The sequence below is a fragment of the Pristiophorus japonicus genome, chromosome 19 (assembly GCF_044704955.1).
Source record: "Pristiophorus japonicus isolate sPriJap1 chromosome 19, sPriJap1.hap1, whole genome shotgun sequence".
Taxonomy (NCBI): domain Eukaryota; kingdom Metazoa; phylum Chordata; class Chondrichthyes; family Pristiophoridae; genus Pristiophorus; species Pristiophorus japonicus.
In genome coordinates, this window is record NC_091995.1 from 93710396 (window position 1) to 93829757 (window position 119362).

Sequence of the window (119362 nt, forward strand, 5' to 3'; positions counted from 1 at the left end):
AGAGTAATGTATTGACATGGATAGAGAACTGATTGGCAGACAGGAAGCAAAGAGTGGGAATAAACGGGTCCTTTTCAGAATGGCAGGCAGTGACTAGTGGGGCACCACAAGGTTCAGTGCTGGGAGCCCAGCTATTTACAATATACATTAATGATTTAGATGAAGGAATTGAGTGTAATATCTCCAAGTTTGCAGTGTGGCAGTGTGAGCTGTGAGGAGGATGCTAAGAGGCTGCAGGGTGAATTGGACAGGTTAGATGAGTGGGCAAATGCATGGCAGATGCAGTATTATGTGGATAAATGTGATGTTATCCACTTTTGTGGCAAAAACAGGAAGGCAGAATATTATCTGAATGGGAAAAGGGGAGTTGCAACGAGACCTGGGAGTCATGGTACATCAGTCATTGAAAGTTGGCATGCAGGTACAGCAGGCAGTGAAGAAGGCAAATGGCATGTTGGCCTTCATAGCGAGAGGATTTGAGTACAGGAACAGGGAGATCTTACTGCAGTTGTACAGGGCCTTGGTGAGGCCACATCTTGAATATTGCGTACAGTTTTGGTCTCCTAATCCGAGGAAGGACATTCTTGCTATTGAGGGAGTGCAGCGAAGGTTTACCAGGCTGATTCCCGGGATGGTAGAACTGACAGATGAAGAAAGACTGGATCGACTAGGCTTATATTTACTGGAATTTAGAAGAATGAGAGGGGATCTCATAGAAACATTAAAACATTTTGACGGGATTGGACAGGTTAGATGCAGGAAGAATGTTTCCAATATTGGGGAAGTCCAGAACCAGGGGTCACGGTCTAAGGATAAGGGGTAAACCATTTAGGACCGAGATGAGGAGAAACCTCTTCACTCAGAGAACTGTGAACCTGTGGAATTCTCTACCACAGAAAGTCGTTGAGGCCAGTTCATTAGATATATTCAAAAGGGAGTTAGATGTGGCCTTTACGGCTAAAGGGATCAAGAGGTATGGAGAGAAAGCAGCAAAGGGGTATTGGTGTGAATGATCAGCCATGATCATGTTGAATGGTGGTGCAGGCTCGAAGGGCCGAATGGCCTACTCCTGCACCTATTTTCTATGTTTCAATGTTTCCTACATTACTGCAGTGACTACACTTCAAAAACTACTTCAGTGGCTGTAAAGCACTTTGGGATGTCATCTATAGCAAAAGGTGCTATAGAAATGCAAGTCTCTCTTTCTTATATACCACACCCAGGGCCGGATTAAGGGCCTGCTTGGCCTGGAGCAAACTTATCCAAATGGACCGATAGTTATTTGTTCATGTTCATTACATTGCAGATAAATTACTACAGTGGACTGATACTATAATACATTGATATAATTTATTATTTATGATTTAGACAAGATCTTTACTATTTATCTGTGTTATTATTTACTATGTATTATATACTTACTATATAAAATATATGTTAATATATTATATATTAACATATATTTTATATATTCAATATATTATAACACAGTAAAATAATAACACAGATAAATAGTAAAGATCTTGTCTCTGCAAAAATAGGTACAGGCTGGACCTCTGTGGTCCGGCATTCAATGGTCTGGAAACATCCGTGGTTCGGCATCGGTTTGCCGCGCTTCCTGGCTCTCGGTGATCAGTACGCAATTGCCGCTTTGCATGGATGGCGTCCTGGTTTCCCGCGCTTCAGTGAGGTGGCGCTGGGCGAGGAAAGGGAAGAGCAGCCGGCTGACTGAGACGCCGAAGCTGGGCCTGAGGAAGAGGAGGATTTGTAAAAAAAAAAAGTGCACCAACCAGCGGGTTAATTAACAAATGTGGCGGGGAGATTTCTACATAGAGAAAGAGAGGGGCCCCGAGTTTCACAGCTTGATCCAAAACGTGCTGGGGGCGTTCAGATGAGACGGTTGACTTATGAGGAAAGGTTGAGGAGGTTGGGCCTCTACACATTGGAATTCAGAAAAATGAGAGGTGATCTTATCAAAATGTATCAGATTATGAGGGGGCTTGACAAGGTGGATGCAGAGAGGATGTTTCCACTGATGGGGGAGACTAGAACTAGAGGGCATGATCTTAGAATAAGGGGCCGCCTGTTTAAAACTGAGATGAGGAGAAATTTCTTCTCTCAGAGGGTTGTAAATCTGTGGAATTCGCTGCCTCAGAGAGCTTAACCAATAAGGGAATAAGGGGTTATGGGGAGCGGGCGGGGAAGTGGACCCAAGTCCATGATCGGATCAGCCATGATCTTACTGAAAGGTGGAGCAGGCTCGAGGGGTCAGTATAGCCTACTCCTGCTCCTATTTCTTATGTTGTTAGGTTCAGCCTGTTCAGCCACCTCTATTCCGAGGGACTGCCTATGATGATGATCAAATGTTCTTATTGGAGCCCAGGCGCTGTCTACAGGCACCGGTAAGCCTAGGCTCGGGGTGATCTCCCGGGGTTCTGCAAATTCTCCAGCACCGTCTGGTCCCGAGGGTGCCAGACCAGAGAGGTCCAACCTGTATGTACACGTTTGGCCAATAAACAATATTTTCCTCGGTCTCATTTGTCCTCTCTTGCTGTCGATTATATTCAGCCTATTCAGAAGGCCTTATATTTTTTTATTTTGGTAGGCCTGGGGTTCCAGCCCCACGTTCAACTCACCCCTGACCACCAGATTGATTCCTGGGATGGCAGGACTGATATATGAAGAAAGATTGGATTGACTAGGCTTATATTCACTGGAATTTAGAAGAATGAGAGGGGATCTCATAAAACCTTATAAAATTCTGACGGGACTGGACAGGTTAGATGCAGGAAGAATGTTCCCGATGTTGGGGAAGTGCAGAACCAGGGGACACAGTCTAAGGATAAGGGGTAGGCCATTTAGGACCAAGATGAGGAGAAACTTCTTCACCCAGAGAGTTGTGAACCTGTGGAATTCTTTGCAACAGAAAGTTGTTGAGGCCAGTTCGTTAGATATATTCAAAAGGGAGTTAGATGTGGCCCTTACGGCTGAAGGGATCAAGGGGTATGGAGAGAAAGCAGGAATGGGGTACTGAAGTTGCATGATCAGCCATGATGTTATTGAATGGTGGTGCAGGCTCGAAGGGCCGAATGGCCTACTCCTGCTCCTATTGTCTATGTTTCTATGTCCCATGAACGGATGATAGAGCGAGTTTGTAGACATCGCAAATATTTAAAGTAAAGACACCACAGGGTAAGTTTTTTCCCCATTTATTCAGAGAATAGTGTGATTAAGAAATGCTTTACAGTTCTGTACATTTCTCTAACTCTACTCAATGTATAGGCATTCGTACAGGTTTTTTTTAATCTGCAGATGTTTGAACAACCAAAAGCATGCAGAGATTTCAAGAGCTGTAAATAACAGTCCATACTCAATAGTTCATACCTGTGTTTTTTTTGTTTTGTTTTCATTTTGGCAAGCTTTTAATTCATCAGATTTTTGAGATGTCTGACAATCTCGCGACAAATTAATACAAAAAGAACTTGGAGACCATCTTGTAAATATTCCTGATCGCCACAAAAACATGTTTCTTCAATCTGTTTTTTCCTCCCGCCCCCAGTATACAAAGACGATACACAATGAGGACCTCTTGTAACAGGGAAATGGAACGGCCACCGGGCAGGTAGCCTTTTTATTTCAGCATATGTCTCGGTGATTTTTCTACAGTCAGTGTCAACAGGGACTTAAGGAGGCAAATACAGCACGGGGTTAGATACAGAGTAAAGCTCCCTCTACACTGTCCCATCAAACACTCCCAGGGCAAGTACAGCATGGGTTAGATACAGAGTAAAGCTCCCTCTACACTGTCCCATCAAACACTCCCAGGGCAGGTACAGCACGGGGTTAGGTACAGAGTAAAGCTCCCTCTACACTGTCCCATCAAACACTCCCAGGGCAAGTACAGCACGGGTTAGATACAGAGTAAAGCTCCCTCTACACTGTCCCATCAAATATTCCCAGGGCAGGTACCGCACGGGTTAGATACAGAGTAAAGCTCCCTCTACACTGTCCCATCAAACACTCCCAGGGCAGGCACAGCACGGGGTTAGATACAGAGTAAAGCTCCCTCGACACTGACCCATCAAATACTCCCAGAGCAGGTACAGCACAGGTTAGATACAGAGTAAAGCTCCCTCTACACTGTCCCATCAAACACTCCCAGGACAGGTACAGCACGGGATTAGATATAGGGTAAAGATCCCTCTGCACTGTCCCATCAAACATTCCCAGGGCAGGTACAGCACGGGGTTAGATACAGAGTAAAGCTCCCTCTACACTGTCCCATCAAACACTCCCAGGGCAGGTACAGCACGCGGTTAGATACAGAGTAAAGCTCCCTCTACACTGTCCCATCAAACACTCCCAGGGCAGGTACAGCACGGGGTTAGATACAGAGTAAAGGTCCCTCTACACTGTCTCATCAAACACTCCCAGGGCAGGGTACAGCACGGGGTTAGATACAGAGTAAAGCTCCCTCTACACTGTCAGACCCATTTCCCAATTTCCTTTGCCCCCTATCACTTTATTCTCACGGTCGCTTTGCCCAGCTATTAGTAAAGTGCGAACGGTTTTTTTTCCCCCACGTGCTTTTCCTTGCTGGACATGGACGTGTCGAACAGCATCAAACCAAGGACGACCTTTCATGCTGTGAACCCTGGCCCAGGAGTTCAACCTTGCTTCCCACACTCTGCTTTTAAGCCCTCATAGTCCCAGAGACAGTTACTGAAAGGGGTGAGGGAAGGCGGGAGATTTGAACCATTCAAACAACACACAACATATTTGGGATCAGTCCGAAGATTCTGAAGATGTTCTCAAATAGATTTTTGTACATCGGAAATTTAACCCAACATATATTTAAAAAACAATGTCCCTTTACACTTTGCAGAGAAACACTTGCTCCTCTGCCATGCTTCACGTGTTAATATTCTCTGGCATTTTTTTTTCTCTATGATAAAATGTCACCCAAAAATATTGCACAAATACCTTGTACATTTTTCCTGTAAATTTTTCTGTTGTTATTGCGCTCCTGCTTTCTGTTAAAATTTTTTGCATAAATATCAACACAGATATCACGTGAATATCAGTCGAGGTTGAATTTGAAATCACATACACAGAATACAGAGGGCACTGGGTCCCAGGGAACATCGAGATACAAATCCTGGGGTTCAGTCGCACGGGGGGAGGGGGTGGGGGGCGCCCAGCAGAGTGGGGATGGGGGGGGGAGTCACGAGGTCCTGATGGAGGGCTGGCATTGGCGAGGCAGCTTCGCAGGTTGGCGGGCGAGACATCATCAATGGGACCCTTGGACCACCGAGGTGAGGGAGGAGTGGGGGTGGGGTGGTGGAGAAGGGGATGAGGGAGGGAGGGAGAGTGGAGAGGAGGGGAGTGGGGGAATGAGAGTGGAGAAGGGGGAAGGGGATAAGGAAGAGGGAGGGGGAGAGAGTGGGGGGGGAGGGGGAAGGGGAATGGAGAGGGGGAAGGGGATAGGGAAAAGGGGATAGGGAAGAGGGTAGGGAGGGAGAGAGAGTGGGGGGGGGAAGGGGAGTGCAGAGGGGGAGCGAGGAGGGGGAAGGAGAGTAGAGAGGGAGAAGGGGAGAAGGAAGAGGGAGGGGGAGAGAGTGGGGGGGGAGGGGGAAGGGGAGTGGAGAGGGGGAGGGGATAGGGAGAAGGGGATAGGGAAGAAGAAAGGGGATGGGAAGGGGAGCGAGGAGGGGGAAGGAGAATAGCGAGGGGGAAGGGGATAGGGACGAGGGAGGGGGAAGGGGATAGGAAGGGAAGGGGAGTGGGGAGGGTAGCCATGGGGGTTAGGAGATTGCAGAGGGGGAGGAGAATGTGGAGGGGATGTGCGGAGGGAGAGTGCGGAGGGAGAGGGGGAGTGTGGAGGGGGAAGGGGAGCGTTGAGTGGGAGGGGCAGTGCAGAGGGGGAGGGGCATGTGGAGGGGGAGTGCGGAGGGGGAGGGAGAGTGGGAGATCTCCTCTGACCCATCACATGCCAGCGACTTTGTAAACCTAGCAGGAAGATGTCTGTTGCTTTTTACGAATGGCAGTCGGAAGATCTCCCTCACCTCTCACTGACAGACCCCCAGCTCAGCTCCCCCCTGGCCTTTTACCCTTGAAGTTTACCAATAACCCCACCCTGGCTGTCCCCCCTGCGTCGATGAAGACACTGTGGATGCAACGACACAAAATGGCGACCACCCATTTTGTCTTCCGTCATCGTCATTATTTTTTCCGAAGGGAGTCCTGATTTTTTTTTTCTCCACGTCTATAAATTAAAACGAGGGTGTCTCAGGAAGGGTGAGCTTTGAGATGGTTTGGTTTAATGTGAGGAGAAACTCCTTCTATCCTTCCCCCTCTCCCCCCACCCCCCATCGTCCTCTTGGCTCTCTCTGCCCTCACATCACCTGCTGGTGTAGCTAAAGTGGCTTCACCCTGGTCCTCGCCAATGCCACTTTCGGCCAGTCGTGTCAGCGTTGTCGGAATGGCAACCCCCAACGCCCCCCCCCCCCCCCCCGCCTAGGTCCACCTCCCCATCCAATCCCTCCTCGGTCCTTACACTGAACCCCCTAGGCTCCATCCCCCAGAATGACTCCATGACCTCTCGAAATTCCATAGAATGAGTAGCGGCCACTGATCTTGCAACATTCCCACGGTGCCATGCATACCATCCAGCCAGGCCCCCCCAACAGAACTATCGCCCCCTCCACCTTATTCTCCAGAGAACTTGGCCATTGTCCACCCAAGGGAGGAAAGAGCCTGTTCTTTAATGCTCCCCAACCCTCCCCGCCAACACCATCGCAACTCCCCTGGGTCTGGTTGACTAGAACCAGGTTACCAATTGTTGCCGGATGTGCACCGATTCTCCGTGGCCAGCATACCCCTTCCCCTGCTCCATCAGGACCCGCTTGCCAAACAGCCGCCAATGAACCAATCAGCGACCAGGCCTGGGGAGCTCCCTGGTGCTCAGCTCACCTCAGTACACATTCACAACGCTTTCAACAACCGTTGCAAGAAAGCGTCAGGGCAAAGAATAAAAAATACTTCAGACAATTCGATTTAATAATAATAATAATAATAATAATAATTTTTTTTTTCTTCCTTTTTAAATCTCAGTAGGATCAAAGGGTGGGAGGGAGGGCGGGTCCGACCAATCACAGGCATGCTTAAAGGAAAAAACATTCGAAAAGGGATTAAAAAGATTCAAAAATGCATAAATATTTCAGAGCAAAATTCGGCAAGACCAAACTGGTTAAGTGTTACACCAGATCCACTGCACACGATGCCATTTACTGTCCAATAAATCGGCTCTGTCGGGTCCATTTACCACTGCTCACAGTACACAGAACATAACCACAGCAGATAACCATGTCAATGAATGCATTTGGAAGGTTCCCCCCACCCCACAGCCCCCCTACCCCCCACATACTCTTTACCCTTCTAGAGTGGAGGTCTTTCTCTACGTCTCTTCATCCTGAGTCATCCAATGTTTTTTTTAGCCCCAGCAAGCCTCCCAATGCACGAATGGGCGACATCTCAGAACAGGCTTGAGAAATGAGCTCAAGGGGGAGCCCGAAGGAAGAAGTTTTTGGGGGGCGCGGGAAGGCAGAGCGACGTCAAAGGAGTTTAATGTATGCCCCTGTGAGCATGCTCACCGGTTGGTCGAGCTGTTGAGTTGGGAGTGCCTTGGCCAATCACATGATGCTCCCAAGACTCAATAAAACCCCGGCCAGTTGGGTTCGGGTGCTCCACGATGGGGCAGGTGGTTGTGAGCCTGGTGGATGAACTGGTAATGTGTAGTGTGATTGTGAAACCTTTTGCTAATAAACCAACTAGTTCTTACTAGCAATGTGTTGCTATGGATTCTTAAGCAAAGGACCCAGGAAGCAAATACATTACAGAAGGCCAAATGGATGTGTTCTCAAAAAGGCCTCTTGGAAGGGATGGGCACGTGGTAAGAGGTTTGAGGAGAGAAAGCCAGAGAGCGATAGTATTGTGATAGAAGGAATGGCCTTTAATGGGGGAGATTAAGCGATAATAAAGTGGCTTGGAAACAGGAAGAGTGGTGGGGATGTACGACTGGAGAAGCTTAGTCAGATAGGTGGGTAAGGTAGTGGTGGGGATGTAGAAATGAGGAAAGCAACATTGAGGCCCACTGCTCTGAGGGGGACATGTGTGTATATTTTCTATGTTTCTATAGATGGAGTCCTTACTACTAGGGGAATCAAGGGGTATGGTGAGAAAGCAAGAATGGGATACTGAAGTTGCATGTTCAGCCATGAACTCATTGAATGGCGGTGCAGGCTAGAAGGGCCGAATGGCCTACTCCTGCACCTATTTTCTATGTTTCTATGTTTCTATTTGACGGGGCAAATTCCCTTTTGGTAGCATCAGAGGCGGACAGGGGGAGTTTACAGCAAGTCTACTCTGTGAAACAAGGGGTGAAAGGGTAGCTTTGTTTTTTTCAGCTGAATAAAGCACAGGAGCACAATAGCGCCAAAGGAAATGCCTGTGACTGCTATTGTGAGCCCCGCTTACAACACCGAAGCTTATTGGAGAGCATCTGTGAGTTGGGTTTTGGAGCTTGATTCCATGACGCATTTAAACCTCAAGGAATGAAGTCATCTCCAAGGAATAATTGCACTGTTTGGTACTTTGCTGATATCCTCTGCCCGTTGCAACCAATTGGGCCTAAACATTCAGGGGAAAAAAATATTTCCAATATACCAACACCAATATGACACCAGACACATAAATGGACATGTGTATTACACCTTCGGATGAAGGGTGGCGGAATAATTAGATCTACAATGCTGAAATGATTGAATCTGTTCAAATTCCCAGATCCAATTTTCAGATGTTTTAACGTGGATTCAAGCAGACGCAATGGATTTCCACCCCTAGATGTCTCTAGCGGGCTTGCTGACTAGGATATGCTGCACTGATTTCTCCAATGTGCTGGTGGCACCTGTTGGCAGAAGGGGAGTACTGCAGCAACCATTATCGTTATTCTAGTGGGAGGTCCCAACTCGGGCAACTTGGGACCTTTCCTTGAACTTGATAGGACAATTGGTTGCTTAGCAGCATGACTAACCTACCTGTGGGAGGTACTTCATATTTGATATGTTTATGAGGATGAGGAAAAACTCAGCACTTCCACAGAAATGTTTGATGCCCTCAGAGAACATCCCTCATTCCACATTGACCGCTTGGTTGTACTTTGGCACTCGAGCAGAAGGGTTGGGTCATTCTACCAGTTACTGGGTCTAGTGGACATGGATGGATGGGAGTTCCCATAAGTTCACTGATTCTTTCAATAGTCGAAATCCCCACAGGAAGAGACATAGTTGCCTGTGCGCAGAGCAGGATTAAGGTTGTAAAGGCTGGAAGAGAAAAGTGAATTTGGAAAAGTAGGAAGCAGACAAGTTTTGGTTTCAGAAACTAGAAGATTGTAGGGAGAAGACTGAGAGAGATACGGGGTTTCACGGGTGGTGGTCTGCGATGAGTCTCAGTGAGGGTGCCGAGACAAGGAAGCGTGTGTAGGGTGGGGGTATTGACCATGTTAAGAAGATTGGAACACTGAATATCCTGAGTCGGTTAATGTTTGCTGTTACCAAAGATCAGCCCTTTCCGGTTAGATAGTTTCTAACACTCAGAAATCTCTCGCTTGTCAATGAACGGAGCAGGCTCATCAATGTCTCTGAATAGAATTAGAAAATGAATATCTGATTAGGAGATTGGATTTGAAACCATTATAGCCTATAATATAAACAGGTCAATGCTTATGCTAAAACAGCGGATAAAGAAACATCATATGAACGCGTTAAAGATGCTTCCGCTCAGATGGTTGACAAATTTCTTGGCTTATGTAACTGGCCCCCAAAGCAAACTGAAATAAGAAAACGCAATGGAGCTTTGGGCTTGTCCTTAGTGGTAGGCCCAAAGGGGAATTGCCCTTTCAAATAAAATACATGTATTGTGTTTGTGTGTGTGTGCATGTGTGTGTGTGTGTGCATGTGTGTGTGCATTTGTGCGTATGTATGCAGGTGTCTGTATGTGTTCATGTGTGTGCATGTGTGCTGTAACGTATGCACCGGTGAGTATGCTCACAGGTTTGTAGAGCTGTTGCATTGTGAGTGGCTGAGCCAGTCATGTGATGGTCACAAGGCTCAATAAAACCCCAGCCAGTTGGGTCTCGGTCATCTACAATGAGGTATGCAGTTGTGAGCCTAGTGGATGAACTGATAAATTGTAGTGTGATTGTTAAACCTTTAATAAACCAACTAGTTCTTAATAGCAATGTTGTTGCTATGAATTCTTGCGCAAAGAACCTGTGAAGCAAATACATTACACGTGTCTTTGTGTGTGTGCGTGCGTGCATGTGTATACGCGTGTCAGTGTGCATCTATGTGCGTGCGTGTTTGTGTGTGTGTGTGTGTGTGTGAGAGGGATATCTGTGTTGCTCCAGGCCAAGGACCTGCTTTGAGTCAGATAGCAAAGCTTTTCCAATTCACAGTGAGAATGCAAGTATGGAATGGGTCCAAAACAAGGTGATAGATTCCTGCTACAGCCACCTGACCACCTCGCACCATTTCCAATTTCCAATCCTTGTGACACCACGGAATAAAATGACCCTCAACGGTCCAACTGTGAACTCGTTCCTTCCATCGACTGGGGTTTGTACACACCACAAAAAATAGGAAGCTAAACGCCTTCGAGAAGGATTTCGTCCCTGATGGGGGGGGGGGGGGGGCTTCAGAAAGAGTGGGGGGGGGGAGGGGGGGGAGAGGCACTGCATCGTCAGAAAGAGTTGGATGTAAACTCAGCTCCTGTGTGAGAAAGCTCGGTCAACACAACGTCACACAGTTGGCCCCACCAGAGGAAGAGGAGCTTCACCCTGTTCTGCCTGGATTCGAACCTAGTTCCTATGGGTGAGAGGACAGTGCTTAACCACCCAAGCCATTGACAGTGTGTGTGTGTGTGTGTGTGTGGGAGGGGCTTGAAAATACACTGCACAGTGTCAGTCTACAAAGTCCTGCCAAATGAGTGTCAGGACGCTGAGGTGTTTCTGTTCTTATTTATAAATGTGGGTATATAATAGCACAGTGAGAGAGGCTTTATTGCACTGAACAGTGCAGAGTGTTTGATTCCAATGATGAAATCAAGCAGCTTTTCATACCCAAGATGTTAGCATTAAAGTTGGCAAAATGGGGGTGTGAGGGGAAGGGAGGGGGATTGTCAAGGTATTTGACCTGAGATACATCTGACAGTTCTGATCCCTCAAAGAAATGAACTGGCATTACAGCCAAAGTTGTCTCCACACTGGTGGGCAGAGAAGGTTCCTCAATCCAACTCTGGTCCCAAATAGCAATCTGCAATCAGCAAACCGTCCCAATAAAGCAAAAAGTCCCTCGGTGATTTGGAGCCAATGGAATTGGGGGTTGGTGGGGGGGGGGGGTCCTCCGGGACCCCTGGCGCTCTTTGCGACTCGCAGCCAATGGAATATCAGAGATCACCGAGTCCTAACGCTCAACGCCACCTGACAAGGGGATTGAGTCTCCGAGGAGATCCTTGCCTCCACGGATCCTGGTCCGCCTCCACTCGCCCCAGACAGGGAGCCATCAGAGCCAAGACTGCTGCATCTTCAGGTGTTTCTCGGCCTGAAACCTTGTCAGTCGCACAAAGAAGCATCTTAGCAGCGCCCCCCCCCCCTCCAACCCCTCTCCCCCACTCCCGCCACCCCCTCGGTGCCCGGCAATGGAGTGGATGGACGGGGCAGCAACTCGTGTCTCCAACCTTCTCAGCGTCTTGACGCCTCCTCTCCAAGTTGCTCGACGCCTCGATGACTGCAATGGAAGGAGCCACGGCCCCCACCCCCCCACCTCCACCGCCGGGGGGGGGGGGGGAAGGGGAGGGAAAAGCATCCATTGGCTCCAAGCCGCACTCTCTTGGGAAAAGACCCGTGCTCCGAAGCCCAGGCATCACCGGGATCTGCAACGTAACACTTAACGAAGCTTTTTACTGTCCATTTACTTAATGAGCGTGCCAGAGAGAGGGATAGAGCAAGACAGAGACAGATAGAGAGAGAGAGACATGGGAAAAAAGCAGTCAATATGACCGAGTAATGGCACCTTTCTTATATACACGCTTTTTTAATATTAATTCTGATTAAAAAATAGAAAAAAAAGTGCTGCATCCTTTTAATAATACTGTTTTATACGATTGGCTAACTTCATTTTTTTTTAGTTTTTTTTTATGTATTTTTCATCGAGTTTTGCAATCTGGAAGGAAAATATAATTTTTTTTTTGCATATGACATTAAATATAATCCTTACAGTACATCATGCAATGTCATGCTGAGGCTGAGAAAAATGCACCTTTTAAATATATATATATTTTTTTCGATTTCCCCCGCACAGCTTTTTTTTTTTTTCTTTTCTCTTTTCAAGATTTCTTACACCAGTCATTCATTCCCCATTCTACCACAATGGTTGCATGTCAATCTGTGCTCCTTGGCTCCTCTGTTGGACGACAATCACAATTAAATCCCATGTCCATCGTTGTCTTGGCTTCCTTCTTTTGTCTCTTCAATGTTGTCATCGGCAGGTCGGGTTTTTTTTTTGTGGGGGAGGTTTTTTTGTGGAGGTGGGAGGGGAGGGGGTGGGGTAGGGGGCTTTTTTTGTTGTTGTCGTTGTCGTTTTTCTTTTAAAAGAGTTTTCCTGCTCGAAAGTGAAGAGAAGAGAGCAAACGAGATGAGCGGGAAAGAGGTGACGGAGGCGGGGGAGGGGAATGGAAGAGGGAGATGGAGGAGCAGGAGGAGGGCGAGGTTGTGGTGGAGGAGGGCGAGGAGGAGGAAGCAGGCAGGGGGGAAAAGGGAGAACAAAGTGGCAGCGGAAGGCATGCAGGGCAGCGGAGGGAAAAGAGGCGACGAAGGAGGAACGGGCAGGGGATAAAGGGTGAAGGGATGATGGAAGAGGAACAAGGAGGTGAGAAAGATGGAGGGAGAGGAGGTGATAGAGGAGGAGGAGGAGGAACGGGGAAGGATGAAGGAAGAGGAACAGAGAGAGAAGGGTGATTGAAAAGGAGGAAGAGGGAGGGATAGAGATAGACAAGATAATGGAAGAGGACCAGGGAGAGAGGAGGAGAAAGGGATGGTGGACGAGGAACAAGGAGAGGTGAAAAAGATGGAGGGAGAGGAGGGGATAGAGGGAGAGGAATGGGGAGGAGATACAGGACAAAGGGATGATGGATGAGGAAGAGGGAGGGATAGAGATAGACATGATAATGGACGGGGACCAGGGAGAGAGAGGAGGAGGAAGGGATGGTGGACGAGGAGGAGGAAGTGGAAGAAGAGGGGATAGAGGAGGTGAGGAAGAAGAGTTGGAGAAGGAAGGGGGATGGGGTCACTAATTAACCGTGACGGCCTCCAGTTGCATGTATCTAGAAATCACTGGACTGTCCTTATAATTATCTGTGAGTAGAGAAGAGAGCAAAAAATGGCTCAGGGACAGCTTTGATCTCACCTCGCTCTTGCATAACAGACATGCAGTAGTCGAGATGGCACAATCCACTTCAGACAGAATATTATTTTTTTTCTCTTTTCCAAAAAAAAAGAAACCATTTTTTTTTTTGTTCCGTTTTTTTTTTGTTTTAAATTGTTCAAAACATGCACCAAGGCCAACGTATTCATTTGCTTATTGCTTGCAATGGAGTTCCATGCATAAGGATGGTGGGTGGGGGGGGTGGCGGGGGGGGGGGGGGAGAGGGGGAGAGAAAGGAAGGGGAGAGGGCGAGGGGAAAGAGGAATCCCACTGCACTCTGGATCAGAAAGTTAACTCCACTGATCTTCCCACTTGGTGTGTGTGTGTGTCTCTGTGTGTGTGAGTGGGTGCGTGTGTCTGCACGGCTTGTATATCCTGAGTGTACACTTTTTTTCGTTTTATTTTAATCAAGAGCCACGACAGAAAAAATATATATCTGCGGCTTCCCTACATGAAGATTAATCGCTCCGTGCATTCCGATTTTTCTCAACCCTTTGAGGGAGAGGGTGGTTGGGGAGGGGTTGGGGGTTCGGCAGAGGGTTGGAGAGGGGGGTCGTAAATAATCTTGTCTTTAAGTCTTTAAAATAGAGGAAAATTCCACCTTGTGTCCGTGTTTCGGTGGGCATGAGGGGATTGGGGGAAAGGGTCTCTTCCTGGAATAAGCCATGGTCTTGGCAGAAAATTAATCAGTTTATCTTTCCATCGGCCAGCAGTCAGCAGATTCTTCAGCGATCATTTGGTATATGCAGCCTATTGTTCAAGCAATGGTCTCTCTTGTTCCATATTGGTTTCTTTTTTAAATGATTTTAATTGTCCTAGATATATATATACCTATATATACCTATATAGATATAGATACATACACACACATATATATTTTTTTTTTCTCCTAAAAAAATATTTTCCCACTCTTTTGTGTCCATGCTACAAGATGGATGGAATGGGTGATTTGGGCCGCCTTAGTGGACAGGGAGAGCTGAATGGCGATGTAACAGGAGACAATCGGAGCGCATTCCCACTCATGCCAGCAATGTTGTTTAGGCTCCTCGACTTTTCATAACCTTGGGTTTCAAGAAAGAAGAGAAGAAAGCATTTTTTGCACAGTTACTGAGATAATGAGTGAGTGATCAGGACTCCGAGACAAAAGGGTAACTCTCTGGGACAAGTCTGCACGCACGCAACCAGGACTCAATCTTCCATTGTTCTTCGCTGATTGGTAGATTCTTGTTCGAATAGGTTTTTTTGTTTAAACGGGAACATATCTCTCTAGGTCCACTTGACTGGCCTTCCCACTGACTCTAAACTCCAGGCATACTTTGAAAGTCCAACTCTTCTCTCACCACTAAACTGAGTCTAAAGTCCAGCCCGGAAACCATGTCCATTGGCTGGCCAGCCACATGAATTACAAGGCAGCTAATGAGTTACAGTTCCTTTCTCAACATTCAGAACTAACGTGGATCTCACTGGCCCAGTAGATGGTGGTCTGGTGGGAGTGGTGCGGGAGGAGGTCCAAATGCTCGGAACTCCCAATTCGAAGGGCCAAAGGTTTCAATTCGAACCTAGTCCATATCCAAACCACTCCTGGATCACTAGCACCCTTGGTACTGAACCATCATTACTATGGAAGAGAGGACCATTTTACTTCAGAGAGAGGGGCACCGGGTCAGGCACAACCACCAGGCATACTTCCTCTTCACCACTTGTGGAGCAGCAGTGTCTGTTCACTGAGACAGCACAGTAATGGCAGTTAGCAGAGCCAAGAAGCCACAAAAAAGGCAGAGTGCGGTGGGTAATATAAGAACATAAGAATTAGGAGCAGGAGTCAGCCATTCGGCCCCTCGAGCCTGCTCCGCCATTCAGTGAGATCATGGCTGCTCTTCTACCTCAACTCCACTTTCCCGCCCGATCCTCATATCCCTTGATTCTACTTCAGTCCAACAGTCTCTCTGTCTCAACCCTGATAATACTCAATGATTCAGTATCCACTGCCCTCTGGGGTAGAGAATTCCAAAGATTCACCACCCTCTGAGTGAAGAAATTCCACCTCACCTCAGTCCTAAATGGCCGACCCCTTATCCTGAGACTGTGACCCCTGGTTCTAGACTCTCCAGCCCGGGGAAACAACCTCTCAGCATCTACCCTGTCAATCCCCCTCAGAATCTTACATATTTCAATGAGATCACCTCTCATTCTTCTAAACTCCAGAGTCTATAGGCCCATTCTACACAATCTCTCCTCATAGGACAACCCTCTATTGGGATCAATCTGGTGAACCTGTGTTGTACCACCTTTCAGATAAGGAGACCAAACTGTGCACAGTACTCCAAGTATGGTCTCCCCAAAGCCTTGTACAATTGTAGCAAGACTTCCTTACTCTTGTATCTCTTAACAGAAATAATTAACATCTGTGAATTTGTTCCATCATTGCGAGAGATATTGGTTCTCGGGAATGGAACATTTAATACTTTTTCCAGTTGTGTCCATATCAAGCAGTCCCATGACAAACACAACATTGGCTAGATACAGAGTAAAGCTCCATCTACACTGTCCCATCAAACACTCCCAGTGCAGGTAGAGCACGGGGTTAGATAAAGAGTAAAGCTCTCTCTAAACTGTCCCATCAAATGCTCCCTGGGCAGGTACAGCACGGGGTTAGATACAGAGTAAAGCTCCCTCTACACTGTCCCATCAAACACTCCCAGGGCAGGTACAGCACGGGGTTAGATACAGAGTAAAGCTCCCTCTACACTGTCCCATCAAACACTCCCAGGGCAGGTACAGCACGGGGTTAGATTCAGAGTAAAGCTCCCTCTACACTGTCCCATCAAACAGTCCCAGAGCAGGTACAGCACGGGGTTAGATACAGAGTAAAGCTCCCGCTACACTGTCCCATCAAACACTCCCAGGTTGGGCCGAAACTCCCTCTACTAAGAACATAAGAACATAAGAGACAGGAGCAGAAGTCGGCCATTCAGCTCCTCGAGCCTGCTCCACCATTCAATAAGATCATGGCTGATCTTCGACCTCAACTTCACCTTTCCACACTATTTCCATATCCCTTGGTTCCCTTAATATCTAAAAATCTATCAATCTCAGCCTTGAATATACGACTGAGCCTCCACAGCCCTCTGGGGTAGAGAGTTCCAAAGAATCACCACCCTCTGAGAAGAATTTCTTCCGTATCTCAGTCCTAAATGGCCGACCCCTTATCCTGAGACTGTGACCTCTGGTTCTAGACTCCCCAGCCCGGGGGAAACATCCTCCCTGCATCTACCCTGTCAAGCCCTGTAAGCATTTTGATACATTTCAATAAGATCACCTCTCATTCTTCCAAACCCCAGGGAACAATGCGCCTCACCCCAATATCAGAAGAGTGCCCTGCTGAATTACTGTAACTCCTTTCCTTTCTCAACCACCTTTGTGAGGTCTCTTTGGGAGTCTGAGGTTTGTGGCAATTGTGCAGAATTCCAGGAGGTTTGTGTTGTAGATTCACATCCATTCGGAGATTCAGCAGAGCAGGTCTCCAGTCGTCCTGGTTAACCCTTGCCACTGGTTAAAGGCCTGGCTCTGTCGCGCCCGTGTGGTGGCTGGTGTGCAACAGGTCACCACATGTTAAAAAAATCCACGCACGGGCATCTTCCACCCCCTGGAGTTCAGGACTGGAACTTCGGGTACTTCATTGAAACATCTGTGAACTGATGTGGAAGCAAGTCATCCTCGTTCGAGGGACCGCCGATGATGATGGTGATTAGGAGATTGTCCCAAACTCATTTCATATAGGACCTCTTATTCACCAGTAGATTGGGCTGTAACTAACCCCGATCCTGAAGCCAAGGGGCAGTGTGCCTATTGATTATACCACCTAACCCACTACAGGAAAATCACAACTATCCTTATATGTAACAAGATTTTTCTCTGAACTACTCATGCTTTGAGAGAGATTTGAAAGACTTTACCCATATGGGTGATCCATACACTAACTTTCACTTCCCGTCTGCCCCTCTCTCCAATATCTGGTGATCTGGTAATGGTGGACAATTCCTGAAGTTCACCCCCTGTGTCTCTGGGAGGGTTATACTATGGCTTTTACTGCCACATGTCTCACATATGTGATAATGCATCTGCAATATCATGTTTGGAAGAAGGAGCAAAAGAAGATAGCCCCTCACCTCCCCTCACCCCGCCCCCCCCCCCCCCCCCCCCCCACATCACCAACGCTTGTAACTAAAGTCAGCACCTGAGGTACTTGCCCAGAGAGTAATTCCTTCTTAAATTCTATGGAAAACTGAGAAGGAGACTTCTACCAGGGAGTTAAGATGTCTCAGAGTCCATCATGGTAACATCAATCATCTTCTATTTCATGCATTCATGCTCACACAACAGCACTGCATTTTTTTCTATACAGAAAGGCACATACATATGAACAAGAAGACTGCTGATAGAACATCAAGGGGTTTTTCTTTAAATTCTTGTGATTCTTTTTCTCAGTGTCCCTCCCCTCAGTCCCAAGGTTAGAGGCTCACGTCTCTTTTCTGGTCGAGTGTGGGGTGGGTTTAGAACATACTGAATGTGCCTCCACGGTTGACCTCCCAGACTGCCCAGAGAGAATAGTCAAGTTCATCTGGGGGACGCTTGAGTGTGAATGTCACTTTCAGTTGGGATCGGGACCTATTCTTCCGAGATGGATTCCTATACTTTGTGGTTCACGTTGCACGTCAAACCTATTCAACATGACCCCACTATCTCCTGGTCAACACTGGCCTCTTTCCTACATGGGAGAATCACCTTGTAGTATAATAGCTACTGGTCACCCTGAGACCCCTCCTCGATGGCCTGCCTCTGGGGCTACTAACTACTGGATCAGTTCTGAGACATCTCTGCCATGGATTTCTGACACTCGAAACTACTGGGCAATCCCTTGGACTATTTCCGGCAATGGTATGCCAGGTGGAAACTGAAACAGCAAAGCATCGGTGAGACAATAATCGAATGGAACAGTATGGCCCATGAGACAGTAGTAATGGTGCAGTGTGGAATCATTGAGATAGCTGAAAATGCAACGGAATGATTTTGATGAGACAGAGTGGGTCGAGGCACAGTCCTCGGGGATGACCAATTTACACAAGCCCCCGCTTGATCAATCAGGGGACGGCAACACTAAAAAGTGTCAGTTAAGTCCGCAACCTTGACTACCTCGGCCATCCTTGCTAGATAGAGCGAGAAATCCCTCATGGGGCATAAATAATGCACAAGGCACTGAAGCATAAAACTGCAGCAATTATCACACTGACCATATCCCTCGCTCCATTCTTATACCGCGGACAATTCACCAGGACTCTTCTCATAGGCCTGTTCAGCCACTGGTTATTACCCCCACAGCAATAGAGAATATTTAAAGGGCTAGATTTGCCATTCAGATCGCTAGGGCCCAAAAAAAGGGCGATGTTCCAGCCTTGGCGATGCGTCAGCCTCCATGATCGCTGGAACATCGCCCGTTTTTGGGATCGCGACCTTCGGCTCAGCAATAGTCCAGCGATGTGAAATGGGCCCAGCGGTCAGCCCGGCGATGTGCCGAAAGTTGGGCTGGGCGATGTGTGGGCGATCACCTCAGCGATCACCTCGGCGATGTGACACGAAAGTTGGGCCGGCAATTTTCCGGCAATGTTCCTTCCGGCCCAACTTTCCACTTTTTAAGCGACATGGGGCGATAGCTTGCCTTTTTGTGCGATATATGGGCACTAGCCCAGCGATGTCAAGTGGAAAGTCTAGCCCTGCGCACATTGAACATATTCTGCGTGACACACCAATCACAGAGGCTTACTCGGGATATCACTGGTCCCAGGAACCTGGCAAGAGGTCACATTGGAAGGGATAAATCTACTGGACCTTCAGTGCTCGAGCGCAGTTGAAATCGCCATCGAACACCAGAGGTCACTGACACATGCAGGGACACATTGGCCAGCCCCACATTAAATACTGTCATTACAAAGCAATATTCCAGTCGCTTTTTCTTGTTTTTTTTTAGGGGGGTATATGCATTGATTTAACAATTGGACCCTGGATCTCAGACCCCTAGGACCTTTCAACCACCATGCTTTTAGAGACAGTTGAGAGTTCTTGAGCTTTGCCTTAATATCTAAAATATAACAAAGCTAACCCCACAAACTCGTGATTATCAGAATTATTATGATTAATAGGACCTTAGACCATATTTTGTTCTTCACGTAAAAATTGGACAATATTCAGAGATTCATGCTTATGTCCAATTAAATGTGGGTGACAAAATCTGTCAAGTTTTGAATTATGAAGGGTCCCCCCACCCCGAACCCCTAGAAATTCTTCATTTTCAATATGTCAATTGTGGCCACCTCCTGCAGGCAAGGATTAGGTCCTTAACTTGCAACGTGCGATTCCAAAATATGGTCCGTCTTTCAAGATCCAGACTCTTTAGCGACCATACTGAAGTGTGTAGCGGTGTTTCTTCTTACAGATGTCACAGGACAGAAGAGTGCACGAAAGTTCGTGCCAAAGTGGCCTCGAAAGAGTTTCATTGTACGGCGGAAACTCCACTCAGGGAGATCATGTCAAACAAAATCAGCTGAAAGATCTGAATTCAGTTCAGCTCTTCGTCTGTGACAGGAAGCAGCCACTGTGACACACCTCAATAGGGGGCAACAATAGGGGTCCTTCACCACAGTCGGTCAGTCTGTTAAATAATGTTTCCAGGGCAGCCACTCAGCCCCTCACATTCCGAGCCACTTGCGTCTCCAAAAAGCAAGCTACTGCGGATGCTGGGAGTCTGGAATAAAAACAAAAGCTGCTGGCAAGCGTCGGTGGAGCAAGGAAACCAAAAGAGTTCGCGTTTCTGGCCGGTGACCCACCGTTAGAAGTGTTCTGAAACGTTAACTCTCGCTGTTCCTCTTGCTGCCTGACCCACTGAACCTTTTCTGCTTTCATCCCATTTGCGAGTTCCTGCATGCCACCGTTTGCCACGGCGATTGTAATAGACATGTGAGCTGCATTTGGTGTAACCGTGCTACCTTCAGCCATACAACAACCACACCAAATCTTGGCTGCTGTCGGCCAACAACAGGACCTCTTTCCATCAATCTGCAGCAACTTCCTCTTTAAGATACGTCAGCTGTCCTTTTATAAGAACATAAGAAATAGGAGCAGGAGCCTGCTCCGCCATTTAATACGATCATGGCTGATCCGATCATGGACTCAGGTCCACTTCCCCGCCCACTCTCCATAACCCCTTAATCCCTTATCGGTTAAGAAACTGTCTATCTCTGTCTTAAATGTATTCAATGTCCCAGCTTCCACAGCTCTCTGAGGCAGCAAATTCCGCAGATTTACAACCCTCTGTGAGAAGAAATTCCTCCTCATCTCTGTTTTAAATGGGCGGCCCCTTATTCTAAGGTCATGCCCTCTAGTTCTAGTCTCCCCCATCAGTGGAAACATCCTCTCTGCATCCAGCTTGTCAAGCCTCCTCATAATCGTATACGTTTCGATAAGATCATCTCTCAAAGCCAATTATTAGACTCTCTACCCGCAGTTTTGGTCTCTTAAAGTCTGGTGGAAGGACTACGTGCCCATTGGCACTCTCTCTCTCGCAAAGAAAAAATCACCAGATAATTCCTGATATTCTTGGAGGGTAACGTTTGATGGCTCTGGTTCCCCTCGTATTGGCAAGGGCTTGGAGAGGGCACAGAGGAGATTCACCGGGATGCTTCCAGGGATGTATCGTTTCACACAAAATAATTGTAGAGCTGTTGAGTGGGAGTGGCTTAGCCACTTGGGAGTTGGGCCTGTGGAGGAAGTGCTGCTACACCCCGAGAGGAGACGGGGAGGCTGCCTGCAATTCCACGGGGCTGCTTGGAGACAGGAGCGGAAGAGCTGCTTCCAGGGATGAGGGGCTTCAGCCACGTGGAGGGATTGGAGATACTGGAATAGTTCTCCTTGGAGCAGATAACCAAGGTCAAGGGGAGATTTAACAGAGGGCGTTCGAAATCACAAGGTGTTTTTTTCATAGAGTAGCTAGGGGAGAAAGTTTCCACTGGTGGGAAGTCACAAATTGGAAGATAATTGGCAAATTGAGGAGATGAGGAGAATTTTTCTGTACGCAGCGAGTTGTTGTGATCTGGAAGGACGGTGGAAGCAGATTCAATAATAACTTTCAAAACGAGTATTGGATAAATACTTGAAGAGGAGAAATTTGCCGGGAAATGGGAAAGGGCAGGGGGGGGGGGTTGCGGGGGGAGTGGGACTAATTGGATCGCTCTTTGACAGAGCCAGGCACAGGCACGATGGGCCGAATGGCCTCCTGCAGGGCTGCAAGATACTATGCTTTTACGCTTCGCTTCAAAGGCCTTCACTGGTAAGTTATTCCATAACTTGAACCACCCTTGAACATCCCTGGAACCATCCTGGTAAATCTCCTCTGCAGAGTAGATGCAGGGAGGATGTTTCCCCCCCGGGCTGGGGAGTCTAGACCCAGGGGTCACAGTCTCAGGATAAGGGGTTGGCCGTTTAGGACTGAGATGAGGAGGAATTTCTTCACTCGGAGGGTGGTGAATCTTTGGAATTCTCTGCCCCAGAGGGCTGTGGAGGCTCAGACGTTGAGTATATTCAAGGCAGAGATTTTGGAATATTAAGGGAATCGAGGGATATGGGGATCGGGCAGGAAAGTGGAGTTGAGGTCGACGATCAGCCGTGATCTCATTGAATGGCGGAGCAGGCTCGAGGGGCCGAATGGCCGACTCCTGCTCCTAATTCTTATGTTCTTATGTTAACTCATTACCCGCTGGGTCTGACATCCCTGTCTTGTCTCAACCTGCTAATTATTGATGTGCGTCCCGTTATTTGAACCCTTTGCCAGTATGAGCAATTAGCTTGGATCGCCGAAACTTCGAACGGGGCACCTCAAAGTCCCTCCTTTCCCCAGATTTGTTTATGCGATGGTGCTGGCGTATATTAAAGGGAATGTTGTGCAGATTTTGCGTCGTCAGATTAAAAAAAAACGAATTGAAACAGCGGCAATGTTGGCCATCCAGTTCGGGAGGGGGGGCGGGTGAAATGATTTAATGCGGCAACTTCGACCTTTGAACGTATGAACGCGTCTGCTTCTTGTGCAGGAGCTCACTGAGAGAATACATACCCTCTTCAGACTTTAGTGCAAGATCGTGGGCTCTTTGGGGGTCCTATGAGATGGCATTCAGAATGGAAATTAATGGTTAATTTAGGTTATGAGCTGCACAGGGATTTAAGACCAATCTTTTGAGGAGAGGTCAAGTACGATACCCGTGAATGGCGTCGGTCCAATAAATTACAAAACGTAAATAATACTAATACTTATTAATATTGCTGCAATGAATGGGGAAAAGTGGTGTAAATCAGCTCAAATAAACCCATTGGACAAATAGCCAAAACCAGTGAAGTAGAAGTCACTAGGCAGCCTGCTACCCACAATGCCAGAGGGCTGAACTCTGAACTGGGAGGTGTTGGTTAGTGTAATGTGTGCACCTGTCAGCATGCTCACGGCTTTTTAGAGCTGGTGCCCCTCTTCCAATATCGGAAGCGGCTACTCCTCAAATTCTGGTTGCACTTCAGTCCCACGCTCCTGATCTTTGGGCACCCTGTGTGGAGGGGAGCGGGCAGGTCGGAAGGCCTCCTCGAAGGTCTGGTCCTGGGCCTGGCCAAGGGGGGCCATCAGCCGTCCAGGCAGCGGGCGGTCGAGGGGGTCGTTCAGCCCGACTGCCTGCCTCTCTTCCGCGGTTACATCCGAGCCAGGGTGTCCCTGGAGATGGAGCACGCGGTGTCCACCGGTACGCTCACGGCCTTCCGCGAGCGGTGGGCGCCGGAGGGACTGGAGTGCATCATCACCCCCGGGAACAGAATTTTAATTTAATTTGGCAACGTTCCCAGTTCACTTGTAAATTTGTGGGTTCTGGTGCCCTTACCAAAAGGGGGCACTTGATTTAAAGTTATATTAAAATAGTTGTAGAGCTGTTGCACCCCTGGCAACCAAATCTTCATTTGATTTAAGTTTTCTTTAAAGTTTAAATTGCTAATTTGTAGGTTCTAGCGTCTTTGCCAAAAGGGGGGCATTTGATTTTACGTTCTACCAAAAATAGTTGTGGAGCTGTTGCGTTGTGAGTGGCTTAGTGTGAGTGGCTTAGCCAGTCACGTGATGGTCACAAGACTCAATAAAACCCCAGCCAGTTGGGTCTAGGCCATCCACGATGCAGTTGTGAGCCTCGTGGATGAACTGGTAATGTGTAGTGTGATTGTTAAACCTATGTTGATAAACCAACTAGTTCTTAATAGCAATGTGTTGCTATGAATTCTTAAGCAAAGAACCCATGAAGCAAATACATTTCAGTAGGCTTTTCTTGACAGGTGTTGGGATGTGGAGTGTGTAGAAGGGGTAGAGAATGTGGGCAGCCTGCTACAAGCACGCCAGATTCTCTGGGATTGCCAATCGAGAGATGAATCCCGGGGTCTGGCTGGATGGAAGTGTGGGTTCGTGGCTAGCCAGTGAAGCCTCTTTAAGAATAAAAATTCCCATCTATGTTGAGTGGGATATGGTACCGATTGCATGTTTAATGTTCCCTAATCCTTGCTAACAAGCATGGCTTTGCTTAGGCCAATGCTTAGTTACCATGAGAAGATTGTGAACCACTGCAATCCATATTCTTTGTAGCAGTTTGATTCAACGGAGTGTCTCGCTGGGCCATTTCAGAGGGAAGTTAACAGACAACCACATTGCTGTGGGTCTGGCGTCACACATCGGCCAGACCGGGTAAGGACGGCAGATTTCCCTCCCTAAAGGGACGTTTGTGAACCAAATTAACGACAGCTTCATGGTCACTTTTACTGACCCCAGATTTTTAATTGCTAGAATTTTCAAAAATAAATTAACTTCAAATTCGCAAACTGCCCTGGTAGGATTTGAACTCTCTGGATTATTGGTACCGGCCTGTTAGATTACCAGTCCAGTAATATAACCGCTACATTATCGTATCTGTGACATAACCACTGCAGTACATACCATCGGTGGCCGTGCCTTCTGTTGCCTGGGCCCCAAGCTCTGGAACTCCCTCCCTAAACCTCTCCATCTCTCTTTCCTCCTTTAAGATGCTCCTAAAAACCAACTTCTTTGTCCAAGCTTTTGGTCATCTGTTGTAATTTCTCCTTATGCGGCTCGGAGTCAAATTCTGTTTGATAATCACTCTTGTGAAGCGCCTTGGGAAGTTTCACTACGTTAAAAGGCGCTGTATAAATACAAGTTGTTGTTGTAAATCATGCTGCTATTCCAAACTATCGCAATCTGTGGGAGCGGGTAACCTCACAGGAAAATAGCGTCATTAGTGGAGTTGGGTGACTGAGTGAATTGATTGTCTGGGGGGAAAATGCAACATATTCAGATCCTAGTTGTAGGTCTCACAATGAATTCACTCAGAGAGTGGTGAACCTGTGGAATTCTCGACCACAGAAAGTTGTTGAGGCAGTTCGTTAGATATATTCAAAAGGGAGTTAGATGTGGCCCTTACGGCTAAAGGGCTCAAGGGGTATGGAGAGAAAGCAGGAGTGGGGTACTGAAGTTGCATGATCAGCCATGATCTTATTGAATGATGGTGCAGCCTCGAAGGGCCGAATGGCCTGCTCCTGCACCTATTTTCTATACTTCTATGACACAAATCAGTTTCGGGTTAGCATCGCAATGTTACGTTTTTTAAAATTCATTCACGGGATGCGGGCATCGCTGGCAAGGCCAGCATTTATTGCCCATCCCTCGGGAAGGTGGTGGTGAGCCGCCATCTTCAACACAACTGAGTGTCTCGCTGGGCCAGTTCAGAGGGCAACCACATTGCTGTGGGCCCGGAGTCACATATCGGCCAGACCGGGTAAGAGCGGCAGATTTCCTCCCCTGTTCGCGAACCAGATGGGGCTTTTACGACAATCCGTAGTTTCATGGTCACGAATACTGACACTGGCTATTTTTAAATTCCAGATTTATTTAACTAATTGAATTTAAATTCCCCAGCTGCCGTGGTGGGATTTGAACTTGTGTCTCTGGATCATTAGTCCCGGCCTCTGGATTACTGGTCCAGTAACGTAACCACTGGTGTACCATACCGTACAGTTTCTTAACCGATAAGGGATTAAGGGGTTATGGGGAGCGGGCAGGGAAGTGGAGCCGAGTCCATGATCGGATCAGCCATGATCTTACTGAATGGCAGAGCAGGTCCGAGGGGCCGTATGGCCGACTCCTGCTCCTATTTCTTATGGACCATGAAACTGATTATAGCCTTCTCTTGAGATTCAGAGTTTCCCGTGGATGAACTGGAATGTACATTTTTATATTGGAATTGAAAACATTTGCTTTGTGCTGAAAGCAGCGACTTAATCACTGGAGACTCGTGGTGCCAGCTTCTAATGACAAGGAGCCATCCTCCGACAGTGCCTCGGTACTGCACTGGAGTGCCGGCCTAGATTTATGCGCTCAAGTTCCTGGAGTGGGACTTGAACACACAGCCTTGTGACTCAGAGGCGAGGGTGCTGCCCACTGAGCCACAGCTGACGCAGAAGGCCATGCCCCGGGAGACCTAGCAGGGCGGGTGGGCAGGTGCTCATGGCTGGACGGATGGACAGGACGAGCGGGCAGCGAGGGGTGAGCGGGCCTGAGTGGGCTAGCTGCGTTGTAAGGGACCATGCTGCTGGGAGTCCAGAACGACAGCCCCATGTTATTGAGAGAGTGAGCTGGTCTCTATGTCACGGGTGTCTAAGCGCTCTACTCGGAGCTCCTACACGGCAAGCGAGCCCCAGGTGGGCAGAGGAAACGTTACAGGGACACCCTCATAGCCTCCCTGATAAAGTGCAACATCCCCACCGACACCTGGGAGTCCCTGGCCAAAGACCGCCCTCAGTGGAGGCAGTGCATCCGGGAGGGCGCTGAGCACCTCGAGTCTCGTCGCCGAGAGCGTGCAGAAACCAAGCGCAGGCAGCGGAAGGAGCGTGCGGCAAACCAGTCCCACCCACCCTTTCCCTCAACCACTGTCTGTCCCACCTGTGACAGAGACTGTAATTCCCGTATCGGACTGTACAGCCACCTGAGAACTCACTTTTAGAGTGGAAGCAAGTCTTCCTCGACTCCGAGGGACTGCCTGTGATGATGATCATTGGTATCCAGAGCCTGTGCCAGAGTTTATTATCCTCAAGGGAGTCGAGGGTTATGGGGAGCGGGCGGGGAAGTGGAGCTGAGTCCATGATCGGATCAGCCATGATCTTATTGAATGGCGGAGCAGGCTCGAGGGGCCGAATGGCCGACTCCTGTTTCTTATTCGCTCCCCACACACACACACACACACTGGGCTGGAAGAGCAACAGCTCCCAAGAGAGTCGCTATGATTTCAATATAAAAGGAATGTTATTCCATTCGGCCGCACACTTAACAAACTGGGACGCCCGGCATCCTTTTGCTGTAAGTAGTGTTCATTCCGAAGAGCCACTGGATGCCAGCGCGTGTTGGAGATAGCGTCACCAAGCCCACGCCCAGCTCTCCGAACCTGCGCTCACCGCTAGTGAGGCCTGCCACTGAAGGAGCAGCCTCGTAAACATGAGAACATAAGAAATAGGAGCAGGAGTCGGCCTTACAGCCCCTCGAGCCTGCTCCGCCATTCAATAAGATCATGGCTGATCCGATCATGGACTCAGCTCCACTTCCCCGCCCGCTCCCCATAACCCCTCATCCCCTTATCGGTTAAGAAACTGTCTATTTCTGTCTTAAATTTATTCAATGTCCCAGCTTCCACAGCTCTCTGATACCACAGATTTACAATCCTCGGACAGAAGACATTTCTCCTCATCTCAGCTCTAAATGGGCGGCCCCTTATTCTAAGATCGTGCCCTCGAGTTCTAGTTTCCCCCATCAGTGGAAACATCCTCTCTGCACCCATCTTGTCAAGCCCCCTCACAATCTTATACGTTTCGATGAGATCACCTCTCATTCTTCTGAATTCCAACCAACCTACTCAACCTTTCCTCATAAGTCAACCCCCTCATCCCTGGAATTAACCCCTTGCCCCTTCCCAGCAGATTCCCTTATATTCTGCAATGCTGTGGATTCTGTAACTTCAATACCATGGAGGGGGGGGGAGGGGCGGGGGGGGGGGTACCCAACGAATCATTCTGTGCACTTTTGTGTCGTGTCGATTCCAAAATTCTCCATCCTTGTTTTCAAATCCCCCCATGGCCCTCGCCCCCTCCCTATCTCTGTAATCTCCTCCAGCCCCACAACCCCCAAAATGTCTGCGCTCCTCTAAATCTGCCCTCCTGACCATCCCTGATTATAATCGCTCCACCATTGGTGACCGAACCTTCTGTTGCCTGGGCCCCAAGATCTGGAACTCCCTCCCTAAACCTCTCCACCTCTCTTTCCTCTTTCAAGACGCTCCTTAAAACCTACCAAGCTTTTGGTCACCTGCGCTAATTCCTACTTAACGCTGCTCGGTATCAAATTTTTTATCTCGTAACACTCCTGCAAAGCGCCTTGGGACTTTTCACATACGTTAAAGGCGCTATATAAATACAAGTTGTTGTTATCGTATTCATCACTTCACAGAAAATCGCTCATTCTACACGCCTGGCCATTTCTGACAATTTTCCCCGCAGTCTTCCTAAAGAATTGGGAGCAAAATTAATACCTCGCTGCCCCCAGTTTCTAGCAGGGAGGCAAAAATGTCCAATAACGACAGGCTGTGTCCCACTCCCCAAGAATGCCTGAAATCCAGCCACAGCCGTTTGGGGTGGGACGATATTCAGGCTTCTGTAGCGTCCATAGAGGTTAGGCCTCTTGGTACATGCTAACGAGGGGCCTAGTGCCGGTTTAAAGATGCCCCTTTCCTGGATGTTGGTCAGCTCTGCGCAGGCGGGTATGCGCCCCTCGGCTTTTCCTGGTTCTTCGTGTGGCCTAACCAGCGAGGGCTGGAGCCCCCCCACCCCGACCACCCCCGCCCAACCAAATGTGGGGCCAGGAGTGTGCCACTGTGATGCGAGAGCTTCAAGGTACACCGCGAGCTGGTGCAGGAGGGCGACGGCAGCGAAGAGTGACATCATCACGATCCAGGTCGGTGATTGGAGCGCGGGCAGGTGCAGCAGGAGCGGTGAGGTCGGGGCGAAGGAGCGGCGAGAGATTGTAGAGGGACGTGATCGGGGCCCAGGAGAGGCGAGAGTTCGGGGCCCAGAAGAGGCGAGGGCTCAGGGGCCCAGAAGAGGCGAGGGCCCAGGGGCAGCACGGGCCCAGCCCACACTGTGCGATATGTGAGCGCGCTCGGTCCGTGCAGCAGAGCAGGTCTCCAGTCGTCCTGGTTAACCCTTGCCACTGGACCAAGACCTCGCTCTGTCAAGCCCCGTGTGGTGGCTGGTGTGCAACGGTCACCCCACGTTAAAAAAAATCCACCCACAGGCATCTTCCACCCTTCAGGATGTAGTTCGGGCCCTTCATTGAAACACCTGTGAACATGTCCTTTTTTTGACAGGGAAGCAAGTTATGATGACTATGGGCCGCTGCCGGGCCGCGTTTGCAGCCACCGCCCGTCTCCACCCCCCCGCCCCACAACATTGTCAGCCCCTCCACCAGCACCTACCTGAGGGACACTGCAGGCATGGTCAGCAGGTTTCCAATCGGTCACCGTAAAAGCCGAGCAGCTGTTTCGGGAGACCCAGCAGACGTCTTGTGGGTCAAGGGTCACATTAAGATAAGGTTCGAGGGCCAAAATGGGACAAGGCTTGGCGTTCCCAGTCCGGGCGCCCGAAACCGAGCTCAATCCCATTTCTTCCCCCAGTGATTGACAGAATGGATTTGCATTTCTATAGCAATTTACAGCCAATGAAGTTCTTTTTGGAGTGTAGTCACTGTTGCAATGTGGGAAACGCGGCAGCCAATTTACGCACAGCAAGCTCCCACACACAGCAATGTGATAATGACCCAGATAATCTGTTTTTTTGTTATGCTGTTTGAGGGATAAATATTGGCCCCAGGACACTGGGTATAACTCCCCCTGCTCTTCTTCAAAATAGTGCCGTAAGATATTTTACGACCCTCCGAGAGGGCAGACGAGGGTTCAATGCTTCGCAGCCCAGGGACTTGAGCACAGAAATCTAGGCTGACACTCCCAGTGCAGTACTGAAGGAGTGCAACACTGTCAGAGGTGCCGTCTTTCGATGAGACGTTAAACCGAGGCCCCGTCTGCTCTCTCAAATGGACGTAAAAGATCCCGTGGGTAGCATTTTGAAGAAGAGCAGGGGAGTTCTCCCTGGCGACCTGGGGCCAATATTTATCCCTCACTCAACATCATTAAAACTGATGATCTGGTCATTACCACGTTGCTGTGTGTGGGAGCTTGCTATGTGTGAATTTTCTGCCACGTTTCCCACATTATAGCAATGACTACACTTCAAAAGAATGCTTCATTGGCTGTAAAGCGCTTTGGGATGTCATGAAGTCGTGAAAGGCGCTATATAAATGCAAGTTTTTCTTTCTTTCGGTCATGTGGGAGGTAATGTCATCCTTGTGTCCTTAAACTCAATGGTACTTGAATGAAAGTCAGGTTGGCACAATGGTAGCCGGCCTTGGAGGGGTAACTCAGTCCTCAATCGTTCCTCCACAGTCCACAGAGACAGGGAGGCCTTTCCTCAATATATTAGTTGCTGAGAAAACATTGTGGGCGCAATTTGCACCCATTTGAGATGAAAGGTCCGAGGGGTCAATTTCCCTGAGACATTCAGGCTCTGCCAGAACAACCTCATCGGGAATTTCGTCACACGTCCAGCAACGCTGCGACGCAGGACAGGAACAACTCCGATAAATGTCCGACCATTAGTGCTAGGGATTGGAACCCAACATCAATAGCAAACACTCCCAGGGAAGGTACAGGGAGTTAGATACAGAGTAAAGCTCCCTCTACACTGTCCCATCAAACACTCCCAGGGAAGGTACAGGGGGTTAGATACAGAGTAAAGCTCCCTCTACACTGTCCCATCAAACACTCCCAGGGCAGGATCAGCACGGGGTTAGATACAGAGTAAAGCTCCCTCTACACTGACCCATCAAACACTCCCAGGGAAGGTACAGGGGGTTAGATACAGAGTAAAGCTCCCTCTACACTGTCCCATCAAACACTCCCAGGGCAGGTACAGGGGGTTAGATACAGAGTAAAGCTCCCTCTACACTGATCCATCAAACACTCCCAGGGAAGGTACAGGGGGTTAGATACAGAGTAAAGCTCCCTCTACACTGTCCCATCAAACACTCCCAGGGCAGGTGTAGTACGGGGTTAGATACAGAGTAAAGCTCCCTCTACACTGTCCCATCAAACACTCCCAGGGCAGGTACAGCACTGGGTTAGATACAGAGTAAAGCTCCCGCTACACTGTCCCATCAAACACTCCCAGGGCAGGTGTAGTACGGGGTTAGATACAGAGTAAAGCTCCCTCTACACTGTCCCATCAAACACGCCCAGGGCAGGTACAGCACGGGGTTAGATACAGAGTAAAGCTCCCTCTACACTGTCCCATCAAACACTCCCAGGGCAGGTACAGCACGGGGTTAGATACAGAGTAAAGCTCCCTCTACACTGTCCCATCAAACACTCCCAGGGCAGGTACAGCACGGGTTAGATACAGAGTAAAGCTCTGAAATATGGAATATAATGGCCTCTAACTATGACGCATTGTCACATGCAGATAACAGTAATACATGTGACGCCTGAGCAGTACATACATGACGCAGTACAGCCAGTCCCAGCCATACATGTGCCCCAGGAACTGATCATGGTCATTACATGTGCAAACAAGCACATCAGCATCAACATTTGTCCATCCCTTCAAACAGCCTCATGACAGCCCAGGTGTGGTGCACAGGTACGCAGATGTTAGATACAATGCCAGTCGTGCTCTCCTTCCCAAAGATTTACATAAGAAACATAAGAAATAGGAGCAGGAGTCGGCCATTTAGCCCCTCGAGCCTGTTCCGCCATTCAATAAGATCATGGCTGATTTGATCTTGGCTTCAACTCCACTTCCCTGCCCGCTCCCCATAACCCTTGGCTCCCCTATCATTCAAAAATCTGTCTATCACCATCTTAAATATATTCAATGACCCAGCCTCCACAGCTCTCTGGGGTAGAGAATTCCAAAGATTCACGACCCTCCGAGAGAAGAAATTCCTCCTCATCTCCGTTTTAAATGGGCGACCCCTTATTCTGAAACTTTGCTCCCTAGTTCTAGATTACCCCACGAGGGGAAACATTCTCTCTGCATCTACCCTGTCAAGCCCCCTCAGTATTTTAGACATTTAAATAAGATCACATCTCATTCTTCTAAACCCCAATGAGTATAGACCCAATCAGAACATAAGAGCATAAGAACACAAGAAATAGAAATAGATTTTTTGCGTCCTCTGCAAACTTGGCTACATTAAACTCGCTCCCTTCATCCAAGTCATTAATAAAGATTGTAAATAGCTGAAGCCCCAGCACTGATCCCTGTGGCATCTCACTAGTTAGTTTGCCAACCTGAAAATGACCCATTTATCCCCACTCTCTGTTTTCTGTTACCTAGCCGATCCACTATCCATGCTAATATATTACTCCTTTCTTGTACAGTAACCTTTTACGTGGCACCTTATCGAATGCCTTCATGCAAATCAAAAAAATTCTGGAAATCCAACTGAACATGCTGATATCATCCACAGTGACCTTGAATGGCAGGCCGGGGTCATGGGTCATGGCCCAGAATCCCATCCTTGCACCACATTGCAGGTCGAGGTCTGTAATAGCCACTAAAATTGATATGGGTTGTAATAATTAATTCAAATTTTAATTTAGATTCCCATTTCTTCAAATTAATGAGCGCTTGCCTCACCTTGGGAGATTCTGGTCATTCATCTCAATTGGCCATTAATAAGCCAATCGGAATCAGGATGGTTAATGGTGTGACCTCCTGTGGCTTCCCTTCCCCCGTTAAAAAATTTATAAGGCACAATATCATGGATTTACCAAAGATATATTAACTTAATTCAAGAGGCGTCTGTGCTGAGCTAGGATAACAGTCAGGGACACTAATGTTGGCCTCACAGCCCCTTGGGTAACAATGGAATAATTAGCCAAGGTGACCCTTCCTGAAGTCATCAGAACGTAAGAAATAGGATCAGGAGTCAGCCATTCGGCCCCTCGAGCCTGCTCCACCATTCAATGAGATTATGGCTGATCTTCGACCTCAACTCCACTTTCCCGCCCGATCCCCATCTCCCTTGATTAGCCTAGTATCCAAAAATCTATCGGTCTCTGTCTTGAATATACTCAATGACTGAGCCCCCACAGCCCTCTGGGGCAGAGAATTCCAAAGATTCACCACCCTCTGAATGAAGAAGTTTCTCTTCATCTCAGTCCTAAATGGCCGACCCCTTATCCTGAGACTGTGACCCCTGGTTCTAGACTCCCCAGCCTGGGGGAAACATCCTCCCTGCATCTACCCTGTCAAGCCCTGTAAGAATTGTATATGTTTCAATGAGATCACATCTCATCCTTCTAAACTCCAGATAATATAGACCTAGTCTATTCAATCTTTCCTCCTAGGACAATCCCCCCCATCCCAGGAATCAGTCTGGTGGGGCTTGACTGTGACGCCTTCCATAGTCAAATAGCCTGCTGACACTCACTGCCTACGGGTCACGTGTAAAAATGACTACTTGAGCGATGTGCCAGAATGTTGGCAGTAGCCCTGGTCAGGCCTCCGTCAGGATAACATGTCCAGTTTTGGTCTCCTCACATGACGAGTGATATTGAGGCTTGGGAAAGGGTGCAGAGGAGGGCCACTGGATATTAGTCCCAGCACAAAGCATCTTCGTGATCCACACGGACTCAAAGAGCCGGGACTCTACACTTCAGACAAGCGTAGACTTATGGGTGATGTGATTGAGGTTTATTGTGATTGAAGATCATTGAAGGTATTTCAGGTGGAGATAGACAGATAGGGGAGTCGAGGGTTATGGGGAGCGTGCAGGGAGTGGAGCTGAGACCAAGATCAGAATGGCAGAGCAGGCTCGAGGGGCCAAACGGCCGACTCCTGCTCCTATTTCTTATAAGATAGTGAAGTTTCTTTCAACTAAATAGGATGGAGATGACCAGAGGGGGGGTCATAAGACCACACGGCTCCGGTTGGGGTGGAGTGTAGAATGCTTCACTGTAAGGGGTGTCGCAGTTGTGTGGGGCGGACTGGTTGGGCTGGGTGCTCTTTACCTGTCTGCCATTGTTCATTGTTCACAGGTTTATATGTAACCTTCAGGCCTGCTGACCGAGGGCCGTGCGGCTCTTTGTCGGCCGGCGCTGACACGATGGGCCTAAATGGCCTCCTGCTGCGCTGTAAAATTCTATGTTTCTATGAACATCAGAATTAGGAGCAGGAGTGGGCCATTCAGCCCCTCGAGCCTGCTCCGCCATTCAATGAGATCATGGCTTATCTTCGACCTTTGTCACGCTCTCAAGTTACTCAAGGCCAGAAGTAGGTTCGATGTCAGGAGGTGGTTATTTTCCCGGGGAATAATGGATCTGGGGAAATAGTTGCTGGCTCAGGCGCTGAATCCCGATTCGCTGAATTCCTTCAAGCGCGAGCTGGACCAGCTTCTGGCTGAGGCGGAGATCACCACTTACAGCATTGATCCGTGACGTAGTGGTCTCCTGGACTAGTTTTGATTGACTCAGAGGTCGGAGGGGAATTTTCCAGATTTTATTTCTTCTGTAGAAAAGGGAAGGCTGAGAGATGACCTAATAGAGGTCTTTAAAATTATGAAGGGGTTTGATAGAGTGGATTCAGAGAGAATGTTTCCACTTGTGGGGAAGAGCATAACTAGAGGCCATCGATATAAGGTAGTCACCGAGAAATCCAATGGGGAATTCAGGAGAAACTTCTTTACCCAGAGAGTGGTGAGAATGTGGAACTCGCTGCCACAGGGAGTGGTTGAGGCGACTAGCAATAGGATAATGATTGCACGGATAATAAGAACATAAGAAATAGGAGCAGGAGTAGGCCATACGGCCCTCGAGCCTGCTCCGCCATTCAATAAGATCATGGCTGATATAATCATGGACTCAGCTCCACTTCCCTGCCCGCTCCCCATAACCCCTTATCCCCTTATCGGTTAAGAAACTGTCTATTTCTGTCTTAAATTTATTCAATGTCCCAGCTTCCACAGCTCTCTGAGGCAGCAAATTCTGCAGATTCACAACCCTCTGAGAGAAGAAATTTCTCCTCATCTCAGTTCTAAATGGGCGACCCCTTATTCTAAGATCGTGCCCTCTAGTTCTAGTCTCCCCCATCAGTGGAAACATCCTCTCTGCATCCACCTTGTCAAGCCTCCTCATAATCTTATACGTTTCGATAAGATCACCTCTCATTCTTCTGAATTCCAATGAGTAGAGGCCCAACCTACTCAACCTTTCCTCATAAGTCAACCCCCTCATTCCCGGAATCAACCGAGTGAACCTTCTCTGAACTGCCTCCAAAGCAAGTATATCCTTTCATAAATATGGAAACCAAAACTGCACGCAGTATTCCAGGTGTGGCCTCACCAAAACCTTATACAGCTGTAGCAAGACTTCCCTGTTTTTCCCTTTGCAATAAAGGCCAAGATACCATTGGCCTTCCTGATCACATGCTGTACCTGCGTACTATCCTTTTGTGTTTCATGCACAAGTACCCCCAGGTCCCGATGAGGGACTTCAGTAACATGGAGAGATTGGAGAAGCTGGGGTTGTTCTCCTTGGAGCAGAGAAGACTGGGAGGAGATTTGATCGAGGTGTTCAAAATCATGAGGGGTCTGGACAGAATAGAGAGAGAGAAACTGTTCCCGTTAACAGAAGGGTCGAGCACCAGAGGACACAGATTTAAGGCGATTGGCAAAAGAACCAAAGGCGACACAAGATAAAACTTTTTTACACAGCGAGTGGTTACGATCTGGAATGCACGGCCTGAGAGAAAGGTGGAGGCAGATTCAATCGTGGCTTTCAAAAGGGAGTTGGGTAAGTATCTGAAGGAAAAAACATTGGCAGGGCTACAAGGAAAGGGCAGGGGAGTGGGACTAGCTGAGAGTCGGCACAGGCTCGACGGGCCAAATGGTCTTCTTCATGTGCTGTAACCATTCCATGATTCTACGTACATGAGGGAGAAAGGAATAGAAGAATACATTGAGAGGGTGAAATGAAGTAGAGTCACAGAAATTTGTGACACAGAAGGAGGCCATTTCGGCCCATCGTGTCCGCGTCGGCCGACAAAGAGCTATCCAGCCTAATCCCACTTTCCAGCTCTTGGTCCGTAGCCCTGTGGGTTACAGCACTTCAAGTGCACATCCAGGTAAGTGAGGTTCGAATGGGACAGAAAGATGAGGATAGACCAGTTGGGTCGAATGGCCTGCTTCTGTGCTGTAAATTCTCTATATGTAATATGCAATTGGTCTGCGTTTTCTGAAGTTTTGCTTCTCCCAGGAGATCACATGGCACTCAGGAGCGGTGGGGAGTGCATGTAGTGTCATGCACACGGCATCACATTTGAGTGGGACGGACTGGATTGACCAGAAGTTCTTTTCCTGTCCATCATTGTTCGTATGCATCCCATTGTGTAGAATGGGCCTATACTCTCTGGATTTTGGAAGAATGAGAGGTGATCTCATTGAAACACACAAGATTCTGAGGGGGATTGACAGGGTAGATGCTGAGAGGATGTTTCCCCCGGGCTGGAGTGTCTAGAACCAGGGGTCACAGTCTCAGGAAACGGGGTCGGCCATTTAAGACCGAGATGAGTAAAAATTTCTTCACTCAGAGGGTGGTGAATCTTTGGAATTCTCTACCCCAGAGAGGTTGAATACTCAGTCGTTGAGTGTATTCAAGACTGAGATCGATAGATTTTTGGAGTCTAGGGGAATCAAGGGATTGTGGGGGTCGGGCAGGAAAGTAGAGTTGAGGTCAATGATCAGCCATGATCTATTGAATGGCAGAGCGGGCTCGAGGGGCCGAATGGCCTGCTCCTAATTCTTATGTGTAGTGAGGGTCAGTGCCTTCAAGGAAGGAGGAGAGAAAACTGGGCCAGGGTAAACTAAAAGAAGATGAAAGTAGAGCAAGATAAATAAGGTGAGATTATGTAGCTTAGGTACCTCAACCAAGTGGCCCTTCCTCATTGGTGAGCCTGTACTGTGAGTGTTGGAGCTGGCCATCAGAGCCAAGCCTAATCCTGCCCAACAGGGATAGTGATCGAGAGCAGGAACTCTGTCTCTGGCTGATTTTTGCCATCGCCCTGGGATTTGAAACCAACTGTAGTGCCCAAAACTAAGATCAGACAGGACATCACAGTAGGCCTTTCATTGGATGTAGGCATTGCTGGCAAGGCTGGCATTTATTGCCCATCCATAATTGCCCTTGAGAAGATGGTGCTAGAGCCACCTTATACAACTGAGTGTCTCATTGGGCCATTTCAGAGGGCAGTTAAGAATCAACCACATTGCTGTGGGTCTGGAGTCACATATCGGCCAGACCGGGTAAGGACAGCAGATTTCCTTCCCTAAAGGGAAACCAGATGTTCACAACTGACACTAGCTTTTTAATTCCAGATTTATGTAACTGAATTTAAATTCCCCAGCTACCATGGTGAAATTTGAACGCGGGTCTCCGGATCATTAGTTCAGGCCTCTGGCTTACTGGTCCCGTACCATAACCACTGTATCCCAGCCTATTGGCTCCCTGCCATACCATGGTCCCATCCACTGAACTAAGTGGGGAGTGCGCGCAATCTGCTTATTCTGGTGGCTCTTCCCTCGCTCACAAACTCATTGCGCACACACACATGCACACGTATGCACAGAGGCTCCCATGCACAAACGCACACAGCTACTGCGATGTATGCATCCTGCGAGTATGCTCACAGGGTTGGTGGAGCTGTTGAGTTGGGATTGGCTTAGCCAGCCACGTGACCTTCACAGGACTCAATAAAACCCCGGCCAGTTGGGTTCGGGGGATGGGGCAGGTGGTTGTGAGCCTGGTGGATGAACCGGTAATGTGTAGTGTGACTGTTAAACCTTTTTACGAATAAACCAATTGGTTCTTAATAGCAATGTGTTGCTCTGAATTCTTAAGCAAGGAACCCAGGAAGCAAATACAATTCGAGTACGCTCCGTGCCAATCCCGTGTATGGGCACCAGCGCCAACATGTATCCAAATGGAATGGCATTAAGAGAATCTTTTGCTGTGTTCCCTTGCTCTGTGCATCGTGGCTTTCATCTCTCCCCCCCCAACCACCTCTCACAGATATGTGAGATATGATTCAAAGGCCACTCAACGAAAGACCAATGCTGAACCCGGGCCTGGTTGGTCCAACCTACTCGCCTCAAGGCCCCGTTAAGAAAGTCTTTCCTTTTCCCCGTTAGGCTTTACCCTCCATTTCCTTATTCCCCTCGTCTCCCAACAACCAGCCCTCTAGATTGGGCAGGTTACATAAGAACATAAGGAATAGGAGCAGGAGTCGGCCAAACGGCCCCTCAAGCCTGCTCCGCCATTTAATAAGATCACGGCTGATTTGATCTTGGGCTTAGCTCCACTTCCCCGCCCGCTCCCCATAACCCCTTATCCCCTTATCATTCAAAAATCTGTCTATCTCTACCTTAAACATATTCAATGACCCAGCCTCCACAGCTCGCTGGGGCAGATAATTCCAAAGATTCACCACCCTCAGAGAAGAAATTCCTCCTCATCTCCATTTTAAATGGACGGCCCCTTATTCTGAAACTATGTCCCCCTAGTTCTAGATTCCCCCATCAGTGAAAACATCCTCTCTGCATCCACCCTGTTGAGCCCCCTCAGAATCTTATTCTTTTCAATAAGATCACCTCTCATTCTTCCAAACCCCAATGAGTGCAGGCCCAACCTGCTCAACCTTTCCTCATAAGACAACCCCTTCCTCTCAGAGAATCAATCTCGTGAACCTTCTCTGAACTGCCTCCAATGCAAGTCTACCCCTCCACCTGAGAAGAGCAAGTTTAATTGCCCGTTAAGACTGATACCCGCACCAGAGGATGGGTGGGTGGGGAGGTGGGCGTTACATGATGGTTTCCCCAGCGGACAGTTGAGCTTCCTGGCATTGTATCTGTCAGTCATCCATGCAGAAAAAAAATGAGCAGGAATGTTGGCTGGTGATCAGGTTGATGGAGCCTCTGGTTCCCGCTCAGTGAATTCTCTAGGGGGCGACATTCTTCTACAGCCCGTGCCGCTGCTATGGTGATTTGACTACCATCCTCTCTGCTCTTCAAGAACACTTACTCTCAGTCGCTTTCTTCACACTGACTATCAATCAGATGAACGCTCCCTCCCTCCTTCCCCTCCCTCCCAAACCCGGAAAACGAAACAGATGAAACACATCGGAAACAAGAAGATGTAATAGATTTTGTGAAGGAGGGGAGGGAAGGGGACGGGTGGAGGTGGAGAAAGCCTTCATTCCAGCTCACGTGCCAATAGCCTCTTCCTTTCTTGCCCATCTTTGGCTGATTTAACCTCCGCAAAGGACCTCTGCGGTGACCTCAGAGTGAAGGTTCCGCGTATCTCGTTCGCTTACCCGCGTTCCCTGGTTGCCGTTAACAGTCTAACGACATCCGTGATGTTTTATTGATAGGTCGGTGCGATGCTTCAAATCTTTTCCCCCTGCAGTCCGAACTAAAGGCAAATACACGATACCTCACACAGGATCCCCAGTGGCTCGCTAGGGGCTGCAGTGGGACTGTTATATATTTTTTTGCCGCGCTAATCTCACGGTTAAGAAATCGCGCATTAATTTCAGCTCCGCCAATCGTAACTTTGTTAGCGCGATCGGGGACCTCGGGTGCGGAGTTTGAGGCGTTGGGCCAATGGATGGGGACTAAGTACGGGCTTCTGGCAGCAGGAGGTCTGCGTGATGAGCTAAGGAGGTAACTGGCTATTCCGCCAGTTCATCTTTTATAGCCTCGAGCGGCATCACTGGTTGGCGGTTGATGGAGAAAGATGGCGGGCGGGTCGGTGGAGCGAGGTGGGGGAAGAGGGCCTTTCATAAACCTCTTGATTCAATTAGGTCTTTGCTTCTCCTGTTAAATAATAGTAGGGGAGGGTGTCGGGGACTGAGCGAGCTAACGATCGCTCGCGGTGGACAGGGGCGATCGGGAGGGGAGTGCGTACTGGGAAATTGCGCATCCGCAAAGCGTCAAGGTTGTCGAATGGAAAATCCGGTCAGTGGGCCAGGGGATTGCCACCCGGTGGGCTGCATTGCCCCCTGCCCCTTTCCCCCCGCCGGGAGAGACACCCCTTGGGGCCAGCCCCTTCCTGAGAAGGTCCCTTTTTTAGCTGTTTCTCAATCCATCCGACTAAATCCGTGCTCACTCGTTATTGAAGCTCGTCATCCTCTTGTCGGTAAAGATTGGGCTCTGTTATTGGGGGGAAAAAAATCTGTACGCCTGTTTTCCGTGGCAACGGTTACATTGTGGGGATTGAGGGGTGGGGGGGGGAGGACAGGGGAAGGGGGCTGGAAATTCACACACCGGCTCCGGCAAGCTCCGCCATTATACTGGCAGGAGTCCGGCAGAAGAGAGACCAATTAGGCCAGGGCTAAGATATGTGGGAGTTTCCGCTGGGCCTTATAAAAAAAAGAAAGGCTTGCATTTATATAGCGCCTTTCACGGCCAGCAGACTTCCCAAAGCGCTTTACAGCCAATGAGGTACTTTTAGTGTGTAGTCACTGTTGTAATGTGGGAAACGACAGCCAACCTGTGCACAGCAAGCTCCCACAAACAGCAATGTGACAATGACCAGATAATCTGGGTTTTTTTTTTGTGATGTTGATTGAGGGATAAATATTGGCGCAGGTCACCGGGGAGAACTCCCCTACACTGCCGTGGAATCTTTTGCGTCCACCTGAGAGAGCAGACGGGGCCTCGGTTTAACGTCGTATCTGAAAGACGGCTCCTCCGACAGTGCGGCGCTCCCTCAGCACTGCACTGAGAGTGTCAGCCTAGATTTATGTGCTCAGGTCCCTGGAGTGGGACTTGAACCCACAACCTTCTGACTCAGGGGCAAGCGTACTACCCCCTGAGCCACGGCTGACACTGGGGAAATAAGGGAAGGAGCCTCTATGCACCCCCAATGGCTTAGGAGGCGGGGGGAAGTGGGGGGGTGATGGGGGCGGGATTTGGCTGGGGCTGGGATTCCCAGGCCCAGGAGGTCTACCATCCAAAGCCGGGCGGTAAAGTGACCTCCTGGGATGTGGGACCAGGTATATAGGACCATCCAACAACCGACATGGGACCCAGTGCGGAGCTTCAGGCCTGGGATTAGGGCCGAGACCCTCCTCAAAATGATATAATATTTTAAAAATATGGTTGGCCACTGCGCATCCAAATAGCTGTTTCTGTTATTGGGGGAGGAGGGGGGCTGGTCCCAGCGACTATCGCACTCCCCCAAAAGCAGCTCGCCTTCTGCTGGGAGTCTCGGCCTATCAAGGGAGGCAGGGGCCTGTGGGGTGCCCTGTGGCACATATGAGGTGACCTCCGACCGCACCCCCCACCCCCCTTGGCCCCACAGACTCCCGTGGGTTTAGCAGTGGAGTGAGAGCACCCTGACACTCACACCAGGATGGCTGGCCCGCTGAGAGCACGGACACGATGGGCCGAAATGGCCTCCTTCTGTGCCGTGAACGTCTGTGACTCTGTGAAGAGCTGTGGGAGCTCCTCCGTGGGCTAAGTGGTGTCACCTCGAACCATCTGCTCTGATCTCAGCCAGACTTGCAGTGGGAGGGGGGGGAAGGGCACGAATAATTTGCCTCAGTTCCCCACGCAAGGGGGTGTCACTATAACTGGTCGCTGTCCACTAACATTGTCTGAATGTGTGTGTGTGTATGTGTGTGTGTGTGTGTGTGTGCGGAGAGACTGTGTGTATGTGTGCGTGTGAGACTGTGTATATATATATGTGAGACTGTGTATGTGTGTGTGTGTGTGTGTGTGTGAGAGAGACTGTGTGTATGTGTGTGTGAGAGACTATGTATATGTGTGTGAGACTGTGTATATGTGTATATGTGAGACTGTGTATATGTGTGTATGAGACTGTGCATGCGTGTGAATGCGACTGTGTATGCGTGTGTGCGACTGTGTATATGTGTCAGATTATGTATATGTGTGTGTGAGAGACTGTGTATATGTGTGTGAGAGAGACTGCGCATATGTGTGTGTGAGGAACTGTGTATATGTGTTAGACTATGTATATGTGTGTGTGAAAGACTGTGTATATGTGTGTGTGAGAGAGACTGCGCATATGTGTGTGTGAGGAACTGTGTATATGTGTGCATCTGTTTCAAAGAAGGACAACATTGGGTTGAAAATTGATGCCCTAGTAGTCAAATAGTCGACCTTCACTGCCGAGGTTCCACACGTGAGGAACGGTGGCTCGGACGAGATGTTGGAGGCTCCTGTGTGGCTGTACCCCAGCGGGCGTCCGCCTCATCCGGAGAGAATGGGGAGGTAGACTTTTCCCACTCTGCCCTGTCAACAGGAGCGGGTGTCGTGGCAACCCAGCTGGCTTTGCCGAGTGAACGCTGAGTTATCGGATTAAGAAGCACCTAAAACCAACACTGTAGTTACCAAAAGGGCGACCAAGAGGGTGTGCAATGTAATTTTTAAAATGAGGTCGATGTGACCTTCTCAAAACTTGGGCGTTCCCTCAGCCTTTGTATCATCGTTACCCGGCCCTTTTTGTTAATATGTTTTCAGGCTGTGGGCAGACATTTGTTGTCCGTCCCGCGATGCCAATCCAGGGCAGTGGCGCGTCACTTCGGAGGGGCCCGGTTAAGAGTCGGGCAGGTTCAGTGTGGGATGGGAGTCACGTGTAGGCCCAGCCCTGGGTAATGGTGGTGGGTTTCCACCCTAAAAGGGACATGAGCGAACCAGTTGGGTTTTTTTTTAACGACAATCCAACAGCATCACGGTCAGGACAAGGGCAGCGGGCCCGTATGGAGCACCACCACCTCCAAATTGCACTGCAGCAACTCGCCAAGGCTCCTTCGGCAGCACCTCCCAAACCCGCGACCTCTACCGCCTAGAAGGACAAGGGCAGCAGGCGCACGGGAACACCACCACCTCCACGTTCCCCCTCCAAGTCGCACACACCATCCCGACTTGGGAATATATCGGCCGTTCCTTTCATCGTCTCGCTGGGTCACAATCCTGGAACTCCCTCCCTAACAGCACTGTGTGGGAGCACCTTCACCACACGGGACTGCAGCGGTTCAAGAAGGCGGCTCACCACCACCTTCTCGAGGGGCAATTAGGGATGGGCAATAAATGCCGGCCTGGCCAGCGGCGCCCACATCCCCGGAACAAATTTTTAAAATGATCTTTTAGCGAGTACAGATTTGAATTTCCGCAAATTGTTCTTTGTGAAAACCCAATTGGAATTGAGTGGATTTTTTGAGCTCATGTCCATGACCATTGAGAACGTTGTTGACTTGCGGGAGCGTCGAGATAAATCTGAGTGAATAAGGCACCCCCCCACCCTACCGCCCCCCCCCCCACAACAAGCTCCCACCCCTTGTAGATCACCTCAAGGACCCTCACGGAGGTTAACCAAAGGTCCCCCATTGCATTCCCCCGCCCGCTCCCCCCGCCCCGGCCGATCTGTATTCAGACTATGGACCTGCTTGTAACCCTCTTCCGCTTGGGCTCGGAGGACCTCATGTGGTACCTTTGCGGATACTTCCGTCGGGGGAGTGCTCAAAGTCTCCGGTGGTCAGCAGGAAGCAGGCTCTGTCCCGGGCGTACCGCTCCCTCCCTCCGGGTGTCACCGGCTGGTTCTCCTCGGGCGACAGGGCCTGGTCAATGGTCGGACAATCCTCATTGGCCAAAGCAGCATTGGCAGCGTCCCCGTTTTGCTTGGGATCTTGGCACACACATGAAAAAGAAAAACACACACACAGAGGCGTTACTCGTTAAGAGTCACCGAGAAGTCACTCCTCAAAGCGCAACAGCAGATTAACTTGCATTTATATAGCGCCTTTCACAACCACCGGACGTCGCTTTACAGTCAATGAAGTACTTTCGAAGTGTAGTCACTGTTGTAATGTGGGCACTGCAGCAGGCAATTTGCGCACAGCAAGCTCCCACACACAGAAATGTGATAATGACCCAGATAATCTATTTTTTTGCTGTTGATTGAGGGATAGAAATTGGCCCCAGGACACCAGGGATAACCCCCCTGCTCTTCTTCGATATAGTGCCATGGGATCTTTTACATCCACCTGAGAGAGCAGACGGGGACTCGGTTTAACGTCTCATCCAAAAGACCGTACCTCCGACAGTGCAGCACTCCCTCAGTACTGCCCCTCCGACAGTGCGGCACTCCCTTAGTTCTGCCCCTCGGACAGTGCGGCGTTCCCTCAGCACTGCCCCTCCGACAGTGCGGCACTCCCTCAGTACTGCCCCTCGGACAGTGCGGCGTTCCCTCAGCACTGCCTCGCCGACAGTGCGGCAGTCCCTCAGTACTGCCCCTCAGACAGTGCGGCACTCCCTCAGTACTGCCCCTCCGACAGTGCGGCAGTCCCTCAGTACTGCCCCTCCGACAGTGCGGCACTCCCTCAGTACTGCCCCTCCGACAGTGCGGCACTCCCTCAGTACTGCCCCTCCGACAGTGCGGCAGTCCCTCAGTACTGCCCCTCCGACAGTGCGGCACTCCCTCAATACAGCACCTCAGATAGTGCTGCGTTCCCTCAGCACTGCCCCTCCGACATTGCGGCACTCTCTCAGCACTGCCCCTCCGGTGTCAGCATAGATTTATGTGCTTAAGTCCCCTGGAGTGGGACTTGAACCCACAACCTTCTGACTCAGAGGTGTGAAAGTGCGACCCACTGAGCCACAGCTGACACTGGTATGTGGAGAGAGTCCTTGGCTTCATAAAAACATATGATTTAGGAGCAGGAGTCGGCCATTATCCCCTTGAGTCTGCTCCGCCATTCAATAAGATCATGGCTGATCTTTAACCTCAACTCCACTTTTCCACCCGATCCCCATATCCCTTGATTTCATTAGTGTCCAAATATCTATCGATTTCTGTCTTGAATATACTCAAAGACTGAGCCTCCACAGCCCCCTGGGTCAGAGAATTCCAAAGATTCACCCCCCTCTGAGTGAAGACATTCCTCCTCTTCTCAGTCCTAAATGGCCGACCCCTTATCCTGAGACTGTGACCCCTGGTTCTAGACTCCCCAGCCACTGGAAACAGCATCTACCCTATCAAGCCCCCTCAGAATCTTATGTTTCAATGAGATCACCTCTCATTCTTCTAAACTCCAGAGAGTATATTTATTCCCAATCTACTCAATGTAAGTGTTCTGCTAAATATAAGATAGTTGCGAATAAATTCAGTCAGGAATTCAGGAGAAACTTCTTTACCCAGAGAGTGGTTAGAATGTGGAACTGGCTACCAAACACAAGAAGATAAGAAATAGGAGCTGGAGTCGGCCATATGGCCCCTCGAGCCTGCTCCACCATTCAGTAAGATCATGACTGATCTTTGACCTCAAATCTACTTTCCCGCCCGATCCCCATATCCCTCGATTTCCCCGAGAGGTCTCAGTCTTGAACATGCTCAACGACTGAGCCTCCACAGGTTGGTAGAGAACTCCAAAGATTCACCACCCTCTGAGTGTCCATTTACACAAATCCTTAAAGATGGTAGGGCAAGTTGATAAGGTGGTTAATTAAAAAAAACCTATGGGTTACTTGGGTTTATAAATAGAGACACAGAGTATAAAAGCAAAGAGATTAGGCTAGAACTTTATAAAGCACTGGTTAGGCCTCAGCTGGAGTTTGAGAATGTAAAGGCCTTAGAAAGGGTACAGAGGAGGTTGACCCGGATGTTAGCAGGGATGAGGGACTTTACTTATGAGGGGAGGTTGGGAAAGTTCGGACTGTTCTCCTTGGAACAGAGAAGGTTAAGAGGTGACCCAAGAGAGGTTATCAAGATGGTGAGAGGTTTTGACAGAGTAGGGAGAGAAAAACTATTCTCTCTGGCGAGTGGGTCAACAACCAGAGGCCACGGATTCAAAATCATTGCGAAAAGATCGAGAGGGGAGATGAGGAGAATCTTTTCACTCGGAGGGCTGTGGGGATCTGGAACGCTCTGTCATTTTAAAAGGGAGCTGGTCGGGTACTGGAGGATGAGGAGCTCGCAGGGTTACGGGCAAAGAGCGGCGGGGTGGGACTGAGCTCAACTGCTCCTTCGAAGAGCACGACGGGCCGAATGGGTGAGTCAATGGGGCACCAAAGGGTGAGAGACGCCCGCTATTGGGAAAGATGGAACAAGTTGGATTTTATTCCTTTGGAGCTGGGCTGTGAGAGATCTTTCAAATTATGAATGGACTGGACAGGATAGAGGTGGAGAGGATGTTTCCACTACAGGAAAATACAAAACTAGAGGCCATAAATACAAGATAGTTACTAATAAATCCATAAGGATAAATTTCTTTAGAATCCATGAGCCTATTCTTGGAATCTATAGTCCACTTCTTACACTACCCACCATGTAACTCGGTGTCCATGATTCAGAGGTGACCTAATAGAGGTCTTCTCATAACTAAAGTCCCTCATCCCTGGTAATGTCCTGGTAAACCTCCTCTGTACCTTTTCTAAGAACCTTACATCTTTCCTGAAGTGTGAGGCCCAGAATTGTCCCCTCTGTCCGGTCCATAAACCTTCCGCCCATGTAACACACTCCCAAACACCACCCAGCACCTCTCAAACCCACCTTTACCACCTAGAAGGACAAGGGCAGCTGGCGCATGGGAACACCACCACCTCCACGTTCCCCTCCCAGTCACACACACCATCCTGACTTGGAAATATATCGGCCGTTCCTTCATCGTCGCTGGGTCACAATCCTGGAACTCCCTCCCTAACAGCACTGTGGGAGCATCTTCACCACACGGACTGCAGCGGTTCAAGAAGGCGGCTCACCACCACCTTCTCAAGGGGCGATTAGTGATGGGCAATAAATGCCGGCCTTGCCAGGAATAAATATTTTTTTAAATTGTCCAGTCCGTAAACCTCCCACTGTGTAACACATTGTCCAGTCCATACAGCTCCTCTGATCGCTTATATGGGAGTAACTTATATCCTACAGGTTATCCACTTTGGTGGAAAAAAACAGGGAGGCAGAATATTATCTTAATGGTGACAGATTAGGAAAAGGGGAGGTACACGAGACCTGGGTATCATGGTACATCAGTCATTGAAAGTTGGCATGCAGGTACAGCAGGCGGTGAAGAAGGCAAATGGCATGTTGGCCTTCATAGCGAGAGGATTTGAGTATAGGAGCAGGGAGGTCTTACTGCAGTTGTACAGGGCCTTGGTGGGGCCACACCTTGAATATTGTGTTCAGTTTTGGTCTCCTAATCTGAGGAAGGATGTCCTTGGTATTGAGGGACTGTAGCAAAGGTTCACCAGGCTGATTCCCGGGATGGCAGGACTGACATATGAAGAAAGACTGGATCGACTAGGCTTATATTCACTGGAATTTAGAAGAATGAGAGGGGATCTCATAGAAACATATAAAATTCTGACGGGATTGGACAGGTTAGCTGTAGGAAGATGTTCCCGATATTGGGGAGGTCCAGAACCAGGGGTCACAGTCTAAGGATAAGGGGTAAGCCATTTAGAACCGAGATGCGGAGAAACTTTTTCACTCAGAGAGTTGTGAACATGCGGAATTCTCTACCACAGAAAGTTGTTGAGGCCAGTTTGTTCGATATATTCAAAAGGGAGTTAGATGTGGCCCTTACGGCTAAAGGGATCAAGGGGTATGGAGAGAAAGTTGCATGATCAGCCATGATCATATTTGAATGGTGGTGTAGGCTCGAAGGGCCGAATGGCCTACTCCTGCACCTATTTTCTATGTTTCTATGTTTCTATATTTCAACAGGTTAAATTATACCATTGTGGTGCTCATTGATAAAGTAATTTTTAGTCGTAGGCTGGTTGACTGTGCGCTGTCACATGAGAATGATCCAGTGCAGTTTATGTGAGAGTTTATTAAGCAAAGGTTCATCCAAACCTCAAGAAACACATTTTCCCCGTTTCCCGCTGCTGGTATCGCCTGAGTTTGTTAGTTCAGTGCTTGGCTGGGCCTCTTACTGTGAACAGTTCCTAGGTTACCCTTTCTCGGACAACAGCTACTGTCCAGCATCGCACCCAAGCACACCGAGACTGTTGAGTTTCAGTGGACTGTTTGGCCATGAGGGGCATGACTGATAACAGTCCTCCTCCAATACTCTTGACCAAGGCTGGAACAGAGGAAGCTGAGGGGACACTCAATTGAGGTGTCTAGAATTGAGGGGACTAGATAACTAGATGGAAGACTTTGGCAGAGGAGGTTTGAGGGTCATATGGCCTACTCCTGCTCCAATTTCTTATGTTCTTATTTTAAGATGGAGTGGATAGGAAGGGACTGTTTTATAAAGCACTGGTTAGGCCACAGCTGGAGTACTGCGTGCAGTTCTGGTCACCACATTACAGGAAAGATGTGATTGCACTGAAAAGGGTGCAGAGGAGATTTATGGACTGGAGAATTTTGAGGACAGATTGGAAATGCTGGGTTTGTTTTCTTTGGAACAGAGGAGACTGAGGGGAGACTTGATTGAGCTGTATAAAATTATGAGGGGCCTGGATAGAGTGGATAGGAAGGACCTGTTTCCCTTAGCATAGGGGTCAATAACCAGGGGATATAGAATAAAAGTAATTGGTAGAAGGGGATTTGAGGGGAAATGTCCTCACCCAGAGGGTAGTGGGGGTCTGTAACTCACTGCCTGAAAGGGTGGTAGAGACAGAAACCCTCACCACATTTAAAAAGTACTTGGATGTGCACCTGAAGTGCCGTAACCTGCAGGGCTACGGGAGCTGGAAAGTGGGATTAGGCTGGGTAGCTCTTGGTCGGCCGGCGTGGACACGATGGGCCGATTGGCCTCCTTCTGTGCCATAAACGTCTATGATTCTACACACGTGCCCATTGCCCGTGGGTGATGAGATATTCAATGTCAGAACACCAAAGCCAGACACGATCCTCTCCTTTGTCCCACATCCGGACACGTGAGCCTTCAACAGGGGGTCAGCACCAGGTCACAGTCAGGAGTGGGAACCCAGGGTGCTTTTCCCCCTTCTCTTACCCAGGCGTGCTGAGGCTAAGTGAAGCCACCCCCCCATGACCCCCACCTGCCTCTCCCCGGCACAGCTCTGCCAACCCAACACAGAATATGACTGAAGTCGGGTCTCTATGGCTCAAATAAGCCAAATAAGGAATGTTGGCCTTTATTGCAAGGGGGATGGAGTATAAAAGTCGGGAAGTCCTGCTACAACTGTACAGGGTATTGGTGAGGCCACACCTGGAGTACTGGGTACAGTTTTGGTCTCCTTATTTAAGGAAGGATATACTTGCATTGGAGGCAGTTCAGAGATGAGCCGAAATGGCCTCCATCCGTGCTGTAAATTCCTGAGATGGTTGATTCCTGAGATGAAGGGGTCGTCTTATGAAGAAAGGTTGAGCAAGTTGGGCCTGTACTCATTGGAGTTTAGAAGAATGAGAGGTGATCTTATTGAAACATATAAGATTCTGAGGGGGCTCGACAGGGTAGATGCAGAGAGGATGTTTCCCCTCATGAAGGAAATCTAGAACTAGGGGACATAGTTTCACAATAAGGGTTCGGCCATTTAGGACTGAGATGAGGAGGAATTTCTTCTCTCAGAGGGTCGTGAATCTTTGGAATTCTCTGTCCCAGAGAGCTGTGGATGCTCAGTTATTGAATATATTCATGGCTAAAACAGACAGATTTTTAGAGTCTAGGGGAATCAAGGGATCTGGAGATCAGGCGGGAAAGTGGAGTTGAGATCGATGATCAGCCATGATCTTATTGAATGGTGGAGCAGGCTCGAAGGGCCATAGGGCCTACTCCTGCTTCCAGTTCTTATGTTCTTATAGATAAGCCAGTAAACAAGCTCACTGAATGATCAGACGTTTGGTCCATTGGCTATTTTCAACAGAGCTCCAGTGTTGTTTACACAGGATTACATCGGATATACGGCCCAGAAATAGGCCATTCGGCCCAATCAGTCCATGCCGGCGTTTATGCTCCACTCGAGCCTCCTCCCGTCTTTCCTCATCTAAATCTATCAGCATAACCCTCTATTCCCTTCTCCCTCATATCCTTGTCCAGCCTCCCCTTAAATGCATCGATACTATTCGCCTCAACCCCTCCCTGTGGCAGCGAGGTCCACATTCTCACCGCTCTCTGGGTAAAGAAGTTTCTCCTGAATTCCCAATTGGATTTCTTGGTGACTATCTTATATTGATGGCCTCTAGTTTCGCTCTTCCCCACAAGTGGAAGCACTCTCTCTGTATCCACTCTATCAAAACCTTTCGTAATTTTAAAGACCTGTATTAGGTCACCCCTCAGCCTTCTTTTTTCAAGCGAAAAGAGACCCAGCCTGTTCATCCTTTCCTGATATGTATATGAATATAAGAAATAGGAGCAGGAGTGGGCCATTCGGCCCCTCGAGCCTGCTCCGCCATTCAATAAGATCATGGCTGATCTGATCTTGGCCTCAACTCCACTTCCCCGCCCGCTCCCCATAACCCTCGACTCCCTTATCGTTCAAAAATCTGTCTATCTCCACCTTGAATATATCCAATGACCCAGCCTCCACAGCTCTCTGGGGTAGAGAATTCCACAGATTTACAACTCTCTGAGAGAAGAAATTCCTCCTCATCTCCGTCTTATTCTGAAACTAGTTCTATATTGCCCCAGGAGGAAATCCTCTCAGTATCTACCCTGTCAAGCCCCTCTCGAAGTCCAACCCTAGTATTCCCAGTTGAGCTTAAGCTCTTGGTCCACAAAAGGAGCCTTACCTGCCCTGTTTATTTCGATGATCTCCTCTTGAGCGAGAGGGCAGGAATCACCTTGGGCACTCCTCTGGGGGGACTTGGTGTCGGGCTTGCAGTAGTTGGGAGAGCCTGGCTGCGGTGCTCGGGGAATATGTTTGTTCTTCTTCTTTGGTAACTTTTGCTTGGCCATTGCTAAGGAATAGTACATGCCAAAGTTATTGACAATCACGGGGACAGGCATGGCAATGGTCAGCACGCCGGCCAAAGCACAGAGAGCCCCCACCAACATCCCAGACCAAGTCTCTGGGTACATGTCCCCGTAGCCCAGGGTCGTCATGGTGACCACCGCCCACCAGAAGCCAATGGGGATGTTCTTGAAGCTGGTGTGCTGGCTGCCCGTGATGTCTCCCGGGTCGGCCCCTATCCTCTCGGCGTAGTAGATCATGGTGGCGAAGATCAGGACGCCGAGGGCCAGGAAGATGATCAGCAGGAGGAACTCGTTGGTGCTGGCCCTCAGCGTGTGGCCCAGGACCCTCAGCCCGATGAAGTGGCGGGTGAGCTTGAAGATGCGGAGGATCCGGACAAAGCGCACCACGCGCAGGAAGCCCAGGACGTCCTTGGCGGCCTTGGAGGAGAGTCCGCTCAGGCCCACCTCCAGGTAAAAAGGGAGGATGGCCACAAAGTCAATGATGTTGAGGCTGTTCTTGATGAACTCCTTCTTGTCGGGGCAGAAGAGGATGCGCATGAGGAACTCAAAGGTGAACCAGATGACGCACATCCCCTCCACGTAGGTGAGGAAGGCCTCGGTCTCGATCTCCAAATCTTCCACCACGTTGGTGACGTTGCCCGTGATCACGGTCTCGGTTCGGTTCACCACGTGGTTAAATGCTTCATGGGTTTCAAGGCAAAAGGTGGTGATGGATATCAAGATGAAGAAGAGAGATGCGAATGCCACATACTGCAGAAAAAAGAAGAGAGAAGTTTAAAACAAAAAGCCAAACCGTCAACACTTAGACCTCAGGATAACGTAAGAAATAGGAACAGGAGTCGGCCATTGGCCCCTCGAGCCTGCTCCGCCATTCAATGAGATCATGGCTGACCTGACAATTTATAAAAAAACAGACTTGCATTTCTATAGCGCCTTTCAGGACCACCTGTGGTCCAAAGTGCTTACAGCCAATGAAGTACTCTTTTGAGGTGTGGCCACTGTTGTAATGTAGCAAACACGCAGCCAATTTCCGCACAGCAAGCTCCCACAAACAGCAATGCGGTAATGACCCAGATAATCTGTTTTTAGTGATGTTGATTGAGGGATAAATATTGGCCCCAGGACACCAGGGATAACCCCCCCTGCTCTTCTTCGCAATAGTGCCATGGGATCTTTTACATCCACCTGAGCGAGCAGACGAAGGCCTCGGTATAACGTCTTGCCCGAAAGACGTCTCATCCGAATTTGTAGGGCTAGGGTTCACGCCATAGTGTGAATTATGGCTAACCTTCGGTGGTGATGCTCATAGGTTATCTGGGATCAGGAGCACACTCACAATTTTTGATCGCTCGCCTGGTCTGTCCCCTTTATGGCCACCGCTCAGGTCTAAAGTCATCGAATCTTACAACACAGAAAATAGGTGCAGGAGTAGGCCATTTGGCCCTTCGAGCCTGCACCACCATTCAATAAGATCGTGGCTGATCATTCCCTCAGTACCCCTTTCCTGCTTTCTCTCCATACCCCTTGATCCCATTAGCCGTAAGGGCCATTTATAACTCCCTCTTGAATATATCCAATGAACTGGCATCAACAATTCTCTGCGGCAGGGAATTCTACAGGTTAACAACTCTCTGACTGAAGAAGTTTCTCCTCATCTCGGTCCTAAATGGCTTACCTCTTATCCTAAGACTATGTTCCCTGGTTCTGGACTTCACCAACATCGGGAACATTCTTCCCACATCTAACCTGTCCAGTCCAGTCAGAATCTTATACGTTTCTATGAGATCCCCTCTCATTCTTCTAAACTCCAGTGAATAAAGGCCCAGTTGATCCAGTCTCTCCTCATATGACAGTCCAGCCATCCCTGGAATCAGTCTGGTGAACCTTCGCTGCACTCCCTTAATAGCAAGGATGTCCTTCCTCAGACTAGGAGACCAAAACTGAACACAATATTCCAGGTGTGGCCCCACCAAGGCCCTGTACAACTGCAGTAAGACCTCCCTGCTCCTATACTCAAATTCCCTAGCTATGAAGACCAACATACCATTTGCCTTCTTCACCGCCTGCTGTACCTGCATGCCAACTTTCAATGACTGATGAACCATGACACCCAGGTCACGTTGCACCTCCCCTTTTCCTAATCTGCCACCATTCAGATAATATTCCGCCTTCATGTTTTTGCCCCCAAAATGGATAACCTCACATTTATCTACATTTGCATTTGCCCACTCACCTAACCTGTCCAAGTCACCCTGCAGTCCCTTAGTGTCCTCCTCACAGCTCACACCACCACCCAGTTTGGTGTCATCTGCAAACTTGGAGATATTACACTCAATTCCTTCATCTAAATCGTTAATGTATATTGTAAAGAGCTGAGGTCCCAGCACTGAGCCCTGTGGCACTCCACTAGTCACTGCCTGCCATTCTGAAAAGGACCCGTTTATCCCGACTCTCTGCTTCCTGTCTGCCAACCAGTTCTCTATCCATGTCAGTACATTACCCCCAATACCATGCACTTTGACTTTGCACACCAATCTCTTGTGCGGGACCTTGTCAAAAGCCTTTTGAAAGTCCAAATACACCACATCCACTGGTTCTCCCTTGTCCACTCTGCTAGTTACATCCTCAAAAAATTCCAGAAGATTCGTCAAGCATGATTTCCCTTTCATAAATCCATGCTGACTTGGACCGATCCTGTCACTGCTTTCCAAATGCGCTGCTATTTCATCCTTAATGATTGATTCCAACATTTTCCCCACTACTGATGTCAGGTTAACCAGTCTATAATTACCCGTTTTCTCTCTCCCTCCCTTTTTAAAAAGTGGTGTTACATTAGCTACCCTCCAGTACATAGGAACTGATCCAGAGTCAATAGACTGTTGGAAAATGATCACCAATGCATCCACTATTTCTAGGGCCACTTCCTTAAGTACTCTGGGATGCAGACTATCAGCCCCGGGGATTTATTGGCCTTCAATCCCATCAATTTCCCTAACACAATTTCCCGCCTAATAAGGATATCCTTCCACAGAAGGAGGCCATTCGGCCCATCGTGCCTGTGCCGGCTCTTTGAAAGAGCGATCCCATTAATCTCCTTGCCCCCCCCCCCCTGTTGTTTCCCAACAGCTCGGCAAATTTTTTCCTTTTAAGGTATTTATTCAATTCCCCGTTTGAAAGTTACTTTTGAATCTGCTCCCACCGCCCTTTCAGGCAGCGTTCCCGATCACAGCAACTCGCTGTACAGATAAATATTTCCTCATGAACCGGAGAATAGTAGCATAGTGGTTATGGCACCGGAGTAATCCGGAGGCGTGGATTAATGATTTGGAGACTTGTGTTCAAATCCCACCACGGCAGCTGGGGAATTTATAAAAAGTTAGTATCAGTAATGGTGACCATTAATCTACTGCACTGTCGTTCAAACCCCATCTGGGTCACTAATGTTCTTTAGAGAGGGAAATCTGCCGCCCTTACCCATCTGTCCGATATGTGACTCCAGACCCACAGCAATGCGGTTGTCTCTTAACTGCCCTCTGAGTTGTACCAAGCCACTGCACAGAAGTATCACCACACACAAACACGGACTACAGCGGTTCAAGATGGCAGCACACCACCACCTTCTCAACGGACAATTAGGAATGGGTAATAAATGCCGGCCTTGCCAGCGACGCCTACATCTGTGTCCTCTGGTTACCAACCCTTCTGCCACTGGAAACAATTTCTCCTTATTTACTCTTATCAAGATCCCTTCCTGATTTTGAACACCTCGACCAAATCTCCTCTCAACCATCTCTGCCCTATGTAACTCACGGTCACTGTCTATCGAGCTGAGATACAGTCATTGGCGCAGGACTCTGCTGAACTGCATTTACCGAGTCTGATGAAATGAAAGAAATACATTTATATAGCGCCTTTCACAACCACCGGACGCCCCAAAGTGCTTTACAGCCAATGAAGTGCTTTTTTAAAAATGTAGGAAACCCAGCAGCCAATTTGCACACAGCAAGCTCCCTCATACAGCTCTGTGATAATGACCATAGAATCATAGAAATTTACAGCACGGAAGGAGGCCATTTCGCCCATCGTGTCCATGCCGGCCGACCCAGCCTAATCCCACTTTCCAGCTCTCGGTCCGTAGCCCTGTAGGTTACGGCACTTCAAGTGTACATCCAGGTACTTTTTAAATGTGGTGAGGGTTTCTGCCTCTACCACCCTTTCAGGCAGTGAGTTCCAGACCCCCACCACCCTCTGGGTGAAGAAATTTCCCCTCAAATCCCCTCTAAACCTCCCCCCAATTACTTTAAAGCTGTGGCCCCTGGTTGTTGACCGCTTTGCTAAGGGAAACAGGTCATTTCTAGCCACTCTATCTATACCCCTCATCATTTCATATGACTCAATTATGTCTCCCCTCAGCCTCCTCTGTTCCAAAGAAAACAACCCCAGCCTATCCAATCTTTCCTCATCGCTAAAATTCTCCAGTCCAGGTAACATCCTCATAAATAATCTATTTCAGTGATGTTGATTGAGAGATCAACATTGACCAGGTCACCAGGGATAACTCCCCTGCTCGTCTTCGAAATAGTGTTGCGGGATATTTTACATCCATCTGAGAGAGCAGACGGGGCCTTGGTTTAATGTCTCATCTGAAAGACGACACCTCCGACAGTACAGAACTCCCTCATTACTGCCCCTCCGACAGTGCAGCCCTCCCTCAGTACTGTCCCTCCGACAGTGCAGCCCTCCTTCAGCACTGCCTCTACCGACAGTGCAGCGCTCCCTCAGTACTGCCCCTCCGACAGTGCGGCGCTCCTTCAGCACTGCCTCTACCGACAGTGCGGCACTCCCTCAGTACTGTCCATCCGACAGTGCAGCGCTCCCGCAGTACTGCCCCTCCGACAGTGCAGCGTTTCCTCAGCACTGTCCCTCCGACAGTGCGGCGCTCCTTCAGCACTGTCCCTCCGACAGTGCGGCGCTCCTTCAGCACTGCCCCTCCAACAGTGCAGCGCTCCCTCAGTACTGTCCCTCCGACAGTGCAGCGCTCCCTCAGCACTGCCCCCTCCGACAGTGCAGCGTTTCCTCAGCACTGCCCCTCCGACAGTGCGGTCCTCCCTCAGTACTGCCCCTCCGTCAGTGCAGCGCTCCCTCAGTATTACCCCTCCGACAGTGCAGCACTCCCTCAGCACTGCACTGAGAGTGTCAGCCTAGATTTTTATGCTCAAGTCCCTGGAGTGGTCCCGAAGATGCCTGTGCGTCAATTCTTTTAACGTGGGGTGGCCGTTGCACAATGGCTACCACACGGGCTTGACGGAGCAAGGTCTTGGTACAATGTGCAAGGGGATCCAAGATGACTGGAGACCAGGCTCTGCTGCATAGGCCTAGGACACACACACACACACACACATCTTCCCACTGACACCCTCCCTCCCTCCCTCAGGACCTCCCTCCCTGGTCTCAGAGCCATGGCTGATGCTACAGTGATGGAGAGAAGGAGCAGGGTTAAGGTCAGTGATGCAGAAAGTTGGCTGGAAAGACTTACATCACCAAACTCTACGAAATGAAATGGAGTCAGTAACACCCGGGTGGGAGAACTGTAGGATACAAGAGCAGGGAGGTTATGCTTGAACTGTATAAAACGCCAGTTAGAGTACTGGAGTACTGCGAGCAGTTCTGGTCACCACATTACCGGAAGGATGTGATTGTATTAGAGAGGGTACAGAGGGGATTTATGAGGATGTTGCCAGGACTGGAGAATTTTAGCTATCAGGAAAGATGGGATAGGCTGGGGTTGTTTTCTTTGGCACAGAGGAGGCTGAGGGGAGACCTTATTGAGATGTATAAAATTATGAGGGGGGTGGATAGAGTGGATAGGAAGGACCTATTTCCCTTAGCAGAAGGGGTCAACAACCAGGGGGCATAGATTTAAAGTAATTGGTAGGAGGTTTAGAGGGGATTTGAGGGGAAATTTCTTCAACCAGAGGGTGGTGGGGGTCTGGAACTCACTGCCTGAAAGGGTGGTAGAGGCAGAAACCCTCACCACATTTTAAAAGTACTTGGATGTGCCCTTGAAGTGCCGTAACCTACAGGGCTACGGACCGAGAGCTGGAAAGTGGGATTAGGCTGGATAGCTCTTTGTCGGCCGGCACGGACACGATGGGCCGAAATGGCCTCCTTCCGCGCTGTAAATGTCTGTGATTGTATGAACTGACGCGGCCCACAGTGTGAAGAAAATGGATTAACACGGGCACACAGTGGGAATGACAGTGTCCCTGTATGCCTCCCCCCTTGGGTTAATGACTGAATGTTCACACAGCTGCCTCGGTAGCTCAGTAAGTCTGACATCAATCCTTCCCCATAGAGAGACTGTTCGCTTCCAAGCTGCCTCCGAGTTGCTGGGACACTCTATGCCAGGCCTTATCATTTGCAACAAAGGGCGGGGGCGCAGTTGTTAGAATGATGAGGGTAGCTCTGCATTTCACCGCCGTCCACTGTTGCCGCTGGTAACGAGCAACCATGTTCTAAACCGCAGTAATAATCACTCACCTCCTCACCCTCTCTCTGAATGTGACAGCGCTCACGGTTTTTCCCAATGGATTCGTTAGTAAAAAGGTGAGAGGAGAAATTACTTCAGCAATCTCCCAAGGTTTACTGTTCATCGCAGGCTCTCTCCTCCCCCCTCCTCCAAGCAGCTCCAACTACTGATTCTTTTTGTTTTAATCTGCTTTATAATTTTTTTTTTTACCAAATTCTGCTTTTGGCCCAGTCCCCCTGGCCAGTTGTGAGCGGAGAGACTAATTGTCGGCCATTTTGTCCTCGCTCACTGGGCTGCATCCTACCCGAAATAACTTAACAATTGTTTTTCTTCAGTAGGTTATTTTATCTTCCGAGCTTCTATTGTATAACTTTCTCTTTCTGCCTCGCGGGGCCGTTATTACGGTTAAACAACCCTCCCGGATTGTCCCGCAGCTTTCTCGGAATTAAAAGGATTGGTTCCCCCGGGAAGAAAGTCACAGAAAAAAAGAGACTTGCATTTCTATAGCGCCTTTCACGACCGCCGGACGTCCAAAAGCGCTTTACAGCCAATGAAGCATTTTTTTTTTTGAAGTGCGGTCACTGTTGTAATGTGGGAAACGCGCCAGCCAATTTGCGCACAGCAAGCTCCCACACACAGCAATGTGACAATGACCAGATAATCTGTTTTTAGTGATGTTGGTTGAGGGATTGAGGTGAAGTTATCAAATTTTTGTCATATAATACTCCTGTGAAGTGCCTTGGGGCATTTCACTACGTTAAAGGCGCTATTTAAATGCTGTTCTTGTTGTTGCTTTGGATAAATATTGGCCCCAGGACACCGGGGATAACTCCCCTGCACTTCTTTGACATAGTGCCATGGCATCTTTTACATCCACCTGAGAGAGCAGACGAGGCCTGGGTTTAACGATTCATCCGAAGGACCGCACCTCCGACAGTGCAGTGCTCCCTCAGTACTGCCACTCCGACAGTGCGGCTCTCCCTCAGAACTGCCCCTCCGACAGTACAGCGCTCACTCAGTACTGCCCCTCCGACAGTGCAGCTCTCCCTCAGTACTGCCCCTCCGACAGTACAGCGCTCACTCAGTACTGCCCCTCCGACAGTGCGGCTCTCCCTCAGTACTGCCCCTCCGACAGTACAGCGCTCACTCAGTACTGCCCCTCCGACAGTGCAGCTCTCCTTCAGTACTGCCCCTCTAACAGTACAGCGCTCACTCAGTACTGCCCCTCCAACAGTGCGGCACTCCCTCAGTACAGCCCCTCCAACAGTTTGCCGCTCCCTCAGTACAGCCCCTCGGATAGTGCGGCACTCCCTCAGTACTGCCCCTCCGACAGTGCGGCGCTCCCTCAGCACTGCCCCTCCGACAGTGCAGCGCTTCCTCAGTACTGCCCCTCCGACAGTGCGGTGCTCCCTCAGTACTGCCCCTCCGACAGTGCGGCGCTCCCTCAGCACTGCCTCTCCGACAGTGCAGCGCTTCCTCGGTAGTGCCCCTCCGACAGTGCGGCGCTCCCTCAGTACTGCCCCTCCGACAGTGCGGCGCTCCCTCAGTACTGCCCCTCCGACAGTGCGGCGCTCCCTCAGTACCGCACTGCGAGTGTCAGCCTAGATTTTTGTTATCAAGTCTCTGGAGTTAGGACTTGAACCCGCGACCTTCCAGCTCTAGGGGCGAGAGAGTGCTGCCCACTGAGCCACAGCTGACACTGCATACCCCTTACACAGGAATATTTCCGCCTCCTGTTTCGCTCCAGCCTAGACAACGCACCTAGACTACAAATGGGAGGCTGGGGGCATGCGCCCTCAGGTAAAACCACATGTTGGATAGAGCTGTTTCTGGAGCGCAAGGAGGATTGTGGGTATTTCAGCCACCATTATTGACGTATCGGGCAGCCAGTGGCGGGTGCGAGCGTTCGGGTCGGTTGTAAGCAGCAAGTCTTGTGATGAAATCTCCCAGCATAGGGCCCAACTGGAATTGGCAACCCTCCCTGTCATCAGCAGTTTGTGTAGGGAATTTACTCTTTGGCCTCAGCCTTCTCTGATGGTCTATAGGATGCATGGCATTCGGCCGGGAAAATGCTCCAAGTTTCACCCAGAGTGACCGTAACAGTTTTGGTGGCCGCCACATAACCTTGAGCAATGAACCAGTTCTCTTTCAGTTCCCAGCATCATGTGGTGGCAATGCTGGATTTACAATGGTTAGATCCATTCTTCAACAATATTGCAAATGTTGATTTGAAATATAAAAATACAGGCATAACTGCTTTTAGACTCACTTCCTGCTGACCAGGGACGTGTGAACATAAGAACATAAGATATAGTAGCAGGAGTCGACCATTCGGCCCCTCGAGCCTGCTCCGCCATTCAATGAGATCACAGCTGATCATTGAACTCAACCCCACTTTCCCGCCCGATCCCTATATCTGTTGATTCCCTTAATATCCAAAAATCTATCGATCTCAGCCTTGAATATACTCAAAGACTGAGCCTCCACAGCCCTCTGGAGCAGAGAATTCCAAAGATTCACCACCCTCTGAGTGAAGAAATTTCCCCTCATCTCAGTCCTAAATGGCCGACCCCTTATCCTGAGACTGTGACCCCTGGTTCTAGACTCCCCAGCCCGGGGGAAACACTCTCCCTGCATCTACCCTGTCAAGCCCTGTAAGAATTGTGTATGTTTCAATGAGATCCCCTCTCATTCTTCTAAACTCTAGAGAATATGTGATTGCACTAGAGAGGGTAGAGGAGATTTACGAGGATGTTGCCTGGACTGGAGAATTTTAGCGATGAGGAAAGATTGGATAGACTAGGGTTGTTTTCTTTGAAACAGAGGAGATCTTATTAAGGTTTATAAATTTATGAGGGGCCTAGATAGAGTGGATAGGAAGGATCTACTTCCCTTAACAGAGGGATCAACAACCAGGTGGCATAGGTTTAAAGTAATTGGGGGGAAGTTTAGAGGGGATTTGAGGGGAAATTTCTTCACCCAGAGGGTGGTGGGGGTCTGGAACTCACTGCCTGAAAGGGTGGTAGAGGCAGAAACCCTCACCACATTTAAAAAGTACTTGGATGTGCACCTGAAGTGCCGTAACCTACAGGGCTACGGACCAAGAGCTGGAAAGTGGGATTAGGCTGGGTGGCTCTTTGTCGGCCGGCACGGACACTGTAAAGTCCTTACTCTACAGCATGAAACCACACGAGCATTCCAGGGACAAGGCCACTCTGTGACCTTAACTCTTTATTACAGGACTCCAGAAGTGATGACCTTGCGTGGGACCTCCCTTTATATACCTGTGTGATCAGGTAAGGAGTGTCTCCCACAAGTTCACCCCCTGTGGTCAAGGTGTGCATCTAAGTTGAGTGTATACAGTAATACAGTGGTGTTACATTGTAGTTACAAACATGACATCACCTTCCCCCCCTCCTCCCCCCCCCCCCCAAAGTCTTACTGGGATCATAGGTTCAGTCTTTCAGGTGATCTACGCTCCCTCGTGGAGTGCCGCAGTTGGGGCTCTGGTTGTTGGACACTGCCGTGAGTGTCTGTCACCTGTGGTGATTCCGGCCTGTCCGGGCTGACCGCAGGGACTGTGCACTCTTCTGGTTGCTTTTGTTGCTCGTTCACTGGCGGTAGTGTGAGCTCCATCTCATGGTCTTCTTCAGGTTCCTCCGTGTCCATGCTGAACCTTTTTTTTACTTGGTCCAGATGCTTACGGCATATCTGGCCATTGTTCGAGTTTTACCACGATGATCCTATTCCCCTCTTTGCCAATTATAGTACCCTCAAGCCATTTGGGCCCCATGACGTGATTGAGGACGAATACAGGATAATTTATTTCTATACATCTCCCCCTTGAATTTCGGTCATGGTACTCGTTTTGTGACTTGCGCTTGCCCTCAACTGTGTTGGTCAGGACTGGGTGGATGAGGGACAACCGAGTTTTGAGTGTCCGTTTCATGAGTAGCTCTGCGGGCGGGACTCCCGTGAGCGAGTGCGGGCGAGATCTATAGGCCAGCAGGAGACACGATAGGCAGCATTTTAGGGAGGGTCCTTGAATCCTGAGCATACCTTGCTTAATGATTTGGACTGCCAGTTCCGCCTGGCCATTGGAGGCCGGCTTGAATGGTGCAGTCCTGACGTGGTTGATGCCATTGCCTGACATAAACTCCCGGAATTCATAGCTCATGAAACACGGGCCATTGTCACTAACCAGGATGTCCGGCAAGCCATGGGTTGCAAAGATTGCACGTAGGCTTTCCACGGTGGTGGATGACGTGCATGAATTCAGGATGATGCACTCGATCCATTTTGAGTACGCATCTACTACAATGAGGAACATCTTCCCCATGAACGGGCCCGCGTAGTCAACGTGAATGGCTTGGGGCCAGGGCCACGAGGTGAGCGGGGCCTCCCTGGGGGCATTACCCAGCTGGGCACAGGTCGTGCACCTGCGAACACAGTGTTCCAGGTCTGAATCAATTCCAAGCCACCAAACGTGTGACCGGGCAATGGCTTTCATCATCACAATGCCTGGGTGCTCGCTGTGGAGTTCCCTGATGAATGCCTCCCTGCCCTTCTGGGGCATGACTACCCGGCTGCCCCATAGTAGGCAGTCGCCTTGGATGGAGAGCTCATCCATCCGCCTGTGGAACAGTCTGACCTCCTCAGGGCATGCTCCGTGTGCGGGCGCCCAATCCCCAGTCAGGACACATTTCTTAATTAAGGATAGGAGAGGATCTCTGTTTGTCCAGATTTTGATCTGGCGGACTGTGATGGGGGAGCCTGCACTGTCAAAGGCATCGACAGCCATGACCATCTCAACACTTTGCTCAGCTGCCTCCTCGGTGGTGGCCAGTGGGTGCCTGCTGAGTGTGTCAGCGCAGTTTTCAGTGCCGGGCCGGTGTCAGATGGAGTAGTCATAAGCAGCTAGCTTGAGGGCCCACCGCTGTATGCGAGCTGATGCGTTGGCATTGACAGCCTTGCTGTCTGACAACAGGGATGTGAGTGGTTTGTGGTCCGTCTCTAATTCAAACATCCTACCAAAGAGGTACTGATGCATTTTTTTTACACCATAGACACATGCAAGCGCTTCCTTCTCGACCATCCCATATCCCCGTTCTGCTTGAGAGCGCGACCTGGAGGCATAAGCCACAGGTTGTAGCTGACCCTCAGCATTACCCTGCTGCAACACGCACCCAACCCCATAGGACGATGCATCACATGTCAGAACCAAACGTTTACAGGGGTTGTACAGGGTCAACAACTTGTTTCAACAAAGTACGTTTCGCGCCCAATCAAAAGCCCATTCCTGACAGTCCCCCCAAAACCAATCGCAACACTTAAGCAAGAGCACGTGTAGTGGCTCCAACAACGTGCTCAAGTTCGGCAAAAGTTCCCGAAATAGTTCAACGGTCCCAGGAATGAACGCAGCTCTGATATGTTGCAGGGCCTGGGTGCTCGTCGAATCGCCTCTGTTTTGGATTCGGTGGGCCGAATCCCATCTGCAGCAACCCTCCTACTCAGAAACTCAACCTCAGGAGCTAAAAACACACATTTAGACTTCTTGAGTCGCAGGCCTACCCAGTCCAGTTGGCGTAGCATCTCCTCCAGGTTGTGGAGGTGTTCCTCGGTATCTCGGCCCGTGATGAGGATGTCGTCCTGGAATACGATCATTCCAGGAATGGATTTAAGCAGGCTTTCCATGTTACATTGAAAAATCGCGGCCGCTGATCGAATGCCAAACGGGCACTTGTTATACGCAAACAGTCCCTTGTGCGTGGTGGTGGTGGTCAGTAGTTTGGATTCGTCGGCCAGTTCCTGGGTCATATAGGCTGAAGTGAGGTCCAACTTGGTGAACAGCTTGCCGCCTGCCAGTGTGGCGAAAAGATCCTCCGCTCTTGAGACCGGGTATTGGTCTTGTAGGGACACCCGATTGATGGTGGCCACAGATCCTGACAGAGCCATCCGCTTTTAGAACGGGAACGATGGGGCTCGCCCAGTCGCTGAATTCAACAGGCGAGATGATGCCCTCTCGCAACAGCCGGTCTAATTCGCTCTCAGTTTTTTCCCGCATCACATACGGCACTGCTCTGGCTTTATGGTGCACTGGCCTGGCGTCCGGAGTGATGTGTATTACTACTTTAGTGCCTTTGAAAGTCCCGACGCCCGGTTGAAATAGTGACTCGAATTGTTGTAGGACTTGTGAGCACGAACTTCGCTCCACCGAGGACATTGCGTGAACATCCTCCCATTTCCAGTTCATCTTGGCTAACCAGCTCCTCCCCAACAGTGCGGGACCATTGCCCGGGACAATCCAGAGTGGCAGCCGGTTCACTAGCCCATTGTGTGTGACAGCCATCATTGCACTGCCTAGCACCGGAATGATTTCCTTGGTGTAATTGTGTCTCAATACATTCTAATTTGGGTCTACTGGCTTTGCGTGGCCATAGCTTCTCGAATTACTGAACGCCCATGAATGACTGGCTGGCCCCAGTGTCCAGCTCCATGCGTACTTGGATGCCGTTCAACAAAACCCTCATCATCATTGGTGGCGTTTTGGTGTATAAACTGTGAATATTCGCCACATGGGCCCGCTGAACCTCGGCGTCCATCGATTTGCCCCAAAGGTCATCCTGCCTCACAGAACCCTCTTCTGGTCCCTCTGTCTCATATATCAGTCTGGTTGCAGGTTTTCTACACATTCCAGCGAAGTGGCCACTGAGATTGCAGGTTCTGCAGACAAAATGTTGGAATGTGCAAGATCTGGCTGAGTGTTTTCCCCCACACCTCCAGCATGAGTTAAAGTTTCCATTGTTGGGGACAAAGGGACTATGGCCAGGAATTCCATGCTGACTGTCCCTTTGACTGCTCTTAAGTACCATATTGGTGGGTGTCAATGGTCCCATCCCGGGCCGCATTGTCCACTGTGATGGCGTGAACGTCCATTCAGCCTGCCATTGTCTCTGTTGAGATCCTGCTCTGGCATCTGTTGCTGCCAAGTAAATGTCGGACTGCCCCTGCCTGCCTGCGGGGCTCTGAGTAGCATTGATGATGTTGACCCCCTGATCCATCGCCGCATTAGAGGCAGAATTGCGCGCGTAAATCATTTTCGTCTCTTCCTCCCCAGCCATGAAAGTTTGAGCTAACAACGCTGCCACTTCCAAGGTCAAGTCCTTGGTCTCAATTAACTTGCGAAAAATTCCCTCATGACCGATACCCTCGATAAAGAAGTCCCTTAGCATCTCTCCCCTGCAGGCGTCTGTGAAGTTACAGAGGCTGGCCAAACGCCGGAGGTCCGCTACAAAGTCTGGTATGCTCTGTCCTTCACGACGGTGTAGAATCTGTGTCGAGCCATGTGTATGCTGCTCGCCGGTTTGAGGTGCTCCCCAATTCATTTGCTGAGCTCTTCAAAGGTTTTGTCCGACGGCTTTTCAGGTGCCAGTAAGTCCTTCATGAGCGGATAGGTCTTTGGCCCGCAGCTGGTCAGGAGATGAGCCCGTCACTTGTCAGCCGCTGCATCCCCCAGCCAGTCTTTAGTTACGAAGCTTTGCTGAAGCCTCTCGACAAAATCGTCCCAGTCTTCCCCAACACAGTACCGTTCCTCTGTGCTACCGGTGGCCATTCTCGTGGGTCGTGAATTCCCGTTTCTCCTCGCCAATGTAAAGTCCTTACTCTACAGCATGAAACCACACGAGGCACATTCCAGGGACAAGGCCACTCTGTGACCTTAACTCTTTATTCCAGGACTCCAGAAGTGATGACCCTGCGTGGGACCTCCCTTTATATACCTGTGTGATCAGGTGAGGAGTGTCTCGCACAAGTTCACCCCCTGTGGTCAAGGTGTGCATCTAAGTTGAGTGTATACAGTAATACAGTGGTGTTACATTGTAGTTACAAACATGACAGACACGATGGGCCGAAATGGCCTCCTTCCCTGCTGTAAATTTCTCTGTTCAATTCCTGGACGGGTTTGCAACTCGGGAGGTTTCTGGAGGCCTGCATCGGGAGACCCGTTTGGCAGCCTCTCAGTGCAAGTGAGGCCCAGGCCCCAAAACCAGGCACTGTGCGCAGGGGATCGCCGAGCATGTGGCTCTTCAGTCCGCCGAGACGCAAAGTCCACCCTCCCATGTGTTGCCGTCAGCGTTTCAAATTCTCAACCCCTCCTGGATTGCCCTGGGAATTAAAGACAGATCTCCTGGGTCCTTGCTGCCGAGCATCCCCGGGAGAAAAATCATAGGAGGCATTAAAACAAAACGGTGCGTGTTTTTATTCTTATTTTCTTTGAACGTTTCTATGTATTTACTTGTTGTAAAAATATTGCAAAAAAAAAAAAGCTGCTTGACTGACAACGAATTATGCAATCGAATACATCGAGAACACTGGAAACTGAAATAACAGAAAATGCTGGCATACTCAGCGGGTCAGGCAGCATCGGTGGAGAGAGAAACCGAGTTAACGTTTCAGGTCGATGGTCTGTCACCAGAACTGCTCTTGACAAAGTGGTCACCCACCTTAAACGTTAACTGTTTAAACATAAGGAGGCCAAAACTGCCCCTCTCCTGACAGCCTGTTACCGCAAATCGGTGGCTGCGGAGTGGAGTGGCCGCCGACATTTGGTAGAATGGCCGCTGCTCACATAATTGCCCTTCCGGGGTGTCCCGGCAGTTCCCTGATGCCCCCCCCCACCCCTTGCCGCTCCGCTGTTGCCGATCAGTGGTAAGCGCGTCATCACCGTGCACACCACCGGTCTAAGTCCCCCCCGATGGCAACATTCCCCTCGGAAAACCATCTGCCCGCCCGGCAGTGCCAAAACACCCTTTCCCCCGGTGGTCCGCCAACAGGCAGACCTCATTATGACCGAGTTCCGGATCGGAGAGGAAAAAAAAAACCAAAGAGCCAAATGTTGCTGAAGAGTCGACCTGGACCCCAGCTGTGATTAAAAACCATCGAAATGGGGTGGGGGTGTCACGTTTCGGGCAGGGCGGGGTGGGATGCAATTTCTACCCCAAGGATCTCATAAGTCTTGGTCCTCGCAGAAACCAATGGGCTTCTGGTTGCCAGTGCTGCTAGGATGCTCTTGCCATTGGCCAGCTTTGGCGACCTTGGGCCACGAAGAGAGTCAGACAACAGGAGCCTTGCATTCCTATTGGTAAGGCTGTTGACCAATAGGGCTGGTCCACTCCCACTCTGCCTCCTACACTGTTCCAATGAAGCTCAACGCAAGCTCGAGGAATAGCACCTCATCTTTCGTTTAGGCACTTTACAGCCTTCTGGGCTCAACATCGAGTTCAACAATTTCAGTCCGTAACCCCTGCCCCTATCTTTTTTTTCTTTATTTCATTATTTTTCTCTTTCTCCCACGGCAGTTGTTGGCGATTCTGTCGTCTCCATTTGCACCCTATCCAGACTCATTTTTTGTTCCTTAACTTGTCCCGTTACCATCTCCTTTTGCCTCGCACCATTGTCCCTTTTGTCTCTCTAATCTCTCCTGCCTTCCACCCTATCACAGACCTTCCCGTTTGTTCCTTCCCTCCCCTCCCCCCTTTCCCTGCCCCCGCAACGGGGCGCAAAGGGGCCAGTGCAGGCGGTAAGGGGTCGGCACGTGCGGCGATGACGACATTGCCATGCGTGCGCCAGCCCAGGCGCAAATCGCGGGGCGCAGCACTAACGGCACATCGCCCCCCCCCCCCCAAAACCTCCAGGTCAATTTCCCTGGAGGTGCTCTCGACCCCTATAAGTAATGGAAATTTCGCCCCCATCATTTCTTGGCTGGGGCAGAGAGCACGTCCTATGGAAGGTAAGTGGAACTTCCGGACTGGTTTCAGTCGCCTGAGGGGCAATGTTCCCGCGCAGTAATATGACCGGTTCCCCCGAAGGCCGCTCACATTGTAAATGCCGCGCATGCGCAGAAATTTAAAGGGACCACGCCTGGAATACTGGGTACAGTTTTGGTTTCCATATTTACGAAAGGATATACTTGCTTTGGAGGCAGTTCAGAGAAGGTTCACTCGGTTGATTCCGGGGATGAGGGGGTTGACTTATGAGGAAAGGTTGAGTAGGTTGGGCCTCTACTCATTGGAATTCAGAAGAATGAGAGGCAATCTTATCGAAAGGTACAAGATTATGAGGGGGCTTGACAAGGTGGGTGCAGAGAGGATGTTTCCACTGATGGGGGAGACTAGAACTAAAGGGCACGATCTTAGAATAAGGGGCTGCCCATTTAAAACTGAGATGAGGAGGAATTTCTTCCCTCAGAGAGTTTTAAATCTGTGGAATTCGCTGCTTCAGAGAGCTGTGAAAGCAGGGACATTGAATAAATTTAAGACAGAGATAGACAGCTTCTTAAATGATAAAGGGATGAGGGGTTATGAGGAGCAGGAAGGATAGTGGAGCTGAGTCCATGATCGGATCAGCCATGATCGTATTAAATGGCAGAGCAGGCTCGAGGGGCCATACAGAAACACAGAAACATAGAAAATAGGAGCAGTAGTAGGCCATTCGGCCCTTCGAGTCTGAACCATCATTCAATACGATCATGGCTGACCCTCTATCTCAACACCATATTCCCGCTTTTTCCCCATACCCCTTGATGCCGTTTGTTTCTAGAAATCTATCTCTCTCCCTCTTAAATATATTCAGTGACTTGGCCTCCACAGCCTTCTGTGGTAGAGAATTCCACAGGTTCACCACCCTCTGAGTGAAAACATTTCTCCTCATCTCGGTCCTAAATTTCCTACCCCGTATCCTGAGACTGTGACCCCTTGTTCTAGACTTCCCAGTCCCGGGGAAACATCCTCCCCACATCCAGTCTGTCCAACCCCGTCAGAATTTTATACGTTTCAATGAGATCCCCTCTCATTCTTCTAAACTCCAGTGAATACAGGCCCAGTCGACCCAATCTCAATGGCCTACTCCTGCTCCTATTTCTTATGTTCGTAACTAAAGAAACAGACGGTGTAGAGAAAAGTGCTGCTTCAAGGAACATTGTTGAGGGGTGTCGGTGCCTGAAGAGAACTTACTCAGAGCTGTTTCCTTTCATCACTGGCTCTGGGGTCTTTATCGCTCGTCTTTGCGTCTCCCAGGAGATGACATGGCTGCTGGGCAGTCGGGAGCGTCCAGTCATGTTACACCAGCCATCATGAGTTTCATCATAGGCAGTCCCTCGGAATCGAGGAAGACTTGCTTCCACTCCCAAAGTGTGTTCTCTGATGGCTGAACAGTCCGATACGAGAGCCACAGACCCTGTCACAGGTGGGACAGACATTCGTCGAAGGAAGGGGTCGGTTTGCCGCGCGCTCCTTCCACTGCCTGCGCTTGGCCTCTTCACGCTCTTTGGGTTGAGACTCGAAGAGCTCAACGCCCTCCCGGATGGACTTTCTCCACCTCGGGCGGTCTGCGGCCAGGGTCTCCCAGGTGTCAGTGAGTGATGTCGCACTTTACCAGGGAGGCTTTGAGGGTGTCCCTTGTAACGTTTCCGCTGCCCACCTTTGGCTCGTTTACCATGAAGGAGCTCCGCATAAAGCATTTGCTTAGGGAGTCTCGTGTCTGGCATGCGAACCATGTGATCTGCCCAGCGAAGCTGATCGGGTGTGGTCAGTGCTTCAATACTGGGGATGTTAGCCTGGACGAAGACACAGATGTTGGTGTGCCTGTCCTCCCAGGGGATTTGCAGGATCTTGCGGGGACATCGTTGGTGATATATCTCCAGCGACTTGGGTTTGGGGCAGGCTTGATGGAGCAGCTGGTCTCTCCCTTAATATCACTTAAGGTAGATTGGAGCGGGGCTATGATAGCCCTCATGGTTGAGCAGCTAGTTAATGCTCACTGTCACAGCAGAGGTGAGTTGAGGCAGGTTGGGGAGGGGTACTAGAGGGGCTGCCGTGTTTGCCAACATTTCAACAGTGGCTGCCACGGCAAATGTACTTAATTGTCTATGAAGGGCTTTGAGATGCCTTAAGCGCCAGGTAAGGCCTACATAAATGGGGAGGAGATTAAAAATCTAATTTATTTCCGGTTGTGTTTGTTTTCAAAGTAAGAGTTTTGATGTTGGCATCATCTGAGAATTTTAACGAGGAAATGTGTCAACATTACATGGCACCTTCAATACTGAATGGTTATTGTACTTGGTAACTAAAGAAAGACTTGCATTTATATAGCGGCTTTCATCCGAAAGCGCTTTACAGCGAATGAAGTACTTTTGGAATGTAGTCACTGTTGTAATGCAGGAAACACAGCAGCCAATTTGCGCACAGCAAGCTCCCACAAACAGCAATGTGATAATGACCGGATAATCTGTTTTAGTGATGCTGATTGAGGGATAAATATTGGCCCCAGGACACCGGGGAGAACTCCCCTGCCCTTCATCGAAATAGTACCATGGGACCTTTTACATCCACCTGAGAGAGCAGACGGGGCCTCGGTTTAATGTCTCACCCAAAAGACGGCACCTCCGACAATGCAGCACTCCCTCAGTACTGCCCCTCCAACAGTGCGGCACTCCCTCAGTACTGGCCCTCTGACAGTGCGGCGCTCCCTCAGTATTGCCCCTCCGACAGTGCAGCGCTCCCTCAGTACTGGCCCTCTGACAGTGCAGCGCTCCCTCAGTACTGCCCCTCCAACAGTGCAGCGCTCCCTTAGTATTGCCCCTCTGACAGTGCAGCGCTCCCTCAGTACTGACCCTCCGACAGTGCAGTGCTCCCTCAGTCCTGCACTGGGAGTGTCGGCCGAGATTTATTGCTCAGGTCCCTGGAGTAGGACTTGAACCACGACCTTCTGGCTCAGAGGCGAGAGTGCTGCCCACTGAGCCACGGCTGTCACATGACCAACTAGGGCAGTTGTATTTTTATTCACATTGAACAGATTCCAAAGGGAATTTGTTTTGCAAGAGCTGTGCGACATCTCCATCGCACAGTAAACCACGCGACTATGGCGCAGCCACTGACCCAGCACGTGCATTGGCTACAAACCTCATTCAAGAATCAGCCTGTTAAATGTCGGGTGATTGTGGATTATCACCTCCCTGCTACAGGAAGCCCAACTCCTGGCTCAATGCGTGGGAGGAAGGAAGTCACTAAGAGGGCCCAGTATCACTGCAAGGGCCAGCGTTGAGTCCTCGCCACAGGTGTAGACACCTGCCCGCTAATTCCATCTGAAATATCTAACAACCAGCCCTTGGAATTGGAATCAGTGGGCTTCACCGGCCTCAGTCATTGCTTAAAAGGCTTCTCAATGGTGCCTCATCGCTATCCTGGAAGCTGATGACTGGCTGGTATCCTGCACCACTGACTGAGGCAGATCGGTCTGGTCTTACAAAGGAAACGTTAATTCATCCTACGTGAAGCACCTTGGGAAGTTTCTGAGAGGCGCAATACTAAATGTAACTCCTTCTTCCAATACATCAGAATGTCGGGCCATTGACAAGTCTTGGACACTTTCCTCAACATACCTATCGACATCCCTTCCCATTGTACAGAATCCCAAAAGAGCAACCCCTTCCCCATTCACTCCCATTGCATAGGGTTATGGGGAGCGGAGGGGAAGTGGAGCTGAGTCCATGATTAGATCAGCCATGATCTTATTGAATGGTGGCGCAGGCTTGAAGGGCCTTATAGCCTATTCCTGCTCCTATTTCTTATGTTCTTATTGCACAGAATCCCAATGGACCCAAACCGCTTCCCATTCACTCCCATTATATAGAATTCCAATAGACCCAAACCTCTTCCCATTCACTCCCATTGTACAGAATCCCAATGGACGCAAACCTCTTCCCATTCACTCCCATTGTATAGAATCCCAATGGACACAAACCTCTTCCCATTCACTCCCATTGTATACAATCTCAATGGACCAAACCTCTTGCCATTCACTCCCATTGTATAGAATCCCAATGGACACAAACCTCTTCCCATTCACTCCCATTGTATACAATCTCAATGGACCAAACCTCTTGCCATTCACTCCCATTGTATAGAATCCCAATGAGTTAAGATTTCTCCTGTTCACTCCCACACTTTGGAAACAAATTCACCAAATTATGCAAAACAACTGGAGTCAATCAAAATAAATTTTAAAAAATATAACTAAACATAAATCCAGGTCACAACACTCTCAGCTGCCTTTACCCACAGAGTGCCAGCCAATCTCTTACAGGATGGACTTAAATCCAACTGATACGGATAAACCAGGTGCGAAATGGCTTCTGCAGTAGTATTATCTTCTCTTAGTCCAATTTAGTTCAACAGCCTCAGATAGATGCAAACTCGAGCTCCCACAAATTGGACTAAAATGTGGATGGCTCCAGAAGAGTCGATTCACAAGAACATAAGAAATAGGATCAGGAGTCGGCCATTCGGCCCCTCGAGCCTGCTCCGCCATTCAATAAGATCATGACTGATCATCGACCTCAACTCCACTTTCCCGCCCGAACCCCATATCCTTCGATTCCCCTAGTCTCCAAAAATTTATCGATCTCAGCCTTGAATATATTCAGAGACTCAGCATCCACAGCCCTCTGCGGCAGAGAATTCCAAAGAGTCACCATCCTCTGAGTGAAGAAATTTCTCCTCATCACAGTCCTAAATGGCCGACCCCTTATCCTGAGACCGTGACCCCTGGTTCTAGACTCCCCAGCCCGGGGGGAAACATCCTTCCTGCGTCTACCCTGTCAATCAAGTAAGTGAGAAACTTGGGCGAGGTACATTTTTTGGTGGGGTGGGGCCTATGGAACTTTATCCCTGCATGAGCCAACAAGAGAATGGGGGGAGCGAGGGTGGGGGGTGCGGGGCAGTAGCTACTATCCGGCTATTCTGGCCAGCTCAGGACAATTCGGATTCTTCCCCATTAGATACGATCTCTTCCCTGTCAATCCTGCACCAGAAAAAATGCTTCACCGCCTCAATAATGCCTCATCACTATCCTGGGAGTTGAATGGCTGACTGGTATCCTGAACCACTGACTGAGGCACTCTTGTGTAAAATCTTTAGGCTTTTGTCCGCATTTTGCGCTGTTTGTGTTTGGAGAGTGGGAAAGAAATTTTTCCAAACCGTCTATAATTACCTGCCATTCAAAGTCAAGGAGGAACATAATCTCATTCAGGCAATTTCACATTTATCATAAGTCTAATCTGCATTGTCACATGATCCTAAGTAGTACAAACTGAGGTATCGGTACAGCAAATGGTGCCTTACTTTAATCCAGGGTCTGTTTGACACCCTTTCTTATCTCCACCTCCCTCGTCACTAATTTCCTCCCCACTGTTGTCTCCTACATGATTCCTTGAGGCGGATTTAAACGTTCGATGGGCATAAAATAATCTTACAGGCATAAAAAAATGACAACTGGAGCATTGTGTCCAATTCTGGGCACCGCACTTTAGGAAGGATGTGAAGGCCTTAGAGAGGGCGCAGAGGGAGATTTACGAGAATGGTTCCAGGGATGAGGGACTTCAGTGACGTGGATAGACTGGAGAAACTGGGGTTGTTCTCCTTGGAGCAGAGAAGGTTGAGAGGAGATTTGATCGAGGTGTTCAAAATCATGAGGGGTCTGGACAGAGTAGAGAGAGAGAGAAACTGTTCCCATTGGTGGAAGTGTCGGGAACCAGAGGCCACAGATTTAAGGCGATTGGCAGAAGAACCAAAGGCGACATGAGAGGAAACGTTTTTACACAGCGAGTGGTTAGGATCTGGAATGCGCTGCCTGAGAGGGTGCTGGAGGCAGACTCAATCGTGGCTTTCAAAACGGAGTTGGATAAGTACCTGACGGAAAAAATAGTGCAGGGCTACGGGGAAAGGGCGGGGGGAGTGGGACTGGCTGAGAGTCGGCACGGGCTCCTCCGTGCTGTGACCGTACTCTGATTCTACGAAACTGAAAAAAGTTTACTCAGCCAGCAAGAAAGAAAGAACTTGCATTTCTATAGCACCTTCCACACCCTCAGGACATCCCAAAGCGCTTTACAGCCAATGAAGTACTTTTGGAGTGCAGTTACTGTTGTAATGTGGGAAACGCAGCAGCCAACTTGCGCACAGCAAGCTCCCACAAACAGCAATGTGACAATGACCGGATAATCTGGGATTTTTTTAAGTGATGTAGGTTGAGCGATAAACATTGGCCAGGACCCTGGGGAGAACTCCTATCTCTTTTTCAAAATAGTGGCCGTGGGATATTTTACGTGCATCTGAGAGAGCAGACGGGGCTTCGGTTTAACGTCTCATCCGAAAGGTGGCACCTCCGACAGTGCGGCGCTCCCTCAGTACTGCCCCTCCGACAGTGCGGCGCTCCCTCAGTACTGCCCCTCCGACAGTGCGGTGCTCCCTCAATACTGCCCTTCCAACAGTACGGCAATTCCTCAGTACTGCCCCTCCGACAGTGCAGCACTCCCTCAGTACTGCCCCTCCGACAGTGCGGCGCTCCCTCAGTACTGCCCCTCCGACAGTGCGCCGCTCCCTCAGTACTGCCCCTCCGACAGTGCGGCACTCCCTCAATACTGCCCCTCCGACAGTGCGGGGCTCCCTCAATACTGCCCCTCCGACAGTGCGGGGCTCCATCAGTACTGCCCCTCGACAGTGCGGCATTCCCTCAGTACTGCTCCCTCAGTACCGCACTGGGTGTGTTAGTCTGGATTATCTGCTTTAGTCAGCCCTCTCCCTACTGCAGAATATACAATCTACTCAATCATGGGTTCTGTGCCCCCTGATAGCGCTGATTGACACCTCTGTGTAAATAATCTCCAATCACCAAAGGTAATCAAGCAACGCTCCATCCCCACACCTTCACGATTCAATCATGGCCCACCTTTTTGGTTTATTCATTCTCAACAACAACAAAACAACAATAACTTGAATTTATATAGCACCTTTAACAGAGTAAAACGTCCCCCGGCGCTTCACAGGAGCGATTATCGAACACAATTTGACAACAAGCCACATACGGAGATATTAGGACAGCTGGGTTAAAGAGGTGGAGTTTTAAGGAGCGCCTTAAAGGAGGAGAGAGAGGCGTAGAGGTTTAGGGAGGGAATTCCAGAGCGTCTGGATGTGGGCAACGCTGGGACATTCCGCCTGCGTTGCTCGTTCCTATTGCCCTCAGGTGATGGGATCTTTGCCTTGACCCTCTGTGGCCCTCATGGTGATGGTACAAAGTATGGGATTGAGGGATTTTGACCCAGCGCCGCTGAAGGAACGGCGACGCGGGTCCAAGTCGGGATGGCGTGTGACTTGGGAGCGGAACCTGGAGTTGTTAGTGTTCCCATGGCGCCCCTGCTCTTGTCATTAGCGATGGGGGATGCTTGGGGAGCAAGGTGCTGGTGATAACTGACCCTCTCCCCCTCCCCCGCTCCCGATGATAGTGAAATCCCTTGTAGATGTTGACACTCTCACTGAGGCAAGATCTACAGGAAAGATGTGATCGCACCGGAGAGGGTGCAGAGGAGATTTACCAGGATGTTGCCTGGACTGGAGAATTTTGGCTATGAGGAAAGATTGGATAGGCTGGGTCTGTTTTCTTTGGAACAGAGGAGGCTGAGGGAGACCTGATTGATGCGTATAAACTTATGAGGGGCCTGGATAGAGTGGGTAGGAAGGATCTACTTCCCTTAGCAAAGGGGTCAACAACCAGGGGTCAACTGCAGGGTTACGGACCTAGAGCTGGTAATTGGGTTTAGACTGGATGACCTTTTGTTGGACAGAGCAGATATAATGATAAGTACTGCAGGGAATCGAATACGGCCAGGGTGATCTCCTGGATGGGTTGGAGAGGAATTTTCCCAGATTTTTTCTCCCTAAAGTGGCCTGGGTTTTTATCTGGTTTTTGCCTCTCCCAGGAGATCACATGGCTCCGGTTGGGGTGGAGTGTAGAATCTTTTAGTATAAGGGGTGTCGCAGTTGTGTGGAGCGGACTGGTTGGGCTGGGTGCTCTTTGCCTTTCCGTCATTGTTCATAGCTTTATATGTAACCTTCAGGACTGCTGACCGAGGGCCGTGTGGCTCTTTGTCGGCCGGTGCGGACACGATGGGCCGGAATGGCCTCCTTCTGCGCTGTAAGTTTCTATGTTTCTATTTAAAGTAATTGGGGGGAGGTTTAGAGGGGATTTGAGGGGAAATGTCTTCACCCAGAGGGTGGTGGGGGTCTGGAACTCACTGCCTGAAAGGGTGGTAGAGGCAGAAACCCTCACCACATTTAAAAAGTACCTGGATGTGCACTTGAAGTGCCGTAACCTACAGGGCTACGGACTGAGAGCCGTAAAGTGGGATTGGGCTGGATGGCTCTTTGTCGGCCGGCGCGGACACGATGGGTCAGAATGGCCTCTTTCCCTGCTGTAAATGTCGATGTTTCTACGTTGGGTTTTGCTGTGCACAAAATATCTTCCACCTTCGCTTACATAGCAACAGCGGCAGCACCCCAAAATAATTATTTTTCTGTGAAGTACTTCGAGATGTTTTTGAAAGATGTGATCAGGCGGAATATCAACACAAGTTCTTTCTAAAAAAAAAACGATTGTAAAAAAGATTGAGACAGCACAGAAGGAGGACATTGGGCCCATCGAGCCTGTGCCGGCTCTGTGACGGAGCGATCCCATCAGTCCCACTCCCCGCGCTCTCTCCCCACAGCCCGGCAAGTATTTATCCAGCTCCCTTTTGATTGTTACGATTGAATCTGCTCCCACCGCCCATTCAGGCAGCGCGTTCCCAATCACAACAACTCGCTGCGTAAAAACGTTCTCCTCCTCTCCCCCTCTGTTTTTTTTTTTGCCAATCACCTTAAAGCTGTGTCCCTCTGGTTACCGACCCTCCTGTCACTGGAAAGAGTTTCTCCTTATTTACTCGATCAAAACCTTAAAGGATTTTGAACCCCTTGATCAAATCTCTTCACCTTCTCTGCTCTAAGGAGAACAACCCCAGCTTCTCCGGTGTCTCCATGAAACTGAAGTCCCTCATCCCTGGAACCGTTCTAGTAAACCTCTTCCGCACCCTCTCCAAGGCCTTGACGTCCTTGCTAAAGTGCGTGGCCCAGAATTGACCACAATACTCCAGCCGAGGTTTAGCATAATGTCCGTGCTTTTGTACTCTATTCCTCTATTAATGAAGACAAGGATCCCATCTGCTTTTTTAACCGCCTTCTCATCTTGTCCTGCACTTTCAAAGATCGGTTTACAGACACGCCCAGGCCTCTCTGTTCCTGCACCCCCTTTAAAACTGTACCTTTTAGTTCATATTGCCTCTTCCCATTCTTCCTACCAAGATGCATCACTTCACACTTCTCTGCGTCGAGTTTCATCCGCCACGTGTCCGCCCATTCCATCAGTCTGTCACTGTCCTCCTGAAATGTGTTGCTATCTCCTCGTTGCTTACTGCATTTCTGAGTTTTGCGTAATCTGCAAACTTTGAAATTATGCACTGTATTTGCCCTGTATATGTCAGCCGTGGCTCAGTGGGCAGCACTCTCTCGCCTCTGAGTCAGAAGGTTGTGGGTTCAAGGCCCCACTCCAGAGACTTGAGCACATAAATCTAGGCTGACACTCCCAGTGCAGTACTGAGGGAGCGCCGCACTGTCGGAGGGGCAGTGCTGAGGGAGCGCCGCACTGTCGGAGGGGCAGTGCTGAGGGAGCGCCGCACTGTCGGAGGGGCAGTGCTGAGGGAGTGCCGCACTGTCGGAGGGGCAGTGCTGAGGGAGCGCCGCACTGTCGGAGGGGCAGTGCTGAGGGAGCGCCGCACTGTTGGAGGGGCAGTACTGAGGGAGCGCCGCACTGTCGGAGGGGCAGTGCTGAGGAAGCGCCGCACTGTCGGAGGGGCAGTGCTGAGGGAGCGCCGCACTGTCGGAGGGGCAGTGCTGAGGGAGCGCCGCACTGTCGGAGGGGCAGTGCTGAGGGAGCGCCGCACTATCGGAGGGGCAGTACAGAGGGAGTGCTGCGCTGTCAGAGGGTCAGTACTGAGGGATCACCGCACTGTCGGAGGGGCAGTACTGAGGGAGTGCTGCACTGTCAGAGGTGCCCTCTTTCGGATGAGACATTAAGCCGAGGCCCCGTCTGCCCTCTCAGATGGAAGTAAAAGATCCCACTGCCACTATTTCGAAGAAGAGCAGGGGAGTTATCCCCGGTGTCCTGGTCAATAGTTATTCCTCTATCAACATCACAAAAAACACAGTTTATCTGGTCATTATCACATCGCTGTTTGTGGGAGCTTGCTGTGCTCAAGTTGGCTGCCGCGTTTCCCACATTACAACAGTGACTACACTCCAAAAGTACTTCATTGGCTGTAAAGTGCTTTGAGACGTCCGGCGGTCGTGAAAGGCGCTATATAAATGAAAGTCTCTCTTTCTTTCTATACCAATGTCCAGGTCATTCATAAATATCAAAAAAAGCAGTGGTCCTCATACAGACCCCTGGATACTTCCCTCCAGTCAGATAAACCACCGTTATCATATTTCATTCCTATACAGTGTGTACAAATAGAATGATATCATAAAGCGACAAATTTATAAATCTGACTAACTTGTGGATCCCCTTGAGGTCGGTAGACCCCAGTTTGAACTCCGAGCCCCTATGGACAACATTCCTATCCTTGCTGCAGTGCTGGAAGGGTTAAATGATGAGGTTCCGTTAACTTGTATTCTCTTGAGTTTAGATGGAGAGGGGGGAAGGGATCTAATTGAGATGTTTAAACTGACAAAGAGATTCAACAAGAACAACAAGAAGAACCTGTACTTATATAGCGCCTTTAACGTAGTGAAACGTCCCAAGGCGCTTTGCAGGAGCGTTATGAGATTACAAAAGTTTGACACTCAGCTGCATAAGGAGAAATTAGGGCAGGTGACCAAAAGCTTGGTCAGAGAGGTCGGTTTTAAGGAGCATCTTGAAGGAGGAAAGAGAGGCGGAGAGGTTTAGGGAGGGAGTTCCAGAGCTTGGGGCCCAGGCAACAGAAGGCACGGCCACCGATGGTGGAGCGATTATAATCAGGGATGCTCAGGAGGGCAGAATTAGAGGAGTGCAGACATTTCGGGGGGTTGTGGGGCTGGAGGAGATTACAGAGATAGGGAGGGGGCGAGGGCCATGGAGGGATTTGAAAACAAGGGTGAGAATTTTCAATAGGGTAGATACAGAGAAACTATTTCCAACGGTGGGGGAATCCAGAATGAGGGGGCATTATCTTAAAATTAGAGTTTGGCCATTTAGGTGAGAAATGTATTTATTTCCACACAAACTCTCTCCCTCAAAAGGCTGGGTCAATTGAAACCATTGAGATCAATAGATTTTTGGTGGGTGAGTAGACTAGAGGTGATCCAAAATTCAGCTGTCCCGTGTCCTAACTCGCACCCAGTCCCGCTCACCCATCACCCCTGTGTTCACCGCTCCGTGTCCTAACTTACACCAAGTCCTACTCACCCATCACACCCTGTGCTCACTGCCCCATGTCCTAACTCGCACCAAGTCCCGCTCACCCATCATCCCCTGTGCTCGCTGCCCCGCGTCCTAACTCACACCAAATCCCGCTCACCCATCACCCCCTGTGCTCGCTGCCCCGCGTCCTAACTCGCACCAAGTCCCGCTCACCCATCACCCTCTGTGCTCGCTGCCCCGCGTCCTAACTCGCACCGAGTCCCACTCACCCATCACCCCCTGTGCTCACTGCCCCATGTCCTAACTCGCACCAAGTCCCGCTCACCCATCACCCCCTGTGCTCGCTGCCCCGCGGCCTAACTCGCACCGAGTCCTGCTCACCCATCACCCGGTGCTCGCTGCCCCATGTCCTAACTCGCACCAAGTCTCGCTCACCCATCACCCCCTGTACTCGCTGACCTACATTGGCTCCTGGTTAAGCAACGCCTTGATTTCAAAATTCTCATCCTTGTTTACAAATCCCTCCATGGCCCTCGCCCCTCCCTATCTCTGTAACCTCCTCCAGCCCCACAACCCCCCGAGAAGTCTGCGCTCCTCTAATTCTGCCCTCATGAGCATCCCCTGATTATAATCGCTCAACCCTCGGTGGCCGTGCCTTCTGTTGCCTGGGCCCCAAGCTCTGGAACTCCCTCCCTAAACCTCTCCGCCTCTCTACCTCTCTTTCTTCCTTCAAGACGCTCCTTAAAACCTACCACTTTGACCGAGCTTTTGGTCACCTGCGCTAATTTCTTCTTATGTGGCTCGGTGTCAAATATTTGTCTCATAACACTGCTGTGAAGCGCCTTGGGATGTTTTACTATGTTAAAGGCGCTATATAAATACAAGTTGTTGTTGTTGGGTAAGGGTAACGAGCTACATGGAGCAACGGCAGATAAATGGAGTTGAGGTACAGATCAGCCATGATCTAATTGAAGGCTCAATGGCCTTCTCTTTTTCCTACGTTCCCAGTGCAGGAACTATTGAGGCCCAAGGAGTATTTGACAGCTTTACACTGTCCTTGAAGCTTAATATAATGTTGTACAGTATATCAGAACGCACAAGGAGCCCAGTATTCCCCTTCCACGAATCCCATCCTCGTCGCCAATTGTTAAGTATCGAATAACTCCATGAGGCTAAGTACGGTGATCTAGTTCAGGCATGACCTTACTCCAGTTTATTTACTCGCAAAGTGAGGATTCAACATGGCTGCCAACATTATATACACGGCCTGCACGTGCCTGCCAGTGACCATTAGGACTCCAACAGTCGCGCCCTTTGGTGGCAGGTAAAACCCCGTTAACATACATAGCATATATTCCCAGAAGGACGATATTCCAACGTTTGAAAACGGCCAAGAGTCAATAGCTGCCCGTGACCTCTGACCTCTGGTGCTGCCATTTGAACTATCTGGCGTTCAGATAACATGAAACAATTTAGCCTCTTGTGGAGCCGCGCACTTCACCCCCGGAAACACGGGCGTGAATCCGTGGCGGAAGAGGACGGAACGCAGTGGTGCAATAGCTCATATTTATGTAGCACCTTTCATGTTGTAAAATTGTGCTCCTTACCTAAGGAAGGATACTACTCGCCTTAGAGGGAGTGCAGCGAAGGTTCACCAAACTGATTCCTGGGATGGGGGGATTGTCCTATGAGGAGAGATTGAGCAGACTAGGCCGATATTCTCTAGAGTTTAGAAGAATGAGAGGTGATCTCATTGAAACATATAAAATTCTTAAGGGGCTTGACAGGATGGATGCCAGGAGGATGTTTCCCCCCGAGCTGGGGAGTCTAGAACCAAATGGTCACAGTCTCAGGATAAGGGGCCGGCCATTTAAGAACATAAGAACATAGGAAATAGGAGCAGGAGTTAGCCATTTGGCCCCTCGAGCCTGCTCCGCCATTCAATAAGGTCATGGTGATCTGATCATGGACTCAGCTCTACTTCCCCGCCCGCTCCCCATAACCCTTCACTCTCTTATTGGTCAAAAATCTGCCTATCTTCGCCTTAAACATATTCAATGTCCCAGCCTCCACAGCTCTCTGGGGCAGTGAATTCCACAGATTTACAACCCTCTGAGAGAAGAAATTTCTCCTCATCTCAGTTCTAAATAGGCGACCCCTTATTCTGAGACTATACCCCCTAGTTCTAGATACCCCCACGAGTGGAAACATCCTCTCTGCATCTACCTTGTCGAGCCCCCTCAGTATCTTATATGTTTCAATAAGCTCACCTCTCATTCTTCTAAACTTCAATGAGTACAGGTCCAACCTGCTCAACCATTCCTCATAAATCAACCCCTTCATCTCAGGAGTCAACCTAGTGAACCTTCTCTGAATTGCAGAAACCAAGCGCAGGCAGCGGAAGGAGCGTGCGTCAAACCAGACTCCCCACCCACCCTTTCCTTCAACCAGTGTCTGCCCCACCTGTGACAGAGACTGTAATTCCCGCATTGGTCTCCTCGGCTACCTGAGAACTCACTTTTAGAGTGGAAGCAAGTCTTCCTCGACTCCGAGGGACTGCCGATGATGATTATGGCTGATCTGTACCTCAGGTCCGTTGTTCCGCGTTGGTTCCATATCCCTCAAGGGCAGTTCCCCCCCCTCAGCCGCAACGACCCAAAAAAAAACTTCCAAGTCCTGAATATCGACGGAATCTTCGCCGCATGAGTTGCGGTGCAGAAAAACTTCTAAAAACGGAGGCAATTTCGGCCCCTATGTCTATGCAACCGGTCCTCATAATTTAACCCTCTGAGCCTATAGCGGTAGGCCCGATTAGGGACCAAAATGGGGAACTATTGGTGAAGGCAGATGGCATGGCTGAGGTACTAAATGAGTATAGTGTTTTTGTTACCACTAGACTTGACTTTTCCAACGCACTCCTGGCTGGCTTACCAAAGAAGAAGACTTTGCCAAAGCTATGGCAAATGAGGTTGTTACTGGGATACTGGATGAGACAAAAATAAATGAGGGGAGGTACTAAACAGGCTGGTTAGGATTGGGAATGAGCTGCCTGATAGGGCAGTGGATACAGAGTCAATAGTAGCCTTCAACGAGGACTTGAAGGAGGAAAAAATTGCAGGGATATGGGGCAAGAGCGGAGGAGGGAACATAAGAACATAAGAAATAGGAGCAGGAGTCGGCCATTTGACCCCTCGAGCCTGCTCCATCATTCAATAAGATCATGGCTGATCTGATCTTGGCCTCAAGCGCACTTCCCTGCCCGCTCCCTATAACCCTTCACCCCCTTATCGCTCAACAATCTGTCTATCTCCACCTTAAATATATTCAAGTCGGACTAATGGTTGCTCTTCGAAAAGAGTCGGCGAAGACTCGATGGGCCGAATGGCCTCCTTCTGAGCTGCATGATTCTATGATTCTATTGATTAGTCTGGTTAATCTGAAAGATCCAGGAATTAGACAAGGCCCTGACACAAGATTACTGAGCGTTCGGAAGTATAACTGGGATCTGATTGCCCGAGGGAACAATATGGTTGGGTCGGAGAGGAATTTTCCCAGAATTTCTTTTCCCCAATTGGCCTGGGTTTTCATCTGTTTTTTTGCCTCTCCCAGGAGATCGCATGGCTCCAGTTGGGGTGGAGTGTAGAATGTTTCAGCGTAAGGGGTGTCGCAGTTGTGTGGGGCGGACTGGTTGGGCCGGGAGCTCTTTACCTTTCCGCCATTGTTCATTGTTCAGAGGTTTATATATAACCTTCAGGGCTGCTGACCGAGGGCCGTGCGGCTCTTTGTCGGCCGGCACGGACACGATGGGTCGAAATGGCCTCTTTCTGCGCTGTAAATTTCTATGTTTCTATATGCATTCACAACGTGAATCATTACTGGCATTAGGACATCGTCCACACCTTGTTGAGATACAAGAGGACACCAGAGCTCCAGATGGATTAACAATTGGGTGCCTACTATTAAGAAATTGGTCCCAAAGTTCTCTCTACATGGGTCTATATGCTGTTGAGAAAGTCTTGAAAGTCTTGCATTTATATAGCGCCTTTCACAACCTCAGGATGTTCCAAAGCACTTTACAGCCAATGAAGTACTTTTAGAGTGCAGTCACTGTTGTAATGTGGGAAACGCAGCAGCCAATTTGCGCACAGCAAGCTCCCACACACAGCAATGTGATAATGACCAGATAATCTGTTTTAGTGATGTTGATTGAGGGATAAATATCATCCCAGGACACCGGGGAGAACTCCCCTGCTCTTCGTCAAAATAGTGCCGTGGGATCTTTTACATCCACCTTGAGAGGGCAGACAGGGCCTCAGTTTATCGTCTCGTCCGAAACAAGGTGCCTCCGGCAGTGCAGCACTCCCTCAGTACTGCCCCTCCAACAGTGTGGCATTCCCTCAGTACTGCCCCTCTGACAGTGCATCGCTCCCTCAGTAGCGCCCCTCTGACAGTGCAGCGCTCCCTCAGTAGTGCCCCTCAGACAGTGCGGCATTCCTTCAGTACTAACCACCCTAGATTCTGTATTCAAGTCTCTGGAGTGGGACTTGAAGCCAAAACCTTCTGCAAGGGCTCGACAATTGGCCTCAACCTCATTTGCACTATCGAAGGGAAAATCTTCCAAGGTTCCTGTTCCTCATTGCTAGCGACCCCCTGTGATTGCACGTAGGTTAACGTGAGGATAGCAAGAGACCCCAGCTGTGATGGCCCCCATGGAAGAACAGTTTGCCAACACTCACTTCCAGAGGCTGTCATGTGAGAACATAAGTATTAGGAACAGGAGTAGGTCCTACGGCCCCTCGAGCCCGCTCCGCTATTCAATAAGATCATGGCTGATCTTCAACCTCAACTCAACCTTACGCGTTTCAATAAGATCACCTCGAAGTCTTCTAAACTCCAATGGCCTGTACTCATTGGCATTTAGAAGACTTAGAGTTGATCTTATTGAAACGTATAAGATTCTGAGGGGGCTTGACAGGGTAGATGCAGAGAGGATGTTTCCCCTCGTGGGGGAATCTAGAACTAGGGGGCATAGTTTCAGAATAAGGGGTCGCCCATTTAAATCGGAGATGAGGAGGAATTTCTTCTCTCAGAGGGTGGTGAATCTGTGGAATTCTCTGCCCCAGAGAGCTGTGGAGGCTGGGTCATTGAATATATTTAAGGTGGAGATAGACAGATTTTTGAACGATAAGGGAGTCAAGGATTATGGGGAGCGGGCAGGGAAGTGGAGTTGAGGCCAAGATCAGATCAGCCATCATCTTATTGAATGGCGGAGCAGACTCGAGGGGCCGAATGGTCGACTCCTGCTCCTATTTCTTATGTTCTTATGTAACTCCACTTTCTTGCCCAATCTCCATATCCCTTGATTCCCCTAAACCCCAAAAATCTATCGATCTCAGCCTTGAATATACTCAACGACTGAGCCTCCACAGCCCTCTGGGGTAGAGAATGCCAAAGATTCACCACCCTCTGAGCGAAGAAATTTCTCCTCATCTATCTCAAATGGCCGACCCCTTATCCTGAGACTGGGCTCCCTGGTTCTAGACACTCCAGCCCGGGGGAAACAACCTCTCAGCATCTACCCTGTCAATCAAGTAGGTGAGCTACTTGGTGGAGGTACATTTTTTGTGGGGTTGGTGCCCATGGAACCGTATCCCTGTATGAGACAACAAGAGAATGGCTGGTCAGGTAGTAGTGCGGGAAGACCCATCACTTGCCAACAGGCAACGTTGGTATGTTTGTACGGGGCCAGAAAGCAGCAGAGTCTCCCCTTGAATTGCAATGACCACGTCCAACACCGAGTGGTTTGACGCATGCCCACGTCTCCCTGACTGACCGAGATTTGTACGCCCCAGTTCGTCTTTGCTCAGACGCTGGAGCAACAGGGACTAATCCGTTATCCTGCACCACCGGTCAAGGGTCACGGAATCGAGACCTGTAATATCTCCAATCTGTACCTGACCGCAGATTACTCCTAGCACCCTTCCAGCCTTGAAATATGCGTTAGAATCCAAATTAGTTCAGAGAATTGAACGTGTCTCTCTCTGGTGTAAGCCGTGGCTCAGTGGGCAGCACACTTGCCTCTGAGTCAGAAGTTTGTGGGTTCAAGTCCCACTCCAGAGACTTGAGTGTAAATTCTAAACTAACACTCCCATGTAGTATGGAGGGAGCACTATACAGTCGCAAGGGCAGTATTGAGGGAGTGCCGCACTGTCGGAGGGGCAATACTGAGGGAGTGCCGATCTGTCGGAGGGGCAGTGCTGAGGGAGCGCCGCACTGTTGGAGGGGCAGTACTGAGGGAGCTCTGCACGGTCGGAGGGGCAGTACTGAGGGAGCGCCACACTGTCGGAGGGGCAGTGTCGAGGGAGCGCCGCACTGTCAGAGGTGCCGTCTTTTGGATGAGATGTTAAACCGAGGTCCCATCTGCTCTCTCAGGTGGATGTAAAAGATCCCGTGACACTATTGCGAAGAAGAGCAGGGGAATTATCCCCGGTGTCCTGGGGCCAATATTTAACCCTCAACCAACATCGCCTTAAACAGGTGATGTGGTCATTATCACATTGCTGTTTGTTGGAGCTTGCTGTGCGCAAATTGGCTGCTGCGTTTCCCACATTACAACAGTGAGCACATTTCAAAAAGTACTTCATTGGCTGTAAAGCGCTTTGGGATGTCCTGAGGGCACTATATAAATGCAAGTATTTCTTTATTATTTTCTGGTCTGTGTGATTTAGCCTTTTTCTGCCGGAACCACTGCAGGAACATGAAACGTTGCATCTGGATCGATACCTCGGTAAAACAGCCAGCGAACAAACCTCTCGCCCGGCAGCCCATTCAGTTTCCCCAGTACTGCCCCGCCCCCCACCCCAGCAAAAACCATCGTCCAGAATTGTTCCTTCCGCAAAAAAATTGACTCCAGAATCCCCCAGCGCGTTCTCTGCAGGTAGGATTTAGCATAGCGCTATCTGATTTAATGAGTTGAGAGATCATAGAGAGCCCAGAGCACATTATATGCTTGCGTCAGCAGATCTATATACTGCAGCAAAATTTCGAGCGCTGTGAACTGCTCTAAATCTACACGGAGCCCTCAAAACATGGAGCAGAATGGGTAACCAACCTCACAGCGTGTAATAAGCTGATCCTTGGTGTGGGAGCTGCTATTCTCTATAATATACACAGGCTGCGATTCTCTATAAGATACACAGGGGCAGCTATTCTCTATAATATACACAGGGGCTGCTATTCTCTGTAATATACACAGAGGCAGCTATTCTCTATAATACACACAGGGGCTGCTATTATCTATAGTATATACAGGGGCTGCTATTCTCTATAATATTCACAGGGGCTGCTATTCTCTGTAATATACACAGAGGCAGCTATTCTCTATAATACACACAGGGGCTGCTATTATCTATAGTATATACAGGGGCTGCTATTCTCTATAATATTCACAGGGGCTGCTATTCTCTGTAATATACACAGAGGCAGCTATTCTCTATAATACACACAGGGGCTGCTATTATCTATAGTATATACAGGGGCTGCTATTCTCTATAATATTCACAGGCTGCTATTCTCTATAGTATACACAGGGGCTGCTATTCTCTAAAATATACACAGGGGCTGCTATTCTCTATAATATACACAGGCTGCTACTCTCTATAATATACACAGGGCTGCTATTCTCTATAATATACACAGTGGCTGCTATTCTCTATAATATACACAGGGGCTGCTATTCTCTATAATATACACAGGCTGCTACTCTCTATAATATACACAGGGCTGCTATTCTCTATAATATAAACAGAGGGCTGCTATTCTCTATAATATAAACAGAGGGCTGCTATTCTCTATAATATACACAGGGGCTGCTATTCTCTATAATATACAGAGGGCTGCTATTCTCTATAATATACACAGCTGATACTCTCTGTAAGATACTATTTGCATATTACCTTTTCATATTACTGTTTACTAGTTTTATTCGTGATCTGGATGTATGTGTTGGGGGCAGACGCTGCCAATTTGTAGCTGATAGTGGAATCGGTGAGAGCGTTGGGACTGTGGACATCAGGTGGATGTTGTTGGGTTGGGAGATCAGGCACATGTTTGGCAAATTATATTTAATTTGGAAAAGTGCAGTGTTATGCCTGTGGGCACAGCAAATGCTCAACATTCATACACCCTTCAGGGAAAAGCATTAAATAGGTGGAGAAAGAAAGAGACCTGGGCGTTCCCGTGCACTGATCTCTAAAGGTGCATGAGCAATGCTGTGAAGCGATCGCTAGAGCGAGCAGGATGTTGGGGTACATTCATAGGACCATTGAGTAGGACGAGGCGTGTCGTTATTTCCTTGTACAAGTTTTTGGTCAGGCCGCACTTGGAATGCTATGTCCAGTTTTGGTCTCATAAGAACATACGAAATAGGAGCAGGAGTAGGCCATACGGCCCCTCGAGCCTGCTCCGCCATTCAACACGATCATGGCTGATCTGATCGTGGACTCAGCTCCACTTCCCCGCCCGCTCCCCATAACCCCTTATCCCCATATCGTTTAAGAAACTGTCTATTTCTGTCTTAAATTTATTTAATGTCCCAGCTTCCACAGCTCTGTGAGGCAGTGAATTCCACAGATTTACAATCCTCTGAGAGAAGAAATTTCTCCTCATCTCAGTTTTAAAAGGGCTGCCCCTTATTCTAAGATCATGCCCTCTAGTTCTAGTCTCCCCCATCAGTGGAAACATCCTCTCTGCATCCACCTTGTCAAGCCCCCTCATAATCTTATACGTTTCGATAAGATCATTCTCCTGAATTCCAATGAGTAGAGGCCCAACCTCCTCAACCTTTCCTCATAAGTCAACTCCCTCATCTTCGGAATCAACCGAATGAACCTTCCCCGAACTGCCTCCACAGCAAGTATAACCTTTCGTAAATATGGAAACCAAAACTGCACGCAGTATTCCAGGTGTGGCCTCAACAATACCTTATATGGTGGGTGATATTGAGGCTTTGGAGAGGGTTGCAGTGGAGGACCACTAGACTAATTCCCAGTCTAAAGCATCTGAGTTATCAAGATGGGCTAAAAGAGTTGGAGCTCGACACTTCAGAGAAATGTTGATTTAGGGCTGATATGACTGAGGTCTATAAGATGATGAAGGGAATAGATTGTGTTCGAATTGACAGTTTGTTCCAATTAAGTAGATTAGGGCGGACCAGGGTCACAATTTAAGTTGTGCATAGGGCTAGATCCAGGTTAGCTTTTCCCAGGGAATAGTAAACCTCTGGAATAAACTCCCGTCTCGAACAGTGGATGCAGTCGCTGAATTCCTTCGCGCGAGAGCTGGAGCTGCTTCTGGCTGGGGCGGAGATTGCCTCTTACAGAGGTTGGTTAGACCACACTTGGTGCACAGATCTGGTTGCCAATATAATATAAAAAGGATATAGAGGCAATGGAGAGAATGTAAGAATTAGGAGCAGGAGTAGGCCATTCGGCCCCTCGAGCCTGCTCTGCCAATCAATAGGATCATGGCTGATCATCGACCTCAACACTTTCCCACCCGATCCCCATATCCCTTGATTCCCCCAGACTCCAAAAATCTATCGATCTCAGCCTTGAATATATTCAGAGACACAGCATCCACAGCCCTCTGGGGCAGAGAATTCCAAAGGTTCACCACTCTCTGAGTGAAGAAATTCCTCCTCATTTCCGTCCTGAATGGCCGACCCCTTATCCTGAGACTGTGACCCCTGGTTCTAGACTCCCCAGCCCGGGGGAAACATCCTCCCTGCATCTACCCTGTCAATCCCCCTCAGAGGCTTACAAGTTTAATCAGATCACCTCTCATTCTATAGGCTTCTCATTCTACTCAATCTCTCCTCATAGGACAACCCTCTCATCCCAGGAATCAATCTAGTCCCCAGGAATCAATCCAGTAATCTAGTCGAGGGTGCAAAAAAGATTTACAAGGGTGATACCAGAAATGGTATGAAGGGGCAGTAACAGCAGGGATGCAATATTGACTAAAGGATAGAAGGTAGAGAGTTGTGTTGAGCGGCTGTTTTTCGGACTGGGCGGAGGTGTTCCCCAGGGCTCAGTACTGGGACCACTGCTGTTCTGATGTACATTAATGACTTGCACTTGAGGGTACAGGGCACAATTTAGAAAGCTGCAAATAACACGAAACTTGGAAGTGTAGCAAACAATGAGGAAGATAGTTTACACAGGATTACATCGGATATACGGCCCTGAAACAGGCCATTCGGCCCAACCAGTCCATGCCGGCGTTTATGCTCCACTCGAGCCTCCTCCCGTCTTTCCTCATCTAAATCTATCAGCATAACCCTCTATTCCCTTCTTCCTCATATGCTTGTCCAACCTCCCCTTAAATACATCGATACTATTCGCCTCAACCCCTCCCTGTGGCAGCGAGTTCCACATTCTCACCACTCTCTGCGTAAAGAAGTTTCTCCTGAATTCCCCATTGGATTTCTCGGTGACTATCTTATATTGATGGCCTCTAGTTATGCTCTTCCCCACAAGTGGAAACACTCTCTCTGTATCCACTCTATCAAAACCCTTCATCATTTTAAAGACCTCTATTAGGTCACCCCTCAGCCTTCTGTTTTCAAGAGAAAAGAGACCCAGCCTGTTCACCCTTTCCTGATATGTACACCCTCGCATTTCTGGTATCATCCTTGTAAATCTTCTCTGCACCCTCTCCAGTGCCTCTATATCCTTTTTATAATATGGAGACCAGAACTGTACGCAGTGCTCCAAGTGTGGTCTAACTAAGGTTTGATACAGGTTTAGCATAACTTCCCTACTTTTCAATTCTATCCCTCTAGAAATAAACCCTAGTTCTTCGTTTGCTTTATTTACAGCCTTGCTAACTCGTGTTGCACCTTTTAGTGATTTGTGTATTTGTAGTCCGAGATCCCTTTGTTCCTCTGCCCCACCCAGACTCGCACCATAGTGATACACTTCAGGAGGACATAGACAGGCTGGTGAAATGGGTGGACACGTGGCAGATGAAATTTAATACAGAAAAGTGAGAGATGATACATTTAGGCAGGAAGAATGAGGAGAGACAATACAAGCTAAATGGTACAATTTTAAAAGGGGTGCAAGAATAGGGAAACCTGGGGGTGCTTGTACACAAATCTTTGAATGTGGCAGGACAGGTTAACAAAGCAGTTAATAAAAGCAAATACTGGGATCCTGGGCTTTATAAATAGAGGCATAGAGTACAAAGGCCGGGAAGTTATGCTAAACTGATATAAAATACTAATTTGGCCATCAGCTAGAGTACTGTGTCCAATTCTGGGCACCACACTTTAGGAAGGATGTGAAGGCCTTAGAGAGGGTTCAGTGGGGATTTACGAAAACGGTTCCAGGGATGAGGGACTTCAGTTACGGGGAGAGACTGGAGAAGCTGGGGTTGTTCTCCTTGGAGCAGAGAAGGCTAAGAGGAGATTTGACAGAGGTGTTCAAAATCAGGAGGTGTCTGGACAGAGTAGATAGAGAGAGAAACTGTTCCCATTGGTGGAAGGGTCGAGAACCAGTGGACACAGATTTAAGGTGACTGGCAAAAGAACCAGAGGTGAACTGAGGGTTTTTTTACCTAACCAATGTAGGATTTGGAATGTACTGGCTGATAGGCTGGTGGCTACAGATTCAATAGTAGCCTTCAAAGGGGAGTTGCACAAATAATTGAAGGAGATAAAATTGTCGGGATATGGGGAAAGTGCAGGGGAGTGGGACTGACTGGATTCTGACGGGATTGGACAGGTTAGATGCAGGAAGAATGTTCCCGATGTTGGGCAAGTCCAGAACCAGGGGTCACAGTCTGAGGATAAGGGGTAAGCCATTTAGGACCGAGATGAGGAGAAACTCCTTCACCCAGAGAATTGTGAACCTGTGGAATTCTCTACCGCAAAAAGTTGTTGAGGCCAGTTCGTTAGATATATTCAAAAGGGAGTTAGATATGGCCCTTACAGCTAAAGGGATCAAGGGGTATGGAGAGGAAGCAGGAATGGGGTACTGAAGTTGCATGATCAGCTATGATCATATTGAATGGTGGTGCAGGCTCGATGTTTCTATGTTTCTTCGAAAGAGCCGACGCAGACTCGATGGGCCGAATGGCTTTTTTCTGTGTTGTACTATTCGATGATTCTAACTGCAAGGTTATACCTATCAGGAAAGGATGAACAGGCTGGTGAAAAGAGATGGCTGAGGCTTGACCTAATAGTTGAGAGGTGATCTTCTTATCGAAACATATAAGAAAATGAGGGGGCTCGACAAGGTGGATGCAGAGAGGATATTTCCACTCATAGGGGAAACTAAAACGAGAGGCTCATAGAATAAGGGGTCGCCCATTTAAAACTGAGACGAGGAGGAATTTCTTCTCTCTGAGGGTTGTAAATCTGTGGAACTCTCTGCCCCAGATAGCTGTGGAGCATGGGTCATTGAATATATTCAAGGCGAAGATAGACAGATTTTTGAGCAATAAGGGAATAAAGGGTTATGGGGAACAGGCAGGGAAGTGGAGCTGAGTCCATGATCAGATCAGCCATGATCTTATTGAATGGTGGAGCAGGCTCAAGGCCTACTCCTGCTCCTATTTCTTATGTTCTTATGTTTAAAATTATGAAAGGGTTTTGACAGAGTGGATACAGAGAGAATGTTTCCACTTGTGGGGAAGAGCATAACTAGAGGCCATCAATATAAGATAGTCACCAAGAAATCCAATAGGGAATTCAGAAGAAAGTTCCTTACCCAGAGAGTGGCGAGAATGTGGAACTCGCTACCACAGGGAGGGGTTGAGGCGAATATTATGCGCACATACAGAGGCTGAACTCCAGGACATAGTCGACGTATTTACTGAGGCGTGGGCCTTACACTAAACATCCGTAAGACAAAGGTCCTCCACCAGCCTGTCCTCATCGCACAGCACTGCCCCCCAGTAATCAAGATTCACGGCGCGCCCCTGTACAACGTGGACCACATCCCATACCTCGGGAGCCTCTTATCATCAAGAGCAGACATTGATGACGAGATTCAACACAGCCTCCAGTGTGCCAATGCAGCCTTCAGCCGCCTGAGGAAAAGAGTGTTTGAAGACCAGGCCCTCAAAACTGCCACCAAGCTCATGGGCTACAAGGCTGTAGTAATAAGATGCATTTAAGGGGAGGCTGGACAAGCATATGAGGGAGAAGGGAATGGAGGGTTATGCTGATAGATTTAGATGGGGAAAGACGGGAGGAGGCTCGAGTGGAGCATAAACGCCGGCATGGACTGGTTGGGCCGAATGGCCTGTTTCTGGGCCGTATATCCCGTGTAATTCTCCATAAAAGGTACGTACTTCAGCAGATTCAGGGTCAGAGTGATCTAGAAGAAGAATTCCCCTGATCTTTATCCTCCAATTGGCCTGGGATTTTATCTCGTTTTGTGCCCCTCCCAGGAGACCATATGGTTTCGAGGTGGGGAGTGTATATATCATGTTACACAAGGTATCGCAATTGTGTGGGACAGCATGGATGGACCAGAAGGTCATTAACGGTCCGTCATTGTTCGTATGTTCGTATCTACAGAGGATGCTATTCTTTATAATATACACAGGGGCTGCCATTCTCTATAATATACACAGGTTGCTATTCTTTATAATATACACAGGGGCTGCTATTCTCTATAATATACACGGGCTGCTATTCTCTATAATGTACACAGTGCGCTATTCTTTATAATATACACAGGGGCTGCCATTCTCTATAATATACACAGGCTGCTATTCTTTATAATATACACAGGGGCTGCTATTTTTTATAATATACACAGGGGCTGCTATTCTTTATAATATACACAGGGGCTGCTATTCTTTATAATATACACAGGGGCTGCTATTCTCGATAATATACACAGTGGTTGCTATTCTCTATAATATACATAGGCTGCTATTTTTTATAATATACACAGGGGCTGCTATTCTCTACAATATACACGGGCTGCTATTCTCTATAATGTACACAGTGCGCTATTCTCTATAATATACACAGAGGCTACTATTCTCTATAGTATACACAGGGACTGTTATTCTCAATAATATACACAGGCTGCTATTCTCTATAATATACACAGGCTACTATTCTCTATAGTATACACAGGGACTGTTATTCTCTATAATATACACAGGCTGCTATTCTCTATAATATACACAGGGGCTGCTATTCTCTGTAATATACACAGGCTGCTATTCTCTATAATATACACAGGGACTGCTATTATCTGTAATATACACAGGAGCTGCTGTTCTCTATATACACAGGCTGCTATTCTCTATAATATACACAGAGACTGCTATTCTCTATAATATACACAGGGGCCGCTATTCTCTTTAATATACACAGTGGCTGCTAGTCTCTATAATATTCACAGGTTGCTATTCTCTATAATATACACAGGGGCTGCTATCCTCTATAATATACACGGGGATTGATAGTCTCTATAATATACACAGGGGCTGCTATGCTCTATAATATACACAGTGCAATATTCTCTATAATATACACAGGCTGCTATTCTCTATAATATACACAGAGGCTACTATTCTCTATAGTATACACAGGGACTGTTATTCTCTATATTATACACAGGCTGCTATTCTCTATAATATACACAGGCTGCTATTCTGTACAGTATACACAGGGGCTGCTATTCTCTATATTATACACAGTGCGCTATTCTCTATAATATACACAGGGACTGCTATTATCTGTAATATACACAGGGGCTGCTATTCTCTGTAATATACACAGGGGCTGCTGTTCTCTATATACACAGGCTGATATTCTCTATAATATACACAGAGACTGCTATTCTCTATAATATACACAGGGGCTGCTATTCTCTATAATATACATGGGGACTGCTATTCTCTATAATATACACAGAGGCTGCTATTCTCTATAATATACACAGGGGCTGCTATTCTCTATAATATACACGGGGACTGCTATTCTCTATAATATACACAGGGGCTGCTATGCTCTATAATATACACAGTGGCTGCTATTCTCCATATTATACACAGGGGCTGCTATTTAAAATATACACAGTGGCTGCTATTCTCTATAATATACACAGGGACTGCTATTCTCTATAATATACACAGGGACTGCTATTCTTTATAATATACACAGGGGCTGCTATTCTCTATATACACAGGGGCTGCTATTCTCTATAATATACACAGTCTGCTGTTCTCTATAACATACACAGAGGCTGCTATTCTCTATAATAGACACAGGGGCTGCTATTCTCTTTAATATACACAGGGGCTGCTCTTTATAATATACGCAGTGGCTGCTATTCTCTATAATATACACAGAGGTTTCTATTCTCTATAATATACACAGGGGCCGCTATTCTCTTTAATATACACAGTGGCTGCTAGTCTCTATAATATTCACAGGTTGCTATTCTCTATAATATACACAGGGGCTGCTATTCTCTATAATATACATGGGGACTGCTATTCTCTATAATATACACAGAGGCTGCTATTCTCTATAATATACACAGGGGCTGCTATTCTCTATAATATACACGGGGACTGCTATTCTCTATAATATACACAGGGGCTGCTATGCTCTATAATATACACAGTGGCTGCTATTCTCCATATTATACACAGGGGCTGCTATTTAAAATATACACAGTGGCTGCTATTCTCTATAATATACACAGGGACTGCTATTCTCTATAATATACACAGGGACTGCTATTCTTTATAATATACACAGGGGCTGCTATTCTCTATATACACAGGGGCTGCTATTCTCTATAATATACACAGTCTGCTGTTCTCTATAACATACACAGAGGCTGCTATTCTCTATAATAGACACAGGGGCTGCTATTCTCTTTAATATACACAGGGGCTGCTCTTTATAATATACGCAGTGGCTGCTATTCTCTATAATATACACAGAGGTTTCTATTCTCTATAATATACACAGGGGCCGCTATTCTCTTTAATATACACAGTGGCTACTAGTCTCTATAATATTCACAGGTTGCTATTCTCTATAATATACACAGGGGCTGCTATCCTCTATAATATACACGGGGATTGATAGTCTCTATAATATACACAGGGGCTGCTATGCTCTATAATATACACAGTGCAATATTCTCTATAATATACACAGGCTGCTATTCTCTATAATATACACAGAGGCTACTATTCTCTATAGTATACACAGGGACTGTTATTCTCTATATTATACACAGGCTGCTATTCTCTATAACATACACAGGCTGCTATTCTCTACAATATACACAGGGGCTGCTATTCTCTATATTATACACAGTGCGCTATTCTCTATAATATACACAGGGACTGCTATTATCTGTAATATACACAGGGGCTGCTATTCTCTGTAATATACACAGGGGCTGCTGTTCTCTATATACACAGGCTGATATTCTCTATAATATACACAGAGACTGCTATTCTCTATAATATACACAGGGGCTGCTATTCTCTATAATATACACGGGGACTGCTATTCTCTATAATATACACAGAGACTGCTATTCTCTATAATGTACACAGGGGCTGCTATTCTCTATAATATACACGGGGACTGCTATTCTCTATAATATACACAGGGGCTGCTATGCTCTATAATATACACAGTGGCTGCTATTCTCCATATTATACACAGGGGCTGCTATTTAAAATATACACAGTGGCTGCTATTCTCTATAATATACACAGGGACTGCTATTCTTTATAATATACACAGGGGCTGCTATTCTCTATATACACAGGAGCTGCTATTCTCTATAATATACACAGTCTGCTGTTCTCTATAACATACACAGAGGCTGCTATTCTCTATAATAGACACAGGGGCTGCTATTCTCTTTAATATACACAGGGCTGCTATTCTCTATAATATACACGGGGACTGCTATTCTCTATAATATACACAGGGGCTGCTATGCTCTATAATATACACAGTGGCTGCTATTCTCCATATTATACACAGGGGCTGCTATTTAAAATATACACAGGGACTGCTATTCTCTATAATATACACAGGGACTGCTATTCTTTATAATATACACAGGGGCTGCTATTCTCTATATACACAGGAGCTGCTATTCTCTATAATATACACAGTCTGCTGTTCTCTATAACATACACAGAGGCTGCTATTCTCTATAATAGACACAGGGGCTGCTATTCTCTTTAATATACACAGGGGCTGCTCTTTATAATATACGCAGTGGCTGCTATTCTCTACAATATACACAGAGGCTTCTATTCTCTATAATATACACAGGGGCTGCAATTCTCTATAATATACACAGAGGCTGCTATTCTCTATAATATATACAGGGGCTGCTATTCTCTATAATATATACAGGGGCTGCTATTCTCTATAATATACACAGGGGCTGCTATTCTCTATAATATACACAGGGGCTATTTCCTGGTATACACTCACGGGCTAATATGTCCGCGGGCTTGTGCCCGGGCAAGGCAGGTTTAACTGTGATGTGGAATGGCCGGATTGCTTGACTGTAAGAAGGGTGCTAGCCAGAGATCACAGCTGTTCCCGGGCCGGAGATGCCACTGGTAATGCAGCAAAGGTCACAACCCAAATAGCACATTCGCTTCCTTGAATAACTTCCACCCACACGTTATCAGCCTGAATCATTTATTTTTCGATGAAGCTTTCGAGGCTGAGCTAGGCAAAGGAGCGGGGGATGTTTAGGGTTTCACGTGGCCAGAGCTGTTGTAGTACCTATATTATGAGTTGTCGTGTTTTGCAGGGGAGGGGGAGAGAGAGAGAGAGAATTTCCGCACTGGATTCCCAGCAGACTTCTGCTTTCCCGAGGACTGTCCTGGTGACCGACATGGTAGTTACTCTAAGCTGGCAGGGAGTGCGATATACGTGTGGCTCAGTGGGTAGTACTCTCGCCACTGAGTCAGGAGATTGTGGGTTCCCATCCCACTCCAGAGACTTGAGCACAAAAATCCAGGCTGATACTCCCAGTGCAGTGCTGAAGGAGCACCACACTGTCGGAGGGGCAGTGCTGAGGGAGTGCTGCACTGTCAGAGGGGCAATACTGAAGGAGTGTTGCACTGTCAGAGGGGCAATACTGAGGGAGTGCTGCACTGTCAGAGGGGCAATACTGAGGGAGCGCCTCACTATCGGAGGGGCAGTAATGAGGGAATGCCGCACTGTCGGAGGGGCAATACTGAGGGAGCGCCGCACTGTCGGAGGGGCAATACTGAGGGAGCGCCGCACTGTCGGAGGGGCAGTACTGAGGGATTGCCACACTGTCGGAGGGGCAGTAGTGAGGGAGCGCTGCACTGTCGGAGGGGCAGTACTGAGGGAGTGCCGCACTGTCAGAGGGGCAGTGCTGAGGGAGTGCTGCATTGTCAGAGGGGCAATACTGAGGGAGTGCTGCACTGTCAGAGGGGCAGTACTGAGGGAGTGCCGCACTGTCAGAGGGGCAGTGCTGAGGGAGTGCTGCATTGTCAGAGGGGCAATACTGAGGGAGTGCTGCACTGTCAGAGGGGCAGTACTGAGGGAGTGCTGCACTGTCAGAGAGGCAATACTGTGGAAGCGCTTCACTGTCGGAGGTACTGTCTTTCAGATGAGATGTTAAAACGAGACGCTGTCTGTTCTCTCAGGTGGATGTAAAAGATCCCGCGGCACTATTTCGAAGAAGAGCAGGGGAGTTCTCCCCAGTGTCCTGGGGCCAATATTTATCCTTCAATCAACATCACTAAAACAGATTATCTGGTCAAAAAGGACTTGCATTTATATAGCGCTTTCCAGGACCTCAGGACGTCCCAAAGCGCTTTACAGCCAATGAAGTACTTTTTGGAGTGTACTCACTGTTGTAATGTGGGAAACGCGGCAACCAATCTGTGCACAGCAAGCTCCCACACACAGCAATGTGATAATGATCAGATAATCTGTGCTTTTTAGTGATGTTGATTAAGGGAGAACTCCCCCGTTTAAAGAACACATTGTATTATTTTTGGAGTTAAATACAATAAGTTATACAATATTTTTTAAAACAAGTGAATTAAGCTCGCTGGAAATGTACTCTGAGATTCTGTATCCATCCTGTTAGATACCAGGGAACATAACAGGTCTGATCTGTAACTTAACCTTCCTGATCACCCTATGCTTCCAAACAACTCAATTGCAATATTCCAGCACACATAATCCAGAGCTAAATGAGGGAGCACCGCAACCGTCGGAGGAGCAGTACTGAAGGACCACTGCACTGACGGAGGGGCAGTACTGAGGGAGCGCCACGCTGTCGGAGGGGTAGTACTGAGAGAGTGCTGCACTGTTGGAGGGGCAGTACTGTGGGAGTGCTGCACTGTCGGAAGGGCAGTACTGAGCGATTGCTGCACTATTGGAGGGGCAGTACTGAGAGAGTGCTGCACTGTCGGAGGGGCAGTACTGAGGGAGTGCTGCACTATTGGAGGGGCAGTACTGAAGGAGCGCTGCACTATCTGAGGGGCAGTGCTGAGGGAGTGCGGCACTGTCGGAGGGGCAGTACTGAAGGAGCGCTGCACTATCTGAGGGGCAGTACTGAGGGAGTGCTGCACTGTCGGAGGGGCAGTACTGAGAGGGTGCTGCACTGAGGGAGTGCCGCACTGTCAGAGGGGCAGTACTGAGCGATTGCTGCACTTTTGGAGGGGCAGTACTGAGGGAATGCTGCACTGTCGGAGGGGCAGTACTGAGCGATTGCTGCACTATTGGAGGGGCAGTACTGAAGGAGCGCTGCACTATCTGAGGGGCAGTGCTGAGGGAGTGCGGCACTGTCGGAGGGGCAGTACTGAAGGAGCGCTGCACTATCTGAGGGGCAGCGCTGAGGGAGTGCGCCCCTGTCGGAGGGGCAGTACTGAGGGAGCGCCACACTGTCGGAGAGGCAGTACTGAGGGAGTGCTGCATTGTCGGAGGGGCATTACTGAGGGAGTGCTGCATTGTCGGAGGGACCATCTTTTGGATGAGACATTAAACCAATGCCCAGTCTGCCCTCTCAGTTGGACATAAAAGATCCCGCGGCACTATTTCGAAGAAGAGTAGGGGAGTTATTCCCGGTGTCCTGGGGCCAATATTTATCCCTCAATCAACATAACAAAAACAGATTATCAGGTCATTATCACATTGCTGTTGTGGGAGCTTGCTGTGCGCAAATTGGCTGCCGCACTTCCACATTACAACAGTGACTAGACACCAAAAAGTACTTCATTGGCTGTAAAGCGCTTTGAGACTTCCTGAAGTCATGAAAGTCTCTATAGAAATGCTTTTTTAAAAATCCTTCATCGTTTAAACGGCATAATCTCAATGGTATCTCTTTCATTCCTCCTTCTCATCCTTAATTCTCAGCCCTGAGTTATTAAATCCAGCACGTAACAAGATTCTCATTCTTCACATTCCACACTTTCCTTTCTCAGACTGTTTCTGGGTTTTTTTTACTTCAAACTTAGTGTATCGGTTTCTTAAGAACATAAGAGATAGGAGCAGGAGTCGGCCATTCGGCCCCTCGAGCCTGCTCCGCCATTCAATGAGATCATGGCTGATCTTTGACCTCAACTCCACTTTCCCGCCTGATCCGCATATCCCTTCATTCCCTTAATATCCCCCAAAAAAACAGAACTGTTAAAATGAGGGACTATCAGGAGCGAGAGTGATAATCAAATTAACAACAAGACAGATCATAAACCCACACTGATTTGGGCTTTTGATTTGGGGTGGGCTTGAGTGGGAATACGTTAAGCTTTTAAGGAATGAGTTTGAATCTAAATGAGCGAGGCCTAACAAGTGATGCTGCCTCCTTAAATATAAAGAAAGAAAGACTTGCATTTATATGCACACCATCAGCTGTGACTCAGTGGGTAGCAAACTCACTTTTGGGTCAGAAGGTTGTGGGTTCAAGTCCCACTCCAGGGACTCGAGCACATAACTCCAGGCTGATACTCCAGTGCAGTGCTGAGGGAGCCCCGCATTGTCGGAGATGCCGTCTTTCAGGTGAGATGTTAAACCGAGGCCCCGTCTGCTCTCTCAGGTGGGTGTAAAAGATCCCATGGCACTATTTTGAAGAAGAGCAGGGGAGTTATCCCTGGTGTCCTGGAGCCAATATTTATCCCTCAATCAACATTACAAAAAAAGCAGATTGTCACATTGCTGGTTGTGGGAGCTTGCTGTGCACAAATTGGCAGCTGTGTTTTCCACAATACAACAGTGACTGCACTCCAAAAGTACTTCATTGGCTGTAAAGCGCTTTGAGACGTCCGGTGGTCGTGAAAGGCGCTATATAAATGCAAGTCTTTCTTTTATCCAGCGTATTTCATGACCACCGGACATCTCAACGCACTGTACAGCCAATGAAGTAATTTTGGAGTGTAGACACTGTTGGAGTGTAGGGATCTGTCCTGCAAACTGCACCCCAAAGGCTGCTGGCCTGGTTCTTTAACAGACGGACACACATTTCTAACATGTCCGACCAAACTGCCCCGCTTATTACAATTCATTACATTCTTCTAAACTTTATATCCCCTGGAATTTAGAAGAATGAGAGGTGATCTCATTGAAACATACAACATTCTTACAGGGCTTGACACAGTAGATGCAGGGAGGGTGTTTTCCCCGGGCTGGAGAGTCTAGAACCAGGGGTCACAGTCTCAGGATAAGGGGTCGTCCATTTAGAACTGAGATGAGGAGGAATTTCTTCCCTCAGAGGGTGGTGAATCTTTGGAATTTTCTGCCCCAGAGGGCTGTGGAGGCTCAGTCGTTGAGTATATTCAAGACAGAGATGGAGAGATTTTTGGATATTAAGGGAATCAAGGGATATGGGGACAGTGCAGGAAAGTGGAGTTGAGGTCGAAGATCAGCCATGATCTTATTGAATGGCGGAGCAGGCTCGAGGGGCCGAATGGCTGACTCCTGCTCCCATTTTTTATGTTCAAGAATATCTTGATGCTTAATTTTTTAAACATGTACAATCACTCGACTGTACAGCCCAGAAACAGGCCATTGGGCCCCACCGCTCCGTGCCGGGGTTTATGCCCCACCGCTCCGTGCCGGGGTTTATGCTCCACACCAGCCCCCTCCCACCCCTCTCCATCTCACCCCATCACCATATCCTTCTATTCCTTTCTCCCTCATGTGTTTATCCAACCTCCCCCTTAAATGAACCGATACCATTCGCCTCAACTAGTCCTTGCCATAGCGAGTTCCACACTGTCGGGGTAAAGAAGTTTCTCCTGAATTCCCCCATTGGATTTATTCGTGACCATCTTATACTGATGGCTGCTAGTTCTAGGGCTCTCCCCCCCTCCCCCCCCCGTTCATGATTTTTGGAGAAAAAGAGAGCCAGCCTGTGTCATCTTTCCTGATAGCTATTGCAATTTAATTTTTGTTTGAATTGCCTTTAACCTTTGTGTTAAATCTGTATCTGTTAGTCCACTGCTGGCTGTGTAAAACAGGGTAATTGCTAATGCACTATGGCAACTTCCAAGTGTGTGTGTGTGTGTGTGTGGTGGGGGGGACGGTATTTGAAGTTTATGGGCTAAGAGTTCCTTGGTGCCTTGCTGCAGTGGTGGTGGTGGAGGGGAGGGGGGGGGGGTTGGTTGTATACTCCTCTCTCTGCATTACTGGTTTATAGAGTGAAGGAGGGAGAGAGAGAAAAAAAAAACCCGCTACCTTCTCGCTAGCTCCAGCCACAAAAAAAAGTGCTGGCGCTGTGATTATTAATGGGGAGAATAGCTTTCATTGCTGAAATCTTGCCGCAGCCTGCGATTCTGCAACAGCGCAGTCCTGCCCCCTGCCGGCCCGCTGAGGAATTTAAATTGCGTCTTTTATCCGTTCACTAAATCTCGACCTCTGCAATTGCAGTTCCTCAAACCTTCTCTTTCCCTATTTCTCTTTTGACATTCGTTTTATTTTTTTTTCCCCGTCAAATTTCCCCCCCTTCCCTTCTCTTCTTTTTCCTCCTCTGTGACTGCTCGTCCCTTCCTTCCCCGATTCTTTTAGCTCCACTTTCATTCCTCCCCCCCACCCCCTGCATCTTTCTCTCTAATCTCACTTATTTTCCTTTCCCACTTTATTTTTAACTTCCCATTCACCCCTTCTGCTCCATTCCAGTCTCTGTCACATATATATTTCAATTATTCACCCGTTTTCCAGTTGAAATCTAAAAAAAAAAAAATTCCTAGCCCAATTGATGAATTTCCTAATTCAAAATACCTCTCTGGTCCCATCCTCTCAAAAATAGTCATGTTGTCTCTCTCTCTCTCTCTAGATCTCACTTATCCAGCATTTTCTATCTCAGTTATCACTGACTATCCCCAATATATTCCAATTTCTCATCTTCACAACTTTGTCTATTCCCATTTTTTCCCAATCGCATCTTTTCTGTAAGAATTCCCAATATATTGAAATCTCTCATCTTCCCACCTCTGCCTAGTCCCAATTTTTTTCTCAATCTCATCTTTTCTGTAAAAATTCCCAATATATTGAAATCTCTCATCTTCCCGCCTCTGCCTAGTCCTAATTTTTTTCTCAATCTCATCTGTTCTGTAAAAATTCCCAATATATTGAAATCTCTCATCTTCCCGCCTCTGCCTAGTCCTAATTTTTTTCTCAATCTCATCTGTTCTGTAAAAATTCCCAATATATTGAAATCTCTCATCTTCCCACCTCTGCCTAGTCCCAATTTTTTTCTCAATCTCATCTTTTCTGTAAAAATTCCCAATATATTGAAATCTCTCATCTTCCCACCTCTGCCTATTCCCAATTTTTTTCTCAATCTCATCTGTTCTGTAAGAATTCCCAATTTATTCCAATCTCTCATCTTCATATAACCTCTCCCCCCCCCCCCCCCCCCCGCCGCCTCAAAAAAAACAAGAACCCCCACAAAGCAAATGGGAACATAGTTCCATCTCTCGGGAACACAAAAAATTGAAGCCATTCATCACACACACACACACACACACACACGTTACCCGGGCAGCTTTGGATGAGTAAGGGTCCTCGAACAGTGCCCAGAGCTTGGGCTGTAGTTTTTTCCACCAGCCCAGCTTTCTGCCTGAGTCCTCCTGCAGGCACAGCCTCTTGAGGTCCCCATCTTCCTCGTCCTCTGGCTCGGGGGTCTCGAAGCTGTCCAAGGCTTCCTCGGCGTCCCTGTGCTGCCGGTAGTTCATCCAACAACATGCTTCTACGTCCGTCTCGTCAATGCCCCAGAAGGCCAACTCTTCCTCGAACAGGGGTCCACAGACGTCGGCTGGGCAGTGCAGCTTGCCCGTCCTGTAATAGTTCAAGATATAGGCGAAAACCGAGGGATGACGGTCGAAGAAGAATTCGTCCGTCTTGGGGTCATAGTCAAAGTTGCTGAAAGCATCTGGCTCGGTCAGCCAGGACAACCTGGTCCCAGGCAAAGTCTTCAGGGTGCTTCTATACGTCTCATGCTTGATACCTCCAACATTAATTACTATTTTTTCGCTCTCTTCGTTTTTGCCCATATCTCCTTTCAAACATGACTTGGTAGGAGGTTTGTTCCCAGACTTTCTCCCACGGAAAGACGACACGCAAACTGAACTGATCATATGGGATGGAATTTTGCCTGAGTCTCGGTTTTTTTTTCCAACAAGCACGTGTTCCCTCTTCGAATCAGGATTCAGAGTTGACTCAAGCTCTTCTCGTCATCACTTCTTTTTCTCTCTCTCTTCCTCCACCCCCTCTCTCTCTCTCTCTTTCTCTCACTCTGTCCTGCAACACTCCAAATCAGAGACTTGGGGGAGAAGCTTGTAGATAGGGACTGGAATGCTTGTGCGGCTCCCAAACAGATGCAAGTCCCTGAGAGAGAGAGAGAGACGTGTGTGTTTCAGGGGGAGCAGCCCAGTTTGCCCCCAGCAACCGTGACTTGCTTGTGCTTTTGCCCACAAAGTGCTTTTTTGGAGGAAGAAAAGTTTCCGTTGGATTTCAATGCCCCCGCAAACCTGCAACGACAAAGAGAGAGAGGGAGAGAGAGAGAAGGGGATAAAAAAAAAGGTGATTTTGATTTCCAAAATGAGATGTCTGTGTGCAAGAGGCAGTGATGAATGGGTTTTGCATTTCCATTGGAAAGGCTTTGTAATGTATAAGCAAAATATGTAATATCAAATCCTTGCAGTGTGACAGATTGTGTGAGATGTTAAGGGTTTCCAATCTGGAAGCAAGATTTGTGTTGGAGCATGTACCAGTCGTGTTGTCAGTGATAAGGGGGGCTAGGGGGTCTCCCTTCTCTGAAGAAACCAGCTTGTGTGTGTGTCTGTGTGTGTCTGCGTTATTTAGAAGAATCTTGTGGCATGCTTTGTGTCTTTATAAAAAAAAATATCGAGGCATAAGAAAAGCTGGAATCACAAGTGGCACTGGTCGTGTGAGAGTTTGCAGTGGTGCTCGCGTCAGCATTTGAAATCTGCAAAGCTAGCAAAAAAAAACAAGCATTGCAGGTAAATGTCTGAATCTCGTGTTCATTTCCAGCGATTGAATCTCTATTATTTATTGAAGCATTTGATAAGGAATGACACAGTACATTTCTCTCGGTTTAAAATACAAGGGAAGTTCTTCAATGTCCCTTACCCGGGACACTTAAGAATTTTTTTTTAAATCCTTGTTAAATATTTTTTAGGGGTTGTAACTCAGAGACGACCCCTGTGCAAAGCTAAACGCGTTTTATGTTTAAATATTGTGGCAATTTCTGTGCAGGTTAGATTAGGTCCATGGAGTTTTTTGTGTTTTGCAAGGTTTGTGTAATATATCTTTTTGGTAATTTTGTTTAACGGACAGGCAGATAATGTTGGTGCACATGTTAGAAGCGGGAATCGCGTTCAGTATTCAGCAGGGGTTGCTTTCAATTCTTGTCTAACGCTGTTGAAAAACGCTGCGGATTTGCTCTCTACAGCACATGGTACTCCAATCGAACAGGAGCTAGACTTACTGGGCACTAAAACATGTCCTGCTCTTAAATCCGAAATTAAACCCAAGGACTGCTTTTCCATATCCGCACCCCCCCCCCTCACCCCCCACCCCCCCACCTCAAATTTAATGGGGATTACAAATAATCTTTTTGCAAATTTTCCCCATTTACTGTCAGTGTCTTGCTGGCTTGCAGTAGAGTGTGCTGTTTGGTGGTGTGAGTGTCTGTGCCAGAGGGGAAAAAGTGTGACATTCATGGAGTGTGTCTGTGCGAGTGTGTGATTTTGAGTAGGAGTGCGTTGTGTGTGGCTGAGTGTGTGGGTGTGTGAGGTATCAGTGTATTAATGCACCTGTGTGTTAGAGGTGTGGGGTCTGTAAGTGTGGATGAGTGTTTGCAAGTGTGCAAGAGAATTTGTGTGTATGAGTGAGTGTGTGCTTGCTTGTGAGTTTGTCAGTGTGCATATGGAAGTGTGACAGTGAGTGAGTGAATGAGTGTGTAAGTGACTGTGTTTGTCAGGGAGTGGATTAGTTTGTGCGTGAATAGTTGTGAGTGTGAGCGCATAACCTGTATGTGTTTCTGTGTATGTGTGTGAGTATGTGTAACCGTAAGTGTCTGTGTGTGTGTTTGTGCCTGAGAATATATGTGTATGGATATCTGTGTGTATATGTGACAGTGGCTATTTGTGAGTGTCTGTGTATATATCTGTGTTTGTGTATCTGTGTATGTATGCAGTTTGTGTGTGTCTCTGTGTGTGTGCTTTTGCGCATATCTGTGATGTATGTTTGGGCAATTGTGAATACACGTCAGTGTGTCTATCTCTACGCGTATCTGAGTATGTATGCCTGTGTGTTTCTGTGTGCCTGTGTGTATATATCAGTGTGTATCTGTGGTCTGTGTGTGTGTATCGGTGTGTGTGTATATGTGTGTGGCTGTGTGTGTACATCAGTGTGTGTGTGTATCTGTGTGTGTGTGTATCTGTGTGTGTGTGTATCTGTATGTGTGTGTATCTGTGTGTATATATCAGTGTGTGCCTGTGGTCTGTGTGTATCAGTGTGTGTGTATCTGTGTGTTTATATCAGTGTGTGTCTGTGTATGTGTGTGTATATCAGTGTGTGTCTGTATCTGTGTATGTGTATCAGTGTGTGTCTGTGTATCTGTGTGTATATATATCAGTGTGTGTCTGTGCATCTGTGTGTGTATCAGTGTGTGTCTATGTATCTGTGTGTGTATGTGTGTATCTGTGTGTATATATATCAGTGTGTGTCTGTGCATCTGTGTGTGTATCAGTGTGTGTCTATGTATCTGTGTGTGTATGTGTGTATCTGTGTGTATATATATCAGTGTGTGTCTGTGTATCTGTGTGTGTATGTGCGTATCCGTGTGTGTATATATATTAGTGTGTGTCTGTGTATCTGTGTGTGTATGTGTGTATCTGCGTGTATATATATATCAGTGTGTGTCTGTGTATCTGTGTGTGTATGTGTGTATCTGTGTGTATATATATATCAGTGTTTTTCTGTGTATTTGTGTGTGTATGTGTGTATCTGTGTGTATATATATCAGTGTGTGTCTGTGTGCCTGTGTGTGTGTCTATGGCTCTTCCTTGTCCCGTTTCTGGTCAGGGGGTGAATGAGCTATCTTCCATACAGAGACAGACATTAAACATAAAGAAACCGAATGTGAATGTGCTAGGAGATCACTGCATGGCGGGTATCGTCTGATCAGGTTTAACCTGCATATTTCAGATTACGCTTCGCTCAGGAAGACGGACTGATCAGGAACAACATCAATTACAGTGACAGCCTGCTCAATTCTCGATAACTCACTGATATTGGAGAGCGCACCAGGCAAATGAAGAAAGAGGTAATTGGGAAGTGAGAACAACCATTTCGCCGCATGGTTACCAGTTGATCTCCCATGACATTTGCACGGAAATCAAGACCCAGTCCGGTGAAGCTGGGTCAAATGGCGAGGAAAATTGGACCAGGATGTCGAGACACAATTCAGTCTCCATTTTAAAGTCATGCATTCTCAGCCTTATTTTTGTATTTCCATTACAAATGCCCGTGTCTACATTTAAAATAAAAACGGTGCCTCCAGTGGTGGGAGGGTGTAACTGCAGTGTGACAAGTTGACATAGGCAGTTTCCATTTTAAATGTGGATATGAGAATTTATAAAAGGAAAAGTTAGCAGGGGGTCTAGACAGACATACGATGCAGTGGTGCTGTGCACAGGGGGTCAAGACCAAGGGTAGGCTTCAGTTCAAACGGAGTTAGAGGCCGGGAAACATCCCCGGGCTGGGGAGTCTAGAACCGGGGGTCACAGTCTCAGAATAAGGGATCAGCCATTTAGGACCGAGGTGAGGAGGAATTTCTTCACTCGGAGGGTGGTGAATCTTTGGAATTCTCTACTTCAGAGGGCTGTGGAGGCTCAGTCTTTGAGTATATTCAAGACAGAGATCGATAGATGTTTGAATATTAAGGGAATCAAGGGATATGGGGATAGTGCAGGAAAGTGGAGTTGAGATGGAAGATCAGCCATGATCTTATTGAATGGCGGCGCAGGCTCAAGGGGCCAAAATGCCTACTCCTGCTCCTAATTCTTATATTCTTATTTGGAACAGGGATGCAATCCAGTCCCTATTTTAAATGCATATGTTTTGCCCTTTTTTATACATATATATATAATATATATTTCTATCACAAATTCCTATGTCTACATTTATAAATGGAATTTTCTATGTAAACTCATAATGCTGTAATTACACTCTCCCAGCAGTGGTGGCGCTGTAGTGTAACTGCAGCATGACAAGTTGACATAGATAATTCCCATTATAATTGTGCACATAAAAATTTGTAATGGAAAGCTAACAGGAAGTAAGATTTTTTAAATGTGATATAGATAGATGCAGACATAATAACTAGAGAGATAGAGTGCTATTTTTCATTAATGTTGCAGATATTCAATTATAATTTAACTCTTCAATAAGGAGCTCATTAATAACTGTACTGTATATATTCTAAAAAGTAGGGACGTGGGGGTAAGGATCTTATCTGGGAAGTTAGATCCTCAAACTACCTATGTACCTTTGCGCTCATGGTTTACAATTTCATCTAAACTGACCTCTGTGAGATTAATTCCTTATAATCATTCCTATTAAGCTATTATCTAATGTCGACATATCTGTGTAGAGATAGTTACCCAGGAAGACACTATTCCAGACATGGACATCTACAGATAGAGACAGATGGAGAGAATGAGAAATAGGTATACGCAGGCAGATAAAGAGATAGACAGGAGCCATCGATAGCTACAAAGGGACAAAGGTAGAGACACATGTCAGAGCAAGAGAAAGATAGGCAGATGGGCAGGCTGGAACAGATACATGCAGGCAAGGCCCACATTTATAATGGAGATTCTCGGAGTAAACTTGTCACGCTGTAATTCCACCCTCCCACCAGTGGGGGTGTTGCAGTTCCTGCACTGAAGGGGGCAGAGAGAGATACAGCCAGAGAGAAAATTAATAGATAAAATAGATAGAGAAATAGACCAATAGAAACAGGTAGATGGACAGATAGACAGAGAATTGTATAGACAGATTGAGAAAGGTGGATAGACAAACAGAGAGAAGGTAGATAGACAGATAGATAGATAGATAGATAGATAGATAGATAGATAGATAGATAGATAGATAGATAGATAGATAGATAGATAGATGGATAGATTAAATAGATAGATAAATAAATAGATAGATCGATAAATAGATAGATATATAGATACATAGATACATAGATAGAGATAGATAGATAGCTAGATAGATAAATAAATAGATAGATAGATACATACATACATGGAGAGATAGATAGATAGATAGATAGATAGATAGATAGATAGATAGATAGATGGAGAGATAGATAGATAGATAGATAGATAGATAGATAGATAGATAGATAGATAGATAGATAGATAGATAGATAGATAGATAGATAGATAGATAGATAGATAGATAAATAGGTGGATAGATAGAGAGAGAGAGAGAGAGAGAGGTAGATAGATGGGTAGGTAAATAGATTACAGACAGACAGAACGATGGTAGAGACAGATAGATCCATATAGATAGAGAAAACGAAAGTACACAGACAGACAGACCTGTTTCTCGGGGTGACAGCTCTGGTGCTCGGTCTATGCCACTACATGGCTGCTTTTGTTTTGAATACAGTGCCTCTGAATGTTGCACAATGCTGGCAATCAAAGGCCATGCATACTGCACGCTGCAACCACAGGGACCCCGGCGGTTTTGCCCTTTTGCAATGAACGCCTCAGACACACGGCATACAGGAGAGAGAGGGGGGGTGGGGGGCGTTATCTGTCGACGCTGCCTGGCAAACACTGAATCACCTGCTGCTCTGCAAATACATTGATGTTTTAAGGGGGGGAAAAAAACACCCGTGGCAGCATCTATTTAAACACCCAGCACAATCCGAATAACAAGCAAGTGTTCTGTGCCTATACTGGCAGAACCCCTCCACATTATTAAAGAGCATAAAACAGTGGCAGAGGAGAGGAGCAGGGAGAATATCCTGTTTATAATGTTAGAAAACAGGTGAAATTTTCCACGGCGACAGAAATGGTCGGTGTGCATTGCTTAAGCACGCAGCATCAAGGGTTCAAATGCTCCTCCGTCTTGAAGGGAGACTTAAAAACTATATCTTGCCTCATCCGAGTTATATCTTTTATTCCAACAGCTTGCATTTTAGGAAGAGGGAGAGGGGCATCCTTATTTGCATCCTTACCCGTAAGCAATGGGATTTAAATATATATATCTCTAATTGCTCATTTTAAAATAAAATTCAAATTCCCTCCCCCCCAAAAAAAACCCAGCTAATTTAAAAACAGGAAACGATATTACAAAGCCCAGAAGGATACAGTACTTACCGAGCTGCAAGATTTCAGACAAAATTCTGCTGCCTGCTCTCTTGAAAGCCGCCAGTTTCTCTGGAAAGTGACAGAGAGGATTCTCCCTGCTGTTGGTTGGTCTCTCTCTCTCACACACTCTCTCTCTCTCTCTCACACACACTCTTTCTCTCACTGACACGCACTCACATTCACACACACACACACACAGACTTGAGAGGGGGGGGAAAAAACTAAGAAATAATTGCAAAATTCCCTTTCTATTATTTTAAGCTAAGTGCAGAGATACACACACACACACACACACACACACACATTTGCCCTTGTACTCTCTAGAGATATATATATATATATATTTAACACACACACACACACACACATGCAAATGGATTTCACTGTCCTCCTTGCTGGCCGACGATTAAAAAGTGAATTGCAGGATGCCGGTAATTCTAAGATAGTGGGTTGAGCGGCTGTTGTCTGTAAGAGAGAGGAATAAATCTCACTTCTTCTAATTCTGCGGCAGACAAGGTGTATGACGTAACTCAGCACCGATACCAAGTCATTGAATGGGTCTCGCTTAAAAGCAAGTTGCCTTATTTCATCAATAGCAGCCCACCCCTTTTTTTTAATCCTGGGAATGCAACATCAGTCCCACACTCTCTCTCTTATTTAGCCCAGTTAATAAATTAATTGTAGCATGCAAGGTTATTCACCGAGATTTAATTTAACCATTTGCTTTTGATGGGCAGGGGGTGGGTATGATGCAGGGAGAGAGAGAGAGAGAGAGAGAATGGGATGTCCATATGAGACATGAGGCTTCATTTAGAGCCCCTAGTGCCTTAAGGGGTCTGACTGTTGTGTCATGGTGAGGTGAGGAGAGAGAGAGAGGCCACAGAGAGGGGTTTTAAATGGGTTGTTTTTAAACATTTATATATTAAAATTAATTCAATCAAAATCAATAATTTAAATGGAAAATGGATATATGTACTCACACTGAATGTCACAATCACTCAGTTTACTCTTTTACAGATTCATTGCCCTGCTGGGCGGAACAATCGTTACCAGCGATTCGGTTGATCTCACTTGGAGCCGGGAATTCTCAGTCAGAGGAGGAAGAGGAGGAAGAGGGGTGTGTACCCAGTCCTGAAATCAACCAGTAACCCCGCTTTCTCCTCCCTCCCACCCCCGCTGTAAATGACACCTGTGGATCCAGGTTGAGACAAATCTGTGATGCCTGCCCCAGTCAAATTGCCTGTTGGCACTCGCGCGTGGAGAGTGGCCCCCCCTCCCCCTCAGGTGGGGTACTGAAGGGAGACCAAGGTTGTCTATCGGAAGAGGATACCCAATGAGATACCCAATGGGGAGAAGAACAAATGAAGTGGGAAATATATATATATTTTTTAAACATCCTGCAGTCTGTAATCACACACCTTTTTATTTTAAATCTAGATTTTGTGTATTTATGAGGCACACGGAGGGGAAAGCAGCCCGAGCACCTCTGCCCGGCCTCAAACTGCTGCCCTAAGATGCTATGCAGCAGTAACCATGGTAACTGGAGCCCATCCAACTCCCAAGGGCATGGTGTAAGGCAAGGGTTTGTGATGCTGATTCTGTCCCCGCCCTTGACAGGTTCTTGGTCAAGTGGGGAGGGGGCGGGGAGCTGGGGGAGCAGAGATGAGAAGCCCCAAGGAAGCCGGGGAGAATCAAACGTTGGATTGCAAACATTGCATCGGGAATATTCCCCTCGAGCCCAGTCCGCCAATCACTTTGCAGGAAAGAGGTGATTGCACAAGAGAGGGTGCAGAGGGAATTGGCCAGGACGGGGGTAATTTTACTTGCGAGGAAAGAAAGACTTGCATTTATATAGCGCCTTTCACGACCACTGAACATCCCAAAGCGCTTTACAGCCAATGAAGCACTTTTTGAAGTGCAGTCACTGTTGTAATGTGGGAAACGCGGCAGAACGATTTGCGCACAGCAAGCTCCCACAAACAGCAACGTGATAATGACCCAGATAATCTGTTTTAGTGATGTTGCTTGAGGGACAAGTATTGGCCCCGGGGACACCGGGGATAACTCCCCTGCACCTCTTCGCAATAGTGCCGCGGGATCTGTCCATCACCCAGTGACCCCCCCACGAGATCATCCAAGGTCCCCGCTCCTGATCGTTACCAAGCGACCTTTGCTGGGAATGTGTTGATGTCGGGTGAGGAGAAGTGGGACTTCTGGCGATGCCCCCCACTTCCGAATATCCTTCTGACATTCACTGTAGGTTACGGCACTTCAAGTGCACATCCAAGTACTTTTTAAATGTGGTGAGGGTTTCTGCCTCTACCACCCTTTCAGGCCGTGAGTTCCAGATCCCTTGGCTGACCTTCCAGGGGTCACAGGATGAAGGAACGTTGGCTGATTTTCCCTTCTCTATCCAGGGGCACTGAGGGTACTTGCAATCCCCAGCCAATGACGACAACCCATGAACCTTCCTGCTCTCTGTGGCTCAGTCTTACGCACAGTGAGAGCTATCTGAATTAACTGTGAATCACAGCATGTTGGTGGATCGGCATGGTGACCAGCATGGGCTTGGGGTGTCAGCTTACTCTCGTTTCCTTCTGCGGAGCAAGCCAGGGGCCGAGAGGCTCAGAGAGGAAAGCAATCCTGAGCTCCGTGTTAGGCCTCAAACTCTCAAATGCCTCCTGGATAAAATGCAACATCCCCAATCGACACCTGGGAGTCCCTGGCCAAAGACCGCCCTAAGTGGAGGAAGTGCATCCGGGAGGGCGCTGAGCACCTCGAGTCTCGTCGCCGAGAGCATGCAGGAACCAAGCGCAGGCAGCGGAAGGAGCGTGCGGCAAACCAGACTCCCCACCCATCCTTTCCTTCAACCACTGTCTGTCCCACCTGTGACAGAGACTGTAATTCCCATATTGGACTATTCAGTCACCTGAGAACTCACTTTTAGAGTGGAAGCAAGTCTTCCTTGATTCCGAGGGACCGCCTATGATGATGTTAGGCCTGGGCAGCAGATTCTACCAATCCCAAGGCTCAAATCACAGGGACCCAGAGCAACGTAACCCCCCCCTCCCCCATCTGTAATGTGTGCCCCTGTGAGTATACTCACAGGTAGGTAGAGCTGTTAAGTTGTGAGTGGCTTAGCCAGTCACGTGATGTTCACAAGACTCAATAAAACCCCAGCCAGTTGGGTTCGGGGGATCCACGATGAGGCAGGTGGTTGTGAGCCTGGTGGATGAACCGGTAATGTGTAGTGTGATTGTTAAACCTTTTGCTAATAAACCAACTAGTTCTTAATAGCAACATGTTGCCGTGAATGCTTAAGCAAAGAACCCACGAAGCAAATACATTACACTCTCCTACATCAGCATAATCCCGGTAATACAAGTATGGCACATGTGAGGATTTACAGCCAATGAAGTACGCTTTGGAGTGCAGTCACTGTTGTAAACACAGCAGCCAATTTGCGCACAGCAAGCTCCCACAAATAGCACTGTGATAATGACCAGATAATCTGTTTTTTTTTTAGTGATGTTGGTTGAGGTGAACAATTAATAATGCCCCCAGGACACAACAACAACAACTTATTTTATATAGCGCCTTTAACATAGTGAAACGTCACAGGGCTCTTCACAGGAGTATTATGAGATTTAAAAAATTGACACTGAGCCACATAAATATAACTTAACGCAGGTGACCAAAAGCTTGGACAAAGAGGTAGGTTTTAAGGAGTGTCTTGAAGGAAGAAAGAGAGGTAGAGAGGCGGATACCAGGGATAGCTCCCTCCTTGTTCTTCTTCCGAAATAGTAGCTGTGGGATCTTTTACGTCCACCTGAGAGAGAGCAGATGGGGGCCTCGATTTGACGTCTCATCCAAAAGACGGCACCTCCGACAGTGCAGCACTCCCTCGGGGGGAGAGCCAGCCTAGGTTAGGTGCTCAAGTCCCTGGAGCGGAGACTACGAAACCCTCGACCTTCTGCCTCAGAGGCGAGAGAGAGTGCTACCCACCGAGCCACGGCTGACACTGTGCACACGTGATATTAGCATTCCAGTCGCAGCCTGAAATCTTAATCCAGGTGGGACATTTATATATAAATAGAAGATAATGGCTATCTGGGAGCGAGTTGCAGGCTAGAATCTAATTAGGGGCTTTGGTGCTTTATATATATATAGAATGATGGATATCTGGGAACGAGTTACAGGTGGGAATTGTGTCAAGGAGTTAAGATGGTTTATAGATATATATATATATATATACATAAGGGCCAATTCAGCTATTCCAGCGAAATTTGCCACTGAAATTACAGGAAGCCCATGGAGAGAGCAGCTTAAGTGTCTGATTGGCCAAGGTGACCTGATTAATAGATTTCACAGAGGCATCCTGCTGCAATTCGGACTTGTACAGGATGCACCGTCACAGGACAGGGCTGCTGCGTCAGGTTAGCCTGTGGCCCTTGAAATGAACGAGGCTTACATTTAAACAACAACAATTTCTATTTATATAGCGCCTTCAACGTGGCGAAACGTCTCACAGTCGCTTCGCAGGAGCGTTATGCGTTAAAGAATTTGACACCAAGGTGACCAGTAGCTCGGTCACAGAGGGAGGTTTTAAGGAGCGCCGCAGAGGAGGTAGAGAGGCGGAGAGGTTTAGGGAGGGAGTTCCAGAGCTTGGGGCCCAGGCAACAGAAGGCACGCCTTGATTTCAAAATTCTCCTCCTTATTTACAAATCCCTCCCTGGCCCTCGCCCCCCCTCCCCTATCTCTGTAATCTCCTCCAGCCCCACAACCCCCACCCCCCCTAGATGTCTGCGCTCCTCTAATTCTGCCCTCCTGACCATCCCTGATTATAATCGCTCCACCACCGGTGGCCGTGCCTTCTGTTGCCTGGGCCCCAAGCTCTGGAACTTCCTCCATAAACCTCTCCGCCTCTCCACCTCTCTTTCCTCCTTCAAGACGCTCCTTAAAACCCACCTCTTTGACCGAGCTTTTGGTCACCTGCGCTAATGCGGCTCGGTGTGAAATTTTTAAATCTCATAACACTCCCGTGAGGCGCCTTGAGACGTTTTCACTACGATAAAGGCGCTATATAAATACAAGTTGTTGTTGTTGTTAAACCTAGTATAGGGGCACAGAGCAGGGTATATGGCCCAGTAACAAATCCCCTCTGCCACCAGCTCCGGTTCAGTGGCCAGTGAATTTGATGAGCGGACATCTCCCTTTCACAGAGATACCAGTAAACATGCTTCCCCCCTCCCCATGTCCTCAGCTGTGGCTCAGTGGGTAGCACACTCACCTCTGACTCAGAAAGTTGTGGGTTCAAGTCCCACTCCAGGAAACTAAGCCAGTGGAAAAATAAATCTAGGCTGCCACTCCTGGAGCACTGCACTGTTGGAGGTGCTGTCTTTCCTATAATAACTTTTATTTATATAGCACCTTTAACATAGTAAAATATCCCAAGGCGCTTCACAGTGGTGTGACAAGACAAAACAGATAAATTTGACACCGAGCCACAAAAGAAGAAATTAAGGCAGATGACCAAAATCTTGGTTAAAGAGGTAGGTTTTTGGTATGCTCATAATATGGATGAACTTGAGTACTGTGTACAATGAGCAAGTGTGGCCTTAGCTCCTTTACTGAGACACCAGAGTGCAGGTATCTCGTGGGTGACCTGCTTATATACCGTGCTCCCAAGGGATGCTGGGATCCCTTGGGACTCCAACAGGTAGGCCCTCTGGTGGTAGTATGATACAGGTTACAAGGGGTTAAACACATAACAATTTTGAAGAGCGTCTTAAAGGAAAAGAGAGAGGCGGAGAGGTTTAGGGAGGGAGTTCCAGAACTTGGGGCCCAGGCAACAGAAGGCACGGCCATCGATGCTTCGTTAAACCGAGGCCCCGCCTGCTCTCTCAAGTGGACATAAAAGAACCCGTGGCAATATTTTGAAGAAGAGCAGGGGAGTTCTCCCCGGTGTCCTGGGGCCAATATTTATCCCTCAATCAACATCACTAAAACAGATGATCTGCTCATTATCACATTGCTGTTTGTGGGAGCTTGCTGTGCGCAAATTGGCTGCCGCGTTTCCCACATTACAACAGTGACTACACTGCAAAAAAAGTACTTCATTGGCTGCAAAGTGCTTTGAGACGTCCGGTGGTGGTGAAAGGTGTTATGTAAATGCAAGTCTTTCTTTCAAAAAAGGCCTCCGTCATTTTGGTTTGACTGACTGTGTGTCAGATACTGGCCGGTTTGGTCAGAGAGAGCGAGAAGGAGCTAGTCAAGGCTAACAATGTAACGCTCTGATCACCTCCTCACAGCCACGGGTGAGGGTTGTCAGGGCTTGACAGGAGTTTTATTTAACTCAAAAGTACTTCGTTGGCGGTAAAGCGCTTTGGGGCGTCCTGAGGTTGGGAGAGGGGCTGCAGAGGTGCCAGTTCTTGCTTCTCTTTATCTGCAGAAGTTCCCGACGCCGAGGAATTTGCTCGCTGCAAGCGAGCCAGCAGCTGCCACAGCACGACTGCTATGGGAAAAGGGCTGGGGAAAAACACTCGCAATCCAACAACAAACAGAGGCCAAACATCGACAGCAACACTGCAGGCAACGACATCCAAAAAAAACAAACTACACCTCCAACAGCAAGCAGTCAAGCATTACCTTAAGTTAAGCACACATGGAGTGGTTCAACATAAGAACAAGGAGCAGGAGTCGGCCATTCGGCCCCTCGAGCCGGCTCCGCCATTCAATAAGATCATGGCTGATCTTCGACCTCAACTCCACTTTCCTGCACTATCCCCATATCCCTTACTATCCAAAAATCTATCGATCTCTGTCTTGAATATACTCAGAGACTGAGTCTCCACAGCCCTCTGGGGCAGAGAATTCCAAAGATTCACCACCCTCCGAGTGAAGAAATTCCTCCTCATCTCAGTCCTAAATGGCCGACCCCTTATCCTGAGACTGTGTGACCCCTGGTTCTAGACTCCTCAGCCCCGGGGGAAACATCCTCCCTGCATCTACCCTGTCAAGCCCTGTGAGAATGTTGTATGTTTCAATGAGATCACCTCTCATTCTTCTAAAGTCTAAGGAATATAGGCCTAGTCTGCTCAATCTCTCGAAGCACATAGCATTGACATATTTAAAGGAAGGCTTGAGGCGCCATGAAGGAGAAAGAAAATAGCGGGAAGGGGGGAAGGTCGAAGAGAAGTAATTAAAGTCGGAGGAGACTCGTGTGGAGTGTAACCACCAGCATAGGCCCAGTTGGGCCGAACGGTCTATTTCTGACCTGTCGATTTTTTGCAGGAAGATAGGAACAGGAGGAGGCCATTCAGCCCCTCGGGCCGCTTAAGCAATGCCTCGATTTCAAAATACTCATCCTTATTTTCAAATCCCTCCATGGCCTCGCCCCTCCCTATCCCTGTAATCTCCTCCAGGCCCACAACCCCCCGAGATGTCTGCGCTCCTCTAATTCTGCCCTCCTGAGCATCCCTGATTGTAATCGCTCCACCATCGGTGGCCGTCCCTTCTGTTGCCTGGGCCCCCAAGCTCTGGAACTCCCTTCCTAAACCTCTCTGCCTCTCTACCTCTCTTTCCTCCTTCAAGATGCTCCTTAAAACTGACTTATTTGACCCTCACCTGCCCTAATTTCTCTTCGAGCGGCTTGGGTGTCAAACCTTTCAACTCATGACACTCCCGTGAAGCACCTTGGGATGTTACACATCGTTAAAGGCACCATAAAAATGCAAGTTTTTGTTGTTGTTCCGCCATTCAATCAGTAGATCTGTACCTCAACCCCATTCACACGCCTTTGATCCATAACCCTTGCTATCCCTACCCAATCAAAATCTATCAGGCTTGAACATTTCAATTGCCGCCCAGCCTTTTGGGGTGGTGGGTGGGGGGGGGAGATTTCCAGATTTCCATCTCGACACAGTTCAATCCCCAAAGGCCAGAGCACCCAATACCTCCAGTGCCGGCTTTATATAATATATAATATACATGAGTGTTGATAATGGCGCGTAAACAACTCAACAACCTGCAAAACAATGCTGTCTGTCTTCACCATGGGACCAATCGGTACGAGACTGACTTCAGTCAGTTACAGGCTGCAATCAGATTATTGGACACTCATCCAGAGGCCTCAGGAAAAATGTAGGAAAACCTTAAATCGTGGAATGCAAGTGACCCAACACCGCTCACTGGATGGATCAATAGGCCCACTTAGCAAACTCAACCACTGGGCCTGACTTATAGAATAACCGATACGCGGGAGTGAGTTCCAGGCTGGAATCTAATCGGGGGGTTCGGGGAGTTTATATATAGAACAACAGATACCCGGGAGTGAGTTACAGGCTGGAATCTAATCGAGGGGTTCTGGGAGGTTTATATATAGAATGACAAATACCCGGGAGTGAGTTACTGGCCGGAATCTAATCAAAGGGTTTGGGTGGTTTATATATAGAATGATATACCCGGGAGTGAGTTCCAGGCTGGAATCTAATCGAGGGGTTCGGGGAGTTTATATATAGAATGACAGATACGCAGGAGTGAGTTACAGGCTGGAATCTAATCGAGGGGTTCGGGAGGTTTATATATAGAATGACAGATACCCGAGAGTGAGTTACAGGCTGGAATCTAATCGAGGGGTTCGGGGGGTTTATATATAGAATGACATATACACGGGAGTGAGTTAGAGGCTGGAATCTAATCGAGGGGTTCGGGGAGTTTATATATAGAATAACCGATACCCGGGAGTGAGTTACAGGCCGGAATCTAATCGAGGGGTTCGGGAGGTTTATATATAGAATGACAGATACCCGGGAGTGAGTTACAGGCCGGAATCTAATCGAGGGGTTCGGGAGGTTTATATATAGAATGACAGATACCCGGGAGTGAGTTACAGGCTGGAATCTAATCGAGGGGTTCGGGGGGGATTTATATATAGAATAACAGATACCCGGGAGTCAGTTACAGGCTGGAATCTAATCGAGGGGTTCGGGGGGTTTATATATAGAATAACGGATACCCGGGAGTGAGTTACAGACCGGAATCTAATCGAGGAGTTCGGGGCGGGGTTTATATATAGAATAACAGATACCTGGCAGTGAGTTACAGGCCGGAATCTAATCGAGCGGTTCGGGGGGTTTATATATAGAATAACGGATACCCGGGAGTGAGTTACAGGCTGGAATCTAATCGAGGGGTTCGGGGAGTTTATATATAGAATGACAGATACGCGGGAGTGAGTTACAGGCTGGAGTCTAATCGAGGGGTTCGGGGAGTTTATATATAGAATAACCGATACCTGGGAGTGAGTTACAGGCCGGAATCTAATCGAGGGGTTCGGGAGGTTTATATATAGAATGACAAATACCCGGGAGTGAGTTACAGGCTGGAATCTAATCGAGGGGTTCGGGGGGTTTTATATACAGAATCACAGATACGCGGGAGTGAGTTACAGGCCGGAATCTAATCGAGGGGTACGGGAGGTTTATATATAGAATAACGGATACTCAGGAGTGAGGTACAGGCTGGAATCTAATCGAGGGGTTCGGGAGTGGTGCTTTATATATAGAATAAAGGATACCCGGGAGTGAGTTACAGGCTGGAATCTAATCGAGGGGTTCGGGGGGTTTTATATATAGAATAACAGATACCCGGGAGTGAGTTACAGGTTGGAATCTAATCGAGGGGTTCGGGGGATTTATATATAGAATAACGGATACCCGGGAGTGCGTTACAGACTGGAATCTAATCGAGGGGTTCGGGGGGGTTTATGTATAGAATAACAGATAGCTGGGAGTGAGTTACAGGCCGGAATTTAATCGAGGTGTTCGGGGAGTTTATGTATAGAATAACTGATACCTGGGAGTGA

At 48.3% G+C, this 119362-nt stretch overlaps 1 protein-coding gene across 7 annotated transcripts; it reads right to left on the reverse strand.

Annotated features, from left to right (window-relative positions):
• Window positions 1–14462: 14462 nt before the first annotated feature.
• Window positions 14463–103336, reverse strand: LOC139230064 (voltage-gated potassium channel KCNC1-like). 7 transcript variants are annotated; one of them, XM_070861846.1, is made up of 6 exons: window positions 102619–103336; window positions 50543–51476; window positions 43337–43531; window positions 37482–37496; window positions 28024–28035; window positions 14463–14599 (listed from the first exon to the last, which is right to left on the reverse strand). In XM_070861846.1, the coding sequence occupies exons 1-6, from the start codon at window positions 103216–103218 to the stop codon at window positions 14463–14465; spliced, it is 1893 nt and encodes a 630-aa protein (XP_070717947.1). In that variant the 5' UTR covers window positions 103219–103336. The 7 variants fall into 7 exon arrangements, with proteins under 7 accessions (XP_070717947.1, XP_070717949.1, XP_070717948.1 ...); XM_070861848.1 differs by lacking the exons at window positions 28024–28035; window positions 37482–37496 and adding an exon at window positions 29179–29184; XM_070861847.1 differs by lacking the exons at window positions 28024–28035; window positions 37482–37496 and adding an exon at window positions 41458–41463.
• Between the last annotated feature and the right edge of the window lie 16026 nt (window positions 103337–119362).

Excerpts from the sequence above, each read along its gene's own strand:
- LOC139230064 (XM_070861846.1), bottom strand. The coding sequence starts at position 103,218 with ATGATCAGTTCAGTTTGCGTGTCGTCTTTCCGTGGGAGAAAGTCTGGG. Across the intron at positions 51,477-102,618 it reads ACTCATCCAAAGCTGCCCGG|TATGTGGCATTCGCATCTCT; the intron begins GTAACGTGTGTG and ends TTTTTTCTGCAG. Across the intron at positions 43,532-50,542 it reads CATCGAAATAAACAGGGCAG|ATCCCAAGCAAAACGGGGAC; the intron begins GTAAGGCTCCTT and ends GTGTGTGCCAAG.